The sequence below is a fragment of the Pelophylax lessonae genome (genome assembly GCF_965119305.1).
Source record: "Pelophylax lessonae genome assembly, chromosome: 6".
Taxonomy (NCBI): domain Eukaryota; kingdom Metazoa; phylum Chordata; class Amphibia; order Anura; family Ranidae; genus Pelophylax; species Pelophylax lessonae.
In genome coordinates this window covers 71,308,487-71,452,665 of record NC_138773.1, presented here as the reverse complement: position 1 = coordinate 71,452,665, position 144,179 = coordinate 71,308,487, and the positions used below count along the sequence as shown (strand labels likewise).

Sequence of the window (144,179 nt, the reverse complement as noted above, 5' to 3'; positions counted from 1 at the left end):
TATTTCCCAAAGACAACCTCTGGATATGACGCTGAGCACCTGTCAGGTTTTTATTGCTCTCTGTGCCCTCCGTTAAGGAGATCCGCCCTCTCTATTTATTCTGTTTACCACAAGAAAATTCAAAATGTTGGTTTGTCACCAGAAAAGGAATAGAGGGGAAGTCTTCCAATGGGGACACTAGTTCTGGTGACAACCACTGATTCCCTCACTTTGGAGGGATGTCCTCTTATTTTCTGTGTTGCTATAAGACAGGAAGTGAAGGGAGATCTCCCGAATGGGACACAGATGGCAAAAATAAAGCTGACTGTGGTCTTAACCAGTGGCGGCTGGTGCTCAAAATTTTTGGGGGGAGCGCAAAAAGAAAAATGTAATAGGTATTGCTTTGCGGTAAAAAAATTGCATGACTTTGAGGTCATGGTACAGGCATGGCACAGGTGATGGTATAGGCATGGCACAGGTGATGGTACAGGCATGGCACAGGTGATGGTATAGGCATGGCACAGGTGATGGTATAGGCATGGCACAGGTGATGGTATAGGCATGGCACAGGTGATGGTACAGGCATGGCACAGGTGATGGTACAGGCATGGCACAGGTGATGGTATAGGCATGGCACAGGTGATGGTATAGGCATGGCTCAGGTCGGCTTCAATCACTTGCCTGCTCTCCTCCTGGGCTGCCTGCGAGACGTCCACGGTGCTGCTCCTCTCCTCGAGTCCTCTTCTTCTGACGGCGGCGGGATTCCGGGAACCGTCCACGGCGCTGCTCGTCTCGTCCTCTTCAGTCTTCTGGTCTTCCGATCGGTCCGGGCGGCAGGAAGGAGATCGGGCGGTGACAGTGCGTGACTGACGCACGCACCGACACTGCCCCCATTGCGACGTCAGCAGGGTCAGCAATCGGATGTCCTGGATGATGATTGGTCCAGGCTGGAGACTGGACCAATCACAGCCAGGATATCACGAAAGTGGGGGTGTCCTAGCGCTATGACCTGCGCCCAGGTTACGCCCCCAGAAGGCAGCCAATCGGTGCCTCTTCTGGGTCGTAAACCCCCCCCCCCCCTATAGCCACCACATAGGCCGGCGAACGCGATTTTTTTGTAAACTTTATTGCTCTTTTTGTAATTTTTTTTTCCTTTTTTTTTTAGGGGGGGGGGGGCAGCGCCCTGGCGCCCCCTATGCACAGGCCACCACTGGTCTTAACCATACTATACTGTGTCCGAAATGAAAAAAAAAAGTTTTACTTTTCCTTCTACTTTAATCACTTTACCACCGGAGGATTTTCCTGCTAAAAGACCAGGGGGTTTTTTGCGATTTTTTACTGCGTGACTTTAACGGACAATTGCGCGGCCACGCGACGCTGTACCTAAACGAATTTCACGTCCTTTTTTTCCCACAAACAGAGCTTTCTTTTGGTGGTATTTGATCACCTGTGCGATTTTTTGATCACGCGCTATAAACAAAAAAAGAGCGTAATTTTTGCAAAAATAACAATATTTTTCACTTTTTTTATATGAAATTCCCCCCCAAAAAAATGTAAAGATCAAAATTTTTTAACATTTTCGGCCAATTTGTTTTACGCTACCTATGTTTGGTAAAAAAAAATCGCAAAAAGCGTATTTTGATTGGTTTGCGCAAATCGCGTTTACTAACAAAGGGAAAGATTTTTGTCATTTTTGGTGTTTTTTTTTTTTAACGAGTAATGGCGGCGATCTGCGATTTTTTTTGCGGTACTGCGACATTGCGGCGGACAGATCGGACCCTTGACTGACATTTTTGACACTTTTGGGGGTACCAGTGACATTACTGCAGTAATCAGTGCTATATATATGCACTGTTACTGCAAAAATGACACTGGCAGGGAAGGGGTTAACTTTATTGGACAGGGAGGGGTTAAGTGTGTCCTAGGGGCGTGCTTCTAACTGTAGTGGGACATTCCTATTGGTGTAAAAAAAAAGATCAACGGTTCTACATAGTAGAACCGTCTGATCTTCATTTCTACACAGGGAGAACTGACAGGCGGCTTGTTTACATAAGCCGCTCTGTCTTTCTCCCGCTGTACCGGCGATCGTAGTGTTATTAAAAATTACCTTTCCTATTCGTTCTGCAGTGCTGTAATTTTCTGAAAATGCAATGTACTATCAATATGGCTACCTGGAGTTGTTCTGTACACAGAATGTACTGACCACCCCCCAGAAACATCATTTTCTGCTCGTGTGATTGGCTCACCAATTTACCCTGAAGTCTGCCTTAAGATACAAGTCAGATTTGAGGCATCCCCTGGAAGAAAAATAAGATAATCCTAATAGGAAATCACATCTAGAGGGATGCAGGCCCAGCAGATTTCCCCATTAGTGCCCTGCAGCTGCACAGCTGATTGATAATTATGAAGCCACTCCCATTAGATTAATTTTCCAACAGGGGCACAAGCAAACACACAGTGATTTCAGAATAACAAAAGGTCTCTGCAACAAAGTTTGTTATAACCCTTGTAATGTACACAGATCACCCAGAGGGAAATGTTTTTTCTCTCAACAAAAGTGGAGTTACACTTTAATGGCAACCAGCTTTTCCCTACTTGGAGGACACTAACCGATCGCTAGTAGATAAACACAAACGTATTCTTCTAATGTAGTCACCACATCTAGGAAATGCTAAGCTTCAATATATTACATTTTCCTTTCTTGGGTTTCAATACATTTTAAAAGAGTTGTAAAGGCAGAAGGTTTTTTTGCATTCTCTGCATTAGGATAAAAAGCCTTCTGTGTGTAGCAGCCCCCCTAATACTTACCTGTGTCCAGCAATGACCATGAGTCCCTCAGCCATCCTGGGACTCTCCCTTCTGATTGGCTGAGATACAGCCTTGGCGCCATTGGCTTCCGCGGCAGTCATTTAAAGTCAGTGAGTCAATCAGGAGAGAGAGGGGTTGGGGCCGAATGGCAGCTCCATGTCGGAATGGATACACGGAGCTGCAGCTCAGCTCGGGTGCCCCCATAGCAAGCTGCTTGCTGTGGGGGCACTCGATAGGAGGGAGGGGCCAGGAGCACAGAAGAGGGACCTGAGAAGAGGAGGATCCGGGCTGCTCTGTGCAAAAACCAACTGTACAGAGGAGGTAAGTATAACATGTTTGTTATTTTTTTTTTAAAACAAGACTTTACAATCACTTTAATTGCTTCAGTTTACCCCCCTTCATGACCAGGTCATTTTTTTGCGATACGGCACTGCGTTAATTTAACTGACAATTGCGCGGTCATGCAACACTGTACCCAAATAAAATGTATGTCCTTTTTTTCCCACAAACAGAGCTTTCTTTTGGTGGTATTTGATCACCTCTGCGGTTTTTACTTTTTGCGCTATAAACAAAAAAAATGTAAATTTTGAAAAAAAAAACATTTTTTACTTTCTGCTATAAATAATATCCAATAAAAGAAATTTAAAACGTCACTTTTGTGGGTAAAAAATAGCAAATAAAGTAATAATAATATAGCGTATACAACGGCAACACAAGTGATAATGTAATTGAATGTTATTAAAAATGACCTTTCCTTTTCAATCCGCAGCTCTGTAGTTTTCTGTAATATGCAATATGGCTACCTGGAGGTGTTCTATACATAGAATGTATACAGAACGCCTCCCAGAAACATCATTTTCCTGCTTGTGTGATTGGCTCACTGATTTTCCCAGAAGTCTACACTAAGATATACAAGTCAGATTTTGTGCATCACCTGCAACAAAAATGTCATTTTTAGTGAGATACTCCCAATAGGAAATCACTTCTAAAGGCATGCAGGCCTTGCAATTTTCCTCATTAGAGCCCTGCAGGTGCTGCAGCTTGTTGATAATTATGAAATCACTCCCATTAGATTCACTTTCCCACATGAACACAGGCAAACACACAGGGATTTCTTCAGAATAACAAAATGTAGGAATCTGCAACAAAGTTTTTTAAAGTCCTTGTAAGAGAGGAATGTTCTTTTCTCAACAAAAGTGGAGTTACTCTTTAAATTAGAGCCAAAGGCAACACTTTAAAAGTTTTATAACCTCTGTCAGTTTATTTTTTTTGCCATCTGTCTCCCATTAGGGAGATTTCCCTTTACTGTCCTTGTCCTGCCCCGTAGCCCAAATAGGAAGTAAGAAGAAACTCCTGGTAACAACCCAAACTAGTGTCCCCATTGGAAGATTTCCACTCTATTCCTGTTCTGGTGACAACACAAAATTTGGGATTTTCATTCACTCTCAGTAATAATGAAAAACCGGACAAATAGAGAGGGCGAATCAGACACAGACAGCAATAAAAACCTGACAGGTGTTCTGATCCCTCTCCGCTCTGTCAAAAATAAATAAATAAATAAATAAAAAGTTTTGCCCTCCGGTATACTTTAAGTCAATGACTGTGTGGATAGATGGCGAGCACTCGGTGATGTGTGAAGAAGCAAGCCGGTTCTGACATTGAAGGAAATCTAAATCACGCAGTACTTCCTCTCCTACAACTGATCACATTATAGGATTTATGGCTCTATAATTGAATTGCTATAAAAAGCATTTGGGCAAATGGTGAGCTGTATACACAGCTGTGAGCGAGGGGAGCACAGGAAGCATTTGATCTCTCCGGGTGTATTTTCCTGCTTGGTTAGTATAAGCAGCATATAGTCTTCAGTGCCAACATGTATTTATCAAACAAAAACTAGAGAAGTAATCCTTGTATGTTGCCTTGGGTTACAGCACCCAGACCTACACCAAACATTGGATGCCAGAGTTTTAGAGAAAACTGTGTGCACCCTAAAAATTAGACATCATCTGCATTCAAACCTAGTTATATAAAATGGTAGTGGCTTGATATATGTATTTTTTATGGGCAGGACTTAAAAACACAACTTCGATTTTTTTTTAATCCTTATTTTAGCCACTTAACCACTTAAGCCTCGGAAGATTTTACCCCCTTCCTGACCAGGCCCTATTTTGCGATTCAGCACTGCGTGATTTTAATGGACAATTGCGCTGTCATGCGACGCTGTAACTAAACTAATTTGACGTCCTTTTTTTCCCACAAACAGAGCTTTCTTTTGGTGGTATTTGATCACCTGTGCGATTTTTTGATCATGCGCTATAAACAAAAAAAGAGCGACAATTTTGCAAAAACAACAATTTTTTTCACATTTTTTTATTTGAAATTCCCCCCAAAAAATGTAAAAATCAAAATTTTTTAATATTTTAGGCCAATTTGTTTTCTGCTACATATGTTTGGTAAAAAAAATTGCAAAAAGCGTATTTTGATTGGTTTGCGCAAAAGTTATTGCGTTTACTAACTAAGGGCTCTTTCACACGGTCCGCCTCCGTAGGCGGATCCGTGCTGCTCAGCGAGGATCGATCCGCCGATCCCCACTGAGCCGGCGGATGACAGCTCCGTCTCCGCTTGCAGTGCGGAGAGGGAGTTGTCACAGCTCCCGCTGCTCTCTATGGGGGATCGGATGAGAGCGGACCGCCTGTCCGCTCTCATCCGATCCGATCCCTGGACGGATGGAAAAATAGGGTTTCCATCCGTCCGGATTTCACGGACAGGATCGGATGCGGATGGCAGCGGGTGTCAGCGGAGGTGTCTCCGCTGACATCCGCTGCCCCATAGAGCTGCATGGAGGATCCGATCAGATCCACCTAAAAAACTGACAGGCGGATCTGATCGGACCGCACGTGTGAAAGAGCCCTAAGGGAAAGATTTTTGTCACTCATTTTTATTGTTTTTTTTTAACATGTAATGGCGATCTGCGATTTTTTTTGCAGGACTGCGACATTGCGGCGGACAGATCGGATCCTTGACTGACATTTTTGACACTTTTGGGGTTACCAGTGACATTACTACAGTAATCAGTGCTATACATATGCACTGTTACTGTAAAAATTACACTGGCAGGGAAGGGGTTAACTTTATTGGAGAAGGAGGGTTTAAGTGTGTCCCTAGGGGCGTGCTTCTAACTGTGCAGGGATGTGGTTGGTTGTGTAACAACAGAGATATACGATCCAGCATAGCAGGACCGTATGATCTCTGTTCTTACACAGGGGAGAATGACAGACGGCTTTGTTTACATTAGCCGCCTGCCTTTCTCCCTTCACAGAGGATGATAGCGAGTGACCGGCGGACATAGAGTCCGCCGGTCACACGCGCGCGGGGGGGTCCGTGAATGAGCGGGGGTGGGAGCGCGCCCACCCCCTAGAGCCTCACAGGCTAGCGACGTAGTACTACGTCGCTTTGCCTGTGAGGGGCTGACTGCTGCAGTAAATATACTGTGGGAGGTCGGCAAGTGGTTAAGGACCAGGCCTATTTCTGACACTTGTTGTTTACAAGTTAAAATCAGTATTTTTTGCTAGAAAATCACCTAGAACCCCCAAACATTATATATATTTATTTATTTTTCTTTTTAGCAAAGACTCTGAAGAATAAAATGGCAGTCATTGCAATATTTTATGTCACACGGTATTTGCACAGTGGTCTAAGAAACACAATTTTTCTTGGAAGAAATACACTTCACTGAATTAAAAAAAATAAACAGTAAAGTTAAACCCAATTTTTTTGTATATTGGGAAAGATGATGTTACGCTGAGTAAATAGATACCTTACATGTTAGGATTTAAAACTGCGCACACTCGTGGAGTGGCGACAAACTATGGTACCTGATAAAGAGTCAATTGTGTTTATAGTACAAATTATATCAAGGTACCAACATCCCAAATTGTCATCCCAAATTGTCATCAAATTTTAGGAAGGACTATCCCAAAGAAAAAGGCATACTGGGCTGAAAAGGCTAAGAGCCCCTAAAGCCAAGAAGAAGAGCAGAGACAAAGAAAGGGCCCCATAGGGCCAGAAAGCAAAAGAGGGAAAAATAGAGGAGAAAAATATAAATAAGAACAAGTACAACCACAGGGAAGAATATAAAACACAAAAAAAGAGAGAGAGGGGGGGGGACAAAACACAGAACACTCAAGGATAAGAAAAAAAAAATGGAAAAGGAAAGGGGGGGGGGGGGGGGGAGGAAAAAATGGACAAGCGGCAAGGACAGAAGAGAGGACGGAGAAACGGAGAGGAAAACAGAGAAAAAGATATGTGGAGGGCTGGAGGGATTTTGGTACCGTAATAGATTTATGTACTCAATCATGATACAGATATGTAAAAAATATCACATTTATTAATACAAATAAATAAAACCACACAATAAATCACACAAACAACATATATTGCACATAATGATGGATCATAGCAAGTAAGGTCATCCATACTGTATACATCTGGGGTGCCAACGGGCTGTATCCAGATTTCCACCCAACATGTTTCGCAGTTAGAAACCCGCTTCTTCAGGGGCACATATACTGCAACAGTATGATCCTAAATTCCCTAAGAGGGGTATAAGCATAATATCAGTACACAGACATAGTGTTTACATTAGGAGAGTATAGCATTCCCATTACACCTAGACCAACCAACACCGAAGGGTTCAGATGAAAATACAAGAGGGGCCCGGTGCCCAAGCTAAACGCCTCCCCGACGGGTGTGGAAGTAGAGAAGCAATAACTTAGAAGACATTCATATAAAAAAAAGCACTGATGGAAACAACATGTGTGTAGTAATAGAATTCTTCACCAGAATGCATAGGAAGGAAAATATAGAAAAGGGGAACACACAAAACAATACAAAAATATTTATCGGGCCTAACCCTTATACCTACCACTACAAAAAATGATCAAGTGCATACAGCTAGAACGGGGTATGTATTGCCCATGTGCTGTACACAGGGACTTGTGCATTACACTTTTGCTCTGGACCAGTATGTATAAAGATGCAAAAGCATGACAATATAAAACCATCTCATAAAGGATTGTAGCCATTTATACATAGGTCACTCTCCATGTGAAAATTCACAGCCAGATCGAAAAGGGGGATGTCACCCATTACAGGGTATAAAAGTTTCCCCAAAGTATCAATGTAATTTGGTATCACATACCGTCCTTACTTAGTATGTAGCCTTAAGCCCCGTACACACGTACCGATTGTCGGCCGTAAATATTCGGCCGATGACCGATCGGCCGATTGTAGGCTTGTTAGTATGATGCTTCCGACAGCGACTTTTCGGCCGAACAGAACCTGTCGTGCAGGCATTAAAATTTTTGTTGGTCGACACCAGAGCGGCCGATTGTTCGCCAGTCAGTACAGATTTCGGCCGACAGACAGCAGATTAGCAAGACTGGGCATGCTCAGAAAAGAAAAAAGACAAGAAAAGTTAACCATCACGACATCACTTCTGCAGTCGGCTGTTGTTGGCCGACAAAATTCGTGTGCAGTCTTTTGCAGTTTTCAACAGACACGACAGCCCTGGACAAAAGACGGCCGATCGTTTGGCCGACGATCGCTACGTGTGTACGGGGCTTAAGTGTGTAGCCTTAGTATGAAGCCTTCATGGATGTAGCCTTCATTGATAGGTTCTTATACTTGAAACCAGTGACTGGCTTTACCAATGCTTTGATGGCCAGTGGCATCTTTCATTGCTTTTGCGATATTGCGGACTTAATCCTAGTAGTAAAGTAAAAGAACCTATCCATGAAGGCTACATACTAAGGACAGTAGGACATTTGACTCCTGACACTATGTTTAGCTCAAAAGTCTGGTGAACAGCTCCCTCCAGCCCTTCACTGACTGAGGTAGCTCCTTGTAACTGCTTGTGCTGCTGCAACCCTTAACACTGCACACTTCACACTGTACACTTAACTCTTCAGGGCCCAACCTCTGGCGCCTTTTCTAACACTTCAGGGTCCTATCACTAGGCACCCCCTCTGACACTTCAGGGTCCTCTCGCAAGGCATCTCCTCTAACACTTCAGGGTCCTCTCCCTAGGCGCCCCCTCTGACACTTCAGGGTCCTCTTGCTAGGCACCCCCTCTAACACTTCAGGGTCCTCTCGCTAGGCACCCCCTCTGACACTTCAGGGTCCTCTCACTAGGCACCCCCTCTGACACTTCAGGGTCCTCTCGCTGGGCACCCCCTCTAACACTTCAGGGTCCTCTCGCTAGGCGCACCCTCTAACACTTCATGGTCCTCTCGCTAGGGTCCCCCCTCTGACACTTCAGGGTCCTCTCACTAGGCACCCCCCCCCGACACTAGCTGGCTTCTGGATCCCTGGGACCTTCACCGGCGTGGTCCATACTACACTTCTGGCAGACCCTCAGTGGCAATTCACAGTACTCACGAACTTGGCATGCTTTCCTGGAACTGAACCCCTTTATCTCCACTGGTCCTCGGCACACCGGATCCTCTCTTCAGCTCAGCTCAGCTCTCTCTCTGGACTCTCAGGCAGCCACCCGAGACACCCAATCCTTCTGACAGGAGGAGAGACAGCCGTGCCCTCCCTCCTGGGACTCAAACCTATACCCACTCCCAGAATCCTCTCCCAGAATCTGCCTTCTGGGGTAGATACAGGCCTGAATGAGCCACTGATTGGCTTTCCTCCACTTCCCAATGAGAATCCTCTCATCGAGCCAGTGGGAAGACTCCCTTCTCAGTAGCCACACGTGGGAGACATGACAACCCAGCTGAAAATCATGGCCCTGCTGTTAGGCAGCCAAGGCCCACTGTGCTTTTACCTAGCACCTACCTTGTACGGTGCTACATCAATATGAAATTGTTTGTACTTTTCTAGCCAGTAGGTGGAGCTCTAGGCTCCTGACCACATTTTTATCTATCTCGTGCTGGAAAAAGAGTGTTATTTATAGTCTTCAATAGCTAAAGCTGAAAGCAGTATAAACTCAAAACAAAACATGTATTATATTGAAGCTTACTAATTCTAATGTGATGGCTGCATTTGTTTTATTTTCTTTCTTTTATTTTCATCTGGTGATCCTGTCAGTAAGTCTGTTTTTTTGTTTGCTCTCTTCCAGATGTATCAGTTTACATAGATGAGACAAACCATTTACCACTGCGTTATATTAACCACTTGCCTTCTGTGCACTTAAACGCCCTGCCCATCCAGGCCAATTTTCAGCTTTCAGCGCTGTCACACTTTGAATGACAATTGCGCGGTCATGCTACACTGTACCCATATGAAATTTTTATCATTTTTTTCACACAAATAGAGCTTTCTTTTGGTGGTATTTAATCACCTCTGGGTTTTTTATTTTTTACAAAAAAAAAGAAAAAAGACAGAAAATTTTGGAAAAAAAATAAGTTTTTCTTATTTTCTGCGAGTAAATTTTGAAAATAAATTTTTCTCCTTCACTGATGTGCGCTGATGAGGCGGCACTGATGGGCACTAATAGGCTGCACTGATGGGCACTGATGAGGTGGCACTTATGGGCACTGATGAGGTGGCACTTATGGGCACTGATGAGGAGGTACTAATATGCCGCACTGATGAGCACTGATAGGCGGCACTGATAGGCGGCACTGATGAGCACTGATAGGCGGCACTGATGAGCACTGATAGGCGGCACTGAGAGGCGGCACTGATGAGCACTGATAGGTGGCACTGATGAGCACTGAGAGGTGGCACTGCTGGGCACTGAGAGGTGGCACTGCTGGGCACTGAGAGGTGAGACTGCTGGGCACTGAGAGGCGGCACTGAGAGGCGGCACTGACGGGCGGCACTGATGGGCACTGATAGGCGGCACTGATGGGCACTGGCGGATGGCACTGGACACTGACGGGTGGCACTGATGAGCGGCACTGATGGGCAGCACCATCAGTGCCCACACTCAGTGCCCATAGTGCTGCCAGTCAGTGCTCATCAGTGCTTAGATGAGCAGGCACTGATGGGCACTGACTAGCAGCACTATGGGCACTGATTGTGGGCATTGATGGGGGGCACTGATGGGGGGGCACTGTCTGTGTGTGTGTTTTTACCTTTAGTAATCAGGGCACTGGTGATCAGTGCCCTGATTACATTCTCCTGTGTCCCCGGCGCTGTGAGGCTCCCCCTCCTTCCTCACACTGCAGGCTCCGTGTGAGGAAGGAGCGCCGGCGATGAGAGATGATCTCATATGTTTACATATGAGATCATCGCTCATTGGACGGCCCGATCACGTGGTGAATGGCCGCTGTGATTGGCCATTCACCACGATCTGTGATCGGCCGTGTCCGAGGGACACGGCCGACACAGATTTCCCCCGCAGCGCGCTCGCGGGAGCGCGCGGGGGGCGTGTCACTGGGAGGCCGTTTAAAAACGGCCTCCTGAAAATTCGAGTCCGCGCTGCAGCCGTATATAGGCTGTAGCGCGGATGGGGGAAGGTTAATGAACAATTGCTCGGTCGTGTGACGCTGTACCCAAATAAAATTGATACCTTTTTTTTTTTTTACACAAATAGAGCTTTATTCAGGAGCGATTTTATTTTTTGCACTAAAAACAAAAAAAGCAACAATTCTAAAAAAAAAAATATATATATATATATATATATATATATATATATATTTTTTTTTTTTTTTTTTTCACTTTCTGCTATATAACATTTCCCACCCAAAAAATTAAAAATCTAATTTTTTCATCATTTTAGGCCAATATGCATTCTGCTACATATTTTTGGTAAAAAAAAATCCCAAAAAGCGTGTTCAGATTGATTTGCACAAAAGTTATTGTGTCTACAAACTAGGGGAAAGATTTATGTAATTTTTTTTTTTTTTTTACTAGTAATGGCGGCGATCTGCGACTTTTAGCAGGACTGCGACATTGCGGCGGACAGATCGGACCCCTAACTGACATTTTTGACACTTTTGGGGGGACCAGTGACATTATTACAGTAATCAGTGCTAAAAATATGCACTGTTACTGTACTAATGACACTGGCAGGGAAGGGGGTTAACCCAGGGGCGATCAAAGGGTTAAATGTGAGCCTAGGGGGTGTTTTCCAACTGTGTGGGGGATGGGCTTATTGGATCAACATGAGAAGTAATTCTTCCGGGTTCGCGGACTCTGGCTCTGTGACTGGGCGGAGCAACGATGGCATGCGCACGGAAGCCACTGATTATGGCACAGGGCTCTGAAGGAACGCACAGGTGGCCTTTCCTTTAGAACGCATGCGACAGTGATGTCACTGGCTGCAGGTAATGTAAATATCTCCTAAACGGTGCATGTTTAGGAGATATTTACACTACCTTTGGGTAAGCCTTATCATAGGCTTATCTATATGTAAAAGCAGGGCTTTCTTTTTCAATAGGTGCAGGAACCAACAACCAGCAACAATAGACCCCTCCCTCAACAGTAGATCTCTTCCGGCAACTATTGACCCCCCTAGCAATATAAGACCCACCCCCAGCAACAACAGAATCCCCCCCTGCAAAAATAGATCCCCTCCAGCTAGAAAAGATCCCCCAGCAGCCAGTAGTAATAGACTCTGCAGCATGGGCAGACTGGCAACTTTCGGCCCAGGGGGGCAAGTACAAACCAGAGACCCATGGTGCAGCGACTCTGCCCCCCTGCCACTCTCCCTCTTCCCGTGATTCCTTATGATCCCTATTGCAAGCTGAAGCTCCGCTCCAGATACTCTATACTTACCGGCTGAATCCGGGTTCCAGACCTGGCCAGCAGGGGGCGGTTGGGTTTGCTGGGACAGCTTGGTCAGGGCTTGGCGGAGGAGAAGAGTCTCCAGTGGGGCATGGAACCGGCCTCTGCTCAGACACAGTTTACACCATCCATGCTGGTGGGGGAGGGCTGCGCTCTGTCCTTGTCTTTATCCCGCACTTAGTAGGTCAGCGATGGGGACTTTTTACTTCTCTTCACCAGGGATCCTTTAGGCATGTCTGTGGCAGAAGCAGGGAAGCCTTTTTACAGGGCATCAGCGTGGCCCAGGGGGCAATTGCCCCCCTGCCCCCTGGCCCAGTCCTCCCCTGCCCTGCAGCACACTCCAGCACCCCTTGCCATTGCATACAGTCAGTGCTGGAGGTGCCGGAATTGCCTTCCCCCGCGTTACTGCTGAAAAAAAGTCCTGTGTAAAAATCATGTATGGAAGTTTACTTCCACTTTAACTGGTTAAAAAAAAAATGCATAATCTAAAGCAGGATTCTGCCATGAATTGAAAAATTTTAACTTACTGCCTTCATTTTATTCTTTTCGCCTTTCCCTTTGAATTATCTTCTGGCATTGTATCTAAAGCCTGCCAGGCAGTATAATTCACCTGTGCTATCGGCTAGAAATCGCGTAGTTCAGCTTCCTGTCTGGTAGTGCAATGGTTACTGTTTGTAATGGGACAGACTACTGCAGAAACCATAGGAATTAATCCCAAACCGGCCCCTGGGGGCCAACATTCCACATGTGCCGAGTCAGAGTGGGGACAGCTGAGGCCCAGCGTGAGACTTTAGGGCTGGAGATATAAACAGTACCATTATGACAGGATGGTTATTTATGGGTCCAATTCACTAGATGTACAGCAGAAGGAAACTGAGGGATTTCCCAAATTCTCATTCTCAGTCCACAATGGAATCCATTCCTGCACTGCACTGCATTTAGTAACTGTACCTGCTAAGCAAATCAGCCGCTATCCTAGAGGAAGTAAAGCCTGGGAAAAAAAATATTTATGGTTACGTGCAAATTAAATGCATAATGTACTAGTATGCAACGCATGCTAGCACATTATGTGACACTTACCTGCAAAGGAAGCCCGTGTCGTCCCAGTTGAAGGCCCCATCCATCTTCCTTCCGGGTCTGCAGACTCCTGCTGTGCTATTATCCGAAACCGCGTGACGTCACTCCCATGCATGCGCGCAGGAGCCGCCGGTCACGGCACAGGTGGCTGTTTCTTCAGAGCGCATGCGCTGATGACATCATGAGCTGCACACAATGTAAATATCTCCTAAATGGTGCAAGTTTAGGAGGTATTTACAGTACCTATAGGTAAGCCTTGTTATGGGCCTACCTATATGTACAAACAGTACTCGGGGGTTTACAACCTCTTTAACCACTTTAAGACCGGAAAGATTTGCCCCCTTAATGACCAGGCCCTATTTTGCGATTCAGCACTGCGTTACTTTAACGGACAATTGCACGGTCATGTGACGCTGTACCCAAACGTCCTTTTTTTTCTCACAAATAGAGCTTTCTTTTGGTGGTATTTGATCACCTGTGCGATTTTTATTTTTTGCTCTATAAACAAGAAAATTTTGAAAAAAAAACAATATTTTTCACATTCTGCTATATGACATTCTCCAAAAAAAATTTCAAAATCAAAATTTTTTAACATTTTAGGCCAATTAGTTTTTTGCTATATAATTTTTGGTAAACAAAATCGCAATAAGCGTATTTAATTGGTTTGCGCAAAAGTTATCACGTTTACTAAGTACAGGAAAGATTTATGTCATTTTTATTGTTTTTTTTTTTTTTTAACTTGTAATGGTGGTGCTCTGCAAATTTTTGGACTGCGAATGGCGGTGGGACTGCGACATTGCGGCGGACATATCGGACCCCTAACTGACATTTTTGATACTTTTGGGGGGACCAGTGACAATACTACAGTAATCAGTGCTAAAAATATGCACTGTTACTGTAATAATGACACTGGCAGGGAAGGGGTTAACACTGTTGGTGATCAAGGGGTTAAATGTATGCCTCATACTTACTGACGTGTGGGGGGGGAGGGGGTTCTGTGACAGACACAGAGATCGCAGGTTCAGGTATGCTGAATCCTGTGATCTCCTCCTGTCTGTCACTGAGAAGATCCGCCTGCTTTGTTTACATAAGCAGGCGGGTCTTCTCACCGTTTTCACGACGATCTGGGGAGGGAGACGGCAATCGCCGCCTCTCCTCCACCGGCCCGACTTCCGCTGTGTCTAAACACAGCAGGAGCGGGGCTCCGGCAGTGTTCGCGCACCGCCGGAATCACATTAACTCCAGCGACGTAGGTCTACGTCGCTGGACCCCGGAGAGCTGTACTGCCGCAGTAGGATTACTGTGAGCAGTCGGCAAGTGGTTAAAATGGTTCTTAAAGTGTTCCTAAACCCAGGAGCCTGCAGTCACTATATCTGGTCTCCCACAGTACACAGAACATGGAAATTCAATTATTTTAGTAAATATAAACTGCTAAATACCTTTTCTCATCAGCAGTATATAGCAGTGTTGTGACTTATATCAGTGTCCAGTTAAAGCTTGTAGGAGGAGTCTACAGGAGTTTGTGTGCAGCTCCCCGACCCCTTACACTTACCAATCTCGATCCAGCGCTGTGCCTGAGAGCAGCAGCTCGCTCCTCTCTCTCTCTCTTCACTGGACATGGAGGAAGCAGCAGGAGCCATTGGTTCCTGCTTTTGTCTATTACAGCCTGTGAGGAGGAAACGAGGGGTGGGACCAAATTGCTCTGTGTGTGTCTCTATGGACAGGATCGAGCCCACGCGTGTGTCCCCATAGCAAATGGCTTACTATTGGGGCACTCGGAAGGAGGGAGGAGCCAGAAGTGCCAGTGGGGGACCCGAAAAGAGGAGGATTGGGGCTGCTCTGCGCAAAACCATTGCACAGAGCAGGTAAGTATGACATGTTGGTTATTAAAAAAAAAACATTTCCTTTACAACCACTCAGAAATTATGTGGACCGCACTGTTATTTCACTATTTGGCAGCACAGTTTTTGCTATGGCATTTTAGGTAAAATTCCCCGATTTATTATAGAGAATGCTTCCCGGCTAAGCCAGGTACCAGTTCAAAGGATAGATCATTGGTAGTAAGAAGAGGCAAGTCCAATACATTTTCAAAGCTTTACTTGTACAACGTCAGGGTAGAAAACCTCTCTCCAATGATGATAGTGGTAGTCAGCACTTTCCCAGGTTGGGCAATCTATGTCCTGCTCCCAACTCCCTCCCATCTAGGGCAATAGGACCTTTCTAGGTATTCCCCAGTTGGGAAATACCAGACACTGGAACCACTGGAAAGGGCCCCTATCAAATCCCAGGAGGGCTAGCTCTAGAGCAGGGATCCTCAAACTATGGCCCTCCAGCGGTTGCGGAACTACACGTCCCATGAGGCATTGTAAAACTCTGACATTCACAGACATGACTAGGCATGATGGGAATTGTAGTTCCTGAATAACTGGAGGGCCATAGTTTGAAGAACCCTGCTCTAGAGTCTCACTCTTGTCCTCTTGACTGTTTGGACTCCTCCCACTCTCTAATGTAACTCACCATTTATCTATGGGGAAGATCCCATCCAGTGGCCAATCTAGGAATAACTCTAACACCCCCTTACACACCCACCTAGTTTTTAAAGCAGAACTACAGTTCAATAATCAGATATCAGCCAATAAAAAGATTCAAATTGATAGCCTGTTAAAAGATAAAATCAAAAGCAGCTTTACAGCAATATTAACCTTTAATCTATAGCTGTCACCCACTAGATGTTCTCAGTCTGATGGCCACCATCACTCAACCCACTTCCTCTGAGCCCAGGTTGTCATGGACCCTTGTGACTGAACAATGAAAGAAAAAGCAGCACAGCAATAAGCTGAACTCTCTGTTACTCTGCTTTCTTTCTCTAACAGCATGCTTCTTGTCAGCCAATGGATTGGTTCCTTGCGCTACTTATTCTCACATTTAAGCCCTTAAGAGGGATGCAAAAAGCTGATACCAGGTCAGATTCAGGTACTTGCACTGCTTATATTTTTAATAAAATGCATTAAATGATGTATCAATGATTACAGATCTGCATTATTCGTGTCTGGAATTCAGTTTTAAATGTATTTTCAACATTTTAATTAGCAAGTGTATAACCATGATTTCAGACTCTACAATGTGACTTACATCATAAGGCATAGAATATTCTGCTTGTGTATTTCTGTGTCTTATTAAAATCAGCCAGGGTTAGTAAGGATGAGTTTACAGGGGTGATATAAAAAACTTTGGAGGCCAAAGTATCGCCTCCTGAACACCTGCAAACTGCGACTCATCCGCGGTAAGACTAGGTTCAGATCGAAGCATTTCCTGTGTTCCACGTTTGTGCAGGCAAAACAGCCCACTCATTTAAATGGACTGCTGTACCTGCGGAAAGCACAGGACAAAGTTCCCTGCTCGTTTTCAAAACTGAAGCCACACTGAAACTGCGGGGTGCCTTTTCGTAAAGCAGTTTCATGCACACCTGAAAACCTGCTGCATTTTCAGATGCATGGGGGTTCCATTTAGAATGAATGGAACCCCCACATGTCTGCTGGGTATCTGCGGGTGCCGAGAGCGTGTGCATTTTACACAAATTAAAAGCTTATAACTGTAGCACCCTCTAGTGTGCTACTAGTGTTAGACTAGGCAAAACACAGTCTGACTCAGGCGAAATCTGAGTCATGAAACCTGGGTCAGGGTATACTGGAGTTCAGGGCCGGATGACTCATGCAGGCAGCTCTCTGGTGCCTCCCTCTGGTTCTGGAAAGTTGGAGAATGTTCTGGAAACTAGAGAGAAGAAGCTTGGAGGGTTGTTCTGCATACTCAGGGGAGTTTGGTGGATCCTCAGGTGGTGGGCCTGGCAGGGTGGTCAGGCCAGGCCTTAAGTATGGATAAGTCATGCTGGCAGGGTAGTTGGGTGGAAGATGGAGATAGAGTGCTGAGGGGACTGTCGGTGGCCCTTGAGGTGCACCCCCTAGTCGAGGGGGGTTGTCTCGGGCTGGCCTGGGAGGATTCTGACAACAAGGAGCAGTTTGAAAGGAGTCTTTCCTGAGAGGCAATGGGAGCAAGAACAGTGTCAGTACTACCCCACAGTCAGGGACCTACAGGGGGAGAGACTGTCACACATAGCAGGTCTCTCTGGAAGATAGCGGTGTGATTAAATCTTTTCCCTAACCTTGCCCTGGGAGATCTCTGGATAGTCAGTCGGGTAGATTGGTGAAAATTCAGTTGGGTAGACTGGTGAAGAAGCAGTTGGGTAGACTGGTGAAGAAGCAGCCAGGTGGGTCTGGCATTTCCTGCAGTTAATAGAGCTGGGACCATTGTCTACAACAGAGTTGAAGATACTCCAGATTGCAGCTTTGTGCTACTTTCTAAAGGGACTGAGAGTTCCTAGTCCTTAAGGGGCTGTTGCATCTTCTCACTTAGAGACTGTCAGACAGTTGGGAGTGGAATCAGAGTGCTGCAGAAAGAAGAAAAATAATCAACCCGGGTTGCACATAGGGTGGAAGTTGTCCCTGGTTTAAGTTAGGCATCCCATAATTCCTATTTCCCATCCAAGTTATTACCCTTAAAAAAACACAAAATAAAGCTCAAAGACTATTACTTGTCAATGGATGAAAATGCTACTTGCTTGGCTGTTTAGAAGTGGGTGTGACGGAAAAGTCAGGACACCGCGACTGGGTATCTCCGCCAAGAACCTGCTTCCTAAGCTCTGGAACACGGGATCCATGAATCTGGCTATAGTTACCCCAAGAACTTGACAGTACAAGTTTTCGAGTCAAACCAAAATCAAAACTGTTTATTCAAACACAAAGCACAAGGAGATAAACACTTCTGGGACAACCCCTCTCCCTTTGTCAATCCACACAAACATACACATCCCATAATAAGCTTACTCAAGGCAGACAGGAACAACAGAACAATGGGATGCAGGTATTCAACAATAACAAACCCCACCCCATTAGCAAGGGTCTGAAGCACTTTTGCAATATCCTAGCAATCTGCAATATATCTTCATATATTTCCTGAGGGACACCTTTCAGAAATATCATTGTCCCAAGTGAAAGAGGCCCTTCACTCTTTCAACACAAACCACACATATGGAACCGAGGATAACCGGGGTAACACGAGAGTCCAGTGTGGTTGTACAGCGAGTCTGATTAGTGCAGACCCGACTGGGGTTCTTGGTCACCCTGTGCCCCTAATAGACACAGGGTGACTTACACATAGGAGGAACTGGGGAAGCTGGACAAGTAGTCTCCCAACCTCCCTGAAGCAATCTGGGTTCCACAAGCTCTTCTTAGGGATATCAAGAAAATTTCCACCCATGGTGGAAATAAATAAATTATATAATCTATGGCCTGCCTAAGGTATCATGTTTCCCCTTCTGTGGGGTGTGTTTGAAGCATGCTTTGAAGATTTGTTTGCAGATTCCCATGTTGTAGTGTGGATGGCCTGCTTTGAGTTGCCTTTCTTTGAACAAAGCAGCTCCTGTTAAGATCGGTTTGCCTTTGCATTGAAATGCATACATAAGAGCAAGCTAATCTTGAATGCAAACGAAGAGTTCCCCAGCAAAGTTAATTTACATAAATACTAAGGCTGGCCATACGCTGATTGAAATTTGACCAGTTCACCAGGGCCTGGACGAATGTCGATCACATTTTGACAACACCTGCTTGACAGAAGTCGATCATTTGATCTGCAGCCACTGATCAGTGTACTCTGACAGTGGCAGATGTAGCTGTCAGAATAGAATGTTCTGGAAAGGAGGACTCTTCCATTCACCACCTTCTATTTGTGTGAATAGAAGAATCTATTGCGCGCAATTGCAACATGGTAGTGTGACAATGATAGAGATAAAAACGGGTGGTGAAGAGGCAACATATCGTCTCCTCACCTCCTGTCAAACACCACTGGAAAGCGATCCAAACATGGATCACTTTTCAGGGAAACAGCAGTCCCTGCTGCATGTGTGAACAAGCCCTTACAATTACATGTATTTATTACCTCTCAGAGATCACAGTACTCCCTCTAACAATGCCCTCATCTGTTTTTTGTGTCATCTAGGGTCACCATTTATTTTCTGAACTTTTTTTTTTTTTTTGTATAAGCACTAGTACATATCTCTTATCTACTGTATGTGTCCTTCCTTTCTCTTTTTTTATTTTAAGGTTGGGCAGGGCACTCATCCCTGTGGTTTGATGTATCTATGTTTGCTTTAAAGTCATTGTTGTAATCCCAGAATGATGTCATCACTTTGTACAGCACTACGAAAGTTTTGGCACTATAAAAATAAAAAAATACTACTTGGTGGTTAAAAGGCTGATATAAAATAGTCCCAACCTTCCTCTACAAAAATTCTATCATTATAGTAATACTTTATCTGTTTCTTTTGGTGCAAACAGTGCTTAGTGCAGTTTTATGTTTCACCTTTACATAGTTACATAGTAGTTGAGGTTGAATAAAGACAATAGTCCATCCAGTTCAACCTGTGTAGGCGCGCGTGGCCGTAATCATCTCTCATACCCCTTAATGTTCTGATCCTTGAGATGTACGTCCAAGAGTCTTTTGAAAGTAGACATACTTCCGGAAGAAACCTCCTCTTGTGGTAGAGAATTCCACACTCTTGTAGCCCTAACAGTAAAGAACCCCCTGCTTTGCCTGAGGTCAAAACGCTTCTCCTCTAATCGCATTGTATGTCCTCGAGTCCTTATGCAATCCTTGCGACTGAATAGCTTTTTTTCTATGCTGAGATCACCATTGAGGTATTTATTCTTAAAAAGCAACCAAATGGATTGCTTGGGGAGAGCAGTACAACTGCTGGTTGGCCACCAAGGGTCCCACTCCCTATTTGAGGGCTGTACAGTGGGGATCGAAAGTTTGGGGACCCCAGGTAAAAATTTGTATTAATGTGCATAAAGAAGCCAAGGAAAGATGGAAAAATCTCCAAAAGGCATCAAATTACAGATTAGACATTCTTATAATATGTCAACAAATGTTAGATTTTATTTCCATCATTGACACTTTCAAAATTACAGTAAACAAAAAAATGGCGTCTGCAAAAGTTTGGGCCCCCTTTGCAAGGCTGAGACCTGCCAGTGTCATGGATTGTTCTCAATCATCGTCTGGGAAGACCAGGTGATGTCAATCTCAAAGGTTTTAAATGCCCAGACTCATCTGACCTTGCCCCAACAATCAGCACCATGGGATCTTCTAAGCAGTTGTCTAGAAAACTGAAACTGAAAATAGTTGACGCTCACAAAGCTGGAGAAGGCTATAAGAAGATAGCAAAGCGTTTTCAGATGTCAATATCCTCTGTTCGGAATGTAATTAAGACATGGCAGTCATCAGGAACAGTGGAAGTTAAAGCAAGATCTGGAAGATCAAGAAAAATATCAGACAGAACAGCTTGCAGGATTGTGAGAAAAACAATTCAAAACCCACGTTTGACTGCACGATCCCCCCAGAAAGATCTGGCAGACACTGGAGTTGTGGTACACTATTCCACTATAAAGGGATACTTGTACAAATATGGTCTTCATGGAAGAGTCAGAAGAAAACCTCTTCTACGTCCTCACCACAAAAATCAGCGTTTGAACTTTCAAATGAACATATAGACAAGCCTGATGCATTTTGGAAACAAGTTCTGTGGACCGATGAGGTTAAAATTTAACTTTTTGGCCGAAATAAGCAAAGGTACGTTTGGAGAAGAAGGGGCACAGAATTTAATGAAAAGAACCTCTGTCCAACTGTTAAGCATGGGGGTGGATCAATCATGCTTTGGGGTTGTATTGCAGCCAGTGGCACAGGGAACATCTCACGAGTAGAAGGAAAAATGGATTCAATAAAATTTCAGCAAATTTTGGATGGTAACTTAACGCCATCTGTGAAAAAGCTAAAGTTAAAGAGGAAGTAAACCCTCCTTTGACACTTTTACCTATAGGTAAGCCTATGATAAGGCTTACCTATAGGTACTGTAAATATCTCCTAAACATGTACCGTTTAGGAGATATTTACCTTACATGCAGCCAGTGACGTCACTGGCACATGCGCTCTGAAGGAATGGCCGCTGGTGCCGTTTCTTCAGAGCCCCGTGCCGTGACTGTCGGCTCCCGCGCACGTACGCAGGAGTGACGTCACCGCGGCTCCGGCCAATCAGATGGCCGGATGCCGCGATCCCGAAAGACGGGCGACTGGACATGTCGCCCGTCATACAGGTGAGCGGGCGGCACGGCGGGGGCACGTTCTAAGATAAGTATTTCATAATGAGCTAGTGTGCGATGCATACTAGCTCATTATGTCTTTCTCTTACAGGTTGCAAAAAAAAAAGTAATATGGGTTTACAACCTCTTTAAAGAGAGGATGGCTTCTACAAATGGATAATGATCCTAAACACACCTCGAAATCCACGGGGGATTACATCAAGAGGCGTAAACTGAAGGTTTTGCCATGGCCTTCACAATCTCCTGACCACAACATAATTGAAAATCTATGGATAGACCTTAAAAGAGCAGTGCGTGACAGACAGCCCAGAAATCTCAAAGAACTGGAAGACTTTTGTAAGGAAGAATGGGCAAAGATACCTCAAACAAGAATTGAAAAACTCTTGGCTGGCTACAAAAAGCGTTTATATTCTGTGATACTTGCCAAAGGGGGCTGTAAAAGATATTAACTCTGCAGGGTGCCCAAACTTTTGCAGATGCCATTTTTTTGTTTTCTGTAAAATTGAAAGTGTAAATGATGGAAATAAAATCTAACTTTTGTTGACATATTATAAGAATGTCTAATCTGTAATTTGATGCCTTTTGGAGATTTTTCCATCATTCCTTGGCTTCTTTATGCACATTAATACAAATTTTTACCTGGGGTGCCCAAACTTTCCATCCCCACTGTACATACGAAAACGAAGACCAGCTAATATGGCTAACCAACGGTTGGGATGACTCCTTGCCTTAGACGAAGGCAACCCCCAGGTGCGCAGCCCTTCAAGGAGGATATAATCAGTGTTCTTGGGGAATGTGGTTACAGCCTAATTTACCTTTTACCGATACTTTTGTGATCAATGCCATATGTTATTTACACCATTATGCACTGGTACTTTTCTTTACTGTATTGTCCAGATTTAGTTATGTGCTGTTTACAACTTTAATAAAAATGATTGGAAAAGAAAAGGCAACCAAATGGTGGAAGATGTGCCCAAAAAGGGCAAATACAGGACAAGGAATAAAGATGGCCATACACAAGTACATTTTCTAAAGGATGTTCATAAAAATATTTGTACAAAAATGCTAATCAATACATTCGATGACATGATGAATGTCCTTTGAAAGTACTCAAAAAACCATCTGCTTTTTACAATCGATTTTGAAGTGAAGGACTTTCCTGAATGAAAACCACATTTGCTGATAGAAGTTTGAGAAAAAAAAATTCCATTCTGCTCCTTCGAATTTTCTTATCACTGCAGTCTCAAAGGGACATTGATTTGAATCCACTAACAAGTAGAAAATCAAATGAACATTCTTAAATGACATTTTTTTAAATAAAACACCTTACCATGTTCGTAGAATCAGGGCTTTGCTTCCGTGTATCAGAGCTTCCCCTTGATGACCAGTAATCACGGTTTGTCAGTAGTGCATCAACAAATACAACATAACAGTTTACTTTTTAAACAGGGACTGCAAGAAAAAAAGTCCACTTTAGAGCTCAGGTGATTCTTTATGTAGCATTGTTCCCGTAGGGCTTGCTGTGTGTTGACTTTTTAGGCCTCCCTCTGATTACCTGCAGACAGTTGCTGGGGATTTTTCACATTTCCCTCCTTACTCCCATTTGCTCGTTACTCAATAAACAGTCCATGGAACTTGGATGGGGGAATGGAAAAGTACTCCAACTGGTGGCCCTCAAAGAACAGGCCCCATGACACAGATCTGTACTCACTTTAGATCCAGTGTCTCCCTTCCAGTCAGCTCTGGGTTCAGCTTCTCCTTGACTTTAGGACCTCAGGTCAACTACCCGAGGCCATGTGGCAACTTCCACAGAGGAGGGGCAGCCGTCCCCTCCCTCTGGGACCCCGCTCTCCAGCCGAAGACCCCAAGCACATGTGCCCTTGGCATTTATACAGTCGCCCAGCATGCAGGCGAGGCACATTCCTCTGCCAATCCCCAGGGCTGTAACAATGCCTGTGCCCTCACTTGTCAGGTTTCCTCCCACTGTCCAATATGCCTGCCTAATGGACCAGTGTAAAACATTCAGACAAGCTGAGCTGTACCATGAGCAGAAAAATAGATCCTGCTCCCTGGTAGGCAGATAACACTATAATTTTACCTGGCAATCTTCCTGGGAAGCAGAAAGACCCAAAAACTATACTCTCTTCTAGCCCCTACCTAGGACGGTGCTACATTTAAATCACAGGTTCATAATTATATTTCTAAGGTATATGTATATCCATGTAAACAGCTCAGCTCTATTTTATCCCTGAAACTGTGATAGTAGTGCACACCCATCTGGTGGGACATCTGGAAAAAAAGACTTCCGAAGTTCTGCTTCCACAGTCACCTCTCCTCCCCCAGCATGTGATCGGACAATGGACGAGCAGCAGTTCATTGAGTCCATCCCTGTGCTCTACTCTGCTGTAAGAATGTTCAGGTTTAGAATGACAGCAGTGTGCAATATAATGAAATCTTGACACAGGGGGCTGCCAGTCTCTCTATCAGCCTGACTCTATTACAGAAATGTAATATAAATGCACATTACACTATACAAACACATTATTTATTTATTCTGTCTTATTATCTTATATTATCTTCATGAATATATGTGTAATATAAAAGGCAAAAATGGGACTAAAAGACTTGGCAATAGTTTATGATACACTGTACAACATGTACTTAACAAAACTAAATGTCATCTGGTTTGGGTTTATACCCACTCTGATAAATGTTTGCTACAGGGATTCCATTTTAATTCCTATAGTCCATGTTGAGTAGCATTGTAAACTACCACCAACGTGGTAACCTAGAGTTTTTGAGTTAGATGATTTTCTTTTCTCAGATCACTCCCAATTGTAGCAGTATAAAGTTCCACCTACTGGTTGTATATGAGTACATAATATTCATATTTACTAGAAAAAAATAAATTTCTTACTTGTCCATTGAGGGACACAGGACTTCAGAGGATGTCGAGTTATACTGCCACCTACAGGAGAATTGGACATTGGTAAACAAAATACCGATAGGCCATCTCAGGGTAACCTCTCCTACTCCCAGCAATGTCTAACATTTTTTTTCTAGCTACTTTTTGCTTCAATCAAGGTTCCTGTTATATTGCTGCTGAGCTGGCCTCTATATGCAGCTATCTGGATTGGCCATTCCCAAACCTGACTTGGGAGTGCTGTACCCAGAACCCGTTGAATTGGACAGGCAGGACTAGACTGGAATGTGATCTGGACACATTGCGGCACTCCAGACTTTCATGTGCTGGTGGTGAAAGCCATAGAGTGCTTTTCAGATTCACAGCCTCAGCTCTCGAATTGGTCTCTGGAGAACCACTTTGTGAGTAGCATCTGGGCTGAGCAAGGGGAGCTACCTCATTAGTAGAACCACTAAACACCTTTAAATTTCCAGCACGCTGGCAATCCAACCTTGGGGTTAACAGTGAGAGATTAGGCGCTGATGTCATCTGCTGGGTGGAATGTCACAAGAGTGATCTCTCTCCCACCGTTTAGAAGTTAAAAAGCAATTTGCCTCTGCTGCTCCTGCTTACAAGAGCCACGTGCAACTCCAGTCTGCGATCGGTTTCTAAAACTTGCCTACAGTGACTTGGTTACCTTTGGCCATCTAATTCTACACCTGCTATCCAAGCAGCTGAGTTTGTGAGTACCTGAGGTCTTGCCTCATACCCTGAGCAACGTTGCCTTCTGCCTTGATGTGAAGTATGTCTGATTCTAGATACAAGGGGTCCAGTCTTGCTGTACCAGGTGCCTCCATCTCACTATCCACTAATGATTCAAGGGCTGTCGGTAGAATACCTCCTGAGGTGAATGCCACTGACGGCCTGGAATGTGTCCTAGAATATATACCATCTTCAGAGTCTTCCTAGCTCCATGAGGTGTGACTGCCACCTCTGCCCTATTCATAAAGAATTGTGCTGCTGTTATGTAGGATTTTAAGGGCCAAATAGCACTAATGATTGTTGACTCCGACCACAGGGTCCATAAGTATGCTCCTACGTCTTCCCCTGCATAATCAATATCTGATCTTCCTGGTCTTAGCAACCACAAAGCCTCAGCCACTAAGATTCTGTCTGATGCTGAGTCTTTCCTGTTCCTGAAGGACAATCTGCAGTGTTCTACCATTACTCCAAAACAAAAAGGAGACTTTTTGGCTCTTATCGATGTGATACGCACTACTTTAAAACTTTAAGAGCAGACCGGAGCCTTTACCAGTGCTGTCCCCTTTCTGGGTTACTTTAGGGCTCTGCAGGACCTGCTGTTCTCAGTTTGCAATATGGATACAGGAAATACTCTGACAAGATGTTTGTAGCTTCTTTGTATCTATCAGCTTTCTTCCCGTTTGAGGAGGATTTTGTTAAAAAGTGAACTGCCCACTGTCCAGCAGCGTCCAGTCTTAAAAAGGCATCTGCCGTTTCACTCGAGGATATACCTGTCTTTAAGGATCCCATCAACAAGTGGGTAGAGGCCCTTTCTAGAGCTCAGTTTTCTCTAGCGGGTCCTGCTTAAAACCTGTCTTAGCTGTAAATTTGAACTGCAAAGCCAAAGCTGACTGTTTTAAGGCTTATGGAAGGGATCTGATCATTATCATGTGGTATGGAGTGTTTGAAACGAAGGCCTGGAGCTTTAAATTACAGCATTGATGAGTTATTGGAGGTCTCCTGCTCTATCTCCATATGAGACGCTTATCAGTAAACATGAGGAGGATTCTTTGGTTAAAGAGTTGGGTGGCGACCCACTGACTGTTGTCTTTCGGGGGGTGCGAGGCTCTGAGATTGCTGTACCATTATAGTAGGATCTGGGAGGTTGTCATGACTAAGATGCAGTACCCTGCCCTCCACACTCATACTCCCCTGTGGCATAACGCGGCCCTGGCAGAGTTCGAGTCCGTGCCGGACCCTGAGCTCTGGTGTAGTAAAGGGATTCACTTTCTTTCACACTTACTGCAAGGGACGACTCTGCGCACGTTCATAGACCTGAGTTCCACCAATGATCTTCCGGCCTCTATGCTCTTCCGTTACTGCCAGATCAGACATGCATTTAGAGCCCAGTTCCCAGCCCCTCTCTCTCCTCTGGAGACCCCCTCCATGATTGAATTCCTCAAGAGTACCGACCCCCAACACATGATCTCCATCCTCTATGCGGAACTTCACACTCCCTGCTCCACAGTGATTGCCTATGCTGCTAAGACCCCCTGGGAGGCAGATGTAGGTACTATAGATGACGATGAATGGGATGACGCCCTGGGGTCGTGCAAAGCTGTGTCCCCTAGACTTTCTGACAGGCTCACCCAACTGTTCATCCTACACCGAGCATATCTGACCCCTCTCGGCCTACAGAGATACCGGCCTGAGCTGTCACCCAATTGCCCAATGTGCCGGACGGCTGTGGGCACCTTTTTCCACCTCCTTTGGAGTTGTCCCCAGCTCCAGGGGTACTGGAAACAAATTGTTACATTCCTTCATGACAAAATGGGCTCCCCGGTACAGCTGGTCCCCAAACAATGCCTACTGGGTATATACCCAGATGAGGACATTGACAAAAGCCTACTTATTCTCCTGCAGACCACACTGTTTATAGCCCGGAAGTTAATTGCCCGACGGTGGATGCGTGATTCCCCATCCACATTTGGTGCATGGAAGGCTGAGATCAATAATGTCCTACCGTACCATAAACTTATGTACAAAAACAGGGGAAATCCAGCTAAATTCACCAAGATATGGGATAGGTGGGTCCAGAGTCCGGATACTGGGAGCTGAGACACCCCCTGTTAATGGTTGTGATCCCCGCAGGTGGATGTTCCTCCTTTGTATGTTATGTGCTCGTTATGCGAAATGTTATGCCCTAATGACGCGCATTGTTTTGATTGTATTTATATGCATGGTCCTAGTTGACACTTGTTGATTTTCTGTGTTCATTTCTGTAAACGATGTTCATCATCTATTTGTTTTTTTTGTTCAATAAACTCACTGGTTTGTAAAAAAAAAAAAAAGAGTTGGGTGGCAGAGCCCACATGCAAAAAGCATTAACGTTTGAGGGCTATGCCTCTTTGGGGCTGGCCTAGCAGTCCTCATCATGGATGCCACTGGTAGTAAGAATACCCATTTTCATCAGCAAAGAAGCCTAGGGCTAAGTCTGGGAAGAATCTTCCCACAATGGAAGCCAGGAAGAGTTTTTTTCATTACTCCACAGCCTCAAACTCCAGGTACACATCCAAGTCTGGCACCCAGTCCACCTTCAAATATTGGACTTTAAGTCCTCCAAACTCTCAGATACTGTATGTGTTGCTCAGTGTGGGGGGCGCACCCCATTTTCCAAAATGGAGAGTAACCTGTTAGCTTTTTGGACTCTTTTGGACTCTTTGCATTTCAAATGTTGGGGTATGGAAGGTAGTTTCCAGGGGCTACAAGTTCGATTTTTACCCCTCATCTCCCTCCCAGTTCATTACGTCCAGCCTGCCTGTTTCACCACACCGATTAGCAGATCATGTAGCCCTAGCAGGTTTTCTGGAGCAGGGCACCATTGCTCCCATTCCTTGTGGCAGAACAGATCCATGAGGTCTACTCTAGCCTTTTAACGGTTCCCGAACCAAATGGGATATTAAATCCCAAAATGTCTTTGTTTGGGCCCAAAATGTCACCATTAAATCGACAGGTCTGCCAAAGACTCCCTTCATCAGGAAGACTTTCTGGCTTTTGTTGACATCAAGAACACATGCCTGCACCTCTCCATTTTTCCAGTACATGAATGATTCCTTTGCTTTGCCATGAGCAGTTCTAGTTTGTAACCCTGCCATTTGGCCTATCTTCTGCACCCTGGTCACTCACCAAGGACTCTGAACCCTATGCTAGCATTTAGGGAATTCCTATTGTGGGATATATAGGCAACCTCCTGCTAATGGAACAGTCGACATGGGTTCTGGGCCAGATCTTGAAGAGTATGAGGTCCTGAACTTTCAGAAATCAGCTCTGGAACTAATTTGTTGCTTATAATGTGAAAAAATGTAAATTTGCACTACTCTAAATTAAATCAAAATAAATACCTATAAGGCTTTATGCACACTGGTTTATTATAAACGCTATTTCTCCTAACAGGGAAAATCAGCGTAAAAAAACTCAAAGCTGCATTTTTTCAAACCAGTTTAGGGAAGTTCAGCAGAGTTAAGCAGCATTTGGTGTTTGGAAGTTAATTTATTTCATTGGCCAGAACTGTAATTTATTCTGGCTATTTAAACAAATAAATGCTGAAGTGCTAAACACTGGTGAGGGGACACACTGGATAACTTCACTGCCATCGTGCTATTGGTGGGTGTTCAGTGCACTCATGTATCTTTAAGGAGGGGTGGGCTCCCTCCAGGCATTACTGCCCTTAACCTATCTATTATTATACAGTATATGTGCTCCAATTCAGAAAATTAGGACTGCAGTACACTGGGGTGCCATAAGGTGGCCGCTGCAGCTAACATGTGTACATCATATCATCAAAAGTATTGGGACACCTGCCTTTACCCGCACATGAATTTTAATGACATCCCATTTAAGTTCCATAAAGACATGGATGAACGAGTTTGGGGTGGAGGAATTAGAGTAGCCTGCACAGAGTCCTGGCCTCACCCCCAGAGAACATCTTTGGGATTAATTACAGCGAAGACTGTGAGTCAGGCCTTTTCTACCAACATCAGTGCCCAACCTCACAAGTGCACTTTTGGAAGAACGGTCAAACATTCCCATAGACACACTCCTAAACCTTGTGGACAGCCTTCCCAGAAGAGTTGAAGCTGGTATAGCTGCAAAGGGTGGGCCAACTCAATATTGAACCCTACGGACTAAGACTGGGATGCAATTAAAGTTTATGTGACTGTAAAGGCAGGCGTCCCAATACTTTTGACAATATAGAGTGGTGATCGAAAGTTTGGTCACCCCAGGTAAAAATTTGTATTAATGTGCATAAAGAAGGCAAGGAAAGATGGAAAAATCTCCAAAAGGCATCAAATTACAGATTAGACATTCTTATAATATGTCAACAAAAGTTAGATTTTATTTCCATCATTGACACTTTCAAAATTACAGAAAACAAAAAAACGTCGTCTGCAAAAGTTTGGGCACCCTGCAGAATTTATAGCATGCACTGCCCCCTTTGCAAGGCTGAGACCTGCCAGTGTCATGGATTGTTCTCAATCATCGTCTGGGAAGACCAGGTGATGTCAATCTCAAAGGTTTTAAATGCCCAGACTCATCTGACCTTGCCCCAACAATCAGCACCATGGGATCTTCTAAGCAGTTGTCTAGAAAACTGAAACTGAAAATAGTTGTCGAATCGCAAAATAGGTCCTTGTCATTAAGGGGAAAAAATCATCCGGTCTTAAAGTGGTTAATGGAAAAAAAACACAATACTTAACCCAATTTTTTGTACAATATAAAAGATGATGTCACGCCGAGTAAAAAGATACCAAACAGCTCACGCTTTAAAATTGTACATGCCCGCACAACGGCGACAAATGACGTAAATGTTACTATTCAGGGTTTAAAAGCCTTTACAGGTTACCACTTTAGATGTACAGAGCAAGTCTGGTGCTAGAATTACTGCCTATGATCTGACGTTCGCGGTGATACCTCACATGTGTGGGATGATCGCGGTTTGAGATGGGGGCACTTTAAATTCTTTTTATTAATTTTTTTAAATTATTCATTTATATATTTTTTTTTTATTTTTACACTGTTGCTTTAATTTCTTTTTTTGATCACTTATATTGCTGTCACAAAGAATGTAAACATTCATTGTGACAGTAATAGGCAGTGACAGGTACTCTTTATGGAGGGATCTGGGGTCTATAGGACCCCAAATTCCTCCTCTGCCCTTTTCCGGTGTACCATATCTGAGAGTGGATGAAATCACCCCAGTACAACCACTTGTAGTCAAATGACATAAAGGTATGTGATTTGGCGGCAAGTGGTTAATCTATCTATTATTATATATGTGCTCCAACTCAGGAGACTATTAAAATGATAGAGTTAGGATTGCAGTACACTGGGGGCCGCTGCAGCTTACGCATGTGTTTACAAGTACAGTATGTGCAAATGAAATCCCTTTTAATGTGAACTGTTAGACAAGGACAATTGACTGGGTTGGTCATTTTTGTTTGTTGTTTCTTGACATACATCGCCCTTCCATGTGCTCCTTGCTGCAAAGAAAATGCAAAGGTCATTTATAGGTTGTGGTGGTTGCCATTTGTTTAAACTGCTAAACACGCTTAGTCATGTTTAGGCACGTTTGGCTTTTTTTATTTCCAAAAGCTCCTCTCCTGACCGTGATTCTTCTGCTTTCAGGAGAGGAGCTTTGACTGCTCCTAAACTCTGGTAAATGCCTATAGGTATGTGTGCATGGACACATTAAGTTGAGTTCAGGGGCTTTGTAAAAAAAAAACGCTGGATGCGACTTTGAAATCATGCTACTTCACTTGTAGCCAGTGGCGGCTGGTGCTCAAAATTTTTTGGGGGGGCGCAAACAGAAAAATGTAATAGGCATTGCTTTGCGGCAAAAAACGCTGTAAAAATTGCGTGACTTTGAGGTCGAAAAAGTGTGAAAGGGGCCTTCAGTAATTAAGGTATAGTGTGCCCCCTTTCAATGCAGAGAGACCAGCGTGCCCCCTTTCAATGCACAGTGACCAGCGTGCCCCCTTTCAATGCAGTGACCAGTGTACATGCCCCCTTCAATGCAGTGACCAGCGTACATGCCCCCTTCAATGCAGTGACCAGCAATCCATTCCCCCAATGCAGAGATCAGCGTACATACCCCCAATGCAGTGACCAGCGTACATGCCCCCAATGCAGTGACCAGCGTACATGCCCCCAGTACAGTGACCAGCATACATGCCCCCAATTCAGTGACCAGCATACATGCCCCCAATGCAGTGACCAGCGTGCGTGCCCCCTTCAATGCAGTAACCATCATACATGCCCCCAATGTAGTGACCAGCATACATGCCCCCAATGTAGATACCAGCATACATGCCCCCAATGCAGTGACCAGCATACGTGCCCCCAATGTAGTGACCAGCAAACATGCCCCCAATGTAGTTAGTGACCAGCATACATGCCCCCAATGCAGTGACCAGCATACGTGCCCCCAATGCAGTGACCAGCATACGTGCCCCCAATGTAGTGACCAGCATACATGCCCCCAATGTAGTGACCAGCATACATGCCCCCAATGGTAGTGACCAGCATACATGCCCCCAATGCAGAGATCAGCGTGCGTGCCCCCAATGTAGTGACCAGCATACATGCCCCCAATGCAGAGATCAGCGTGCGTGCCCCCAATGTAGTGACCAGCATACATGTCCCCAATGCAGAGATCAGCGTGCGTGCCCCCAATGTAGTGACCAGCATACATGCCCCCAATGCAGAGATCAGCGTGCGTGCCCCCAATGTAGTGACCAGCATACATGCCCCCAATGCAGAGATCAGCGTGCGTACCCCCAATGTAGTGACCAGCATACATGCCTCCAATGCAGTGACCAGCATACGTGCCCCCAATGTAGTGACCAGCATACATGCCCCCAATGCAGTGACCAGCATACGTGCCCCCAATGTAGTGACCAGCATACATGCCCCCAATGCAGAGATCAGCGTGCTTGCCCCCAATGTAGTGACCAGCATACATGCCCCCAATGCAGAGATCAGCATGTGTGCCCCCAATGTAGTGACCAGCATACATGCCCCCAATGCAGTGACCAGCATACGTGCCCCCAATGTAGTGACCAGCATACATGCCCCCAATGCAGAGATCAGCATGCTTGCCCCCAATGTAGTGACCAGCATACATGCCCCCAATGCAGAGATCAGCATGCGTGCCCCCAATGTAGTGACCAGCATACATGCCCCCAATGTAGTGACCAGCATACATGCCCCCAATGCAGAGATCAGCGTGCGTGCCCCCAATGTAGTGACCAGCATACATGCCCCCAATGCAGAGATCAGCGTGCGTGCCCCCAATGCATTTACCAGCATACATGCCCCCAATGCAGATATCAGTGTGCGTGCCCCCTTACTTACCTGGAGCAGCAGCGGCGGCGATCGGCTTCTCCTCAGTCCCCTGAACGGCTTCTTCTCCTCAGTCCCGGCGCGTCTCCTCCAGTCCTTTCGGTCCCGCCTCCTCCTCGGCCAATGGCATGGGGTTTGCCTTGCGGCCAATCAGGAAGCGCGTATCGGACGTGCTTCCTGATTGGCCAGGAGGAGGATCGGTGTGACAATAGCGAATTTTCATTCTCTATTGTCACACAATGGATGGGCTCGGGACACACTGCTCTGCGCCCCGGGTCCACCCTTTGCATCGCCCTATTAGAGCCTCTGGCTCTAATCGGGTGATGAAAAAAAAAAAATCCCCATTGAACTCCATGCATCCGGCGCCCCTGCATGTAGATTAGGGGGCCGGATGCATTTATGGGGGGGGGGGCGCCCCTGCGCCCCTAACGAACCGGCCGCCACTGCTTGTAGCACGATTTCAAAGCTGCAGGTCAATGCGATTTCAGGTGTGACTTGCCTGACATCTGTGCGACTTCATGCAGAGATGTCTATGCAAGTCGCACCTAAAATCGAAAAAATAGTGCAGGAACCTTTTTTTTCAAATCGGCGCAGCACCACAAAGTCTGTGAGTTGTACCGTTTGGAACAGTTCCATTGCCAACAATAGGGTGCAACTTGTCATGCAATTTGGAACTGTCCATTTGCATGACGTCACACTGGTGTGAACGGGGGATACGTGCATGAGGCCTAGTAGTAAACTGAGTGCAGCTGCAACAAATACGCGTCAAAAGACACCTGAAAAAAAAAAAATATGAATAATGTGCAATCAATCTGTAGAGTGACTGTGTCAATAAAGCAATAACAATCTCTATATCACTGAAAAAGCAAGTAACCAAGTCAAAGAGAATGTTAGAAATGTGTAAATAAGATAAGATAAGAGCCCCAAGTCTCTGTGTTTGCTTGACATGCTTCATCTCTGTGCAACAAAGAAACTTTGTATATTCTTCTAAATTATCATGATTCTTCACCACAATGTGATCCAAAACTGCTATCTGTGTGACACCTTGTACAAACAGAGACATCAACAAAGCATAATGACCTCTTTATTATAGAAAGTTCTAGGGCACTTACATGTAATAATCCTCAGTTCTTATCTTGGAGATTCTTATCTTCCACTCGTAACCATGCCAAAAGAATACGACAACTCCAATGGTGTTTATTGAACATTAAAACCAAATACACTTGTATATGTGCTGCAGAACTGCACTAGTTTCAAAGCGCATACTTGCATTTTCACTACGCTGAGTAAACCAGATGATGCAATCTCAATATAGACTGGTAGAAGAGGAGTTCTGACACCTCAGTATGCTTGCTGCAGCCCTGCCTCCAGATGTACTTCATTAATATTTATTTATCAATTTATATTGACTCAATCGTTTGAAATATCTGTGTTTAGTCCTAGCTTTAGTTTACAACAGGGTTCTTCCCCAGGAGAAATCTCAGACTCTCTGCCCGCAACACAAACTACCAGCTGAAGGGCCATCTGATCCAGATTCAGTAGGGCAACCTGATGGCAGCAGCGTACATCAACCACCAGAAAGTAACCAAACGTCTCACCATAGCAAGAGAGGTAAAGCAGATCCTGTCCTGGGTAGAACTTAAAGTGGAGTTCCACCCTAAAATTTATCTTCGGTCCATCTTCTTGCTCTGGGTCACCTGAAAAACAAATGGATAATCGCATTTTTTTTTTTTACTTACCTTGTTTTAGAAGATAATATACTTACCTTACTTCCTCTTCCCCCCTCGGCGGCCACGGCGAGTCGTCACTTCCTGGCTTGCAATGATTCCTGGGAGCTGAACGTCATCGCTCCCAGGAATCAATGCGGCTTGCACCGGCCCCGCTTGTCACTTCCGGTGCAGGCGCGTCATACCTTGCTAAACAGCTTCTGGGCATGTGCAGGTATGACGCTGCAGCCCCGGAAGTGATGGCGGGGCCGGTGCAGTGCATCGTGGGACCGAAGAGGACGGAAGAGGACGCAGAAGAGGATCGTGCTGGCTTCAGCTGCCCACACCTGAGATGGCAGCGCTGGACAATACATTTTCAAGGTAAGTATTTCTTCTAAAAGGTTAGTGCAACCTGGGACAGTTCAGAGGCTAGCCATTGTGGAATGCACTAGCCCTGACTGTCCCGGGGTATTTTTATGTATTTTTTTTTTTGTTTTAGGTGGAACTCCGCTTTAATATTTGAGATTTGTCTGCTGTTTACATCCCACTCCTAGGTTTGGCAGACAGACTTCCTCAGCCAGCAGTACCTGGACCCAGTGAGTGCTTCAAACACCTAGTGGTGTTCCAGGATCAGTGTCACAGGCAGGGAATGCGGGATGTGTACCTCCTGGCCTCCAGGTTTATCAATAAACTAGACATATTTGTCTCCATAAAAATAAATAGGGTATATGGTAATCCGTTATGGGCCTCAGAGATGCCGAAGCAGATATTATATCTAGCTACACAATTGTGTATAATAACACAATTTGAAGGCTAGAGAAAAAAGCATAGAGTAACCGTTGGGTGAGTATACAGATTCGAAAAAACAAAAATTGTGGGGGTGGCCCAAAATGGAGCACTCCCACAGAAAACCAACTAAGGATACTCAAGCAAAAAATATATAGTGTAAAACTTTAACTTTAACTTTAACTTTTTACACTATATTTTTTGCTTGAGTATCCTTAGTTGGTTTTCTGTGGGAGTGCTCCATTTTGGGCCACCCCCACAATTTTTGTTTTTTCATATTTGTCTCCATGTACAGAAGTCCTCTATCAGAAGAAATAAATACTTTGATGGCTCTGTGGGATCAGTACACCCTGATCTACTTGATTCCTCCCCTGAAAATCCTCCCTTGTCTGCTTCTCAGGATCTAGGAGGACATTCTGGTGATCCTCATAGCTCCAGACTGGCCCAAGCAGATGTGGTATTCAACTTACTATGGTAGGTTCTTCCAGGTCACCTGGATCTTTGGTCGCAAGGGTGGATTTTCACTCTTGCTTCACGGCCTCTGGTTCTAATAGCAAGGTTGTACTAACGTTCTTGTTCTAGAGAACGCTGACTTTCCAATCTTTGATCAAGACTTTTGTGAAGGGTCTTTCCCATGTGGCATCCTTGTTCACTCCCTGTGAAACTGGTTCACTCTGCAAAAAAAAAAAAAAAACGACTTGTGAACCTATCAGGGATGTTCCTTTTCCAACTTGCATTTCTCATTTCCATCACTTCTGTGAGATAAGTGTCTGAGCTACAATGCGCTACAAGACCATCAGCAGGAAGCTTGATGAGATTGATTATCCGCAAATACAAACCCGATTCCAAAAAAACTGGGACACTGTACAAATTGTGAATAAAAACAGAATGCAATGATGTGGAAGTTTCAAATTTCAATATTTTATTCAGAATACAACATAGATGACATATCAAATGTTTAAACTGAGAAAATGTATAATTTTAAGAGAAAAATAAGTTGATTTTAAATTTCATGGCATCAACACATCTCAAAAAAGTTGGGACAAGGCCATGTTTACCACTGTGTGGCATTCCCTCTTCTTTTTATAACAGTCTGCAAACGTCTGGGGACTGAGGAGACAAGTTGCTCAAGTTTAGGAATAGGAATGTTGTCCCATTCTTGTCTAATACAGGCTTCTAGTTGCTCAACTGTCTTAGGTCTTCTTTATCGCATCTTCCTCTTTATGATGCGCCAAATGTTTTCTATGGGTGAAAGATCTGGACTGCAGGCTGGCCATTTAAGTACCTGGATCCTTCTTCTACGCAGCCATGATTTTGTAATTGATGCAGTATGCGGTCTGGCATTGTGATGTTGGAAAATGCAAGGTCTTCCTTCCCTGAAAGAGACGACTTCTGGATGGGAGCATATGTTGTTCTCGGATATACCTTTCAGCATTGATGGTGCCTTTCCAGATGTGTAAGCTGTCCATGCCACACACACTCATGCAACCCCATACCATCAGAGATGCAGGTTTCTGAATTGAGCGCTGATAACTTGGGTTGTCCTTGTCCTCTTTAGTCCGGATGATATGGCATCCCAGTTTTCCACAAAGAACTTCAAATTTTGATTTGTCTGACCACAGAACAGTTTTCCACTTTGCCACAGTCCATTTTAAATGAGCATTGGCCCAGAGAAAACGCCTGCGCTTCTGCATTATGCTTAGATATGGCTTCTTTTTTGGCCTATCGAGTTTTAGACGGCAACGGCGAATGGCACAGGGGATTGTGTTCACCGACAATGTTTTCTGGAAGTATTCCTGAGCCCATGTTGTGATTTCCATTACAGTAGCATTCCTGTATGTGATGCAGTGCTGTCTAAGGGCCTGAAGATCATGGGCATCCAGTATGGTTTTCCGGCCTTGACCCTTACGCACAGAGATTGTTCCAGATTCTCTGAATCTTTGGATGGTATTATGCACTGTAGATGATGATAACTCCAAACTCTTTCAAATTTTTCTCTGAGAAACTCCTTTCTGATATTGCTCCACTATTTTTCACCGCAGCATTAGGGGAATTGGTGATCCTCTGCCCATCTTGACTTCTGAGAGACACTGCCACTCTGAGAGGCTCTTTTTATATCCAATCATGTTGCCAATTGGCCTAATAGGTTGCAAATTGGTCCTCCAGCTGTTCCTTATATGTACATTTAATTTTTCCGGATTCTTATTGCTACCTATCCCAACTTTTTTGGAATGTATAGCTCTCATGAAATCCAAAATGAGCCAATATTTGGCATGACATTTCAAAATGTCTCACTTTCATCATTTAATATGTTATCTATATTATATTGTGAATAAAATATAAGATTATGAGATTTGTAAATTAGTCCATTCCTTTTTACTCACAATTTGTACAGTGTCCCAACTTTTTCAGATTTGGGTTTGTAGAAGAAACACAAAATAACCACCAACTGCCCTCGGTATGGAACTCCATGCAAGATTTCGCCTCATGGGGTAAGGGTGATCATAAGAAAAGTATGGGATCAGCCTAGAATTACACAGGTAGGAGCTTGTGAATGATCCCAAGGCAGTTGCATACACAGTCACCAAACAAACCAATGGTAACAAAATATGCCGTCATGGATTGAAATCCTGCAGCACCCGCAAGGTCCCCCTCCTTACATGTACAGGCTCATCTGAAGCTTGTCAGTGAACATCTAAATGATTAAGAGAAGAATTGGGAGAAAATGCTGTGGTCAGATGAGACCAAAATTGATCTCTATGGCATTAACTCGTCTCGCCATGTTTGGAGGAAGAAAAATGCTGACTATGATCCTAAGAACACCATCCCTACAGTCAAGCACGGAGGTAGAAGCATGCTTTGGGACTGTTTCTCTGCTAAAAGTACAGGCTGACTTTGCAGCATTGAGGAGCCAACGGACGTAACCATGTATTGTAAGATGAGAACGTTCTTCCCCCAGCCAGAACACTGAAGATGGTTCATGCATGGGTCTACCAGAATGACAATGACCCAAAACATATCGCCAAGGCAAAATAGGAATGACTCAAGAAGAAGCTCATTAAGGTCATGGAGTGGCCTAGCCAGTTTCCATACCTGATCCTATAGAACAGGGGTCCTCAAACTTTTTAAACAGGGGGCCAGTTCACGGTCCCTCAGACACTGTTGGGGGCCGTACTATAGTTTGAAAAACAATATGAACGAATTCCAATACACATATTTTATTTGTAGTGCACACAAAAACAGGAAAAACAATACAATATTTATTGTTTTATATATATATATATATATATATATATATATATATATATGACCACAGCGTGCCCCCTTTCAATGCAGAGTGACCACAGCGTGCCCCCTTTCAATGCAGAGTGACCACAGCCTGCTCCCTTTCAATGCAGAGTGACCACAGCGTGCCCCCTTTCAATTCAGTGTGACCACAGCCTGCCCCCTTTCAATGCAGAGTGACCACAGCGTGCCCCCTTTAAATGCAGAGTGACCACAGCGTGCCCCCTTTCAATGCAGAGTGACCACAGCGTGCCCCCTTTCAATGCAGAGTGACCACAGCGTGCAGTGCCCCCTTCAATGCAGAGTGATCACAGCGTGCCCCCTTTCAATGCAGAGTGACCACAGCGTGCCGTGCCCCCTTCAATGCAGAGACCAGTGCACTTACCTGCATCGGCTGCTTCTCCTCAGTCCCCCGCGTCTCCTCGAGTCCTCCCGCCTACTCCTCGGCCAATGGCATGGGTTCGCCTTTTGGCCAATCAGGAAGCAGGTCTCTGATCCGCTTCCTGATTGGTCAGGAGGAGGATCCGTGTGACAATAGCGAATTTTCATTCGCTATTGTCACACAAATAGGTGGGCTAGGGCGCAGGGTTAAAGCCGATTAGAGACTTGACGCTGATTTCTGACGCCGATTAGAGCTTGAGTGAGTGACAGGCAGTCAGCCCTATGCTGATCCCGGCCGGCGGGCCGGGTTCAGGACCCTGGCGGGCCGCATGCGGCCTGCAGGCTGTAGTTTGAGGACCCCTGCTTTAGAAGATATATTTGGAGGGAGCTGAAACTTTGAGTTGCCAAGCGACAGCCAAGAAACCTTAAGGATTTAGAGAAATTCTGTAAAGAAGAGTGGACCAAAATCCCTCCTGAGATGTGTGCAAACCTGGTAACCAACTACAAGAACAATCTGACCTCTGTGCTTGCCAAAAAAGGGTTTCTTTGGGGATCAAATACTTATTTTGCTCACTGAACTGCAACTCAATTTAAAACATTTGTATCGTGTCTTTCTGGATTTTTGGTTGATATTCTGTATCTATCATTTAAAATACACCTATGATAACAATTATAGATCCTTCATGTCTTTGTAAGTGGGCAAACTTACAAAATCTGCAGGGTATGAAATAATTATTTTCCCCACTGGATCTATGGAAGAGTGTTGTCATCCTAGGCTGTTCTCCTTATTTGGACTGCACTCACTTTCCCCTCTCCTAATCGTCATTACATGAGGGGAAAGAGTTCTGTAGTTCTCAGAAGAAAACTGGGGAGACTAATAATAATGCTTTTAATTTCAGAACCTCACAGTAATGCTCTCCACAAACATAAAGAGTAACTAAAGGCAAAACATTTAGTGGAGAGAGATTAGAACACCTGTCAGTTGTTATTACTGTGCCCCCGTTAGGGAGATTCACCCTCTCTACTTACCCATTATCATTGAAAGTGAGTGTAAAAGAAAATCCAACATTTTGTGTTGTCCCCAGAAAAGTAATAGAGGGAAAATCTTTCAATGGGGACACTAGTTTTGGTGACCTGGGGGGGGGGGCAGGAAATGAATGTAAATCTGCCCACAAAGATGGCAAAAATAAACCTTAGAGGGGTTATAACCCCCCTGCAAGTACCGGCTCGGCCCTGCTTGGCCGGTTTGGTTTTCCACTGCATGGTACTGCATGGTACGGTGTTGGAACAGTTCGGTACGGTTTGGTACGGTTTGCATTTCCACTAAAGTAAGTGGGGGGGATAACAACGATTCTCTGACCAATCAGTGGCTAGTAGTGACAAACAGTCAAGGCTGCATGCAAAGGATTGTGGGATATGGTACCGGTACGGCCCTCTTGGAACAACAACTAAGGTGGTACTGTTTATGGTACTGTTTATGGCACTTTTCCACTGCAAGTACCGGCTCGGCTCTACTCGGCCCTGCTTGGCCCGGTTTGCTTTTCCACTGCTGGTACTGCATGGTACGGTGTTGGAACGGTTCGGTACGGTATGGTATGGTTTGCTTTTCCACGAAAGTAGTACTAAAGTTAAGTGGGTGGGATAACAACGATTCTCTGACCAATCAGTGGCTAGTAGTGACTGCATGCAAAGGATTGTGAGATATGGTACCAGTATGGTACCTCTTGGAACCACAATCGAGGTGGTACTGTTTTTGAGAGCCGTACCGTTCGGTTCCATGCAGTGGAAAAGCGCCGCCGTGCCGTACCGTACCGTACCGTACCGAACCGTTCCTACACCGTACCATGCGGTACCAGCAGTGGAAAAGCACAAAAGCGAGCGGTACCGTTCGGTTCATGTAGTGGAAAAGCGCCGCTGTACCGTACCGTACTGAACCGTTCCTACACCATACCATGCGGTACCATGCAGTGGAAAAGCAATTTGTCATGTTATCAAATGTGATAATGAGAATTTCATATGAATGTTCCTAAGAACGTTTCTTCAAAAATCTATTAGTGTATGGCCAGCTTTACTCCTTGCTGATTTTGGTTGTCATCACCAGTCCCCCAAAGCTGCTCCTCCTGCTGGTCTCCAACCGGTCTTGTGACCACTAACTACTCTCACCAAAACGGTCATGCCCACCCTAAAATCAGTGCATCACCAGCGGCCACATCGTGTGGATGGGATGTGGTCACTGATAGGAGTGCCTGCCAATATTCCATTGTTGCAGAGGACAGGGTAGCTGACTGTCCCAATAGTGTGGGATGAGGGAAGCATTAGTGTATGTTGGATTATTCATTGGAAAAAACGGGGGGGACAATTAAATTTTTTTTTCTTAAAGCGGAAGTAAACCACAACTGGCAAAACAAAACAAAAAACAAACCTTGCAAAGGCAATGGCATAATGTGCTAGTATGTATATCACATGAAATACTTGCATTAGAAAAAAGCCCTCCATCGGAGCGCTGTCACCCCTGACAGGACTTCCATCTTCCCCCAGTCTTCCTTACGGGTTTGTGGGCTCCGGCTATATGAGTGGCCAGAGCCGCAATGACATCACTCACGTGCATGCATGCGAGAGCCATCGACTGCGGCATAGAGCTCTGAAGATCCGGCATACCGTGAGAGCATGTGCCGGTGACGTGAGCGGCTGCATCCATTGGGAATATCTCCTAAACACCTCCAGTTTAGGAGATATTCAATGTATCTACAGGTAAGCCTTATTATAGGCTTACTTGTAGGTACAAGTCCAAAAAAAGACTTTACTACCACTTTAATGCCTGGTCTTGTAATTTTATAGCCAACACACAGTATCAGTTAAACTCCAAGCATTCCTCATTCATCTAAACAAACATTTGTCCTTTAGCCTTATGCAGCATCTTTATTTTCCAACTAGTGTGCCATAACAAGCAATGCAATACTTTTGAAATGGGCTGTAAAATAAAAGGAGTAAGATCAAAAAGCTTTTGGCAGTCAATATATTTATTGCTACAGATCTGCACATCAGGCCTAAAAGGGGGACAGTTGGTGATGACAGAGTGACAGAGGGATTATGGTCCAGAAGAGGGATAGTCCCTCCAAGAAGGGACAGTTGAGAGCTATGTATAGGCCATAGTGCTTCTGACCTCCCCCATGTCCTTAGCAGATCCTGTGGACTGTCCAGCCAGAGTGACTTAGCACCATCCATTCTCAATGTGACTAGTGTACACTCATCAGCATTTAAAGGTAACCTATCAGAATACAAATAGGGGAGAGGTGAAGCTCATTTTTTGCCACAAGCTTCAAAGCTGTTATCCTCATTTATGCTTCATTATCTATTGTGTTCCTTACATTGAGCAAGTCATGCTGAGAGCCCAAACCTTCATACTTGTTCTGGTGCAATGACCCATAAGTACTAAAGCAAGGATGAGGATGACAGCCTGGAGTTTTCCCCTTTAAAGTGACCCTGTTCCAAAAATTAACTTATGTACCTACCTCTCCCACTGTCCATTCCACCGAACGCATCTCCACTGAGTGCCGGCTCACACTATAGCACGTGCGGCGATCGCATGTAATATCGGAGCGCACTGCTCCTTCATGACCCTTTTTTCCAGCCGCATCAGGATCGGATTGCACAGTGGTTCACACTTGTGCGATCCGATCCTGTGCGAACTGTCAGATCGCACTGCGATATGCGGTCAAACTGGGGGTGTCGTTAACATTTCATTGACACCCCCAGCATATCGCATATGGCAGTGTGAACTGCCAGATGTGCCTTTGCGATGCGGGAACAGGCTGCAAATTTGCAGCCTTCCCGCATCGCACAAGTGTGACCCTGCACTGAAGAAAAATCTTGCACCTTTTAATCCTCCTACTGACCCCAACATCACTACAGGACACAGAAGTAATTTCATGGTCACATGGAGAAACCAAGAAGCACAGCAGGGGGGGGGGGGGGGAATTGACACTCCCAGAAGTGTCAGTACAAACATAACCCAGTGATTCCTTTTAAATGGAGTAGTATTTGGAGGTTTGGTCAGTAGGAAAGGCAAGTACTTACTCTCTTTTTTACAGAGTCACTGTAACCACTTGCTGACCACCCTATAGCAGTTTTACTGCTACACGGCAGCTGCAGCACGGAGGATCATGTATATATACGCGATCTTGCACTTCCGCCTGCAGGGGGTATGTGCGCGCTGTCAGCGGGTCACTTCTGATGCGATTATACACAGCAGAAGACGATCTGCGGCTGCTGGCCACTCGATGTCCGCCAGCACCCGCCGATTGTGTGGCAGAGAATCAGAATGGAGCTTTGCCCATGTAAACAAGGCAGAGTTCTGTTCTGACTGTGTTCCTGCAAAACGTGAATTAAAATCCATCTCCTGCCCTAGTAAAAGCAGCTTACATAACACAAACACTGGCTGGGCACACATTTAACCCTTTGATCACCCTAGATGTTTAATCCCTTCCCAGCCTGTGTTATTAGTACAGTGCATATTTTTATCACTGATCACTGTATTAGTGTCACTGTCCCGCAAAGTGTCAAAAGTGTCAGTTAGTGTCTGATTGTCTACTGCTATATCACAGTCCTGCTAAAGGTCGCTGATCGCTGCCATTACTAGTATAAAAAAAGAAATAAAATAACAATTCCAGTATATATCCCATAGTTTGTAGATGCTATAACATTCGCGTAAACCAATCAATATACGCTTATTGGGATTTTTTTACCAAAAACATGTAGCAGAATACTTATTGGCCTACATTTATGAAGAAATTTTTTTTAGATATGTTTTATAGCAGAAAGTAAAAAATATAGGTTTTTTTTCAAATTGTTGGCGTTTTTTTGTTTATAGCGCCAAAAATAAAAACCGCAGTGGTGATCAAATACCACCAAAAGAAAGCTCTACTTGTGGGAAAAAATGGCACATATTTTATTTGGGTACAGCGTTGCATGACGTGCAATTGTCAGTTAAAGTAATGCAGTCCTGTATTGCAAAAAGTGGCCTGGTCATAAAGCGGGGTAAATCGTCCGTGGGCCAAGTGGTTAAAAACAAGTCAGCAATGGCGGCTCCCACATTCCTAATAAGGTTCTTTAAACTTGCTTTTGACTCCTGTTTCGCATGTCTAAACACATCTCCATTGGAACAAATAATTGTGATTTATGTAGACCACCTTTTCTTCTTCATCTCCTCTCCTCATTTCGCTATCCCTACCCTTTTAAATCTATTTTGCGAAGACTGAGACCTCTCCAACTTTAATTATAGTAAATCTGAGGCACTTAATGTTACCCTTCTGATTGACATGGTGCAAACACTTAAGGAGACATACTTTTTTCATTGGGCACACTTACATCTTAAATATTTTGGAGTTAAATTGTTAAAAAAAAGTTGACATTGACAAATGTTGCAGGTCAGAGCTGTTCCAGTTATATGCGCAAGATGATGGTTAGATATCTAGCCATGATCTGCCTGGTGTAATGCATAGAATGGCCAGGTGTATGTATAACCCCAGCACAGCCTTCTCTCAGGATAAATGATCAGAATATACTAAATGCAACCTAGTCTGTTCTGTTCCCCAAGAATAATCAGCCTGGATGGTCTATGGTAGTGATAAACATAACCCTCTTTTTCTGATCCAGCTAAAATTGGCCATATTACAATGTGCTAATAACTGTTTGTATTAAAGTGTGCCGATTGCCAAAACTTTATTTTTATTAGCCAGAGTAGGGAAAGATTAGAATTTCTTCCATGTTTTTATTGTTGTCTGTGTCCAGGCTAGATAGATTCACCCTCTCTACTTGTCCTGGTGACCACTGTCACTACAATAGAAAGTAGCAGGAAACTACATTTTAGAGTTATCAGCAGAACAAGAGGCGAGGGTAAATCTTCCAATGGGGACAACTGTTCCAGTGGCAACCTTAACCACTTTAAGACAGGAAGGATTTGCCCCCTTCCTGACCAGGTCCTATTTTGCGATTCGGCACTGCGTTACTTTAACGGACAATTGCGCGGTCTTGCGACGCTGTACCCAAATAAAATTGATGTTGCTTTTTTCCCACAAATAGAGCTTTCTTTTGGTGGTATTTGATCATCTGTGCGATTTTTTTTTGTGCTATAAACAAAAAAAGAGCGACAATTTTGATTTCACATTCTGCTATATAACATTCTCAAAAAATAAAATAAAAAATTCAAAATTTTTTAACATTTTAGGCCAATTTGTTTTCTGCTACATATTTTTGGTAAAAAAAAAAAAAATCGCAATAAGCGTATTTTTAATTGGTTTGTGCAAAAGTTATTGCGTCTACTAACTACGGGAAAAATTTATGCCATTTTACTGTTTTTTTTTTTGTAATGGCGGCAATCTGCGATTTTTTGTGGGACTGCGACATTGCAGTGGACAGATCGGACCCCTAACTGACATTTTTGACACTTTTGGGGGTACCAGTGACATTACTACAGTAATCAGTGCTAAAAATATGTTACTATAATAATGACATTGGCAGGGAAAGGGTTAACCCTCTGAGTGATCAAGGGGTTAAATGTGAGCCTAGGGGAGTGATTCTAACTGTGGGGGAGCGTGGCTTCTGAAATAACCATAGAGACATGTGATCCTATATAGAAGGATCACATGGGCTCTATGATCATTTCAGGGAGAAGAACGGTCAGCTGTGTTTACAACAGCTGACCGTTCTTCTCTCTCAACGGGGAACGATCGCGGGTGTCAGGCGGCAATCTGAGCTGCCTCACCCGTGCATCGGCTTCCCCGCTGCCGAGTGGGGGGGGAGCGAGCGGCGGCAGCGCGCGCTCGGCCCCTATCTTCTCGCGTGCGACCGATGTAGGTCTTTGGCGGTTTGCGCAGGAGAGCCACCCTGCTGCAGTAAAAAGGTGGCGGGTGGTCGGGAAGTGGTTAAAATGGAAATTCCCCTCATTTTGTTGAGATTTCCTCCTACATCCTGTTGCATTTCCCAAGCAGAAAATAAAATGAAATCTCACCAATGAAACACAAAGATCAAAAAAACAAGCTGACCTTCCCTACGTATTTCAGAACACTTCAGTGTGCTTCTGCTAAGAACTGAAGTTACGTCTCCATCAGTTAGAATAAAACTTGTCCTGTTTTATTCTCATCGGTAGCCGTGGGGAGATATCAGTGGTGGATCGGCTTTCTGGACAACAGAGTCTGTTTTTGGTGGACCCAGGGATCTGGAGGGGGGGGGGGGGGCATTTTTTCTACAGGACCAGTACTACCGGGATATGCTGGGCTGGTGACCCTAAGTTAAGATATTTAATAATGGAAATAGCAGTCTTGCTATCCAGAGTTCTTCTAGAATCGACTTCCTTTTTTTTTGCAAACATTTTATTATTTTTTTTCAAAAAATTTTCTTTACAACAACACAAATTAACAAACAAGTAAGTTAGAGATTTAAAAGGGGGAGTACAATATCTCTAAGGGTCCTTTCACACGGCCGCTCCGTGTGTCCGCAAATCATCCAATCCGTTTGTGGATGATTTGCGGACATAATGTAAGTGAATGGCACTGCGGGTGTCAGCGGAATACCATCCGCTGACATTCGATTTTCCTCCTGTCAGTTCTGTTCCGTTTTTACGAATGGAACAGAACCCCATTTTTCCTTCCGTGTAAAAAACGGAAAGGAAGGAAAATCGGATGTCAGCGGTGTCATCCGCTGACATCCGCAGTGCCATATACTTACATTATGTCCGCATATCATCCGCAAACGGATGGGATGATATGCGGGCACACGGAGCGGATGACAGAAATGTCATCCGCTCCGTGGAAAAAAAAAAAAAAAGTCCCGCAGCGGACCTTTCACACGGAGCGGCCGTGTGAAAGGAGCCTAATACAAAAAAGAGAAAAAAAATTCCTTTGGGGCTCTGGAACACAATTTGACTGAATGCGGAGAGCTGCTAAGCAACCTAATTCTGGAAGATGTGAAAAGGTGCGTCACTGTGACATATCGCCTTTAGAAATACCCACCCAGTGCCAGGACAAGGTCACCTAGAGCCCAGGGTGAACATGCCAAACTACGCCCCCCACCCGCCAAGATGCATCATGAGCATTATGTGGTGTCAGCAAAAATCCCCCCTCCCCCCCCCCAAAAAAAATTATTATCTATATGATTACCTCCTAAGCATAAATTCCCCCTAATCTCTGCTAAAATCCCCCCCCCACCACAAATGTTTGCCCTCTTCATCCCTCAAATTCCTCCAGCACAAATGCCCCCCCCCCCCCCCCAATAAAAAAAACATACCATATCACCTCTTCTAATGCAAATCCCCCTGAATCACCATTCCTAGCACCCCCCCCCCCTCAAATTTACCCATCTGGAACAGTTCTTTTCCTATGCTGCCCCCCAAATTCTTCCTCCCAATACAAATCCCCTCCCGCCTCAATCGCCTTGCGGTGCCCCCCCACCTCACATGATACCACCGTGCCCAGGGCAGCTTCCCCTCCTGCCCAACCCTTTTCCCGGCACTGCACCAACATTGCATCATGCCGTCAGTTGGGCACCTGGCATACTTTGCATAGTACACGTACTATACTACATGTACAGAAATATGTCCCTACCATTCAAGGGACACTTGATATGAATTTCCCCCCAGGCCAAAGGTTTCCAGTCCTCCTCTGGGTGGACTGATCCTTTAAGGAGTATTTATGTAACTTTATGTGTTTTTCTACAGAAATATCTGACCAAAACGCACATACTTTCTTCATTAGCAATGCAGAAAAATCTTTGCACATAGAAGTATGAATTAATTTACATTTCTTAGTGTATTATTAGTATGTTTCAGTACATTGAACATTAATGCAGGTACAGAAAATGAGGTGCCCATGTGAATGGGGCCCAATGAATCTTCTGTAGGGCCTGTCATATACGGACAGGCACCTGCTTTTCCCTCCACCTGACAAGCTCTGTATTCAGACAAGAATACATAAAAAGCCCTGTCTTTGCACGTCGGTCACAGCTGAGTTAATAATCTGGTCACTTGCCCTAAATTCCTAATAAGGGTCACAAATGGTCAGAACTGTCCAGTGTGTCAATGGCTTGTGACCACCTGTGGTTGTGCCTGCAAGTGACGTGGGCGTGTGTGTCGCTTGAGCCCCTTGCCGTCAGCTGCAGCATATATATAGAGGAGCCAACCGTCCCAAATTTCCTGGCTTGACACCATGAGAGGACCAGGGGTTTTGTTCTGCTGCCTTGCGGCTTTTCTTCTTGTGAGAGCAGGTAGGAGACTCTTGATCCTTCTGTGGCATATGCTTCATGTCTGTTTTTTGTATTGCTTTGCGACGAAAATAGGTTTACACATTGCTCTGGCTGCTGAGGAACTACAGGTCTCAGCATTCCGTTCAGCTGGCGAGACAAACCAGTACGAAAAGCCATGGGAGCTGACCGGAAGGTCACTTCCCAATCTGCTTATTATTCTAGATTAAGGCTAATGCAAGCACCATATACAGCTCTGGGAGACTTGGGAGATAAATCTAAAACTTATCAGCTAAAAAATACTTATTTCATAATTGTATCTTCATTCATTAAAGAAATCCTACAGCTGTTCCTGACCCTGAAGGAACAAAGGTACCCAGAATACAAGGGCTTGCATTTGGAACATAGAACAGGAATAATCAAACCCATGAACACTCATTTTTCTATTAAAGAATATACAGAGTATTGGCAGATATTCCTGTTATTCAAGAAAGAACAAAAGGAATCAGCCAATCATTTTTCTGCCTGTCTAGTTGACTTACTGACTGTCAGTGCTGGCCTGCTGCAATCCATGGTAATATTGTACTGTAATTGCATCAGAATGGTTTAGATTCTTTGAAATCTTTTCTTGTATACATTTCCAAACTTGGACACCACTGTCCAACATACATGACACTAATGGAAGTCATTATACAAATTTTAATTTTCAACACTTTTGCACAAGGATAAGGATTTTTTTTTTTTTTCAATGCAAAAAGATTTCAAAATTCTGGTTGCATGGCTAAAATAAAAATCCTCCTTTTTATGTCAGAGCTTTGTGAATGTAATATTTTTTTCAAAATAAGAAGGTTCTGGAGAGAGAAGCACAGATTCTACAACAGAAAAATAGCTTGGAAGCATTTCTGGAAGTGAATGAATGAAATGAAATTATTGCAATGCCATCTGGTTGATTATAAATAGTTACTTAGTTGGTAAGGTTGAATAAAGACACTAGTCCATACTGTACTGTGTTCTTGGCTGTCTTTAAATTGCAAAGGGAAGACCTAGATTTTAGAATTTAGACCCTTGTAAGTATTTGTACCTTTAAATGATCCTCAGATTTAAGGAATCAGTCCACCAAAAGTGATGTTTAACTAAAGGTGGTTCATGATAGAAGTAAAACTCTGAATTTACAGAGTACTCGTGTAGACGAGAGAGGGGAGCGCTTGGTTAAACCAATTTGGGTGGGACTTTACCGGTACCAGTCAGAAAAATAAAGGTGGTTCATGGTGAGCTGAATCAACTACTGGCTTTTTATATGTCTTGGATACTTCTACACTGAGATCTCCCTGATATAATTCCTGACTCTGAACCACATAAACTGGGGGTTTTGACCACTCAGCCATCCTGACAAGACCCAACTGGGGGTTTTGGATGTCTCCACCCACCTCTGTGTGGTCCAGCTTCTCCTATTGCATTTTTTTATAATATAAAATAAATTAAAAAACCCAACAAGGAGAATGGGAACCCATAAAAATGAACTTAGCACAGAGATCTCACCAACAGAGTTCCCAAGAGATAAAATAAATTGTCAGGTTGTGTAACTCTCCAGGATCTGTTGTACAAACTGTGAAATATCAGCATTGGGCAGACTGTTCCTTTAACATAGACGACCCTCACCATAAAAATCCTGCTCTGGGAATGTTATATATTCTTCTTATCTATTTGTTTTATCTTGGCCTTTCACATTTCAAATTTGAAGTGATGTGTTTTGAATGCAACAAATGCAAAAAAAGTCTAATATATATATATATATATATATATATATATATATATATATATATATATATATATATTGTATATGCAATGATGGCATTGAAGTTCTAATTATATCTTATCATAAGTATCATGAGTCACTTACTCAGGTATAATGTCCTTGGATATCATTTTGAACATGTTGGCATCTATGGCGTGTACAAGCTTAAAAAAAATGAAGCAATGACCGGAATTCAATGCATGTATTTCACTGAATCCTAGCGATAATGTGATCCCAGGGACTCTTCTGCTCCCAACATTATTAGGAGCTGAGCGTTGGAACGGGCTAAGGGTGTTAAATAACAGAAAGCCTTTAATGATCCAAGAGGACTGCAAGTTCCTAATTCAATATCAAAGGGGTCATTGCTCATTGCCTACTTTTGATGAGGCGATCAACATGTGACCATAGAGCGTCACCATGAAAGTTAATGACTTTACAGAAATAGCAAATTAAATGTAAAAACAACTTTAGCACTAATATACAAAGGCATTTTTGAGTTTTGTAGCATTTATTGTACCTGCTGTAGGTTCATAGCATTGACAAGTGTTTTTATAAGCTGTGTTAAAGAAGACCTCTAAGACAACAAGAACTTGGTATTCAGAAGATGGTAGTCTTGTTTCTTTGCCACTAATCTAGACTACTGCAGAGGTGAAAATATGGCACACTTCTGCCCACTATATGCCAATCTGCAGCACTGAAACTATGCGGATAGGGCAGATGTATGCCAGGACCAAACCTTGCAGTTTGAGTTCTCGGGACTGGAGGTGCGGTAAGTGTAACAACACTCACCTCTCCATTATGCATTTAGGTGAACAGTATTTTAGATGCCAATGCTGACTCTTTAAATAGTATAGGTTCTAAAATAGTCAACTGACTTCACTGCCTAGAGAGTTATTCACCTGACTAAGAATGCAACCAGTAAAGTTTCTTGTTCCGCATTCTAGTTCCCAGTCAGTTATTTAACAGGTAAGGGACCTAGAATATCTGTGACATATTTATATCTTGGCAGGGAGTAGTAACAGGGTACCCAGGGCAATTGTCATAAGGTAAGGGATATTGAGAGACAATAAGGGGGAGGGGTGAAGTGCATGGCCACAAAAGTTCATCATGATTGACTCAAAAGATACATACCAATGCAGGTGTAACATACATTCTAACTTAAATATATATAGATTCCCAACACCTGTGTGACCATAACGCACCTGTGTGACCATGGTGGGCTTCCCATGTATTCTTTAAGGGAATGTCCAGAGGGGGATGCATATTACTCTTGCAAATACAATACACTGTACCAACATTAGTTGAATGGATGGCAGCGCAAGTATAGTTATATGGCTGTAATGGTAAACATAGATTGGGCCTTTTATGAAGCAGAACATGAAATGAGAAAAAGGATGGGAGGAGGGGATGAGGAAAAGGCTTGGGGGGGGGGGGGGGTAAATAAGTTGGGTCATCCACCACCCCTTCTAGGTCTGGTGTCTTCCTCTTCGGCCACTAAGTGGCCAGTGATGACATAACTCCAGCATATTTGCGGTGCAGTTACATTGTACTGGCACCTGACTCTATTCTGAAGAAAACACTACACAAGAAAAAGATTTCACAAAGTCTCTTCTACCAAAAACTCTACCCCCTAGCAATTATTTTTTGGTTTAGTTCCACTTTAAAGTAAACTGTGGCAAATCAAAGCATTTTTCCAAATATGCTTTCATTTAATGGAACCCCTGTGCACTGTGTGAATATACTGTGGCTGCATGATGTAATGGCTGGCACAGTGATTATGTCATTCATATGTATACATAAAAAGCCTTGTCAGTATGGCTGATATGTGATGGATCTCTTTGGGAGGATGTAGGAACAGAATGTGTGATATGAGTGCAATCAGTGCTCTCTGCATGTTTATCCTTGGTGACCACAGGGATCAAAGAATGACAGCTGAAAGCTACAGAAACATGAGGTGGCCCTGGGGTGTAAAATGACAGCTGGACCTAAGAGTGTAACAGGCAGAATTCCGGGTGGAAGGGCAGTAGGACTGAAAAGGCTATTGTACTTTCTTGAACTGTACAGCTTAAAAAGTTACTAATAATTCAGTGTATGGTAAAATGCTTAGGAGTTGACCAACATCTACTGTATCTCTCAGGAACTCTGGTTGTAGACCCGTGTTGGGGTTTGTGGGGGTTCCTGTTCTTCCCGTTTGTTATCTTATCCCATGTGATATCCTATATTAAAAGGAGACACTCAGTTTGTGAGGGATACCCTACCCACAGCCTCTTACATACTAGCTAAAGTGTACCCATTCTGGCTGCGCTATATGTTATATTCCCCAAACTATCGAAATGCTGTGTTGTACTTCACATACTCCAGTTTGCCCCACTCTGCCTACTGTGTTGTACTTTACATTTTCCTGGTTGTCCCACTTTAACACTGTGTTTTACTTGACATACTTGACCCAGGCCGGTCCACTCTGTAATCTGTGTTGTACATGACATATAGAGACAGACTTATTTAGTACCCCACATGGTCTGTTACATATTTCACACCTCTCAACCTAGAGTCGGTTCACGCTGGGGCGGCACGACTCTGTACTACTTCGGGGGCGACTTGTGCATTCCCATGCACCACGACTTCGGAGCGACTTGCATGGACTTCACATAATGGAAGTCTATGCAAGTCGCTCCGAGGTCGCCCCGAAGTAGTACAGGACCCTTTTTCTAAGTCGGAGCGACTTGTGTCGCTCCTATTAGAACGGGTCCTGTAGCAGTCAATGGACCGCGAGGGAGCGCGACTTGTCAGGCTGACAAGTCGCCTGACAAGTCGCGCTAGTGTGAATCGAGTCTTATGCTATGTTGTTGTTTATTTAATTTATATTACTATCACAGTATCATTCAGGAGTACTCCACCTGGGGTATACTTACTTGGGACTGAATATTGAAAAAAGGCTAAACAGGGTTCTCTCCATTACTGAACCTGACATCACATGGAAAAAATCAACTTGATGTGTCTGATAATATGCAAGTAACATTGTCAGAACCTGGACGATTTTTATATACATTTTTATATACATTAATAAAATAAATGTTTTAAAAAAATGGTAAGCTCTTCTGTTCCTAGCTAACCTTGATTCATGTTAAACCAAGCTATTGATATCTTTTGAAGTCAAACTTTCCCTAGTGCAGTATAGAATGAATAATAGGAAGGATCTGATTAGATGCCATGGGTAGAATAAGCAGCTCTTGTTAGTTAGTCCAGCCAAAAACGATATTCAGTGTCTAGTAGATGCTGCAAAGTTATACGACCTGATGGTATCCTATATCCATCAAGGACTCTATTGGTGAGATTTCTAGCAGGGGCGTAACTACAGGGGTTGCAGGGGTTGCAATTGCAACCGGGCCCCATGGTCCAGGGGGCCCGTGCGGCTCCCCTGTACACCTGGATAGGAGGGGCAGCAGGGACAGAATGTAGAGAAATCACTGTCCTTTTTCCTCCTGTAGCTGCAGGACAAAGATGGAGGAGATTGGTTCCTTTGTATGCTGCCCCCGCCACTCCTATCCAGTTCACTTGTGTTCTGCTGTCTCTGGGCCCCTGTGTGCTCCCCTGCCCCCTACTGTGCTGCTCCCCTACTGTGCTCCCTCCCCTCTTCTGCCGGCTGCTGCAGGGGATGTGTCACAATAGAGAACCAGGAAGGGGTCAGTAAATATTTAATTTACCAGCTCCTTCCTTTTCTGAATGGACAGAGTCATAGTCAGTGACATTGTAAAAAAATAAAATAAAATGATTGAAAATATTACAATTAAAATACCAAAAAATAAAAACTACTGACACCAGTGGGTGAACATCCAGGATCGCAAAGGTCACACTTGCGACCGGGCCCTGGCATTCCACCACAGTGGGGAGGCCCCAAGATGGCAGGACTTGTGAAAGGGTCCTGCTGCAGGACCATAATGAAGGGCCACACAATGAGAGTAAAGGACCCCAGGATCAGTGGGAAGAGCCCCAGGCTTGAAGAGAAGGGCCCCGGCCAGGGGTCCGGGGGCCCTTCATGGTTTCTTGCACTGGGGCCCTGAAGGTTCTAGTCACGCCTCTGATTTCTAGCCTTTGGTTCCTAGGTACACACACCTGCTGGGGCCATTTTTAGGGATTCCCATTCTCCCTGTAATTTATTTATTTATTGTAATATAGAGAATGTAGCAAGAAAAGCCAGAACACACAAAAGTGTGCAGTAAATCAAAACCTCCTAATGGGAAAGAAAAAGAGCCAGGGATTATGGCAGGTTGAGCTTTTTGTTGAAGCATCCAATACAGGGGCTGACTCCGCCCACCAGGAACCACCTATAACCCAAATGCCACTTTTTTGGTGGAGTAACGTTTTCAAGTTGAACCACGGGGAACTGAAAAAAACACCCTTGCGGGGGATCATTTTTTTTTTTTTTTTGGAAAATCTTTGTTTCTGCCTAGGGTACCAGTAAAAAGCTCTGTTTGCTTACCTTACTCTTCACATGCTCCTCCTTCCATGCCACTGGTCCCCCAAATCCTCTTCTTTTCAGCGCTCAATGCAGTGATCACAGCTGTGATGTCATCACACACAATACAGGTCCAAAGTCCTGCATTGTAAGTGAGGATTTCGAGGGCTAGTCCACAACTTGGATCATCAGAGAAAGGAGGTGAGCCCTGACTGCAGGGGGAGCAAGGGATGTGGTAAATAAAAGTCAGTTTTCCTGGTACCCTAGGCAAAAATAAGCATTTAACCATTGCTGCATGGAGAGCTCTAAGGCAAGGGTAGTTTCTTCAGTTCCCCCGAAGTTAGGTTTTAATAAATGTGGCTACATCCAGTGGTTCAGGCTTAAGATTCAGTTTCAGCCAGGGAAAGAGAGGATTCAAATATATCTCTGTAACAGCGCCAAGAAGGGGTGAAAAGTGAAAGTAAGATAGAAGGGGAATTTGGGTGTAACAATGTCATACAATATCTGCATTATATCATTGCTTTATGAGACAACCATGTGTCTTGTCTCTCCCACAGACTAACTGTTAAATGTTTGGGAAGGCTAGAATTACAAAAATAAAGTGTTTAGTGCCTGACCGTCCCTTCTGTTATTTGGGATTCCCTAATGGTCTGCTTAAGGTTTGACAGCCCAAATCATCTACAATGACCAGAAGTCTGCCAAAAAATGCTGAGCTTTTGAAATGGAAACCATTAAGGGGGAATTTATGTGGACTGTAATATTCGGGTGTGTTCGGCCGGCGGCTCTCAGATGCTGCATGCTCATGTGTAGAGCTGACTCTGAGAAGTTAAGGAGCTTTAGTTTCGAAGAAAGTAAGTCCTACTCCTGGTTCTAAGTGGAACTGCACCTATTGCTTTAGTGAAAAAGTAGAGTCCTCTGGCTTTTTTTATATTTTATTAATAAAGGTTTTGTTATATTGTGCAAGTGTGATAGTCAGTGATGCCCCCTGTGAACCATGCAGGACAAAAACAGGTTGTGTTTATTGCCCCCATCCTCAGCGGCACCTATTTTCCTTCTTCTTGCTTCTTGACCCCCTCCATTCAGCAGGGCAAGGAAAGACAGTCCTGTGTAAACTCAAGTCCGATATCCGGTTAGAACTTACACAGGATAACTGTCTACCAGTTGGCATGTGACAGTGCTGGGCCAGGTACCAAACACCATCGCATGCTGTTCCACACTTGGGAGTACCCATTTTTTTCTATACTTCCGATTGCTGAACGGAGCAGTAGGAGAAGCCAAGTGAAGGTGAATATGTGCTTACAGATTGAATGGGTTTAAAAACGATCATATTGCTTTGCCAGAAATTGCTTAAAATCCAAGCTTCTCAAAGCTCATCTTTCTATGATTACTTTACTTGCTGTACCAGTATTCAGAACTGCGCTATACAGTTCTAAAAACCTTACAGAAAAAAATGTTCTGCTAAGTGCTGCTAAATAAAGTTTTAGGGCCCCATGAACACAGAACATCAAACGTCAAAGGATTTTACAGGTGTTTGTCTTTTTTTTCTGCCTCTAAATGAATGCCCCTCTATGTTTTCCCATATGTCTTTGCACACAAAGCCGTTTACAGGCGTTTAGTGGCAGAAAAAACATCACTTGCGTGTTCAAAAGGGGAATGTTAGGGTGGAAAAAATGCCAAATACACATAAACATGTATAAATGTGCAATAGCTCTAGATATGTTTAGGCGTGTTTGCATGGCAATACATTTCAATGGCTAGAATACATGAATATTCTATCCAATAGAATTCTTAAACTCCAAATTAGCAAGCGGGCATAGACGTGTGCAAAACACGGCTTTAGAGGCATATTTTAGGCTGCGCTTTCCTTCCCTGGAGCAAGGGGGAAAAAAAACTGTTCTGTGTGCATGAGGCCTGAAGAGTGCTGAAATACCTAAGGAATACGTTCGCCTTTAAAGAGGAAGTAAACCCTCCTCTGACACTTGTACCTATAGGTAAGCCTATAATAAGGATTACCTATAGGTACTGTAAATATCTCCAAAACATGTACCGTTTAGGAGATATTTACCTTAGATGCATCCAGTGACGTCACTGGCGCATACGCTCTGAAAGAACGGCCGCTGGTGCCGTTCCTTCAGAGCCCCGTGCCGTCACCGCGGCTCCGGCCAATCAGATGGCCGGATGCTGCGATCCCGGAAAACGGGCGACTGGACATGTCGCCCATCATACAGGTAAGCGGGCGGCACGGCGGGGGCTCGTTCCAAGGTAAGTATTTCATAATGAGCTAGTATGCGATGCATACTAGCTCATTATGTGTTTCTCTTGCAGGGTGAAAAAGGAAAAAAAAAAAAAGGGTTTACAACCTCTTTAAAAAAAAAAATAAATGCACATTTTTTTCAGGTAAAAAATATGTAATACAATATAATAATAATAATGTAATACAATTTGTTTGTTTGTTTCAGAAGCCTGAAAAGCATTGCACCAGTGATCAGCAGATCCCTGACGCCATGCAGGGCTCCTGCAGTGTGTCGGAGTAAATTGTCTGCATGTACATTTTACATGGAATACTACAATAGACTACCAGAGCGCTCAACAGCGCCGTGGTAGTTAATTGAGAACTATAAGCTGGCTTCCGCAAAGGATGTCAATACTTGTGGTTCCTTCATTCACAGAACTCTGTAAATGAATGATGCATCTGCTTGGGCAGAGCTCCGCACGGCCATGTTCTTTTCAAGAAGTGACAGCTAGTACGGGGAACATCTTTCTGTACTGTGGTCACACAGAGGCAGCAGAAAGCCGAAACATGTTCCACACTAAAAACGGGTGGAACATGTAACATGTTCCCTAAGGTAAACAATATCCTAAAGGATAACTAACCAAATACATTTATGTGTTTTGCCATTCTGAAAGCTGGACTCAAACCCATGCTGGGGTTGAGGAAATACCTTGCAACCTACAACAATTTGCCAAGAGAATTCTATGAAAAAGGCTTCCAAGTATATCAGACTTGGTGCCCAAAGACCTGGCCCATAGAATTGTCAAGTGTTGAATAACACATACCCAAGAGGCTTTTGTTGCTCCATCAGTTTGATGGGCCACTGGATACGTGGAATGGTCACTGGGGATTGCCGTGTTGGTGACTGGGAATTCTATAGTAGTTTTATATGGAGCAGACTGGTGTTGAATGGCATTCCATAGCACAGTTCTTTGTGTGATGGCCTAAAGATAGCAATAAGGAGCTGAAATAACATCTTTAGTCTTCTGAGTGTCTGTCACAGGTGTTGTCACATGTTCTAGTGTACAAAATGGCTGATGCTATAAAGAGCCAACAGCCAAAGTTATGCAACCCAGCGAGCTATGTGTAACTTTACATTCTGAGCAGTCCTAAACTGGAGCATCTGTTTATATATGCCGTGGGTCACTGTCACACTGGAAGCCCATTAAAGAAGAACTCATACCTCGTAAGGTGTCCAACAGTCTAGAGCACATGAATTTTGAGTGACCTTAGCTGCTTTGTGTACCTGATACATTATAAAAATGAATAGGCTCCCGATGTATTCTAAAACAAAGCATCATCTGCACTCTATCAAAAGTGCATTGATACAGCTGTAACTTATTTATGATTGTTTTACAGTTCTGACATCTCCAAGCCCAATAGATATTTGCAAATGTGCAAGAGGGATACCAGTGATAAGCAGCTGGATAGTGGAGATTGGAATTCTTTAAGCTGAACCCCAGCCTTACCTTCAGTCTTGCACAGTTGTACAGGCTCTTTTTCTGTTTTGTAATTGCTTACTCGGATTTCAGGGCACACTTTGAGCTACTCACAGTGTGTATTAGAAGCTGCTGCATGTCAGATAGAGCCCGCCTCATTTCCTAGCTGCAGGACATCCAGCATCATCTAGCTCTTGTCTCTCCAGATTTACTATCCCTGGCCCACTCCTTTCATTCATTGGATTTTCCTTTTTTCAATCATAGAGGGTCAACATCACATGTGGGCGTTACCTAGGGTGGCCTGCATGCAAATGTAGTCTGTCTAGGAACTCCCACTCCAGACAGACATCCACTCATAAAGACATTTTGATATTTGCATAATTCCACCCAGGAAGAGGAATGGGGTTCTGGGGGTTCTGGAGGCAGGGTACTGTGACATTTTTCAGGAAGCTATGTACAGTCCCCTCCCACCAAACATGATCTGTCTGCATTGCATAAAGAAGAACCAAGACCAATTGATGTCTAAAATAGGGTGTCATAAAAGTAGAAAGATTTTAATTAAGATTTTCATTATCGTGTTGATGAGGGGGGAAAGGAAATACCAGGAAAGGCAAAAAATAAGCAGACTAAGCTTTAGTTTAAAATCTCTCCTACATAACATTCTATTGTGATGTCCTCTGTGGTACATAATCAAATGCACCCCCTTGAGCAATTCTGAAGTGGTCGCAATATGGATATGATATTCATTCTTCCACACATTTTCCCCAAAAATTTGAATGTTTCCATTAAGCATGTAAGAAGAATGGTGCAAAGGTTGACCATACAGCTTTTAGGGCAGACAGATGTGAATGCGCATTTTTACAGCAGGGGTCTCCAAACATTCTAAACAAAGGGACAGTTTACTGTCCTTCAGACTTTGAGGGGGCCAGATTGTAGCCAGTGAGAGTAGAAAATGCTGTGACATCAATGGAAGTAAACAATGCCACATAATTGGTATCTATGGGAGGAATAGTGCCACGTCATTGGTATCTATGGGAGGAATAGTGCCCCATCATTGGTATCAATGGGAGGAATAGTGCTCCATCATTGGTATCAATTGGAGGAATAGTTCCCCATCACTGGTATCAATTGGAGGAATAGTGCCCCATCATTGGTATCTATGGGAGGAATAGTGCCCCATCATTGGTATCAGTGGGAGGAATAGTGCCCCATCATTGGTATCAATGGGAGGAATAGTGCCCCATCATTGGTATCAATGGGAGGAATAGTGCCCCATCATTGGTATCAATGGGAGGAATAGTGCTCCATCATTGGTATCAATGTAAGGAATAGTGCCCCATCACTGGTATCAATGGGAGGAATAGTGCCCCATCATTGGTATCAGTGGGAGGAAAAGTGCCACATCATTGGTATTAATGGGAGGAATAGTGCCCCATTATTGGCATCAGTAGGAGGAATAGTACCCAATAATTGGTGTCAGTGGAAGGAATAGTGCCCCTTCATTGTTGTCAGGGAAAGGAACAGTGCCCCATCATTGGTGTCAATTGGACAAATAGTGCCCCGTCATTGGTGTCAGCGGGAGAAATATTTCCTCATTATTGGTGTCAGTGGAAGCAATAGTGCCCCTTCATTGGTGTCAGGGAAAGGAACAGTGTCCCTTCATTGGTGTCAGTGGGAAAAATAGTATCCCATTGTTGCTGTCAGTGGGAGGAAATATGCCCCACTGTGAATGTCAGTGGAAGGAATAGAACCCCAATGACCGTATAAAGGCAAGCAAAGGGCCACATCCGGCCCCTGGGCCACAGTTTGCAGACCACTGGTCTACAGGCATCAGAATTGGGTAGTAGTAGGTTTGTGAACATGAACATATGGTTAAGTAGAAATGTGTCATGAAAGAGGGGAGGTAGAAGAGATAAGTGATGATGGCAGACAATAGTCTCAAGGAAGGGTTTTTAACCTGCCCAATAAACTAGTCCCCATACAGTGGCAGAGTTGGGGGTCTCCTTCAAGACTTGAGGTTCTCTCTGATGGGGATAGCTAATAGCAATAGGTGGTGTGCCTCCACTGTACTCTTCATTCAGATCCACCCAGCACAATCTCTGCCAAAAATTGCCAACAACTATCATTCCAAGCTCCATAAAGATATTCAGTAAATGTATCCCTTCTTGGGTTCCACAAGTTGTTGATGATTTCTCACAGATGGGTATGTATCTAAACAATAGCCATTTTATCGCACATATAGGCTTAATTTCCTTCTTTAGGCCCTACTTGTTTTTTTTTTTTTTTGCCAAATTATATGTCCCAAAACATAAAGCCACATTTCCATTTACAAGCTTATTATTATTGTGTGTCCTGCCACAGTTATACATTTAGCGATGGCACACAATAAAGCCAAATTAAAAAAAAAAGTACAGGCCCACGAAGAGATATCCTGAACAAAGTACAGGGGAAAGCCTTCAAGAGCCTGATGTCTTCCCTTACGAGCAGCCTGGACTGTACCCTTGCTCGCCCTTGGGTAAATTTAGGATGCCGTCCGCTCCCCCAGGCTCAGCGTTCGTAGCTGATCATTCTAGTCAGCGTGCTAAGTATGGAAACACTGCTGTAACTGTACACCGACTGGCTCAGCACTGCCAGATCCCTATTCTCTCCTTCCAGCAGCCATTCTGCTTTGCTCTGTCCCTGCATGGTCAACTGGTCCTGAACCCCCCTCCTCCTTCCTGCGCACTGTCACTTATGCAGCAGCTGCTCCCCTCTCACACAGCACAGTTGTGGATGGTGGCTGTCTCCTTTTAAGGTTATATTTCAGCCTCAGACCTCAGTCCGTCAGGCAGGAACCAGCTGTGACTTAGGCTGAAGACTCCACAACTTTCTGTGAAGCAGAAAATGCCTTTGTGCTTAAAGGGGAATTTAATTTATTTGCAATGTGCACATGTTCACTTTTACAACAGTTTGGGTTTGTAAAATATAATTCTGTCCTTTATTCTTCATAATTTTGTATTATATTTTCCGACCACTCCTCCGCTTTTAATAGTTTTATATTTTGTGGCGTACTTCTGATTTCCCCACTATTTTTTACCGGTAAAATAAACCAATACTTGGCTCATGCATTAATAAAGTAAAACTTCACTGCCACATCTATCCCCTCCTCTGCGCTGCCATCTTTATAGTTCTTGCACGTGTGCAGATGTGCTGCTGATCTCCACCAGGTCCCAACTACCTGGCAGACATTGTGCACCTTTGGGAGTTTTTTTGCACATCACCACCAGTTCTAGGATCTATTTGCCGGCAACGTTTTGTGAGCAAAAAATGACGCACATGCACTGATGTACTGTACACTGCCTCCTAGGACAGCTGTGACCTAACAATCCCAGGAAGCAAAGGAGCCCGGTATTCTGCTGAAAACTCCAATTTGCTGAATTCTCCAACGATGTTACTTCTGGTGAGTGTACACCAGGAATAATTGGAGATTTTGACCACTTGGTGTTTTTACACAACACGGGCAGCCTTTACACTCCGGTAGATGCTATAATTAGTGCAGACTAACAATCTGCACCAATTATAGCATCTACCGGAGTATAAAGACTGCCGGTGTTCTGTGAAAACACCATGTGGTCGAAATCCCCAATTATTCCTGGTGTACACTCACCGGAAGTAACGTCGTTGGAGATCTTGGCAAGTTGGAGTTTTCGACAGAACACTGGCCTAGGCTGAAAAGCAGGAAGTGCTGCCTTGCAGCACAAAAACACCCAAAAGGTACACATTTTTATCAATTTTGTTTGAATCTTTGTTAGATGGAGGATGGAAGTATCAAAAAGGAAAAATGTTGTGCTGTTGAAGTTGTTAGGGCTTAAGGCTTTTTACCCTAAAGTGATACTTAAGTCTTGTCTTTTTTTTTTAAATAACAAACATGTTATACTTACCTGCTCTGTGTGGTTGGTTTTGCACAGAGCAGCCCAGATCCTCCTGTTTTCGGGTGCCTCGCCGGTGTTCCTAGCTCCTCCCTCCTCCCTCCTGCCAAGTGCCCATCATAGAAAGCAGCTTTCTATGGGGGCACCCAAGCTGAGCCGCTGCTCTGTGTCCCTTAAGACAGAGCCGCAGCTCAGCGCCACACCCTCTCTTTCCTCATTGGATCACTGACTTTGATTGACAGCAGTGGGAGCTAATGGCGCTCTGCTGCTTTCTCAGCCAATGAGGAGGTAGAGTCCCAGACAGGCGAGACTACTGTGCAACATTGCTAGATCAAGATGGGGCTCAGGTAAGTATTAGGAGGCCAGAGGGGGTGGCTGCACACTAAAGGTTTTTTTATTTAAATGCATAGAATGCATTAATATTAAAAAAAAACCTTCTGACTTTAGAACCACTTCAATGCATTCTGTCCATTAACGTAAAAAACCTTCCATGGGCAGCTCTCCCTCAGCATCCCTCCCTAAATAGTTACCCGAGCCTGATCTCGAGCCAGTGCTGCTCTCTCTCCCATCAGTGGACATAGAAGCAGAAGCTGGAGACATTGGCTCTTGCTGCTGTCAGTCAAATCCTGTGAGGAGGGAGCGGGGGGCAGGGCCAAGCCACACTGTGTGTGTCAATAGAAGCACACAGCCTGACTCAGGATTTAGCCCCCAGGAGTGCTCCCATAGCAAAGGGCTTGCTAATGGGGCACTCAGAATGGAGACGGAGTAGGGAACACTGGCAGGGAACCCCAGAAGAGGAGGTCTAGGTCGCTTGTTACAAAACCATTACACAGACTAGGTAATTTACCATGTTTGCTATTAAAAAATAAATAAATAAATAAAATAAAGAATTTACTCTGTTAAAAAAAAGTACTAAAGCAGAGTTCCACCACTTCCGCTTTAAGGCCTCCTCCCTGGCTCTTTTGGTAAGGAGGGTGTAACGGAACTGCGACCCACACTGTACTTGTGTACTTCCGTCAATATATGGCTTCCTCCCAGTCGTGAACATAGATATCAGATTTTCCAGCCTACCCCATACAAAGCTAGCCGACAACTTAGCTTGTACAAGTTTTGGAACCTTCTTCTTTATTGAACATTCTCACACAGTTTATGTACAGAATGGACCTCTCCATCCTGATCAAATTAGGGGTTGCCTGATTACATTATCCTATACAGATGAAATTGTATACAGAAATAGAATTAACCTGAACTAATTATCTAGCCATCTGAACAGAACAATATGTGAGTTCATTAACATTTAACAATTAAACAGACAGGCTTAACAGAATACACGTCACACCTCAATACACAGACAATAGAGAGAGCCTGTCTCTGACATTGAAGTTCAATACACATTATAATAAGTGTAAACACAGAACCCATTTGAAGCAATCCAAACCATTAAGTATCTGTCTTTCACTTCCAGTGATGGTGAGTACCGTCACAGAGGGGGGGAGCAGGTACCCGATTTTGACAGGTACCAGCTCCCACTTTCGTTCCAGTTGCCTGAGGCCATAGGCAGAGCGTTGTCACCTTAGAAAAGGAAGTGTCTGAGCAAAGACCTTTATGGCAAAATTACAAGGTATTATTTTAATGAATGCTGCTGATTTAAAACTATTAGAAATTACTTTTAATATTATAATAATGTGCTAAACTTTAAATATACTTTAAATTAAGCTGCACAGTGAATAGGTTTAATTTTTGTTTGCCCACGTGACCACTGAAGCTCCCTAAAACGTAATACATATTTGCATTAAATCATAACGAATGCTTCTATGGGTCCTTTCAGGTATTTTTCTATCTGTGTGTGTGTGCTGCTGAGTAGACATGACGGGAGTAAGTGAATTGACCTCGCTTCCACTTACTACCGCTGCAATCTGACCAGGGCAGTGGGGTTATAGGAGGCCCCTATCATATGCCACCATCTTGGCAAGGCAACTAAATGAGGTTTCGTCATACTGATGACACACCGTTTTTGGATTTGGGTCCACGAGACCATTACATAATAACAAATAAGCGTGCAATTATTTTGCTGTGCTTCATTTAGTGTTGTAGATTTTTAAAAGCATAAAATGCAAGTTCATTTATTTAGAAAGACAGCTAAATTAAAAAGATGAGTGGTAATTGTAACTTTGTTATTTTTTAATATTATTATTATTGCTATGATTTACAAACCACCAACCTATAATGGAAATCAAAAATTAAAGAATACAAATTGAAATAATAAAAACATGTACAGGAACAGAGCACAGTAGAAGAAGAGGGCATGAATACGCTCGTAATGTAAGAGATGGGGAAAACTATACCATATGTAAGGGCAAGGGCAGAAGGTCAAGGGAATATTTATTGGTTGCACATAATTCACAGATTGGGATAGAGAGGACCACTAGGCATTTCCCATAAGGTTGGTTTTGAGTGTTTATTTTTAATCTTTTCCTCTTGACTTTTGGTGGCCCTTCAAAATACCATATGTGGAATGGGTGGGAATCTCTGTAGTGGTCAGTTACCAGCAGGAAAGGACTAAAAAAAAAGCCTTCTCTGCACATAATTCTCATATCTACATGTATCTAATAGAAGGGAGAAGAGAATTACAGAGGATGGCACTGTTTGATTTTGGGGAAAATTTACAATATTTGACCTTCTACTTTGCTGCAGTTAACCAAGACCTTCCCAACGTTCTATGCATCCAGTCATATTAGGCTGCATTGGGCTGAGGATGGTTGCCTGTAGTGTCCTCAACAAATATTACTAGAGGACATCAGTTCAGAAAATAGCTGATTTGAGGATTATAGTTTTATATCAGTCTACTATTATGAGTAATTTCTGGCATAAGAAAAGCTAACTCAACGTGGTGCCTTTTGTCAGTATAATATCTTTTCTGATACCATACGCCTCCGTTCACATTAGGTCGCTCCGACTTAGGGGGCGACCTGTGAAGTCGCGTGCAGCACGACTTCGGCGCGACTTGCACGGACTTCACACAATGGAAGTCAATGCAAGTCGCCTCCAGGTCGCCCAGTGGTAGTACAGGACCCTTTTTCTAAGTCGGAGCGACTTGTGTCGCTCCTATTAGAACGGCTCCTGTACTACACAATGGGAGCGTGAGGACCGCGATTTGTCAGGCTGACAAGTCGCGGTCCAAGTCATACCAGTGTGAATGCGGTCTAAGGCAGGGATTCCCAAACCACAGCCCTGCAGCTGTTGCAGAAATACACATCCCATGAGGCATTGTAAAACTCTGACATCATTCACATACTGTACATGACTAGGCATGATGGGAATTGTAGTTCCTGAACAACTGCAGGGCCGTAGTTTGGGAATCCCTGCCATAAGGTATCCTTTATTTCTTACAATAAATTTAAGGAATGTCATTGGGGAATACATACTATGGCATGCTTTCTTCTTCCCTCCTATATGTAAGCAGCCTTGTGAACAACAGTGAGATCAAAGTGGGTATAGGGAAAGAGGAATCAGATACTGTCACCACCGTCCATTGACATTGACACCTAATAGCATGGTTCAGTTGTTCAGTGAGGGTTCCCTACCTTATGAAAATTTGCTGCACAAAAATCTCCAAAAACAACTGTGGGGTAAAAAAAGGGTGACGTCACCATCCTTACAGATAGATAATTTCACAGAATTTTGGGTGATTTGCACTCCCCAGGAACTCATCAGAAGGACAGTGACATTACATGCAGCATGGAAGACAGGGGAAAGACGAAGCTAGCCATATATCTAAATATTTCTCTCATTCAAATCAAGCTGAACAAGAGAAGTCCATTCCCCCATCAATGCTAAACAGTGTGGATGGACGAATCTCCTAAAGCTAGCTATTATATTCTAACAGCTGGTACCCGTGGTTGTGAAAATACCTAAACAGTGACTTTAGTTGATTGGCTGCCGTCAGTTTTTGGATAACTTTTTTCACCCATCTCCTTCTGTTTCTTAGTCGAAGTTTGTTGGGCTAGATGGTGTTGGCAAAGCCAACCAAGTCTGAAATTTTGATTGATTCACTGGAATTGGCTAAAATTCAAGCTGTGCTAAAGCAGGTTAAAATGCTGGTCAGTGAGACGGCTGCTACCCCAGCCAGAAGGGAAACAGGTAACCAGTTTCCTGCAGTTTCTACTGAGCTCTGCCTCTCTCCCTATGCTGATAATAAAAGATGGGGGGAGCTCTGCCCAGTTGAACAGTCTGCATGGGAGAGAAGACACAGATGGGAAACAGCATGTAATCTCCAGATGCAGAGAGAGCCTCACCTGCCTTTAGGAATATTCCACGTTGGGGGATTGCTGTATATGAACTCTTGTCTGTGCAGGTACGCTGAGGCAGCCATAAGAGTTAGGGATTAGTTTAGGGACAAGACTGTGCACTTTGTTTTGGAACTTTTATTCTGGGAGTTTCCAGTAAAGCTTTTGAAACTTTATCCTTGCCTGGTCTGAAGTTACTTAAAGGGGTCCACGGTTGTAATGGCGTATGGAAGAACAGGGCCTGTAATGCACACACATGTGGGTGAAGTGGTGACATGCCATTGCTAGGGACAACAAGTACAAGAGAAGGATGATATGACATCAAGACAATGGGAGAGCGGTACCGACAGTGGTGACGGGTCTCATACAGTATCTCACAAAAGTGAGTACACCCCTCACATTTTTGTAAATATTTTATTATATCTTTTCATGTGACAACACTGAAGAAATTACACTTTGCTACAATGTAAAATAGTGAGTGTATAGCTTATATAACTATGTAAATTTGCAGTCCCCTCAAAATAACTCAGCACACAGCCATGAATGTCTAAACTGCTGGCAACAAAAGTGAGTACACCCCTAAGTGGAAATGTCCAAATTGGGCCCAAAGTGTCAATAATTTGTGTGGCCACCATTATTTTCAAGCACTGCCTTAACCCTCTTGGGCATAGAGTTCAACAGGTTGCCACTGGAGTCCTCTTCCACTCCTCCATGACGACATCATGGAGCTGGTGGATGTTAGAGACCTTGTGTTCCTCCACCTTCCGTTTGAGGATGCCCCACAGATGCTCAATAGGGTTTAGGTCTGGAGACATGCTTGGCCAGTCCGTCACCTTTACCGTCAGCTTCTTTAGCAAGGCAATGGTCGTCTTGGAGGGTCATTATCACGTTGGACTACTGCCCTGCAGCCCAGTTTTGACTGTAGGCAAGACACACTTGTCTTTGTACTCCTCCCCTGGTTGCCGCCACACACGCTTGACACCATCTGAACCAAATAAGTTTATCTTGGTCTCATCAGACCACAGGACATGGTTCCAGTAATCCATGTCCTTAGTCTGCTTGTCTTCAGCAAACTGTTTGCGGGCTTTTTTGTGCGTTATCTTTAGAAGAGGCTTCCTTCTGGGACGACAGCCATGCAGATCAATTTGATGCAGTGTGCGGCGTATGTTGTGAGCACTGACAGGCTAACCCCCCACCCCTTCAACCTCTTCAGCAATGCTGGCAGCACTCATATGTCTATTTTCCAAAGCCAACCTCTGTATTTGACGCTGAGCACGTACACTCAACCCCTTTGGTCGACCACGGCGAGGTCTGTTCTGAGTGGAACCTGTCCTGTTAAACCACTGTATAGTCTTGGTCACTGCAGCTCAGTTTCAGGGTCTTGGCAATCTTCTTATAGCCTAGGCCATCTTTATGTAGAGCAACAATTCTTTTTTTTTAGATCCTCAGAGAGTTCTTTGCCATGAGGTGCCATTTTGAAGTTCCAGTGACCAGCATGAGAGAGTGAGAGTGATAACACCAAATTTAACACACCTGCTCCCCATTCACACCTGAGGCCTTGTAACACTAACGAGTCAAATGACAGCGGGGAGGGAAAATGGCTAATTGGGCCCAATGTGGACATTTTCACTTAGGGGTGTACTCACTTTTGTTGCCAGCAGTTTAGACATTAATGGCTGTGTGTTGAGTTATTTTGAGGGGGACAGCAAATTTACACTGTTATACAAGCTGTACACTCACTACTTTACATTGTAGCAAAGTGCAATTTCTTCAGTGTTGTCACATGAAAAGATATAATAAAATATTCACAAAAATGTGAGGGGTGTACTCACTTTTGTGAGATACTGTATATAGTGAGGGGAGCGGTTCATAGCCTTCCTCCTGAGTTGTTGGTGCCCCAGCAACTGGGACTGGACCCACATGACGGAGACCCCAGGGACCTAGCCCCATGGTACAGAAGAGAAAAGAGTTAATTGTGCGTGTGCATGATGTTTGCGCTGGTGGCTGGCAGGACCACCAGCAATGGCTGAGAGTGCTCACCGGTGTAATCTGGCGGCAGGGCAGTCCCTCTGTTGGAACACAATAGCTTAGTGGGGAAGTTCGCTGTACTAACATTGGATAATTAGTACAGAGGCTCTTCCTAAACTCTTCAGTTTTTTTTCCATTCGGCCCACTGGGTTGAACGAAAAAAAAAAAAACAACAGATAGTGTGTACCAGGCTTAATAGCCAGAATCTGCCAAACTTTATGGCCTCAATAGACCTTGTACTTCTCTAATGCCTGTAGAAACATTTAGGCTCCGTTCACATGTAGGCGTTTTGGGGGCATTTTTCTGCTCTAGAATCAGCTCTCAAAACGCCCAACAAGACAAATCCTATTAATTTCAATGGCCCCTGTTCACATCTGAGCGTTTTGATGCCGTGAGCAAAATGCCCAACGCTCAAAAAAGTACATGAGCTTCTTTTTGGGCAGATTACAGGCGTTTTCCATTGGTCTCTATTCAATCTAAAAACGCCTGCACAAAAAACGCCTGTAAAAATGCCTGTAAAACACCTGCAAAAACACCTGCAAAAACGCCCATAAAAATGCCTGTAATAGCAATGCCAAGATGTGAACGTAGCCTTAGGTCATATGGAGAGGTTTGTAGGATGCCAGGAGAGGGTTTTTTTCCTCTAGAATAGTTCTATTTGAAAATAAATCTATCATTTTATTTACTTATTTATGAAATGCTCCATGTAGTCTCATGAATTGGGGTCAGTCTACCAAAACGCTGACCTAACTGTGGGCAAGAAACAGGTCCACTTTACTAGACCCAGGACTGGATTTTCCACCACTAGGTAAAGATTTTTCCAGGTCTGGATTTTTTCCAGATGGCCTGTGTCTATACATGACACAAAAGTCAGCTTTTTACTGTACAGTTATTAGCCACACAGTTTTTTCCATCACCAGTAGAAATACAGTTATCTTCTATAAGCTTATTTACACATTGTTAACATTTTCTAAGGTGGTTCTGATCAGTAAAATAAAAAACATTTCTTTGCAAAAGAGATAAACCTAGCAGAGGGTTGTTGTTTTTTTGGACTCTAAAGGCTGTGTGCCTACAGGTTCCATTGAATAAAATTTGGTCTTCAATAAAGCTAGCTAGAAGAATAGGTGGTAATGACATACGTGTCCAATTAAAAAAATATAGAACAAATATGTGATTCATCACATCCTGTACAGAATAGGAATCAATGCTTTTAACAGGTGTTAACTGACAGATGACACCATCATCCACATGTTTCAGAAACATCCAAGCATTAGGCACACCATGGTAGATCAAGGAAACATTTGACCTACAACGTGAATATAGGTCACAATCCTGTTGGCATAAACAAGTTAAATACTTCTTATATCTCCAAAAGGAACCATCACTGTGGGACTCCTCTAATCCAAGCTCAATTAGCAAGTGACACAAGGCACAGACGTACATTATTTTTTCATAGCAAGATTTTGGACCACCAACAGGTAATTTCTAAAGCATGGACAACACCAGTATTAAGAAAGAACTGACTGTTGGTCCAATAGGTCACTATGAAAATGGAGTGTAAAGCCCCGTACACACAAGTCGAAATTCGGCCCGGAAGGAATTTTCGTCCGACGACTGATTTGCCGATTTTCAGCTTGTTAGTATGATGCTTCCGACAACCGACTCCGACTTTTCGGCCAAAAAAATTCTGGTGTGCAGGCTATAAAATATTTGTCCTCCGTCAAAACACGTCCAATTTTCGTGCAGTCAGTACAGATTTCGACAGGGAAAAAAGACTGGGCATGCTCAGAGAAGAAGGAACACAAAGAAAGCAAACCAACACATGACATCACTTCTGAAGTAGAATTCTGTCGGTCGACAAAAGTCCAGTGCAGTCTAGAGCCAATAAAACACAACTCTGGACAAAAGACGGACGACCGGTCGGCGGAAATTCGTTGCGTGTGTACTAGGCTTTAGTTGCCTGTTTCTGATCTGACATATGCACAACAAAAGAGCTATTTTAATCTTGGACTGGGAGAACCCCACTATGCGGGTTAATTTGGGAGATATTTGTAATGAAATAACATGTCATTGTTTTCTACTGTCAGTTCCAATGTGTAGCTGTGTTTCGTATGCATCACGCATGCTGTAGGGTTAGCGGAATCCCCTTTCTAAATTTCAGCATCTGTTATAATAACAGTAATTATGAAACATGATCTGAGGAATATCCTCTAGAAATGACAGAGATCAGCATAGCTTGGCACATCTTGGACATGCTCAAGAAAGGGCATTTCCCTGCGGCACTTGTTCTCTCGGAGTCATACTGGGAACTGGGCCTGGGAACAATCTTCAAACATACAAAAGGGGATTATCTTGTCAATAGAACTAATGCCTCGTACACACGCAACGATTATCGGCCGACCGATCGGCCGTCTTTTGTCCAGTGTTGTTGTGTTGGTTGAAATGTGCTCTAGACTGCACACTAATTTTCTCGGCCAACAACAACCAACTTCAGAAGTGATGTCATGTGCTGGTTTACTTTCCGTGTGTTTTTTCTTCTCTGAGCATGCCCAGTCTTGCTCATCTGATTTTTGTCTGCCGAAATCTGTACTGACTGACGGAAAATCGGCCGTTCTGTTGACGGCCAACAAAAATTTTATAGCATGCACACCAGATTTTATTCGGCCGAAAAGCCGCAGTCGGTTGTCGAAAGCATCATACTAACATGTCGTACAAGGCATTAGGAATCTCCTTTGGAACCTATATGGTCCTCAAACTCTTCATCATCAGCTTTTTGGTTGTCGTTCTGTCTTTCTTCTTTGAATCTTCTTTTCTTTTAGTAGGATATGTAAACATTGTTACATCAATTACAGAAATATGTGAGTTTAGAACAGAAAATTCTGCTCAATACATTTCAAGGAGATGCATCACACACAAAAGAATAGCAATTATTATAGAATGTCAATTCAATACTTTCTTTTAAATTTTTATTTTAAAAAAAAAGTGGAAAATACTACAGAAGCTGGGACACGTAGAGTTTGATGGAAATATCCAAGGTAGACAGGAGCAGAGTCAGGAACTATGACAGGGAACTATAACACAAGTTCAGATATCTAGGGTGACAACACTCACTAAATGCGCTGTATGTGTGGAAGAGCAAAGTTGTCACCCGAGGCTGCGCTCCTGGTTTTGAACCACAAACACCTCCACCTCTCCTTATCTCCACTGCATAGGCAGGAAGTGTTCTGTAGTCCATAGAAGATAGCTTGGAAAGCTGACAACATTGTTTGAGATTTACGTTCGATGCCCAGGAAGCTGCAAAGACATTGGAACTCTAGCAAGATTAAAATTATTTTTAGTGCAGAAAATGTACTTCGCCCCCCCCCCCCCCCAAAAAAGAAAACAAATACAGCTGCCACATCTAGAGACAGGTAAGCTGCAATATATAAAAATGCTCTTCTTGGGATTAGATATACACTATATTACCAAAAATATTGGGACGCCTGCCTTTACACGCACATGAACTTTAATGGCATCCCAGTCTTAGTCTGTAGGGTTCAATGTTGAGTTGGCCCACCCAGCAATAACAGCTTCAACTCTTCTGGGAAGGCTGTCCACAAGGTTTAGGAGTGTCTATAGGGATTTTTGATCATTCTTCCAGAAGCGCATTTGTGAGGTCAGGCACTGATGTGGACGAGAAGGCCTGGCTCACAGTCTCCTCTCTAATTCATTCCAAAAGTGTTCTATCAGGTTGAGGTCAGGACTCTGTGCAGGTCAGTCAAGTTCCTCCACCCCAAACATGCTCATCCATGTGTTTATGGACCTTGCTTTACGCACTGGTCAAAATCATTTGGTGGAGAGGGAATTTTGGTGTGGAGTTGTTTTTTTAGGGGTTGGGCTTGGGCCCTTAGTTTCAGTGAAGGGAACTCTTAAGGCATCAGCATACCAAGACATTTTGACAATTTTTTTGCTAACAACTTTGTGGGAACAGTTTGGGGGTGACCCCTTTCTGTTCCCCCCATGACTGTGCACCAGTGCACAAAGCAAGGTCCATTAAGACATGGATGAGCGAGTTTGAGGAACCTAACTGGCCCGCACAAAGTCCTGACCTCAACCTGATAGAACACCTTTGGGATGAATTAGAGCAGGAGGCCTTCTCGTTCACATCAGTGGATTCCATAGACACACTCCTAAACCTTGTGGACAGCATTCCCGGTAGTGAACGAACATTGGACAGGGCGGTTCGCAAACGCGACCCGCAAACTTTCTCAAATGTTCGCAAACCGCAAGTTCGCAGCGGACCCCATTCACTTCAACGGCACGCAAACATTAAAAACCTCCAGGTCATATTTGCAGCCACAAAATACTTACTAGCTGTGACCAAATAGTCCCACAACATGGACACTGACGTACCAGAAGTATTGCTATTGGATTTTTTTTTCAGCCAAATAATTTTTTATTTTTTTTTCTAAATCAGCCAGAACTGACAGCAGCCGGTAAATACATGTCAAATACATATAGGGTCCATTCACATGTCTGTAAAATGGGTCCGCAACCGTTACACAATTTAGCAGAACGTTTACAGACCCATTGATTTTCAATGCCAGTCTGAAAAATTAGGCATTGACAGGATAAAGAAGTAAGTGTCGGCCAGTACAGGCCCCAAAAATTAGCCAACAGGCGTTCACCTGACAGCAAACAACTATGTGCCGGTTCACACTGATGCAATCACAGAGATCGCATGTAATTCCGAGCGCACTGCTCCTAAAATTACATGCGATGTCTGTGGGGTGCAGCAAATTCAGCCATACAGTTTGTATGGCTGAATTCCCACCGCAATCACAGTGAACACGCACAGAACCATTTTTTTGGCCCGCAGCAGAATCGGATCGCATGGTGGTTCACACCAGTACGATCCGATTCTGTGCGAACTGTCAGATCGCACTGCGATATGCGATCTTATCTAGGGGTGTCGTTAACTTTGAATTGACAAATCGCATATGGCAGTGTGAACTGCCTGTGCTGTGGATGCGATGCAGGAACACGCTGTATATTAGCAGTGTTCCCGCATCACATCAGTGTGAACCGGCACTGACAGTCTGTCCCTGCTCCCCACAGCAAACCTCTCCCTACACTGACAAAAGACAGAATATAGACAGTACAACTATACCAATCCTTAAAAGGACTTTTGTAGACCTAATACCGAGCGATCTGTGTCACTGACAATCTGTCCCTGCTCCTCACAGCAACCTCTCCCTACACTGACAAAAGGCAGAATGTAAAATGGCAGCCAGATCAGGTCTATTTATAAGGTAGGGGGTATGTCCATGTGCTGAAATGTCTCAATTGGCTGTCCTGCACCACCTGATGGATGTGTCATGGGTCAAAGTTCTTCACAATATAAAAGAATATGGCGGCCACGAACATCGCCATATGTTCGCATGATCGGCGGACAGCGAACCCGCAAACCGACCGCCGGGCGAACCGCAAGGCCATGTCTAATTCCCAGAAGAGATGAAGCGGTTATAGCTGCAAAGGGTGGGCCATCTCAATAATGAACCCTACGGGCTAAGACTGGGATGCTATTAAAGTTCATGTGCGTCCCAATACTGTACTTTTGGTAATAGTGTATTTTAAGGTTTTTTTTTTCAAAATAGGATGGGATTTTGTTACATGACCATGATATTGTTCTACATTAAAGTGGAAGTTAACTTCCATCACTGCTTTTTACCTATAGGTAAGTCTATAATAAGGCTTAACTATAGGTAGTGTAAATGTCTCCTAAACGTACACTGTTTAGGAGATATTTACTGTAGATGCAGCCAGTGACATCACTGGTGTATGCGCTCTGAAGGAACAGCGGCCAGTGCCGTTCTTTCAGATGCTTGTGCAGTAAAAGGCGTCTCCCAAACGCATGCGCGGGAGTGACGTCATCGTGGCTCTGGCCAGTCACAGAGCCGGAGTCTGCGAACCCAGAAGCAAGACAGGTGAAGATAGAAGCAGCCTCCAGCTCTGACATCTCGGCATGGAAGGGCTTAGTTTTAAGGTAAGTTTAACATATTGTGCTAGTATGCGATGGTACCGTTTGCTGTTTTTAAATGTGTCTTGAAGCAAGAGGCTGGGTGCCTTTAATATACAGTACATTGGAATAACACTAGAGGCTGTTTATCCTGACACCCTATTTATTGAGATCTCTAGTGACCTCAAGGGAGAAATCTATGCTAAGCAGTAGCACAAGACAGCTCTGAGATGAGCCCGCAGCACCAATGTAACCCAACCCCTCTTAAGTCTTACTATTATAGCTTTTGCTTACTAAATACCAAGTACCTAGGCTGACGCCGCGAAGAACTATTTTAAGCAGGACGACTGTACTCTGCTAGTGTGGTAGAAGACATACTTCTATTCACTGACATAGTCTGATTCCATCCCCAAGAGATAGATTAGGCAGAGGCTGTATGATGGGAGGCTCATGGCTTCTTATATGTCTTGGATTCTCCAACAGCGAGATCTCACTGGCATGATTTCCGAGTTTATCACTGTCCAACCTTGCGTGCCCCTACTCTCCCTGTTCTTCATTGTATAAAATAATTCATAAAACCATCAGGCATAGTGAGAAACCCTCAGTGATCTCACCAATTCTAAGAATTCTAAGTGATCGGAGGTAATCATCAGTTGCTGGCCTTCCTTTAGCAATAAATAGAGATTGTGGTATGGAGAATTTTGAAGAAGAGGTTCTGCAGCCACAAAGTATCTTGACAGGTAAGTATGAGACTCAGGAGGGGTGTTGCCATTGGTCAGGGTCTAATAATGATAACTATACTAAACATAAAGTTATAAGCCCTAAGTAGCAGTATGTAATAGGGATCGACCAATTATCGCCAAAGCCGCTATAAATCGAGGGCCGATATGCACTTTCTCCGATATATCGGAATTGGCCACCAAGGTGGCCGATATTACCGATATTTTGGAAAGTGCTTGTATTGGAGTGATGCCTGCAGCTAGAGGCATCACCCCGGTACCGGCGTCCATAGCTGACGGTTGGCTGTCTTATAACGACGCTGTCTTGTGTGATGTCCCCCACCCCTCCTACGGCTCACCCAAGTCTCCCATCTAACCAGGAGACCCGGGCAGCCATCCTGCACGGCCGCCGAAGAGACCCAATCAAAGCCGCATTCATGACATAATTTCCGGGTACTGGCGCCAGATTAAAAGAATTACAGCATTCAAAACAGCCAAACTTGGCGTTTTGAATGCTTTTAAGTGCAGAGGAGGGGTTTGGGGTATTTTAGACCCCCAGATCCCTCCACAAGAGTACCTGTCAAGTAAAAAAAATAATAAATATCAGCCTATATCGGCCAATACCGATACGCGATGACCAAAATATCGGTATCGGAATCGGCAATGAAAAAACGATATTGGTCGATCCCTAGTAAGTAAGGTTTAGCCCCCGTTCACATCGGTGCGACTCGTCACGTGATTTTACAAATCACATGACAAGTCACACCCTATTGTCTGCAAATGGAATTGTTCAAATCGGTGCAACGCCAACTTTGTGATGCCGCACCGATTTGGAAAAAGGTTCCTGCATTATTTTTGGTGATTTCAGGTGCGTCTTGCATAGACATCTGTGCATGAAATGGCATAGATGTCAGCCAAGTCGCACCTGAAGTTACACTGACACAGGGCTTTGAAATCGTGTGATTTTAAGTGAAGTCTCACGATTTCAAAGTTGGATTCAATGTAAATGGGGGATTAAAGCTGAAAAATACACAAATCAATGCAGTCTTGTAATCATTTTGTTAAATGCATGCAGTTCAAGTATCTGAATTTGACTTAGTATCAGCCTTTTGTGATCCTTCTATAGCAGAGCTAATATTGGAGGAGGGAGAAGCAACATAAGGAGCCAATCAGTTGTGGTACAGTGCAAGGAACAAGCTAATAGGAGGGGAGAGAAGAGTGACTAAAAGATGAGCTTGTGTGTTTGCTGGGATTCAGGCGGTGGTGGTTCTCAAAGATCTGAGGGGTCAGATGGAAAAAGTAGATTGGAGACCCATCAAAAGCTTCAAGGTATCCACCAGAAAAAGAGAGGATAGAGGTGGGAGAGCAGAAAAGATAAAAAGAAAAGAAATGACTCGCATTTGGTGAGCCTGTGGTGACCTAGACAGGTAGAACCACTCAACCTTTCGTGAATGCAGGTGGAGAAAGGGCCCTGTCTGCACGCAGGGTAAAATTGGTTACTTTCGATGCTGCAGGGGTCCCAATCCTAGATCCTTTATGGGTTCTCGGGTGGGTATTGTACTGGTAGGGTAAGAGAAGAGGGGGTTGGGGGAAACAAGTCCTGTAAGTGTTACTTAACTGACCATGTTAAAGTAACTTGTACTAAGGTCAACATGGAGACTGCCATTGCTGACCCCCTGCTGAAAATGCAAATTCCATTGCTGTTCTGCAAATCCAGTACTTCAATACATTCTTATTCCCTGACCCTAGCACTGACTTTTGTCTTTTTATACTTGCTGAACTCTTCTACTGGAATTGTATTGATGCCAGTGCCAGCCAAGCCACTAGTATTTCTAGAAGGAGTTAGCAATTGAAGTTTCCATATTTTTCACAGAAAATAATTCCTTGGAGGATTTCACTTGCTATCTTGGGTTGTTCACATAAATAAATGTATTACAACACATAAATGCGAACAAGCAGTTTTATGACTGAACTGACTTGGCCTTTGCTAAGGAGCACTAGTAGAGCGCAGTTAAACAATATTGTAATGGCTCCTTGGGGACATTTAAAGTTGATCAGCACTCTTGGCTACTACTGAGATAGTAAGCAGAAATAGCCTATATTTTAGAAGGGAAAACATATTTGATGATGACCAGGATATTTGGTGGTTCTCCTTGGGCCTTATTTATCAAAGTCTTAAAGAGTCTAATTGTCACAGTTTGTATCATAGCAACTTATCACATTCTCCTTTTCATCCTCCTATGTTACAATGAGAGAAAGAAAGGGAGAAGCTGATTGGTCTCCATATTAGATTGTCAGAGGCAAATGTTTCTTCTTGATACTGATTGATTAAGCTTATGTAACCTATTTATCCCAACATTTTATTTTGGCTAGAGCAAGGAAGGGTTAAACCTGTCAGGTTTTTTTTTTTGCCATCTTTGTCCAATTAACCTCCCTGGCGTTATGATTCTTTTGGATTTTAGGTGCTGAAAGCAGTACCATTATTTTGCATGTAATTCTTGTGAATGAGCAGCCCAAACCAACTGTATACATTTATTATATATATATATATATATATATATATATATATATATATATATATATATATATAATGTATACAGTTGGTTTGGGCTGCTCATTCACAAGAATTACGTATATATATATATATATATATATATATATATATATATATATATATATATATATATATATACACACACACACACACACACACACACATATATATATATATATATATATTTACATAAAAAGTACAGTAAAACTGCAGGAAAGGGCACTGAATGGTATCAGTGTGTTTGGTGTGTTTTTACATTTGAATTTGCCGCCGGTTCCACCCCCCTGCGAACGTCACGTCGCAGGAGACGGAAGCCGGGGCACGGAGACGATCGGGAGGAAGATCCGCCGCGAGACACCGCCGAGACACATCGCTGGATCCCGGTGACAAGGTAAGTAACCTCTCTTACAGGATCCAACGATGCTTCTGGCGGTACCCCGAGTGTGGCTCGGGGTTACCGATTTTGGCTCTGAAATTTAACCCCGAGCCACGCTCGGGAATACCGCTAAGAAGGTTAAGTAGATTTCCCTTAACTTTCAATCCTGTAGATGCAACAGGATGTGAGAAGATATCTCTTCAAAGTGGGGCAAGTTCCCCTTGGACAGTTGTCACCAGAGCAGGTTTCCCCATTGAATGTTTTCCCTTCCATCTCTGTTCTGGTGACAACTCAAAATTTTTGATTTTCCACATTTCCAGTCCCAGTGACAGTGGTCACTTGAACAATTAGAAGGCTACATAGACTACCAGAATTGTCAGATTGGACCACTTTTCTTGCATACTTTTGTTGGGACCATTTTTCTTATGGAAACAGTGGGGGGAGATTTACTAAAACTAGAGCCCAGAGAATCTGGTGCAGCTGTTCATAGTAACAAATCAGCTTCTAAATTAAGCTTGTTCAATGAAGCTTTGAAAATAACACCTAGTAGCTGATTGGTTACTATATACAACTGCACAAGATTTTCTGTGCTCCAGTTTTAGTAAATCTCCCCAAGTGTGAGAGCAACTTTAAGAAAGTCTAGTGACTTCTCTAAAGCCTCGTACACACAATCAGATTATCGAACGATCTGTCGTCCATTTTTTGTTGCATGCTGGTCTCATGTCGAAAGTGAAGAGGTTACTTTCTTACGGAAATTCCCATACGACAGAATTCATCTTCAGAAGTGATGTCATGTGTTTAATTGTTTTGTATGTGTTCTTTCATTTCTGAGCATGCCTAGTCTTGCTCTAACGATTTTTTTCGGATGAAAACTGTACTAATTAAACGAAAATCGGACGTTGTGTTGACGTACGATAAACATTTTATGGCCTGCACATCCAGTTTTTGTCATCCGAAAATTTGTAATCGGCTGTTAAAAGCACCATACTAACAATCCGAAAATTGGCAGATCGTTCTTCAGATGAAATTTTCCTTCCGATTTTCGTATCGTGTGTACGGGCCTTAAGCAACTCCAAAACACCTTCAATCCTGGGGTTTGATGCTGGACTTTCCCACAGTGCAAAGGGTTGGCCAGACTAAAAACAAAATGATGAATAAATAACGTAAAGAAAATTAGTAAACTTAGAGCTACTTTCTCTTACTCTTCTGCCCAAGACAAAAAGCACAAGATTGCCTTATTAAAAATATGTTTTTGCCTGTTTTTCAAAGATTTCGGGGAACTCACATAATACTATAGTTCCAACTCTGTCTTAAAATATATATAAACCCTAGCAACGGGCTTATCTTATTTTCCTTCTTTTGGCCTTTTATACAGTTTATAACAGCCTTTTTCAACCAGGGTACCCAGGCACTCTGGGGTGCCTTTAGGCTTCTTCAGGGGTGCCTTGGTAAAATGCCTAAAAATTGCCCAAAAACTGTATACAAGTCAGCGGGTGGATCAAGTTTGACTTTTAGTTAAACAAAGTCACAGGTTTTCATTGTGCACCATTACAACCTTTCAGCCGCTGCCACCGCTGTCTTAACCAATGATATCATTGGTTGATAAGGAGGGTATCAGGCGCCTACACAGTATAATTGTTTGCCCCTCCAGTGCCCCTGTCCGTCAGCACTGGGGTCACATTAGCTGAGTGAGGGAGAAGAGAAACAAGAAGAATAAATCACCTCTAACATTGGGGGTCCTATGTGTGTGGATGTTGCTGCATTATGTAAAACTATTAATGTATTTTTTTTACATTTAAAATGGGGTGCCTTGAGATTATGCATAATTTTATAGCGTGCCTTGACTGAAACAAGGTTGAGAAACACTAAAATATACCAGTGAAACGATTATGGTGTATCTGTTTGATAAGTGCACACAAATACCTGTTGGTCCTGCCAGAAATTCATAAAGCTCATAACTTCTCTGTATTCTGCTTCTGCTGCACTGAAATCTTAAGCGGGGTTATATGCCCCACCCAGTTCTTTTCTGTGGACTACAGGACAAAGGAGTTGAGAAGATGCTTCTCAAACAGGGGAACACAGAAAACAATACACATCAGACATGGGTTCAAAATCTTCCTTTCTCTGCAATTTTTTGCTGTGTCTCCATTACAGGGATTCCCCTAAATTCCTGTTCCAGATATTGCACAGGAAGTGAAGGGAAATCTCCTCAACAGGAAGCCAGACCAGAAAGAGGTTTTGACTTGAGATCATCCTCCATAAGGCTAGTATGTACTGTCCCTGCTCAGTGATAGTCTGTTGTTTAAAATACACTGCTCCGAAAGTTACAGTCAGCAGAATTCAGTGTAGAGTTCGTATCAAGTTCCAGACAAATATGCTATGTGAAATGTCATCTACTTGAAATAAGTCCTAAAATATAAGTTAAGCTTGTACTGTACCAGTATAAACAATGTTTGTAGTCAAGACAAAGTTAAAGGAGAACAAGATGTCACATCTTCACTCATACAATTGAATACAGTTGGTTGATGTAGAAAAGTGTACCAGGACTAAATGTCCCTAGTCTATGACAGAGTGACTATGATATCCATTAAGAACCAATGTAAGGGATATTCTTTCCACTAACCACCAATGTGAGGAGCATTCCTCCTTCTGACTACCAGCATAAGGAGGCCATTCTCCCAGTGACTACCAATGTAAGAGGGCCCTACTCCCAAAAATCATTGGTGTAGGAGGGTCCTTTTTCCAATGATCACCAATGTAAGAGGATCCTTCTCCCAATGAGCACCAATGTAAGAGGGTTCTTTTCCCAATGAGCACCAGTGTAAGAGGGTCCTTCTCCCAATGACCACTAATGTAAGAGGGTTCTTCTCCCAATGACCACTAGTATAAGAGGGTCCTTCTCCCAATGGCCACTAATGTAAGAGGGTTCTTCTCCCAATGACCACTAATGTAAGAGGGTTCTTCTCCCAATGACCACTAGTATAAGAGGGTCCTTCTCCCAATGGCCACTAATGTAAGTGGGTCCTTCTCCCAATGACCACTAATGTAAGAGGGTTCTTCTCCCAATGAGCACCAGTGTAAGAGGGTCCTTCTCCCAATGACCACTAATGTAAGAGGGTTCTTCTCCAAATGAGCACCAGTGTAAGAGGGTCCTTCTCCCAATGACCACTAATGTAAGAGGGTTCTTCTCCCAATGAGCACCAGTGTAAGAGGGTCCTTCTTCCAATGACCACTAATGTAAGACGGTCCTTCTTCCAATAACCACTTATGTAAGAGGGTTCTTCTCCCAATGAGCCCTAATGTAAGAGGGTTCTTCTCCCAATGAGCACCAATGTAAGAGGGTTCTTCTCCCAATGAGCACCAGTGTAAGACAGTCCTTCTCCCAATGACCACTTATGTAAGAGGGTTCTTCTCCCAATGACCACTAATGTAGGAGGGTTCTTCTCCCAATGAGCACCAGTGTAAGAGGTTCCTTCTCCAACTTAATTGACCAACATTTTAAGAGAGTACTACAATTTTTACTGTCTGCATTTTTTGTCTGGCCATTAATATTTTTTATTTTATTCCATTGCTTTTACTGAAAATAATTAGAACAGCACAGTGTCAAGTACGCAAAGTACGCCTCTTTCCTTATTCTTTTATTTATTTCTCATATATCAAATTATTGTTCACGCTAGTGTACGATTATTGGTAGATAAATTAAATATTACAGGGATTCCCTGAAAGTTTTTTTTTTTAACGGTTCCTCCATGTTAAAAAAGTTGGAAAAAGCGAAGCTTCAGTATAGGCTAGTGAACATACTGTATATATGTCAATTTTGACTTTTCTTGTTAGAGTTGAAATGAGTCCCCCACTACCCCTCCTCCAGAACCTCCTTATTGTTCCTTTAGTGTGATGAGGGGCTTTATTGACCAATAGGAAAACTCAAAACACAGGAGCAGGCAGGTCTAAGGTAGACTTTTACAGGTAAAGTCGAGCTTTGCATAAAACTTTGGCTGCCAGTATCTCTGGATCCACTGATCATTTTGATATTTTCATAGTTTATGATAGTTTTCACTAAACGTAACCTCTACCTGGGTATTTTTTTTTAAATGCACTCAGTTTCAACCTGCCTAGATTTGAGACAGGTTTACTTTTAGGCTTCTTTAGCTTAAAGTATACCAGTACTAAAAAAAAAAACCCCTAAAACCCACCCTCGCTTTCACAATAAATACTCTTCAGTATTCATCATCAACATTCCCCACTCTGACTTCTGCAAAAACCCTGTAGACCAGGGGGTCTTCAAACTATGGCCCTCCAGTTGTTCAGGAACTACAATTCCCATCATGCCTAGTCATTTCTGTGAATGTCAGCGGATTACAATGCCTCATGGGACCTGTAGTTCCATAACAGCTGGAGGGCCGTAGTTTGGAGATGCTTGCTTTAGAAGATTCTGCAACTTCCTGTGTTGAGGCACACCTACCTACTCTCCTGCCTTTCTACCATGCAGCTTTTGGTGCTTCAGCAGGTACTCATTAGGTCCCAGTGCCATTACATCAGGTTGGAAAGGGGAATATGCATACAGTGACAGAGTGTAACAATCAGCCTTCATGGAAAGTTGATTTTTGCACAGATTTTTGGGCAGTGATTTTTGGAGGAGCAGATGGGAACAGGGGCCGTAAGCATAGGGCCCACTGTACAATAAAGAGGTGGTTTCGCTTTAGAATGGGCCTGTTTTAAAATGTACTGTATATGCTTAGTTATGAGTAGCTTTTTGAAAAAAAAGTAACTTAAATTTTTTTACATTTATGGTTAGACTTTAGGAGGTTCAGTAGTTGTCAACAGTAACTAAATAGCTGTTCCAAATTCCCAATTCACAGGTTCCTGCACCTAGGACCCACTGTTACAGTTACAGGAGTTTTTGGAACAAGAAACACTAAATCCAAAACTTTTTTCATATAAATACTGTTTTCACCATTTTTTTTTCTTTATTAGGAACTTGCCAATTTTCAGCTTTCAGCGCTGTCACACTTTGAATGACAAGTGCGCAGTCATGCAACACTGTACCCAAGTAACATTTTTTTCACACAAATAAAGCTTTCTTTTGGTAGTATTTGATCACTACTGGGTTTTTTATTATTTGCTAAACAAACAAAAATAGATAAAAAATTAAAAAAACTTTTTTTTTCCATAGTTTACAATAAAATTTTGCAAACAGGTCATTTTTCTCCTTTACTGATGTGCGCTAATGAGGCAGCACTGATGGGCACTGATAGACGGCACTGATAGGTGGCCCTGATGGGCACTGATAGGTGGCACTGATGAGGCAGCACTGATGGGCACTGATAGACGGCACTGATAGGTGGCCCTGATGGGCACTGATAGGTGGCACTGATGAGAAGGCACTGAAGAGGCTGCACTGATGGGCACTGATGGGCTCTGATAGGCAGCACTGATAGACAGGACTGATAGGGGACACTGATGAGGAAGCACTGATGGCCACTGACTGGTAGCACAGGAGGTCACTGATTGGCAGCACTGGTGGGACTGCACTGGTGGGACTGCACTGATAATCAGGACAATGATATTCATTGGCTTGTGTTGACATCCATGATCAGCTGTCATTGAAGACAGCTGGTCACGCCGTAAAGGGCCGCTGGGATTGGCCCTTTACCCTGATCTGTGATCAATGGAGTCCTTCAGACTGGGCGATTAAAGAGCACGCCTCCCGCGTGCCGCAGGGAGAGTACGGGAAGCGAGATCACGGGAGGATGTCAATAAACGCCCTCCCGGCAAAGGAAGCCCACACTGTAGCCAACATTTGGCTATCGCATGGGCGGCAACAGGTTATTCACAGTGCTGCTGATCTCCTGCAGCCTCCTTCCATCTACCAGCACTTCAGTGTTGTCTGCACATTGTTGTTTAGCACTGGCATCCTGGTAGTGACAATGATGAACAAGGTGTGTCTGTTTCAGGGTGACATTGGAAAAGCAAAGATGGAAGACAGTTGTCACCCCATAACAGGAAATGCCTAAATAGGGAACTTAATGGCAGGATCCCTAGCTATCATTAAAATGAAAGCTGCATATTTTAAAAGATTGAAAAACAGTTAAATACACATATGAAATCTATAAAAGTGAGCTGTTAACCTGTTTAAGGATTTCCTATTGTCCCTTCAGTCCAGAGATTTACACAGCTCTGTCACACAACACAACAATCTCCAACAGGGGAAGGGACCTTTCTCTGCTGCAGTTTTGCTTTCACTTACAGGTCTCCTCCCTATCCTGTGACTGAACAGTGAAAGGAGAAGCAGCGCACTGATGAGTTTTTCTCTTTATTACTCTGCTCTCTCCTCCTTTCACCATTGAAACACCTTGCTCCTTGTGCTGCTTCTCCCAATCTGAACTCTGCAATAGATTGATACCAAGTCAAATTCAGGTACTTAAACTGCTTGAATTAAAAAAAATAAATACATTTATTGACATATCAATGATTATGGGGCTGTATTACTTCATGTCTTCTATACCTGCCTGGAGGTCAACTTCAGGCTTATAAGAAATTTCACTGGCTGTGTTTAGATGCACTTTAACCTCTTGCCGACTGAATACTGTATAATATATGGCGGCAATGCGACTCTCCTGCGCAGGCTCACATACTTAGTACGTAATCCTGCACTTTGGGTTTGGGGAGCACGCACACCGCCGGTGGCCCGCTCCCACTATGATTAGACTCAGCTATAAGTCGCTGATCTCCACCATGACTAATAAAAAAATCCCATAGTTTGTAGATGCTAAAACTTTTGCGCAAGCCAATTAATATACGCTGATTGGAATTGTAGCAGAATACATATTGGCCTAAATTAATGAGGAAATTAGATTTTTTTTTTATTTTTAAAGCGGATGTGTTTTATAGCAGCAAGTAAAAAATAAAATATATTTTTTCAAAATGGTCGGTAATTTTTTTTGATTATAGCGCAAAAAATAAAAACTGCAGAGGTGATTAAATACCACCAAACAAAGCTATATTTGTGGGGAAAAAGAACATACATTTTGTTTAGGTACAGTGTCACACAACCACGCAATTGTCAGTTGAAGTACATGTGCCGTATCGCAAACAAAAATGGCCTGGTAATGAAGGGGGGGGGTAAACCTTCTGGAGATGACATGGTTAACCATACTTAAAGTCCAACTCTGCAAGGGTTAATTTCTCATTTTGTCTAGGGGAGAGGAGATACCATTTTACTTACCTGATCCTCCTCTCCTCTGACAGATGGTGCTCCCCCGCGGTTTGGCGGTGGACTGTCCTGAGGAATCTAGTGCAGGACTATGGGCCTTGCTCTAGTCTGAATGATGTCTGGGCCTTAAGCTGGCCATACACTAGCCGAAAAATTGTTCGAACACATTTTTGAAAAACGAAAAATCAGCTGTGAGAGCAGATGATCGTGCCATCATGTAATGACCAAATTTCAAACGATAAATCGTTCAACGGGCGTTTTTCATTCAGTTTGTCACATGGGCCTAGTGCAAACAGTTCGGCCGAGAAACACATCGACCTTTCAATTTATCGATCGTTCGGCAGAATTTTCCAAACTGTTCCTTTGATTTTTAAGCTCTGAAAAGCTAAAAACGATTTTCTATTTGTGCCCATTAACTATACGAAAAATTAACCATCGGACCAAATGACAGATTTTCGAATGATTTTAGGATAGTGTTTGGCCAGCATTAAACTGGTGTAGCATGGGGGTGTAGACTTTGCAGGGACCGGTCTAGCTGCAGGGAGGAGTGGGGGATCAGGTAAGTAGGTCTCCTTCTATTTTTCCCCTGGGAATAAATGAGCAATTAACCCTTGCAGTGCGGGCACAACCCTACAGCCACAATACAAAGACCACTGAAGCAATAGTTTGCCTAAATAGATTACAGTGAGCAATCCTGCAAGCTTCAGCTAGGATTACATCCATGTGCTAAGTCACTGTAACAGCTGCTTGTACTGTACACTTGCTAATTATATAATGAGAAATGTCCTTTCAGAAATATGCTGTAATTACTTTTTTAATTGCTCCCTTATTTAAAATGTTTTGCAATTTAGTGCATCTGTTTCTCGTTACCGTTTTACTTACGCTGCATGTTCTTCTGATCTTTCTTACCTGCTTATTGCTACCAGTTTAGTTGTTTGCCTTCCTTGGTAACAGCCAATTAAAACACACAAGGTATGTGCTGGTGGCCATGGTTTAGTGAATCCTAGTAAAGCAGGGTGCTATTGACTCACTATGCCCAAATGCAGGTACAGGTCCCTTTAACTCTATTTCCCGCAACTTTCCAAGTTCCTAAACATGCCAAGGGAAAATATGTTTTTCTGCTTTCCTCCCTCAGCAGCTCAGAGAGGCCACACCTGATGAGGCAGAGGTAGCTAGACAAGTGATCTGCAGCCAGGTGAACGGCCCTCCACTGTCAGAACCATCAGGCATGCAGTCAAGCAGGAATCTAAGGGTGCATTCACACATGTGAATAGAAGTTTGGGTCCAGGGCAGATCACTCTCATATGATCACTGCATGAACGATTAGGTTGTGATTAGATGTGTGCCAACTTCCTCCCATTGCTTTCAAAAGGACTGCCTCCCATAGCTAACCCGCTGGGGTTCCCTCATCTGATTAGAATGTAGGTGCATTTGTAGGTATAAATGTAACCTTTTAGTACATAGCTTCTCCAGAAGACCTAATTCCTTTGGAGAGCCCCTTCCTGATTACTACCAAAGTACTCCAGTTCCAGTAGGGTAGCCCCTTTGTCCTTGGACCCCTCCAGCTGACCTCCTGTGTTACCAGAGCTTCACTGAGTGGGATAACGTTTATGAGGCTAATACAAATTAGCTGTTGTATGCTGCAGTGTTTTACTGACATATTGATTCTTAGCTACACTCTGTTGTTATAGAGTCTTGTAGAGACTATGCTAAGCAACCACATGTTACCCTGATTGAGCCACAGAGGCATTACCGTGAAGGGCCTATGTTTGTGCAAATTTCATAATCAGTTTTGTATCATTTTGCATAGTCTTCGCCATCCTGACCCTGATTTGCATGATTGCTTATAACTTTGCTCCTGTTTAGTAAACTGCAAGTTACAGTTAGGCCCTATTTACACTAGCGCTTGGGGGGACAGTAAAACCACTTGGTTGAGAGACAGTTTTACCGCATCCAACCGCACTCCTTTATGCTGCAAAGGGAGCAGTCGGGGATGTACAAATGCAAAAAGTTGTCCCCATTGTCTTGTTCAGCAGACAGTACTCCCTGCTGAGCCTAACCCATTCTACTGAATGGGGGCACCCCATATATGCCCCACAATGCACGCAGTTGGGGCGAGTTAAGGCCCGTACAAACGGAAAGAAAAAAATTAAGTAAAATTTGAAGTAAAATTTGATCCGATGAAAGATCTGCTGATTTTGGGATCGTTAGTATAGTGCTTTCGTCAGCGAATTTTCGTACGACAAAAGATGAAGGTACAGGCTATAACATTTTTATCATAATAAAATAAATACTCACGCTATAGTGAATTTAAAGTGAAATTATTAGCAGTAGCTGTGCACCAAGTGTTAATCACTTGTAAACATGAAAAAATATAAAAAGAGCGCTAGCATTAAATAGACATATAAAATATAAAAAAAAAAAGTCCAAATAAATGGATGTAATCAATATAAAGTGCTCTTGTGCTTCAATCTTCTTAAAGTGCTGAAGTACTCCACATAAATTAATTCCTGTGATGTTACACAACCCCCCCTTTTGTCTCCCTCCTTACCAGAATCAATGGACCCCCAGCTTTTCAGTCTGGGAGTCAGACAGGCTTGGTTAAAAATAAGACTGATGGGTCACAAGGAACGGGTCAAGGACTCCTCAGTAGCCTCTTAGATGTTCCAAATAATCCTCAAGTGCAGATCAAAGAATAGGAGCCAATAGTGAAGTACCGTAGGGTTGCAGTTTAATTGCACAATAAAAAATACTTACAAGACAGTAGTAATAAAACAGCATGTGAATAACAAAATGTTTCTGCGAACGGCGTAACCACCATGCGTTCCACGGCAACCTGAATTGACATTGTTACAACTCGATACCGGAAATTACATCAACGCGTTTCCCACTCCCACAGGGCGTCATCAAGGACCTCTTTTTAGGTCGGTTTAGTGTTGAGGCTATGATTGTCAAATATGGGAAAACTATCAACTACTATTATAAAAGGTCCACCTTTCTTGTCAACTTCATCTACTTCGCAGTTAAATTTTGCACTTTACAGTACATAGTAATAATAGTAGCTTATTTGCAAAGTACCCTGCATGAGGCCACATGACACAGCCCAGGAAGACCAAAGTATTTAAATGTACATGACCTCTCGTCATTTTTAGGCCTGTCTTGGAAGAGGCAGAGCAGCTACTGAATATAATTGTCCAAGCTGCGAAGGATATTAGTTGGATGTGCAACGTCCCCCCTGTCATTCTCAGCCAGGAAGTTAACCTGACAAGGGCAATGTGTTGAGAAGGCCTGGGACAATTATAACCAGCCGCCTGTGCCCTTTCCCTCCTAATGGCTGAGTATGTAAGCTATGTAACTTACGCTGCGTCAGCTTTGACCTCAGAGGCATAGTTTTCCCATAATCCTTCTGTGCCGGGAGACTTGAGTATCAATGACACAAAAGTGATAGTGCCGGTGGAGGGATGGCTTTGGTGACCCTATCATGTGGATAAGCTTACTGTACAAGGCCGGGCCCTATTTCCCTTATCAGCAGTATAGCAGAAACCCTATGCAGATATAGACAAGGACATTGAAAAATATATTTTGTGGTACAATTCTGTTTTAAAGCAACGTTTGACTCTCAAAGTGTGTGTAAACCACAACAATGCACTTCTCTCATTTTCTACCTTTGGTTCTGTTAAATATTTAAGTGAGAGTGTCAAAATTAATATTTGATAAGTGCTAAAAAAATGTCTGTTTGATCATGTCAAAAATTTAGAGCTGTCCTGTGTCTCATGCACACTTCCTGCGATATCTCAAGGAGGGTAATAAGCCCTCCTAGTTGTTATTTAGAATTACAGAATGGTTAATTTCTATGTTGTAGAGCAGTGGTCTCCAAACTGTGGCCCGGGGGCCAGATGCAGCCCTCTGCTTGCCTTTATCTGGCCCTTGGGACACTTTTTCTCCATTTGACACCAATGATGGGGCAACATCCCTCCCAATGATACTGTTGATGGGGCATTATTCCTCCATCTCATACCAACAATGAGCCACTATTCCTCCCACTAAAAAGCAATGATGGGGCACCATTCTTCCCAATGATACCATTGATGGGGCATTATTCCTCCCTTTCATACCAACAATGAGCCACTATTCTCCCACTAAAACCAATGATGGGGCACCATTCTTCCCAATGATACCATTGATGGGGCATTATTCCTCCCTCTCATACCAACAATGAGCCACTATTCCTCCCACTAAAACCAATGAGGGGGCACCATTCCTCCCAATTAAACGATTGATGGGGCATTATTCCTCCCACTAAAAGCAATGATGGGGCATGGTTGACTCCCACTGACACTAGAGCATTTTCTATTCCTACTGGCCACATTCTCGCCCTCCTAAAGCCTGAAGAACAGTAAACTGGCCATATGTTTGGAAAGTTTAGAGACCCCCATGGTTGAGAATGGATTAGAGGGTGGGTTTGAGAAAACTGGATAGGGCGGATACCATTCACTCCACAAAAATGTTGTGTGTTATCAGCCCACAATAGGACTCTGGCAGATCATAAGGTATTTTCTGAATTTGCAGAGTCTTTAGGGTAACTCCTTTTTCATGGGGAGAAAAAATATCAAATAAAAAAATAATATTATAGCGTATACAAGTCATATTGTATTTGGATGATAATAAAAATTACCTTTCCTTTTCAATCTGCAGCTCTGCAATTGCTGTAAAATGCAATGCGGCTACCTGGAGGTGTTCTGTATACAGAATGTATACAGAACGCCCCCCCCCCCCCAGAAACATTATTTCCTGCTTGTGTGACTGGCTCACTGATTTTCTCAGAAGTCTGCACTAAGATACAAGTCAGATATCAGGCATCCCCTGCAACAAAATATGTCCCAATAGGAAATCATGTCTAAATGGATGCAGACCCTGCAGCTTTCCTCATTAGAACCCTGCAGGTGTAGCAGCTGATTAATAATTATAAAACCACTCCCATTAAATTCACTTTCCATATGGACACAGAAAAACACACAGGAGTTTCTTCAGAATACAAAAGGTAGGAATCTGCAACAAAGTTTGTTAAAATCTTTGTAACGTACAGATATCATCCAGAGGGGAATGTTTTTTTGTTTTTTTTTCTCATAAAAAGTAGAGTTATTTTGTAAATGGATAAAAAATGGGGAATGTGCAAATATTGCAGGAATGTACTGCATATGTTTTTGTTTTAAATTGTGCCCTTATAGGCAGGACCTCGAACATGGAACCACATATATACAGGGTCCTTAGCACCATAGTAGTTTTTAGTAATTGTTCAGAGTTACAGTGATCACAATGGAAGCACATTATGGCACACTGGTGAGTAACACAGTTTCAATACAGCTCACTGTAGTGTAATTCACAGTAATGTTAGCAGAGGATGGCCTCTGCTGGAGGGGTGGTGGTACCATGTATAGCCCTACTGTACTGGCTCACTAGAAGGAATGTTTGGAGGGTTCTTCTGGCACTAGACTCTTACTCTGTCCCTACTCACCAGGAATATTTCCCTGCACTAAACTCTGTCCCTAATCAACGGGTTCCTTACCCTAACCTGCCACTCACTCAAAGCAAACCCAAATGATGTGGGGTCCCCTATTTAAAGGCTTCCTCATTAAGAAGGCTGCCTGAACTCCTACAGTAATTTGGCATCAAATCAAATAACTACCTTCCCAGAGAGGACTGAAAGAGTCAATAAGGGGGCTATTTCCCTTTCCCGGTAGCATCAGCACAGTGCCACCGATAGGTGGGAAGAATGCCTGCACCTTGACATACACTTTAAACTTCTCTATTTGTTCACACATTTTATTTAGTCTGTTTAAATATTTTAAATTGTCATGGTATAGTTACAGACCCAGTGGCTGCAAACAAAGAATTCTGTGCTTCTACCCATACAACATAATAGAGCTCACCGATGCTTGATCCACCGTCGTTTAGCTGAGAAGATAATCCAGAAAGTGATCTGCACAACCAGTTATTGCTCTTAAAAAGTCTTCATATTTAATTAGAAACCACAGTGTACAAACGCAGATTAGATCAGTTGACGCTTTTCAGCCTACAAGGCCTTAGTTATAAATGGACCCAGTGGCTGTGGTGCAAATTTTGGACCTAAATCCTAAATGGACACTGAGGTAAGGGCTGTGTAGGATATATAGAAAGCTTTTTCTTTTCTGCAAAAGAAGAACATTAGTGCTATATTGGTACGTAAGGGAGATGGAATTTAGAAAAAAAAAAAAGGTGAACCTATCCTCAGCTTCAGCTTTGGAAGATTTACCCCCACGCTTCCTGACCAGGCCATTTTTTGTGATACGGCACTGTTATTTTAACTGCCAATTGTGCGGTCATGCAACACTGTACCAAAGTAAGCTGTATGTCCTTTATTCCCCACAAATAGAGTGTCAGGGCTTACCTTGTTGGAGTCTGTAACGCAGAGATGTACGCTCACCCTGGCAGATATCCACAGTCCAAGGTGACCAGGTAAGAAAGCCACCTAGGCTGTGAATCTGTGCACGGGGGCTTGGCAGGAAAGGTGCTCCAATAAGCAGGACCGGCAGGAATACAATGGGAAGGGAAGTCCAGGAATAACTGTAGTCACTGGATGACACGAGTCCGGATAAGGATCAGGAGATGGGAGGAAGATAAGGTCGCAGGAACAACATAGAGCGAAGGTAAGGATGGAAGCCGGAGTCAGTCTGGAACACACGCTTAGGAAATAGGAACACAGGAACAATCTGGAACAAGGATTAATGAACTGACACTGCTCTAAGTGAGAGGCAGTGTTTAATAGCTTGCTTAATTGAGCAATTAGCTTTAGGTGGACAATGAGAGAAAGGAGCATATTCAGGTGAAGTCCAGCCCCCGAGTGCTGCAGGCAATACCAGATTAACAGGACTGGGTCCATATGAGCTGAAGTGTGGCTCAGAGGCAGGATAACAGGACAGAATGTCAAAGTACACAGGTTCAAATCCCATGTCAGGTACTTAATGGCAGCCACGCCTGGCCATCTTTAATACACGGCGAGAACCATGACATAGAGGTTTGGTGGTATTTGATTACCTCTGCATTTTTATTTTTTGCACTATAAACAATAAAAGATAAAACATATCCAATAAAAAAATGTAAAAAATCGAATTTCTTTATCAATTTAGGCAAATATGTATTCTGCTACATATTATTGGTACAAAAAATCCCAATAGGTGTATATTGATTGGGTTGCACAAAAGTTATAGCGTCTATAATCTATGGGATATATTTATGGAATTTGTATGTATTTATTTATTTATTTTACTAATGGCAGCGATCAGCGAATACTATATTGTGGTGGACAATCGGTCACTAACTGACACTTTCTTGGGGACCAGTGAAACTAATACAGGGATCAGTGCTTACATTATGCACTGTCACTGTACTTATGACACTGACTGGGAGTGAGTTAACATCAGGGGCAAACAAAGGGTTAACTGTGTGCCTAGCCAGTGCTTATTACAGTGTGGGAGGGGCTTTTACTTGGTGAAGACATGGATCGAGGTTTCTGCTTTGCAGAGACACAGGATCCATGCCTTTCTTCCTGCTTTGTTTACATAAACTGCCATTCTGCCTCTTAATCAAACAATCGGCAGGTGCCGGCGGACATCGAGTCCGCGGTACCAGCTAATCGGCCACCAGCAACGCACATTTGCGCCCCATCCCCGGAAGTGCGCTGCTCTCAGCAGCCGCCCTGTAGCAGTAAAACTGCTATTGGGCAGTCGGCAAGTGGTTAACGTAGACCAGGATGTGGCTTGCTTGTATCTTAGGCTACATTCACATCTTGGCGTTGCTATTTACAGGCGTTTTTTAGGCGTTTTTCAGGCATTTTTTCAGGTGTTTTTAGGTTGACAAGTGACCAATGGAAAAAAATAAAAATGCCTGTAATCTGCCCAAAAAGAAGCTCATGTACTTTTTTGAGCGTTGGGCGTTTCACTTAAAACGTCAAAATGCTCAGATGTGAACAGGGGCCATGGGCCATGCTTGTTGGGCGTTTTTTGAGCTGATCCTAGAGCAGAAAAACGCCCCAAAATGCCTACATGTGAACTTAGCCTTATTGTTAACCATAAGACAGTGTCTATGTATCTATGTATTGTTACCTGCCCAGCAGTTGAATGTGGGAACCAAAAATTGGATCCTGGGCTGGGGACCCTTCTTGAATTTGTCCCCAATTTTGTGCAGCATTCAGCAAAGTGCTTTTTTTCTCCCCTCTGTGTACCAGCTCTTACTTGTAATATGGAGCTAGAAAGCAATTGCTGTTCTGCAAAAAGCTCACACCTGTTAAAGAATGTCTTCCCCTGCTGGATCAGATTTGCGATTTATGGTGAGTGTTCGTTTAAGTGACATTTTTCTTCAGGGGCCAACAGCAACATTGTGACATCAGATGGTTAGAGACAATAATGAAAGGTCAGGATCCCATCTGAAATAGCTGCACAGATTAATCCCCCTGCTGTCCCCACGGAAATTCCTGGCACCCCACACATTGCGCACGGGGCACACTCTCGACAACTTAGCAGATTTCAGATGTATTTTTACCACGGTAAAGGGCAAGGCACCTTCACACTGGATGTTTCCCCCAGGAAGGGCGACTGGGGCTTTTTCACACCAATGTACTTTACAGTGTTTTTATTAGACAGCAAAGCCCGGGGAAAATACAGGGATAACAGAGGGTGGTTTGGTAATTTTGTTTTCTATTAAAGCGGTTGTATACTCAGGAAACCTGCAGGAGAAAGGCATAATGAGCTAGTTTGCATCGCATACTAGCTCATTATGAAATACCTTAAAACGAAGCCCCGACACAGTCGCCAAGACACCGCTGAGGGAGCCGTCATGTTCCCTCGACGTCTCTTCTGGGTTCGGCGGCTCCGGCGCTGCCCGGGGCAGGCGGTTCTGATTGCCGCCTGACACCGTCGATCGCTCCCCACTGAGAGAGAAGAACGGTCAGCTATTGTAAACACAGCCGACTGTCCTTCACCCTGGAATGATCATAGAGCCCCTGTGATCCTTCTATGTAGGATCACAGGTCTCTATGGTCATTCCACAAGCCATGCCCCCCCCCCACAGTCAGAAACATGCCCCTAGGTACACATTTAACCCCTTAATCACCCTCACTGTTAACCCCTTCCCTGCCAGAGTCATTATTACAGTAACAGTGCATATTTTTAGCACTGATTACTGTAGTAATGTCACTGGTCCCCCCAAAAGTGTCAAAAATGTCACTTAGGGGTCCGATCTTTACGCCACAATGTTGCAGTCCTTCAAAAAATCGCAGATCGCCGCCATTACTAGTAAAAGATAAAAACAATAAAAATGACAAATCTTTCCCGTAGTTAACTTTTGCGCTTATTGCGATTTTTGTTACCAAAAATATGTAGCAGAAAACAAATCAGCCTAAGATGTTAAAAAATTTAGATTTTGACATTTTTTTTTTTTTGGAAATGTTATATAGCATAATGTTAAAAATATTGTTTGTTTGTTTTTTTTCAGAATTGTCACTCTTTTTTTGTTTATAGCGCAAAAAATAAAAATCGTACAGGTGATCAAATACCACCAAAAGAAAGCTCAATTTATGGGAAAAAAAGGACATCAATTTTATTTAGGTACAGTGTCGAACGACCGCGCAATTGTCCATTAAATTAACGCAGTGCGGAATCGCAAAATATGGCCTGATCATTAAGGGGGCAAATCCTTCCAGTCCAGAAATGGTTAAACAAAAAAAAGTGACAATTCTGAAAAAAAAAAACATTTTTTTTTACTTGCTGCTATAAAACATTCCTAATAAAAAAAAAATAAAAAATAAAATTTTTTAATCATTTTAGGCTGATTTGTATTTGTATTCTGCTACATATTTTTGGTAAAAAAAAAATCCCAATAGGTGTATATTGATTGGTTTGCGCAAAAGTTATCGCGTCTACAATCTAGGGGAAAGATTTATTTCATTTTTATTTATTTTTTACTAGTAATGGTGGCGATCAGTGATTTTTAGCGGGACTGCGACATTGTGGCGGACAGATCGTACCCCTAACTGAAACTTTTTTAGGGGACCAGTGACATTACTACAGTAATCAGTGCTAAAAATATGCACTGTTACTGTATTGACACTGGCAGGGAAAGGGTTAACACCAGGAGCGCTCAAAGGGTTAAATATGTGCCTATGGGATGCTTTCTAACTGTGTGGGGGATGGGCTCAGAGTCCTGTGTTCCTAAATAGGAGGAACATAGGATCCCTGTGTTCGCCACTGACAGAACAGCGGTCTGACTTGTTTATGTTGGCAGACCGCCGTTCTGTCTCCATGGGGAGCGATCGTGGGTGCCCGGGGGCACGTGCACGCCTCCACTATATTCTACACTAAGTAACGTACAGGTTCATTTCGTGTAACAGAGCCGACCTGCCGCAGTAAAACTACAGTGGCTGGTTGGCAAGTGGTTAAAGAGACACAGTGCCCATTCAACATATGACCTACTTGGCATGACAGTGCTTGAGCCTACAGCAAGGGGTGGGTCATGAGCCAAGGCCACCTGTATAATCACAGATTGAATATACAGGGTGGCATTCGTCAGTACAGAATCACCAGGAAGAACTTTGTGGTAAAACACAAGCATGGGAAAAATATTATTATGATGAGGAAATATTACACAGCTATTCTTGTTTTGGGTTGACAAACACTTTATAGTGGAAGCATAGCCAGAATTTTTTTATGCTTTGGATAGAGCAGAGAATATTTGGAACCCCTGGCTGTTTTTTATTGCTGTCTTTGTCCTTGCTTGGGAGATACACGCTACATGGTGACCATTGTTATGTGACAGCTGTTTCAGAGACAACTGTCTAATGCTGGCCATACGTGGTGCGATAAAACTGAACAATCATTCGACAATTTGACAAAAAATGAAAAAATCAGACATCGATCAAGTGAGAAAAAATGTAATAGTTGATCAGTTGTGTTAAAAAGAAAAATTCCAACGTAGAGGGCCAATCAATGGCGTTTTTCACACTCATACATAAAACTAGATCATAAGCGATTCACAAGGGCGCAAATCGGCCCTGTGTGATCTTTTTTATTTAACCACAACCTTGGGTTGATTAAAACCATCACTATCTGTTGCTCATTGCTCGGTTATGCTCACTCAGTTGATGTCTGATTCAATCATTTTGTCATGTATGACCACCATTAGAGGAGAATTGCCCGTACCGTTTTCCTCTAACTTAGGGCTGATTTAGACTTGGGGTTGGGGGTGTTAAAAACTCTTGGTTGAGCCGCAAATTTTAGCATCCCCAACCACCCACCTTAAGCTGTAATGGCAGCGGATGAGAATGTTCACAGTTGTAATGCTTCACAAATATTATCCAACATGTGCTTGGCTGGTATGCAATGTGCATGGTAGTAGTGCATTTGTGCGCCAACTAGAGTTGTATAAAGTACTCGAAACCCATACTTGAGTAAAAGTACAAGTGCTCCATCAAAAAGTGACTTGAGTAGAAGTGGAAGTGCTTGATCAAAAAGTGACTTGAGTAGAAGTACTAAAGTATTCAACATTTTTTGTACTGAAGTATTGCAAGTAGTTTTTTTAAAAATGTTGCTACTCAAGTACTGAAAGTAAAAGTACAAGTACTGTGTTATGTAGTTATTAAAGAAAGAAGTCAAAAGTTTGAACATCATATTGTTTTTTATTATTTCAAATGCAGCTTTTATTTATACATACAGTAGCATTTATTTTCGTATGCGCTGATAATACACATGTTTTGAGCTTCATGAAACCTGCCATCTACTGTTCTGGCAGTGGTAATTTTTATAATTGTAACGAGTAACTATGCAGCACAAAAAAAAAAATAATGGAGTAGAAGTATTGAAATCATTGAAAAAATGTAGTGAAGTAAAAGTGGAAGTAGGAGAAAAAAATTCTACTCTAGGAAAGTACAGATACCGCCTTTCGGTACTTAAGTACAGTAGTGAAGTAGTTCTAATTAGTTACTATACATCTCTGGCGCCAACAAAATAATAGGACATTGCGGTCGCTCCCCTGACCTGACTTGTGTAGAAAGAGATATTGGGTGGCCTCAGCCAGTGCTACTCCACAAACCACATCCCTGGCACGTTTCGCCCATCCACTGGGGCTTAGTCATAGAGGTGGGAGACAAAAGCAAAGTGGAGATTCTTATACATCATTAGCCACTGACAGAACATAATGAAAACAAATTCATGTGAAGTATGTTAGGCCTAGTTCACACTGGCGTTGAAAGCAGGCGTTTGAGGGAGGTTTTTACCGCCCCTCAAACACCTATGCAAATGAAACTTTTGACAGCACACAGTGCTGTTCACATTATGAAAACATAAAGCGTTAGGATTGATCCGCTTCAAATCTGAAGGCTCATGTTGAGTTTGAAAAGAGTTGAAGCACTTCAGCTCCTTCCCTTCAAGTCTATGGAACCTCGCCACAACTGCGCCGGCACGCAGTCGCAGTACATTAGTACATTACAGTTAATAACAGGCGTTTGTGGTGCGGTTTTAATGCGTCAAAAACGCATGTCAACCGCTCCGCAAATGCGCATAGGGCATTTTGGGGAGTATTTTTAAAGCTCATTAAATGCTTATCAAATACACCTATTACAACGCATTAATGCTACAGGCGCGTTTTTTTTTTTTTTTTTTAATATTTATTTATTTATTTTCATTCTTTTCCTACATAAAAACAGATAACACAGGTTACAAAAAAGACAAAACATAGAACTCTATTAATACAACCAAATAAACCGGGGCGTGGAGGGCAAACACAAAAAGGTCCCTACCAACAAGGCACCTAAGACACTAACCAATTTAATCACATTAGGGAAACGGTGCATAGGATAGCTATTAAATATAAGCCCAAGTACTAAACATATAAAGAAAAAATACAATGGCCATCCTAAGGTGACATCCATCTTAATATAGCTCGGTTCATCTGAGTTAGACAAACCATTCAGATAAAAAAGTACTACTTGAGAACACACATAGAAAAATAAATAAATAAATAAAACAGCAACAACCCCAAAAATAAATCGAATAATAAAACATCATAGAACGTCACCAGCGGGGAATGGCAGAGTATTCCAAAAACATTTTTTTTTTTCCTCTCTCTTCCTCCCTTCTTTTTTTTTTTTTTTCCCCTATAGGTCTACTATACACCAAGATACTAAGATAGCAATATGGGATGTAAGCCCCGGGTCACACTTGTGCGATGCGGGAAGGCTGCGAATTCGCAGCCTGTTCCCGCATCGCAAACGCACCACTGGCAGTTCACACTGCCATATGCGATACGCTGGGGGTGTCAATGTAATCTTAACGACACCCCCAGTTTGATCGCATATCGCAGTGCGATCTTGCAGTTCGCACAGGATCGGATCGCACAAGTGTGAACCGCTGTGCGATCCGATCCTGATGCGGCTGCAAAAAAGGGTCCTGTGCGTGTTTGCTGTGGGTGCGGTGCGAATTTAGCCATACAAAGTGTATGGCTAAACTCGCACCGCACAGCCGATCACATGTAATGAAGGAGCAGTGCGCTCCGACATTACATGCGATCGCCGCAGCCACATCAGTGTGAACCGGCACTAATTATCTTCAATTTTGCTTAGGCTATGAGGATTCGTCCAGTGTAGATCTAGGGTCCGCTAGTTGGAAGTAAATGGCATTTTGGAAGCGCATCTACACGTCTGTTCGGGAACCTTAGCTGAGGTGTAGTGAATCCAGGTGTTCCAGATACTGTGAAATTGCTCATAGCGGTCCCTGCATTTCGCAACCCATTCTTCCGCTGCCATAATGCTATTGACCAGGCGAATCCACTAAGAACGTACCGGGACCCGAGCTACAGGCGTGTTTGATAAGTGTCAGTACTTTGAGCGAGTGTGAACAAGCACTTTTTGTAATTAATTCAATGAAATGTGAAATAAAAAAAAATGTGGGTGAGATGAAGTAAAAAGAATATAAAAAAAGAAAATGAAAAAGATAATAAAGTAAAAATAAAATGTAAGGTGAAAAACAAAAAAAAGAAAAAAGAAATAAATATAATAAAATATATAATGTGGATAAAGAATTCATAAAATAAGAAGTGGAAATAGGAAAAAAATGAATGAAATAATAAACAATAAAGAAATACTGTAATGGAAATAATATTAAAAAAAAAAATGAAATAATAAACAATAAAGAAACATGTTTCACTGTAATGGAAATAATATAAAAAAAAATAAATGTAAAAAAAAAAAAAAGGGAAAAATGTGAATGTGAAAAAGGTAGTCTGGTAGTTACGGGGTAAAACATGACAGCGATGTACAAATATGGTACTGGTGACCTTAGCATGCCATAGGGGAAAAGCTTTTCAGTGAAAGAGTTTAAAAAGACACGTGGTCATTCACTAAAATTGGTAGAGAAGTTAACCCTTAAACCGCGTAGAGGGTTCTTAACCGGTTGCCGACCGCCGCACGACTATATACTGCGGCGGTCAGCCCCGGCCAGGCAGAGTGACGTATCCATACGTCACTCGCCTGTCACTGACTTGCGAGCCTATTGCGGGCGGGCGCGCACCCGCCGAGGCGCGCGCCCGCCGCGGCTCGTTCACAGACAAGTCAGTGCGTGTGACCGGTGGACTCGATGTCCGCCAGTCACACTACGATCGCTGCTGTGAAGGGAGAAAGACAGAGCGGCTTGTGTAAACAAGCTGCCTGTCAGTTCTCCCTGTGTAAAAGTGAAGATCTGACCGTTCTACTATGTAGAACTGTTGATCTTTGCTTTTACACCAATAGCAATGTCCCTGCACAGTTAGAATCACGCCCCTAGGACACACTTAACCCCTCCCTGTCCAATAAAGTTAACCCCTTCCCTGCCAGTGTCATTTTTGCAGTAACAGTGCATATGTATAGCACTGATTACTGCAGTAATGTCACTGGTACCCCCAAAAGTGTCAAAAATGTCAGTCAAGGGTCCGATCTGTCCGCCGCAATGTCGCAGTTTCCCGAAAAAAAATCGCAGATCGCCGCCATTACGCGTTAAAAAAAAAAACACCAAAAATTACAAAAATCTTTCCCTTTGTTAGTAAACGCGATAACTTTTGCGCAAACCAATCAAAATACGCTTTTTGCGATTTTTTTTACCAAACATAGGTAGCATAAAACAAATTGGCCGAAAAATGTTAAAAAATTTTGATTTTTACATTTTTTTTTGGGGAATTTCATATAAAAAAATGTGAAAAATATTGTTATTTTTGCAAAATTTACGCTCTTTTTTTGTTTATAGCGCGTGATCAAAAAATCGCACAGGTGATCAAATACCACCAAAAGAAAGCTCTGTTTGTGGGAAAAAAAGGACGTCAAATTCGTTTAGGTACAGCGTCGCACGATCGCGCAATTGTCCGTTAAAGTCACGCAGTAAAAAAAATCGCAAAAAAACCCCTGGTCCTTTAGCAGCCAAATCCTCCGGGGCTTAAAGAGGTTGTAAACTCGTTTGAGTTATTTTTTTTTTTTTTACACCCTGCAAAAGAAAGACATAATGAGCTAGTATGCATCGCATATTAGCTCATTATGCAATACTTACCTCAGAACGAGCCCCCGCCGTGCCGCTCACTCACCTCTATGACGGGCGACATGTCTAGTCGCCCGTCTTCCGGGATTGCGGCATCCGGCCATCTGATTGGCCGGAGCCGCGGTGACGTCACTCCCGCGCACGCGCGCTAGAGCCGACAGTCACGGCACGGGGCTCTGAAGGAACGGCACGATCGGCCGTTCCTTCAGAGCGCATGCGCCAGTGACGTCACTGGCGACATGTAAGGTAAATATCTCCTAAACGGTACATGTTTAGGAGATATTTACAGTACCTATAGGTAAGCCTTATCATAGGCTTACCTATAGGTACAAGTTGTAGAGGAGGGTTTACTTCCTCTTTAAGTGGTTAACTCTCAGAGCACGAAGGATGTGGAATTCTCTTCCACAAGCAGTGGTATCAGCAGGCAGCGTGGATAGTTTACAAAACTTTTAGATGGGCACCCTAATGATCACAACATACAGGGATATAGGAGTTACTATTGACATAAACACAAGCACACTCACAGGCTGAACTGGATGGACTGGTGTCTCTTTTCAGCCTTACCAAGCATGTAACTATGTAACAGGAAGTGAGGAGGTGTCACATCGCCTCCTCATCACCTGTCAAATGACTCTAAAAAGGGATCTGAATGCAGATCGCTTTTCAAAACAGTAGAGGTTTAGACGTAAACAGCAAAACAATAAAATGAAGGGGTTAATACATCCCCTTATTCTATCTAAGGCTTTATGTATACTACAGCTCCTAAACTTGAGTTTAGGAGGTTTTGGTGTTTTTTTTTTGCTAAAGCTCCTAAACCCAACTCCATACAATCATGTGTCCATGTACACATAGGCTTTTACCAGAGTTTAGGAGCTGCTGGGGTTAGGAAAGCTTCAACCTGCCTCTTCTGAATGTGGAAGAATCCTGCTCAGGATAGGAATCTTTTGACCGCAGGAAAATGTAAACCAACAGCAAAATTGTGGCACGATTTTTCATTTTCCTGCGGCCGGCGGTCAAAGCAGGCTGTGTGTACATGAAGCCCAATAAAGGAAATAACATTTTGGCTATGCATACAGTTCCAAAGGCCAAACTATCCCTAGAATATGTATGTTTGTCCTAGAGATGGTCATAGGGGTCAGGGTCGGTGCAAGGATTTTTTCTGCCCTAGGCAAAATAAAAATTGCCGCCCCCATATGCTCTCCCACCCCTCTTCCCAAGTTGCTGAAGGGGTTAAAACCAGTGGCGGCTGGTGTTTCATTGGTTGGGGAGAGTCATTCCAGAGTCCAGTCTACACCATATCCCCCCCCCACTTACCTTATTTCTCCAGACGGCTTCCCCCTCAGTCTCCTCCATGTCCCCTCTCGGCAGTGGTCTCCTCCCTCCTCCTCCGCCAAAAGGATGCCTTCTCCTTTGGCCAATTGGGAAACAGGTCTAAGGACCCGCTTCCTGATTGGCCGGGAGGAGAATCAGTGTGGCAATAGCAAATATTCATTTGCTATTGTCACACAACTGGGTGGGCTTAGGGCGCAGTGCTCTGTGCCCCAAGTTCCACCCTTTTTTGAAGCCTATTAGAGCCTCTGGCTCTAATCACGCGCTTCAAAAAAAAACCCTCATTGGAATTCATGCATCCGGCGCCCTGCATGTAGATTAGGGGGCCAGGCGCATGGATAGGGGGGGCGGTGCCCCTGCACCCAATAGACGGCCCAGCCGCCACTGGTTAAAACCCCTTCAGTGACTTATGGTAAGTCACTTACCTTGGGTCAGGCTCCGCCGGCGCCCCCTGCTAAGTTGCGCCTTAGGCGGCTGCCTAGGTGGCCTTACTGGTAGCGCCAGCCCTGATAGTGGTGTTTATGCAGCTTTGGGGCAGAGACTAATATGAATGATTTGATATATTCTGTGCATTTTTTCTTTTGTATAATTTTTGGAAATAACTTAAATGTAATATTATCATTTAAATATAAATTAAATATTTTGGGTAAATGGATGCATTTATTTTCACACACTTTTCTCCCGAAAGTTGTATGTATTTTGAGTATACTGAGAATGCTTCTCATTTAGAATTGTGTTGGCCATCAAAGGGATATACTTTGCTTTGAACTGAGAAGCTATTTCTGCCAGGCACCATTTTTCACCAGTCAGTGTTTTATGACACGGCACAACTGGCTCTGGAAAAGGAAGCTACTGAGAGAGGAGTTGGCTGGGGACAAAATGTGGTTTGCAAGTAAACATCTGAAGAATGCTTGTTGCCTTAGAAAATGGCGGCTGTCATGCTGTGTGCGCTCTATTTGGACTTTTCTTTTTATTGTTTCCTTTCACATCCATCTGATTGGTTCTGTATGGTGGTCTCAATTTAAAAACCGGAGCAGTAATAGAATATTTAACCACTTCTGGACCGGAAGGTTTTTCCCCCTTAACCACTTGCCTACAGTGCACTTTCACCCCCTTCCTGCCCAGACCGATTTTCAGCTTTCAGCGCTCTCGCACTTTGACTGAGAATTACTCAGTCATGCAACACTGTACCCATACAAAAATTGTGTCCTTTTTTTCACACAAATAGAGCTTTCTTTTGATGGTATTTGATCAATACTGGGTTTTTTATTTTTTGTGCTATAAATAAAAAAAGACTGAAAATATTGTGAAAAAACGCATTTTTCTTTGTTTCTGTCATAAAATTTTGCAAATTAGTAATTTTTCTTCACAAATTTTGGCCAAAATTTATACTGCTACTTATCTTTGGTAAAAATAACCCAAGTAAGTGTATATTATTTGGTCTTTGTGAAAGTTATAGAGTCCACAAGCTATGGTGCGAATCATTGAAAATTGATCACACTTGATCACACCTGATGTACTGAAGGCCTATCTCATTTCTTGAGACACTAAAAAGTCAGGAAAGTACAAATACCCCCCAAATGACCCCTTTTTGGAAAGTAGACATTCCAAGGTATTTAATAAGGGGCATGGTGAGTTTTTTGAAGTTGTAATTTTTTCCCACAATGCTTTGCAAAATGAAGATTTTGTTTTTTGTTTTTTTTTTTTTTTACAAATTGCCGTATTAACAGGTTATTTCTCTCACACAGCACATGTATACTTGCAACTACACCCCAAAACACATTCTACTACTCCTCCTGAGTATGGAGATACCACATGTGTGAGACTTTTTCACAGCCTGGCCACATACAGAGGCCTAACATCCAAGTAGCCCCGTCCGGCATTCTAGGAGCACAAATTACACATATAATTTCCTGACAACCTATCGCACTTTTGAAGGCCCTGGAGCACCAGGACAATGGAAACCCCCATAAAATTACCCCATTTTGGAAAGCAAACAGCCCAACGTATAATTTTTGAGGCATAATGAGTCTTTTGAATATGTCATTTTTTTCCACAAGTTTTTGGAAAATGTGGAAAGAAAATGAAAACACTTTTTTTTTACACAAAGCTGTCCATTTATGCAATATTTCTAACACATAGCATGTACATAGCAAAAATTGCACCCCAAAATACATTCTGCTATTCCTCCTGAGTATGGCGATACCACATGTGTAACACTTTTTCACAGCCTGGCCACATACATAGGCCTAACATCCAAGTAGCGCTTTACACAAAGTTGTCCATTTATCCACTTTAAGACTGGGCCTATTTTTGACACTTGGTGTTTACAAACTAAAATCATTTTTTTTTGCTAGAAAACTACTTAGAACCCCCAAACATTATATATTTATTTTTAGCAGAGACCCTAGAGAATAAAATGGAGATCGTTGCAATATTTTTTATCACACCATATTTGCGCAGCAGTCTTCCAAATGCGATTTTTTTGAAAAAAAATTCACTTTTTTGAACTAAAACATAAGAAAACAGTAAATTTAGCACAATTTTTTTCCATAATATGAAAGATAATGTTACGCCGAGTAATTAGATACCCAACATGTCATGCTTCAAAATTGTGCATGCTCACAGAATGGCGCCAAACATTGGTACTTAAAAATCCCCATAGGCAACATTTAAAAAATTTCTGCAGGTTACTAGCTTAGAGTTACAGAGGAGGTCTATGGCTCAAATTATTGCTCTCGCTCTAACGATCGCGGCGATACCTCACATGTATGGTTTGAACACCGTTTACATATGTGGGCGGGACTTGCGTATGCGTTTGCTTCTGCGCGCGAGCTAACGGAGGCAGGGCGCTTTAATTTTTTTTTTTTCCTATTTATTTTATTTATTATTTTTTTATTTTTACACAGTTTAAAAAAAAAAAATGTTTTGATCATTTTTATTCCTATTACAAGGAATGTAAACATCCCTTGTAATAGAAATAGGCATGACAGGTCCTCTTTATTGTGAGATCTGGGGTCAAAAAGACCTCACACCTCACAACTACACTAAAAAAGAAAAAAAAAAAAATAATTGTTGAAAGAGGAAAAAAAAAAAAAAGCAAAAAAAAAAGCGGCCCTTTAAACCGGTTGCTAGGCAACGTCTTTTGACGTAGCTCCGGTCCTCCAAGACCATAGAGTTGAGTGAGGGCCATCTTGCCCTCACTCGACTTCCTGTCTCTGAGGATCCGGGACCGGATATTTTTCCCCGCTGCCGGCGGGTCCGGTAAGCTGGGAAAACGTCTGGGACGCGGCAGGAGGGGGGGGGGCACCTCTTTCCCTGCACCGTAAGGGTAATTCCGCGGCGAATCCGCCACTGGGACCACCCTTATCTGAAAGCCGACCGCCCGCCGTTTCAAAAAATACCGGGGTTATGGGGGCTATCTGCTGCCATAACTCCAGTATTTAGCTTTTAATGGCCGACGCATATAGTCGTTAGGCGGTCAGTAAGTGATTGCATGTATATGACAAACAGGTGACGATGACTGATGGGGTGACAGGTGACGATGACTGATGGGGTGACAGGTGACAATGACTGATGGGGTGACAGGTGACGATGACTGATGGGGTGACAGGTGACGATGACTGATGGGGTGACAGGTGATGATGATTGATGAGGTGACAGGCGACGATGATTGATGAGGTGACAAGTGACGATGATTGATGGGGTGACAGATGACAATCACTGACGGGGTGACATGTGACGATGATTGATGGGGTGACAAGTGACGATCACTGATGGGGTGTCAAGTGACGATGATTGATAGGGTGACAGATGACGGTGACTGATGGGGTGACAGGTGACGATGTTTGATGGGGTGACAGGTGACGGGCGATGGTCACTGATGGGTGACAGGTGACGGGCGATGGTGCACGGCGGTACTGCTGGCAGTCTCTGGTGACCGGTGAACTTTAGGCTATGTTCACATGTGAGCGTAGCGATCACGGGCAGAATCACCGTGATTCTGCCCGTGATCCAGAAATCATTGCAAATGGCGGGACGCCTGTGCGTTGCCCGTGATTTGCAATAGCACCCCAAATGCTGTGCGATGTTGCTGCGATTTCCGCCTGCTGAATCGAGGTAACATCACGCAAACAACACATGACGCCCCAAAGAAACTCTTGTACCTTTTTTGGGCATCATGCGATGTTTGCGCGATGTTACCGCGATTCGGCAGGCGGAAATGGCGGCAACATCGCACAGCGTTTGGGGTGCTATTGCAAATCATGGGCAACGCACAGGCGTCCCGCGATTTGCAATGATTTCCGGATCGCGGGCAGAATCGCGGTTATTCTGCCTGCGATCGCTACTCTCACATGTGAACGTAGCCTTATGGGTGTCAATTTCTGGGCACTGATGAGGTGACTGTTGGGTGACAGGTGACATTGGGGGGGGCTGAGGACTGTGTGTGGGGGACCTTTATTTGTGTGCTTTTTACTTTTTACAGGGGTACAGAGCAGTAACTCACTGTTTCTAGCTCTTCTCCCCTCACACTGGAAGCTGTATGAGGGGAGAAGAGCTAGTAACACTGAGTTACTGCTCTTTGTTTACATTTTCTGATCGGCTGTGAATGGATTCACAGCCGATCACATAGTAAACAGTCACTGTCAGTGACTGTTTACTACCGCCGGTGACAGCTGTGTTCCTACGGAACACAGTGCCACCGACATGACCGCGCTGCGCGCTCCCGATCGCGCATGCGCGGTCATCTCCCGGGCGCCTCCATTGTGATCGGCTGTGTCATTGGAACACAGCCGATCACGTGGGAAACAGCCATGCCTATTGGCTGTTTCCCCCCTGCCGGTGACCGGCTGTGTCCCGGGGACACGCCGACACCGGCAGTGCACGGCGGCGCGCCCGCGATCGCGCGCCTGCCGTGCATTTACTGGGTCACGTCATATGACGTCCGCCCAGGATAATAGCCGCACCGTCCCGCCGTCATATGACGGCGGGCGGGCGGTAAGTGGTTAATGACCAGGCCATTTTTTGCCATTCGACACTGCGTTACTTTAAGTGACAATTGCGCGGTATTGTGGCGCTGTACCCAAATAAAATTGATGTCCTTTTTTTCCCATAAATAGAGCTTTTTTTGGTAGTATTTGATCACCACTGCGTTTTTTTGTTTTGTTTTTTTTTTTTTTGCACTATAAACAAAAAAAGCGACAATTGTGAAATTATTATTATTTTTTTTTTTACTTTCTGCTATATAACATTCCCAATAACAAAAGGTGAACGTATTCTTTAACCACTTCAGCTCCGGAATATTTATCCCCACCCTCCCTTCCTGACCAGGCCATTTCTTGTGATACGGCAATGCGTTATTTTAACTGACAATTGTGCGGTCATGCAACACTGTACCAAAATAAACTGTATGTCTTCCCCCCCCCCACAATTAGAGCTTTCTTTTGGTGGTATTTGATCACCTGTGCGATTTTTTTTTTTTTTTTAACTATAAAAAAATAGCGACAATTTTGGAAAAAATTTAATTTTTTTTACTTTCTGCTATATAAAGTCCCCAATAAAAAAAAAGAATTAAAAATCAGATTTTTTCATCATTTTAGGCAAATTTGTATTCTGCTACAAAAAATCACAATAAGCATATATTGATTGGTTTGCGCAAAAGTTATCGCGTCTACAAACTAGGGAAAAGATTTATGTCTTTTTTTTTTTTTTATACTAGTAATGGTGGCGATCAGCAACTTTTAACGGGACTGCAACATTGTGGCGGACAGATCGTACACCTAACTGACATTTTTGACACTTTTGGGGGGGACCAGTGACATTACTACAGTAATTGGTGCTAAGAATATGCACTGTTACTGTAATAATGACACTGGCAGGGTAGGGGTTAACACCAGGGGCGATCAAAGGGCTAAATGTGTCCCTAGGGGTTGCTTTCTAACTGTGGGGGGGGTGGGCTTGCTGGATGAACACAGAGACCTGTGATTCTAAATAGGAGGAGCACAGGTTCACTGTGTTCATTGCAGACAGAACAGCAGTCTGCCGTGTTTACAAAAGCAGATCGCCAATCTGTCTCCACCGGGAGCAATTGCGGGAGCCCGGAGGCAATCACGGCCGCCGGCCCCGCAGATCAGCTTTCCCTGTGGCAAATGGGTGCGTGCACCACCACACGCGGTTCCGCGAAGCAACGTACAGTTACGTTGTTTCGTGGGACAGAGCTGACCTGCCACAGTATATGTAATGCTGGTGGTTGGCAAGTGGTTAAAGTGGTATTAAACCCAAAACCGAAATAACAATCATTACACATGGTGGCTGCATCAGTTTTTAGGCATTTTTCCCTCTGTTTTCACTTGGTGATCCGGCCAGTAACACACTTCCTGTATTAGAGTGTCTCCACTCTGATAGCACAGGGGGCAACTTTGAACAGCACCATTGTCAATCTGGGGGGAGGGAAATGTTACTAGCAGATTTAGCTACACTAACAAGTTGATGCTGAACTCCAGTTATGACTTTATGAGCCGTGACTGCCGGTTCACACTGTTCCGACTTGTCAGGCGACTTGGTCGCCTGACAAGTAGCGGTCCATGCTGTGCAATGTTTCCCGTTCTAATAGGAGCGACTCAAGTCGCTCTGACTTAGAAAAAGGTTCCTGCACCTTTTTTTTGCAAAGTCGGATTATGTGAAGTTGTTGCAAGCCGCGCCAAAGTCGCGGTGCACAGGCGACGGCGTTAGTCGCCCGAAGTCGGGTCGGATCAGTGTGAACCGACACTTACAGCAACTTTTTTTTCCTTTTGGGGTAAGTTTTCCATAAATAAATAAAAGCTGATCATTGTAAGCACCCCTGTGAGTAGGAAATGGTTTGTATCAGCCCTGTAACTGCAAGAGAGCTTGTTCGTTTGAAAAACAGACCTACTGGCAAGATCACCAGATGAAACTAGATGAAAGAAAACCTCGAAACAAAACAAATGCAGCCATCACATCTAAGAATTGGTAAGCTGCAAAATATATGTATATGTATATATTGTATATATATATATATATATATATATATATATATATATATATATACAGTATCTCACAAAAAAGTGAGTACACCCCTCACATGTTTGTAAATATTTTATTATATCTTTTCCTGTGACAACACTGAAGAAATGACACTTTGCTACAATGTAAAGTAGTGAGTGTACAGCTTGTATAACAGTGTAAATTTGCTGTCCCCTCAAAATAACTCAACACACAGCCATTAATGTCTAAACCACTGGCAGCAAAAGTGAGTACACCCCTAAGTTTAAGTGTCCAAATTGGGCCCAAAGTGTCAATATTTTGTGTGGTCACCATTATTTTGCAGCACTGCCTTAACCCTCTTGGGCATGGAGTTCACCAGAGCTTCACAGGTTGCCACTGGAGTCCTCTTCCACTCCTCCATGATGACATCACAGAGCTGCTGGATTTTAGAGACCCTGCACTCCTCCACCTTCCGTTTGAGGATGCCCCACAGATGCTCAATAGGGTTTAGGTCCGAAGACATTCTTGGGCAGTCCATCACCTTTACCCTCAGCTTCTTAAGCAAGGCAGTGGTCGTCTTGAAGGTGTGTTTGGGGTTGTTATCATGTTGGAATACTGCCCTGCGGCCCAGTCTCCGATGCAAGGGGGATCATGTTTGCTTTAATATGTCACAGTACACGTTGGCATTCATGGTTCCCTCAATGAACTGTAGCTCCCCAGTGCCGGCAGCACTCATGCAGCCCCAGACCATGACACTCCTACTACCATGCTTGACTGTAGGCAAGACACACTTGTCTTTGTACTTCTCACCTGGTTGCTGTCACACACGCTTGAAACCTTCTGAACCAAATAAGTTTATCTTGGTCTCATCAGACCACAGGACATGGTTCCTGTAATCCATGTCCTTAGTCTGCTTGTCTTCAGCAAACTGTTTGCAGGATTTCTTATGCATCATCTTTAGAAGAGGCTTCCTTCTGGGAAGACAGCCATGTAGACCGATTTGATGCAGTGTGCGTACTGACACGCTGACCCCCCACCCCTTCCAATCTCTGCAGCAATGCTGGCAGCACTTATACGTCTATTTCCCAAAGACAACCTCTGCATATGACGCTGAGCGCGTGCACTCAATTTCTTTGGTCGACCATGGATTGGCCTGTTCTGAGTGGAACCTGTCCTGTTAAACCGCTGTATGGTCTCAGCCACCATGCTGCAGCTCAGTTTCAGGGTCTTGCCAATCTTCTTATAGCCTAGGCCATCTTTATGTAGAGCAAGAATTATTTTTTTCAGATCCTCAGAGAGTTCTTTGCCATAAGGTGTCATGTTGAATTTCCAGTGACCAATATGATAAAGCAAGAGCGATAGCATCAAATTTAACACACCTTTTCCCCATTCACACCTGGGACCTTGTAACACTAAAGAGTCACATGACACCGGGGAGGGAAAATGGCCAATTGGGCCCAATTTGGACATTTTTACTTACGGATGTACTCACTTTTGTTGCCAGCGGTTTAGACATTAATGGCTGGGTGTTGAGTTATTTTGATTGGACAGCAAATTTACACTGTTATACAAGCTGTACACTCACTACTTTACATTGTAGCAAAGTGACATTTCTTCAGTGTTGTCATATGAAAAGATATAATACAATATTTACAAAAATGTGAGGGGTGTACTCACTTTTGTGAGATACTTTGTGTGTGTGTATATATACATATATGTATAGATATATATATATACACATGGAAGCAACCATATTTGTTCATTATATACTCTGCTTCTTGCTTTTTACAGAATGCTTAAAGGCTGTGCTTTGCTACTTATTTCTCACATCACAACAAACTCATTAAAAACAATGCACTCCCCATGTTGCTGATACACAATATTGTCAAAAGTATTGGGACACTTGCCTTTACATGCACATGAACTTTAATGGCATCCCAGTCTTAGTCTGTAGGGTTCAATATTGAGTTGGTCCATCCTTTGCAGCTGTAACAGCTTCAACTCCTCTGGGAAGGCTGTCCACAAGGTTTAAGAGTGTGTCTATTGGATAGTTGAAGCTGTTATAGCCCCACTGGCTAATGGGGGCACGAGTGTGCCTCCGGCAGTGCGCCTGCGCCCCCAGGAGCTTTCCGCGAACCGCCGTACAGGTACGATAGTTCGCACAGCCGAGCCAGCCTGCCGCAGTATATCTGCAGCGGGCGGTCGGCAAGTAGTAAAGTGGTTCTAAAGGCAGAAGGTTTTTTTACTTTAATGCAATCTATGTATTAAGATAAAAAAATCTTCTGGGTGCAGCTTCCCCCTTAACCACTTAAGCCCCGGAGGATTTGGCTGCTAAACGACCAGGGGGTATTTTGCGATTCGGCACTGCGTGACTTTAACGGACAATTGCGCGGTCGTGCGACGCTGTACCTAAACGAATTTGACGTCCTTTTTTTCCCACAAACAGAGCTTTCTTTTGGTGGTATTTGATCACCTGTGCGATTTTTTTGATCACACGCTATAAACAAAAAAACAGCGTCAATTTTGCAAAAATAACAATATTTTTCACATTTTTTTATATGAAATTCCCCCCCAAAAAAAAGTAAAAATCAAAATTTTTTAACATTTTCGGCCAATTTGTTTTATGCTACATATGTTTGGTAAAAAAAAAATCGCAAAAAGCGTATTTTGATTGGTTTGCGCAAAAGTTATCGCGTTTACTAACAAAGGGAAAGATTTTTGTTGTTTTTTTTAACGCGTGATGGTGGCGATCTGCATTTTTTTTGCGGTACTGCGACATTGCGGCGGACAGATCGGACCCTTGACTGACATTTTTGACACTTTTGGGGTTACCAGTGACATTTCTACAGTAATCAGTGCTATATATATGCACTGTTACTGTAAAATTACACTGGCAGTGAAGGGGTTAACTTTATTTCAGAGGGAGGGGCTGTGTATGTCCCTAGGGGCGTGATTCTAACTGTGATTGGCTGTGGCTTGAGCTGTAGGAACACTGATCAACGGTCCTACATAGTAGAACCGTATGATCGGTGTTTCTACACAGGGGAGAATGACAGGCAGCTTATTTACACAAGCTGCCTGCCTTTCTCCCTCTCCCCCGACGATCGCAGAGTGGCCGGCGGACATCGGGTCCGCCGGTCACACGCGCGGGGGGGTCCGTGACCACGCGGGAGCGCGCCTCCGGCGGCGCGCGCTCGCTCCCTAGACCCTCACAAGCTAGTGACGTTTATTTACGTCACTTTGCCTGTGAGGGGCTGACCGCCGCAGTATATCTACTTGCGGCGGTCGGCAAGCGGTTAAACTTACCTGAGCCCCATCCCAATCCAGCGATGTGCATGAGAGCAGTGGCTCTTCCATGTCTCTCTCTCCTCATTGGCTCACACAGCAGTGGGAGTCATTGGCACCTGCTTCTGTCAATCACAGCCAATGAAGAAAGAGCAGGGTGTGGGGCAGAGCGTGTGTGAATGCACAATGTCCATTTACAGGAGCAAGGCTGCTCGATTGCACCATAGCAAGAGGTTTGTTATTGGGGACATCAGGCAGGGGGAGCAAGGAGCCAAAAAGAACAGGATCAGGTTTGCTCTGTGCAAAACCACAGAGCAGGTAAGTATAACATGCTTTTTTTTTTTTTTTTTTGTTAATCTGCAACCTTTGGAATCACTTTAAATACTTGTTTTCACCCTTTGTTCATCCTTTGTTGCATCTCAGTGCTGCTGGTTTCAGGCAGCCTGTTTGTAACAACTTCATATCACCATGCACTCTAGCGATGGCTGCAGGGTATTTCCCAGGGAAGGTTTCCTGATGGTGACAACAGTGAACCATGCCTGCATAATAGGTGTTGAAATGGCCACTTGTAGTCGCCAAAAGAACCCCATGTGACAGGTTGAAAATGCAGGAGCACAATTGATAGGCAGAGATAGAGCGTTGTCACCCTATAACAGGAAGTCACTGAACAAGGAACTTCATGACACAATCACCAGATACTATGAAAAATGACTTTAGAGAAAACATTTACAAGGTAATGCCTATATTTTTGGTGAGTGGGTTTACATACATTTAAAGCAAATATTTTGTATGTCTTGTCAAACCTCGTACAGTTAAAGCAAAGCGAAATTGGGTCATGAGATAAACAGTCATTACCTGAGTATGCTTTATTCGAATGTAATTAAATTATGCCTCCAGCAGTTGATTAACATAAAAATTGCACACCTTGAAGCCACGCATGAGTTACTGTAAATTTTAAAATCTTGATCTTTAAGGCTTATTTAATGAAAATATTTTATTGCTGAAGTGACACAAAAATAACTTATAAAAAGCAGCAAGAGGGGTTCTACTCACTGCAATATAAGTTATTTTAATTCCTGTTTGTCAGGAAGAGTTGAACATTTGAAGGCTTGGGGTGTTTAAGGAATGCATAAATAAAGATATACTTACATGAGGTTGGACATGGCATGGACTGATTTACATAGAGAAAACACTTGCCGCCAATACTGCACTTTGCAGCAGCTGAGCAGAAATGTTTGCTGTGCTTCTCCTGAACCCAGAGCTCCAATGACACTGACTGATGGTCTTCTAACTGTTTAGAACTTCAAGTCTCCTCTCCCGATGCCTCTGATGATGCTGGAAACCTTGCTGATGGCCTTCCAGGTTCTGTGGACCCCACTTGGGATGACAACTCACTTAATGCTGAACAAATCCTTATAGAGAAGAGTCGGGATTACGGAAACGTGGCTACAGAAGACAGGCAAGAGAAACAAAATGTTACTCCTGGTGCATCCCTTTCTGAGACTGTTAATATTACACTAGAAGAAGATGACGCAAATGTGGGGACTGATGTTGCAGAAGGCCAAGACAAGGACAGAGAAGAAGTAATTGGTGATGCAACCAGTAAAATTGAAGAAGAGGAGAGCACACAGGACCCTGAGACAGAGGTGGGAGAGGAAAATAATTTAAAAGAACAGGCTGCAACGTTGCCTACTTTTGAGGAAAGTTCTGAAACTGAGGATGAAGAACCTATCCCTGACATTACTGAAAATGAGCAAGTCCTAGCTGTTCCTCAAGACGAATCAGAGTCAGATTTTGAAGAGTCTGACTATGTGCCAGAGGAAAATCTAGAATCAACAGAGGAAGAAGATGAACATTCTGAAACAGAGTTGGACTCAACATCGGAAGAGGAGGAGGAGGAGGAAGAACCAGGATTGAATATCAATGATGATGTACCTGGAGACAAGTCATCAGAAGAGGCAGATGAAGAAAATGGTGAAAATGGAGACCAATCATCAGATGAAATAGTAATAGAAGAAGAAGAAGCTGAGTTAGAAACTAAAGGGAGATCATCCGAACAAGAAACTGAAGAGCGTGGACCAGACTTTGACGGAGATGAAAAAGATGAACCTGAGACAGGGGCTGAACATGACATAACTGGAGATGCGTCTTCAGAAGCAAGTGAAGATGAAGAAGATAAACCAGATGTACCTTCTCAGGATTATATAGCAGAAGAGGAGATTTCAGAACGAGAGAAAGAAGCAGAACAAGAATTGGATGATAAGGATTATATAGATGAAGAAGAATCTCCAGAAGAGCTAGCATCAGATGCTAAAGAAGGTATTCATGAAACAAAACTTTCTGAAGAAGAAGATGAAGAAGCACAAGTTGTAAATGCTAATGAGAACATTAACATTTTAACAGAAGTTAAAGAAGAAGAGACAGAAGTTGATGAAGACAGCCACACAGAAGATGGTAATATAGAGAATGTGTCAGCAGAAGACCCTAAACGAGAGGAACTTGTTCTATCAGATGCAGCTGATAGCACAGAACAGAGTATAGAATCAACACTCACAGCATTGGAGGACACTGATGAAAACAACATCCATACAGAAGACAGCAATAAAGAGAATGTGTCAGCAGAAGACTCTAAACCAGAGGAACATGTTCTATCAGATGCAGCTGATAGCACAGAACAGAGTATAGAATCAACACTCACAGCAGAGGAGGACACCGATGAAAACAACATCCATACAGAAGACAGCAATAAAGAGAATGTGTCAGAAGAAGACCCTAAACCAGAGGAACTTGTTCTATCAGATGCAGCTGATAGCACAGAACAGAGTATAGAATCAACACTCACAGCAGAGGAGGACACTGATGAAAACAACATCCATACAGAAGACAGCAATAAAGAGAATGTGTCAGCAGAAGACCCTAAACCAGAGGAACATGTTCTATCAGATGCAGCTGATAGTACAGAGCAGAGTATAGAATCAACACTCACAGCAGAGGAAGCCACAGGTCAGGAGGACACTGATGAAAACAACATCCATACAGAAAACAGCAATGTAGAGAATGTGTCAGCAGAAGACCCTAAACCAGAGGAACTTGTTCTATCAGATGCAGCTGATAGCACAGAGCAGAGTATAGGAACCACACTCACAACAGAGGAAGCCACTGGTCAGGAGAACACTGATGAAAATAACAACCCTATTGTTGAACCAACATCACATTCACCTGCTAAACCATCTAAAAAACAAGCTGTCAGGACAAAGTCAAGAAGACGAAAAGGTAGACATTCCAGATATCTAAACGGCTAATAAAGTAACTATGATTTGCAATACCCTTTTATATGGTAGGGAAAAAAACCTTAATAGTTTATCAATATTATCACTTTCTTTTAGCATAAGGTATATGGTTAAGTGACAGATTTAAATCTGTAAACAGACTCATAATGATGTTATGTGGCACAGGAAATGGAAAAATGTACACAGCAAAACATAAATATATTTTTTATGGTTGTTAATCTGTGTTATAAATACTTAATCTGGAAACCTGCACTGTAATGAATGTGGGTTGTCTATCCAAATATCTTGTATAGTTAATTAGACTATATTGGTGTATCTACAGTTTTTTATACAGGTATATCTATAGCCACCAATATATATATATATATATATATATATATATATATATATATATATATATATATATATATGCAAACTCTTAAACTCTGTGTATATATATTACATAGAGTAGGAAAAGATCCTGTGTCCCAATGAGGAGATGTTTCCTGCCCAAGAGACACAACAGGAAGTTAGAGAAAGTCTCTCTAAACTGGGAGGAAATCTCCTTTTAGCAAGTGGTCACTACGACAGGTGTGCCCATTGGAAGATTTTCATTCACAATTTTGGATTTTCCATTACTTTTTTCCCAGTGACAGTGGTCACCAGGGCAAACAGGGAGGGTGAATCTTCCCAACAGGGACACAGATAGCAATAAGAACCTGCCAACTATTCTATCTCTCTCACTCCGCTACACAAAAAAAAAAAAAAAAAAATATGTTTTGGCTCAGGGTATGCTTTAAATGCAAAAAGTAAAAAACACAGCATATAATTAAAATAAATGAAAAAATAATGTGGAGGACACATTTACACAACTTTAATTACAACGTAGGTGGTTATAAAACAAAATGAGAGACAAAGCAAACAGAATGTGAAATAATCTATGATAAGTGTGAATTGATCAGTAAATTGTAATTTTCAGTATTACATTTTGAATGGTCACTGAAGGACCAGAAGGTGATGGTGGAGTAAAATGACAAAAATATATAAAGCTTCGGATTATGAAGTATTTTATTTCAGGTTTTGACCGTAGAGCTTATTTTCTCTGAAAAAGCTAACTATAATGGCTTTAAAGGTACGCTCCAGGCAAGGAATGAAAAACACATTTAAAGCACATATATGACTTGTTTTACCAAGTGACTTATAGAGCTATGTGTATGTGTTGTCATCCGTCCTCCCCTGCTGTTCTATAGTTTATAGCTATAAAGAGGGGGGCATAATTTCTCAGAGCATACAGACTATGTACTGTCTTACCCCCTAGAAACTTATTGAGATACCTAACCAAACTGCCCACCTAATATCTCCCAATCCCCCGGTAAGGTTACAAATGAGGCATCCCCATTGACCTGAATTTACTACATGATAATGCAATATTACAGCTGAACTCCAAGCAAATAACTAAATACACAGATGGCATACATATGTGAGAGCTTTTTACAATTATTATCTGTATTTTTGTCTATTCTGTCCAGCACAGCCAGTCAGGAGACTTGATTTTTCCTCTGCTGCAGTTAGGTATTATACACAGGACTTTTCCCCGCCCCCAGCCTGTGATTGGGGGGTAAAGGAGAAGGAGCAGACTGATAAGCTCATCACTCTGCTCTCCCCCTTTATACATGCTCCTCTTTAGCACATTAATTCTACAGCACAATTGAGCAGCTTCTCCCTTTACTGGTCTATGCCCTGATGTAGAGGTGATTGCAGGAGGTTGGTGCCAGCTCCAATTCAGGTGCTTACATTAGCTGCTTTGAAAAATACATTTAATGCACATGTACCCCCAGGAATTATTTTTTTCTCTCTCTGCCTGAAATGTGGCTTTGTTGAGCAAAAACATAGGGGTTTATTTACTAAAGGCAAATAGACTGTGCACTTTGCAAGAGTAGCTTAGTAAATAAGCAGAAGCCTTGCTGACTTCCATCATCCAATCATGTACAGTACAAGAAAAAATGTTGTTTTTTCCTTGTGTATAATTGGGTGGTGTTGGCAAAGTGAAGCTTTACCAAATTTACTAAGCTCTGGAACAGCTGCAGTTGCAGAGTGCAATTGCACTCTGCAAAGTGCACAGTCTATTGGCCTTTAGTAAATCACCTCCATAGTATTTATTAGAAATATATTCACCTAGAGCAGCCCTTTTCAACCAGCAAGCAGAGGCACCCTGTGATGCCTTCTGGGTTCTTCAGGGGTGCCCTGGCACAATGCCCATAACTTGTCAATAAGCCAATGGGTGGATCAACCCTGCCTTTAGGTTTTTATTGTGCAACATTACAACCTTGAGTACTCTGCGGGCCAGCCTCTGCCATACTAACAGCCAATGATGTCATTGGCAGCTAAGGAGGATGTTGGGGGCTATGCCCCTTTCTGTCAGCACTGGGGTCACATTAGTTGAGTGAGGGAGAAGAGATATGCTGGAATACTAGTCGGTACCAGTGTGCAAAGGTGCGTTTGCCTTGTAAGAATAATTAACCTCTAATGTTGGGTGTCCTAGGTGTGTGATACTCTTACGATACGTAACACTATAAGTTTTATTCTTTCAATTTTAGAATGGGTGCCTCGGGAGTGTGTAGAATTTAATAGGGTGCTTTATCACTGATCACTCAGGGGGCACTGATCTAGAGGAGGACAGTCATTTGTCAGATGCAACATTTTGTCATTCATGATTTGATTGGCTAATATTTTCCTTCCTTCTTGTAATTTTTTACAGATGACTTGGAAGAAGCAGAAGAGTTCACAAGAAGGGACAGAAGCCACATAGACAATACCTTGAAACTTGCTGACGAAAAACCAGCAGAGGACTACTCAGGTAATGTGTCAAATAAAAAGTCAAAAGGCAATAGAATAGGTGTCATCACAAGAGCCTTTGCCCAATGGGTGAATACATTCTTGCTATATAAAGGAGGCCCCCGTCTTGCTGGAGATACAGGTTGGGAAAGTACAGGGATTTTAAGGTGCCAAGCAATAAATGTACTATGTATAATCAAATATATATATATATATGGAATAGTCAAAATATAAAACTTTAATAATTTATTAATACATAAGATGTTAAAAACATACTACACATGATCAGTACAATATCGTGATCAGTTATACATCTAATTAGCCCGATATTGACAGGATCCAAAAGATAAGTGCACATGGATCAATGCATTTCGCCCTATTCAGGGGCTTCTTCAGGATCCACGTATACAGATTTACATACATCTTCAAAAAAGAGGGGAAAAGGAAAAAGAAAAAAACAAACACAAGTTTCTTTCTTTCACCTCCCCTATTGCCAAAAGAATACTCTGCATATCTCCACCAAATATATATAGGTTTGATTATACATAGTACATTTATTGCTTGGCATTTGGCACCTTAAAATCCCCGCACTTTCTTAACCTGTATCTCCAGCAGGAGAACAGGTGGGGGCCGCCTTTGTTCAGTTTATCAGAAGATAGTGCCTTGGTTTTTTCTATTGTACAGCACCCCCTCCCCCTTATACTATACATTCTTACAATATGTTTATAGTAAACCTGTCAAAAATAAAAATCCGCACTGGTGTCTATTTTTTGGGGAGAAATCCCAGCAGTAGGGCGACAGTGCTAAGTTCCGGCACCAAAAATCTTTTCTTTTTATAACAAAATAGGCAGTTGCACTGACAGCAGTGTATTTTTAGTACTTTTTGCACCTTCACTCTTTTTCATGAAGGACACAGCCCTGCCCACATTGTTTGGCAAGATGGCCACAATGTTATATTTTTTATGTTAGCGTATTCTTCAAAAGAATTATTGTAGTAGTTCTTAGGGTAACAGAAGACATAATAGCAAAAATATGTAGGCTTATGGGTCACAAAGCGCATGTGAGTGGATTTGCTGATATATGAAGACACGCAACCTAGCTGAACCCTTAAAGTTCATCCTTGCTTTTATTTTATTTAATAAACCATCCCAGTTCAAACATGATTTTTTTTCTGAATCTTATTGAATTAATTTCATTGCTTCTCTACAGCGGTCCTACAGAGGCTAAAGAAAATATACCATTCTGCTATAAAACCTTTGGAACTGTCCTACAAATACAATGAACTGAGACAGTATGAGATTACAGGTAAGCATATACTGTACATTGAATGGGGCTTACAAAAATAACCTTGTATATTTGATGCAGTCTCCAACCAAACAATAATTAGAAGTGTGCTATCCTTGTGCTAGGTAGGTATAAGATAAAAAAAAACTCATAAGAGACACAATAAAAGTGCATTAAACATATATTAACGTATCCTAAATTGACATATATGTGCAAATAAAGTCCATATAACTTGTGCAAGCATTGTGCAAATTTTTTTTACAAGTAAATATATATATATATATATATATATAATATAATATATATAGGGTCGCTGTTAGAAATCACGGGGCCCCTTACAGCCTACCTGGCAGGCCCCCTCCCCCCAAAGGGCCGACACCCCCCACCCCCTTGCAAAAACGTCAAAATAATATTTTCACAAAAATGACATGAAAATCATTAATAGTGGACAGAAACATTCCATCATACATAAAAAAACATAAATTCCATCTTCAAGCCAAAATTCTCCCCAAACAATAATGCACATATTCCACCAACTCCCAGTTCCAATCCCCCCTCCCAGCACAAATCTTTGCCCCCACCCCCCAATCCCACCCCCAGCTCAAATCCAACCTTAATCCCCCCTCCTAGCACACATCCCCTTTCTTCTCAAACTTTCTATCCTAGCACAAATCCTCTCCCCCAAATCCCCCCAATCGCTCCTATTAGCCCAAATTCCCCCACCCCCTCCTGGCACAAAATTCCCCCCCATCTCCCCTCCAAGCAAAAATCTTCTTTCTTCAATCCCCCTCCTAGGACAAATTCCCACAAATCCCTCCTCCATCCCCTCTAAATTACCTTTCCCAGCACAAATTCTTCCTCCCTAACGAAATCCCCCCCAGAACTAATCCCCCACCCCCTCCTAGTTCAAACATCACCTCTCCTGGTTTAACCCCCCCCCCTCCCCCATTCTTCCTTCTACTACATATCCCCCCCCCATCCCTCCTTCTAGCACATATTCCCCCTCCCCAAATCCCCATTACATTTCCTAACACAGATAGCCCCCCCACCCTAAACCTACAGGGGGAAGCCACTAGAAGCCAGGAGGAGGTGTGCTGTGTTATGCTCTCCCTATTGTCAGAAGAGCGTTCATCTATACAACATATGAGACAGGATCGCTGTTACTGTAGATTGTATTGCACTGCACAAACACACTGCCCCCTATCTCCTCCAAGGGCTGCTCACCTCCTGGCAGCAATCAAACTGTGTGTGTATGCAGTGCAATGCGATCTACAGTAAGAGCGATCCAGTCTCATGTGTTGTATAGATGAGCGCTCTTCTGACAGGAGGGAGAGCACAACACAGCGCACCTCCTTCTGGCTCTTTCCTCTATGCTCCAGCCTCCCGTCTGCTTGTCCCGGCTGTGAGTGCGGGTGGGAGCAGGCGCGGGAGAAGGAGCTCAGCGGTGGCCAGTCAGGTGGAACTGAAATCTGAGTGGGTATAACCCACCCCAGTACCAACTAAATCTGGCCCGCTGTGTCTCTCACCCAGCAACTGAAAGCCGGGGGGGGGTTGTCAAAACAGGCTTTCAGTTGCTGGGTGAGTGACACAGAGGGCATTGTTCCTTTTTTGCTCCACCGATCCTCCTGCTGTCCGGGCCCCTTGTGTGCCTGGGCCCTCTACAGGAGGATCGATGGTCCCCCATACAAGCAGCCCTATATATATGTATATTGCATAAAAAGGTGCTCAGATTTTCTAAGCATCAATAGTTCCTCTTTCTTTGCCGTGAAGGAATGATGATAACGTGCACCACCAAAGAAAAAGTGCTCCCAAAAGGAATCACCACAAGCGATTAAATGAGCTTCTTATCAGCTGCTCTGATCCCAAAAGGATATCATTATACACATGCTGCATAGCAGCCATATATACCACGATCTTGCATGCAAAGGTTCCACGATCTCTTAAGCCAAGATAGTCTCCATAGAAGAAGTTAAAGTACAAAGGAAATTCCACATACCGTATATGCCAGCGTATAAGACGACACCCTAATTTTCCAGTTAAAACATAGGTTTTGGGCTATACTCGCCGTATAAGACTACACCCCTTCTGAGGAAACACCATTTAAAAACATCAGATTTGTTTTAAATAATTTTAATGAAAATGGTTATGACTTACCGGTACTTAAAATACTTCAAAATGCTTCATATTTACTTTTTCTTGCTGGTGGAACCATAATGGGGTCTTGTCTAGCAGCCATTTTATTTACACCCACTAACCTGTCAGCCCGCTGGATGTGCAGTAATACCATAGCTTAGGCTACATACAGTATACCGCGCTGAGCCAATCATGGCGAGCGATGTATTCAATAAATAAATACAAAGCCAGCTTGGATTGGCCGAGTCCGAGGTTGTAACATCATCAGCCCACCTCTCTGACTAAGCCAATCCGAGCAGGCTTTATATTCATTTATAGAATACACTGCTCGCCGTGATTGGCTCAGTGCGGTATACTTCATGTAGCCGAAGCTACAGTACATACAGTATTACTGCACATCCAGCGGGCTGACAGATTAGGGATGTTCCTTTTGGGCCAGCTTGGCCCAAACGAACTATGTAAAGTAGTCCTAAACCTGGAGTTCTCTTAAGATTCACATTTTATACTCGACCCCCATATAAAACGACCCCCCGATTTTTGGAGGATGCTTTTAAGGTTAAAAAGTCCTCTTATACACTGGCATATACGGTAGTGTAGTATTTTACCAAGATTTTAATAAAATGATAAAATCATACAGTACTTACATTTTTTTTTACATTTTCAGAAAATTACAGCAGCTGCAGATTGAAAGGGAAAGGTCATTTTTAATAACATTCAATTACAATATGATTTGTGTCGCAATTATATACGCTATATTGTTTTTTCTTTATTTGCTGATTTTTTTTCCCCACGAAAGTGGAGTTACCTTTTAACTTCTTCCATGGAGTCTATCTTGGCATAGGAGATTGTGGAACCTTTGCATTCAAGATCATGGTGTATATGGCTGCTATGCAGCAAGGTGTCTAATGATCTCCTCCTGGGATCACAGCAGCTGGTAATGATCTCATTTAATCGCTTGTGGTGATGCCTTTTGGGAGCACGTTATCATCATTCCTTCACGGGAAAGAAAAAGGAACTATTGATTTTTAGAGAATCTAAATGCCTTTTTTGGATTTTATATATATATTTTCTATAACATTTTTTGCACAGTGTTTGCACATTTTATATGGACTTTATTGGCACAGATATGTCAATTTAGGATAAGTTCATCATATGTTTAATGAACTTTTATTGTGTCTCTTATGTGATTTATTAACTTATACCTAGCACAAGGATAGCACACTTTTAATTATTGTTTGGTTGGAGCTTGTTACACATCCTACTCAGATTGGTGATTTAGATACTGCTGTCCGTTTGATTTAATTGAGTTTTTCTTGCATTTGTTTTATTCCGTTTTTTGTCACTAAGGGTCCCTTCACACGGAGCGGACCATTTTTTGATCCGCTCCAGCACTTATTTATTTATTTTTTTTACGGACATGGATGACACTTGTGTCATCCGGTCCGTATGTCCGTTTATCATTCCATCCGTTTGCGGATGATAAACGGAGATAATGTATGTCAATGGGATTGCGGATGTCAGCAGATGACACCGCTGACATCCGTTTTTGCGTCCGTTCCGTTTTTTTAAACGGAAGAAAGATAGGGTTCTCTTCCGTTCCAAAAAACGTAACTGATAGGAAAGGACGCAAGTCGGATGTGAGCGGATGGTCACCGCTGACATCCGCAATCCAATTGACATGCATTATGTCCGTTTTTCATCCGCAAAAAAATGGGATGAAAAACTGACATACGGACCGCCCGTGTGAAAGGACCCTAAGGTTTATAGTTTTTTTTGCAAACGCACAAATATTATCTTGGGTTTAGTTATATTTGATGCAGTGCCGAAGGTTATGTATAGAAAGTCCTAAATATAGAAAAAAGGAAGATTTATTTAAAAGTCATGAAAGTAAAGCTAAGTACATATGGGGGAATCCACCTGTTGCCATGCATAGTCATCCAAACCATGCCACATTATGTCATCATGAATTATGCCTAAATAATATGGCATTCTGGCCTTGGACTGTACTAACCATTATACTTAGCATGACAACAACAGAATGTTAGTCAATTAGCAATAACTAAACTTAAACATACAATGATATATATGCATGCTGACCCTATGCTCCTAGCATCTAGAAAGTTTGAATACAGTTTGCATGACTAGAGGTCTGGCTGAAAAGTGTCATTGTGGTGTATATATAATCACATACTGTATCAGATGGTACTCTAGAAAAAAGTGAGACTGTAAAGTCACATTTTATTCATTGTATTTGACATGCAGATTTGCAGATACTCCATATATTATCTCTCTGTGTATCAAGGAGTGTGGAAAGGGTTATCTTAAAGCATATCTTAACTCAAAAACAAAACATTTATTACAGGTACTTGTATAGCGCCATCAATTTATGCAGCGCTTTGCACATATATTGTACATTCACATCAGTCCCTGCCCTCAAGGGTCTTACAAACTAAGGTCCCTAGCCCACATTCATAAATACAAATACTAGGGCCAATTTAGACAGGAGCCAATCTAGCATGTCTTTGGCGTGTGGGAGGAAATCAGAGTCCCCAGAGGAAAGCCATGCCGACACATAGAGAAAATGCAAACTCCAGGCAAGTAGTGCCATGGCTGGGAATCAAACCAACAACCCTAGTGCTGCTAGGCAGAAGTGCTGACCACTTAGCCACAGTGCTGCCTGCTAATATATTGCAGCTCACCAGTCCTTAAAAGTGGTGCCTTTTTCGCTTGTTTCAGACTTTTTCACTATATTTTCATCTGTTAATTCTAAGAAGTACAAGTTTCCTATCCCTTTGTGATTACATTAATTTCTCCATTGTATCTATGGAAACAGCCATAGTTGTCATTCAGGCTGTCCTTCAAAAAAGTTTCACATAAAGTAAGAAGGAATGACCGCACTTCCGATAAAGTTTCAAAAATGGAGTGCATTTATTCCACATCAAACGAATGGCAAAATAAAACGTACACACTGTGAGTGCAGGACAAAACGGTGAAACGCGTCTACCGTTTTGTCCTGCACTCACAGTGTGTACGTTTTATTTTGCCATTCGTTTGATGTGGAATAAATACACTCCATTTTTGAACTTTATCGGAAGTGCGGTCATTCCTTCTTACTTTATGTGATTCTGGATTACGGATCCGACCGGCACCTGATTCCCACCTTGCCTGGAGCGGTCTCCCCAGCTTGGACTCTGCTTCAAAAAAGTTTACCCTTCTTCATTCCTGGTATATGGTGGAAAAATGGGACTAGTGGTTTGTTTGCACCAGAAAGAAAATGTTCTTTGTGCTTTCCTTTAGAGTCAAAAAGTCACAAAACAGACCAAAAGACACAAAAACGAATTTAGCCATCACATCTAACGGCTGATTAACTGCAATATATTACATTTTTGTTTTCCGGTTTAGATACGCTTTAACAAATATACCAGGTAGAGTTTAGCATACCAGCAACCATGCAAATAAGGGTGATTGTTCTCCTGACCTTCTGTATTTACCATACATTCTAGCTTGTATCTTACAAAATAAACGTAATTAAAAAATAAAGTGGGATAATTAAGATTTACTTTGAAATTCCCAAACTAGAAACCACTTCTGGATTTATTTGGTCAAATTCATACCCATTTTGCTAAGTCAAACCTGTTTGGGGTCTGAAAAATGGAACAGTGCCATAAAATATGGAGGGTTGGAAGGTATGATTTACCCCTATTTTCTTTGTCCGCATTATGATATTTTAAAGCTGGCTGTATCCCTGGCTTCACTTCAGTGTCTTTTGTCAAAGTTTTCATGTACCCTGCAGTGGTGGATTTTCTCAAATCAGCCTGCTTTAGACCCAGACTTCCTCCATACTCAGGGGTAAATTATGAGCTTCTGCAGATGAATACTGTCTGACAAGCAAGAATTGATACGGGGGCGTGATGTAAATGTATAATGACCATAAGCATTTTTTGACATATTAGGGAACACTTAAAACCCCTGTCAGGATTTTAGTGCTGTTCACTTTGGGTAGATTCATCTTCTCAATTGGTGACCATTATCCCTGGAACAGAATATGATGGGAAATCAAAAATGTTATAATTGTCGCCGGAACAGGAATACCGCAAAAATACCCCCAAACCCATAGGGACACCTATTCTAGCGACAGCTATCTAAAAGGGGATTTACCTTAAAATTTGAATGTAATCTCACTTCCTGGGGTGGAAAAAAATTGTTTCGATTCTATTTTAGGCACATATACTGGTAAGTGCAATAAAAGATCCAGGAAACAGCAGGGTATGGTATTTCATGTATACCATGGTGTATGTTAGACAGAGTAGTCTAATGGCACTTTTCCACTGCAAGTACCGGCTCGGCTCTACTCGGCCCTGCTTGGCCCGGTTTGCTTTTCCACTGCTGGTACCGCATGGTACGGTGTTGGAACGGTTCGGTACGGTACGGTATGGTTTGCTTTTCCACTAAAGTAGTACTAAAGTTAAGTGGGTGGGATGACAACGGGGTGGGTGGGATTCTCTGACCAATCAGTGGCTAGTAGTGACTGCATGCAAAGGATTGTGGGATATGGTACCGGGTATGATACCTGTTGGAACCACAATCGAGTAGGTACTGTTTTTGGGAGGCGTACCGTTCGGTTCCATGCAGTAGAAAAGCGCCGCCGTACCGTACCGAACCGTTCCTACACTATACCATGCGGTACCAGCAGTGGAAAAGCACAAAAGCGTGCAGAACCGTTCGGTTCCATGCAGTGGAAAAGCGCCATAAAGGTTTTGGATGTTAAAGTCTGCTGTTCCACCAAACACTGTCTGTTAACATTCCATACCTAGACAAGCCATGCCTTTTTACTGAGCCTTACTGCATCCAGGTGTTGGTGTCCGATAAAAAGTGGAATCGTTGGATTTACCACACAGCATATTGGTCTGTCTGATGCAATGGGCCAGGAAGGTCCAATGGACACCAGTCTATGCAGCAACAGCAAAAAAAAAAAAAAAAAAAAGCTTTCTCCAATAGCTGTTTTAAGCAAACTTAAACCCTAAAGTGAACCTCCGAAAGGGTTGACTGTAACAGTTACCTCACCATCTGCTTATATTTATCTTCTTATCATTTTGATGGTTCAATTTGAATCCAAGAGTGATAGTCCTGTGTAAGCTCTAAATTGCAGCTTCCAGCCCTTTTCCTGCCCCTTGTGAGAGCGCTGGGTGCCTGAGTGGCCAATCACTAGGAACCAGTGCTGTCACATGGGAGTGATTCTCCCCCAGCAATATTGGGTGATTCTCTTGTTGGCTTCACAGAGAAGCATAGCACAAAGAAAAGATAAATATAAGCAACTGGTAGGTTGTATTTGAGGGGAAGCTGTTGCTTTGTCCTGCATGAGCAAAGCACAAGTTCAATTTTGGTCAGATAGATAGAAGTTCAGGATTTAAGTAGTTAGTGCCTTATGAAATTGGCCATTTTGGGCAGTTTTTAGGTCTTAAATTCCACAGGATATATCAGAGTTTCACTCCTTGGGAGACAATTTATGGAGGACATACAGTATTTCATTTTGCATGTGAGTGGTTACTGTACCACACCATCGTTTTTTTAATTTTGAAGTGACTTGCTAGGGAGCATAGACTTCCCTTGTCTTGTGATTTGATGTTGACATGTCATTTGCCTCCCCTCTGCTAACAGCTTATCATGGACGTACCCTTGCTGACTCGGCCACAGGTGGGTAGAACTGCCTGAGGTACTTGAATCCTGCCTGGCCTACTCAGCTTGTGAGTCTGCTAATCCAGGCCTCAATGCAGCCTTGCATGACATGGCTAACCTGCCTTTGCTTACTCATCCATTAGCATCAGCTCCCTAGCTTCGGCTTTACAGCTAGCCTTTTTAGGAGTTGGCAATGCAGAGGGTTTGGCATATTAATAATAAAAACCGGCTTATTACGGAATTGTGAAAATTGAATTCAACATAGTTCTGGTATATCAGTTTGCAGGTTTAAACAAAGCAAGCCATGGCATTGATCATTACAGAATGATGAGCATGTAAACCTCTATAAACAGGCCATACATGACAATTTCACTTGACCTGATGTCCGATTGAGGGCCCTGTGTTGGCTGCTAATGGTGGTTATTCATTGTTTCCACTGCTAGGCAGATTTTCATGTCCCTTAAGCATGTCAACCTCAATGTCCAATTATAGGAGAAGAATAGATAAAGCTATTCTGGCTATACTTCTCCTGGGCATCAAAAGAGTGCTGTTCATGCTGCACTCCTGTGACCCTTTGTCAGCCATCAGTGGGCAAAAGCCCACTGTTGGCTGGCGTCACTGGGCCAGTCCAGGCTCAGCCTCTCAATGAGCCTCTCAGTGAAGACTGAGAGTGAAGACTCAGTGGAGACTGAAAACTGAGCGATCTGTGGTTTTTGATTGCTCAGTTCTCAGTCTTAGAAGAGGCGGGGGACAGGTGCAGCATCCACCTAGGTGAGTATCAAAGTTTTTTTTTTTTTGTAAAACCCCACTCCTCTTTTAAGGCTGAACTCCGGGCAAAAAGCTAAGCACTAATATGAAATACATATACGGGAACTGTTTTACTTACCAAATTATTTGTATTCCTGTTCAACCAGTTCAGAGATTTACACAGCCCTGGCACACAGCAAAGCCCTGTCGTCTGAAAGAATAGGAAGCCTGCAATTGAAGCGGTATTAAACCCAAAAGCAAACATTTATTATGTTGCAGCTTATTAATTCTTAGATGTGATGGCTGTATTCGTTTTCTTTTTCAGACTCTTTTTCCCTGGTCTAGACCTAAACAGTTATTGCCAAATCTAACCAATGCAGATATTCTGTACGGACCTCAAATTTTCAAGAGTTTTTAGTCCTAATGAGTGCCACATGCATATGCTGATATGGTCTTTGTGCAATTGCTTTCAGCATCTTGCAGTGTTATCGAATTCTGGACACTCCATATAGAGCTATGTAAAATTGCATCATACTTGGAAACCAGCTGCAATGTCATGGTTGTCTCTGATTGACATGGTCTAGAAAAATAAGGTCATGATCCTGTTTTGTATCGTAGGAGATTTAGCAGGACCATTACCTACCACAGGAAAGAGCAACTGTGTGGATAATTATATACGTACAGTGATTTTGCTTATATACTTTTGATTTAAGCTTTATCATTAAATCATAAATGTAAGGTACATGGTGTATTAATTGTTCATTCTATATATTTTTTCTAATAGTCCATGACCCATAAAAAAATTATTGTTGTGTCATATTTGCTCTGTTCTTCCAGATGGAGAGATCACTTCTAAACCAATGGTTTTATTTTTGGGACCGTGGAGTGTTGGAAAATCCACAATGATCAACTACCTCTTGGGGTTGGAAGAAACACCCCATCAACTGTACACAGGTAACATTCATGGTATTTTTACTGTTATCAAGAAGTTTCTGTAGACATCAAACCAATAAATCCATATTGTTAATTTTTGGCAGGTGCTGAGCCCACAACTTCCGAATTCACTGTCCTTATGCATGGGCCAAAGCTGAAGACCATTGAAGGCATTGTGATGGCTGCCGACAGCAGTCGTTCCTTCTCTCCATTGGAAAAATTTGGGCAAAATTTTCTGGAGAAGCTAATAGGCATTGAAATTCCTCACAAACTTCTTGAGAGGGTCACATTGGTGGATACCCCTGGAATCATTGAGAATCGCAAACAGCAAGAGAGAGGTTAGGAGTTTTTTTTTTTAAAGTGCCAACACCAGCTGTTAATATTTGTTTGTAATTTTTTTTTTGTTGGCTTTTTATAGTTATAGTTTAAAGTAACACTACAATATTTTGAGTTTGTAGTGTTTTTTTTATTCATTTAGCTCAATTCAAGCTCAGAGGTCTCACACTTGTTTGTCAAAACACTCTATGAAATTCAATAAGTTACTATACTTTACCATTTTATGATCAAGACTTTCTTTTGCAGGTTATCCATTTAATGATGTCTGCCAGTGGTTTATTGATAGAGCTGACCTCATCTTTGTGGTATTTGACCCAACCAAACTGGATGTAGGTCTCGAGTTGGAGATGCTCTTCAAACAGTTGAAAGGACGTGAGTCTCAGATCCGTATTATCCTGAACAAAGCTGATAGTCTGGCAACACAAGAGCTCATGAGGGTATATGGAGCTCTCTTCTGGAGCTTGGCTCCTCTGATCAATGTGACTGAGCCACCAAGAGTCTATGTCAGTTCTTTCTGGCCACAAGATTACCAAGCTGAAACACACAGAGAACTGTTTCTTAAGGAAGAGATCTCTCTTCTAGAAGATCTCACCCAAGTCATTGAAAACAGACTTGAAAACAAGATTGCCTTCATCCGTCAGCATGCTATCAGAGTCCGAATTCATGCTTTGTTGGTTGACCGCTACCTTCAGACCTACAAGGACAAGATGACCTTCTTCAGTGATGGTGAATTGGTCTTTAAAGACATTGTTGAGGACCCTGATAAGTTCTTCATTTTTAAGTCTATCTTGGCCAAAACAAATGTCAGCAAGTTTGATCTTCCAAACCGAGAGGCTTACAAGGACTTCTTCGGAGTAAACCCAATTACTGGCTTCAAGCTTCTATCCAACCAGTGCTCATATATTGGCGGCTGTCTGATGGAGAAGGTTGAGAGGGCCATTACACGTGAACTGCCAGACCTGCTTAGCAGCGTCAGCAAAAAGCCTCAAAGCCTTAACTGCGATGTGACCGGATGTGGGGAAGCCCCAAAGAACCGTTACAAAAAACCTTAACTTCTCTCCATCCTATGCCTTCTCATATTTAAAACCGAAAAATAAAAAAACACAGCATTTCAACAAAATATGAAGGTCCTGAGATCTTTTAGTGATGGCATTAATTATCATGCACTTGACCTGTCAAGGAATAAAGCAGAAATGATAAAAAAATATTCTTCTTGTCATAGAAGAATGAATTCACTACTAGTCACTCTGGTGCTGAAGTAAGATATAAGTAAGAAAACTAAAGGAGCCAATACCACTGGCATTGTTTTAGCAGTGCAGACAACTGTTATTCCAATCTTACCATGTTGGGTGGACCTTTGCCTTCCAATCACAACACCATACCGATTATGAATGTACAAGGTTTACGAGGAATTCCAGTTACCTGCAAAACTCTGTTTAACACCCTGTATCATAACTATTCTGCCACATTTACTAGTAGCCTTATCTTTAAACTGGAACTTTATTTTGTAACCTGCATCCAATCAATCCCTGGGGATGTATGGTAAATAATCCAGATGGTGACAGGCATTCTTGTTCCACAATTTAAGGCTTCCTTAAACCCAAACCTTCAATTTTACTCTTTCCAGCACCACAGTGAAGTACAAAAAATGTCAGCAGAAAAAGATAGTGGGATGTTAGCAACATGGCTGCCATGTGCTGTCTCGGAATTCACATTACATTGATCATACCTACAATGGTGGCAAAATAGTTTAATTTGATTGGATGAGTTGATGTTTTAATAGTAAACAATCATACAACTATAACTATGACAACACTGCCAAGTGTTGTTCATATAAAAAAGAATTGGTGCCAAAACAAAGACCATTGCTAAGAATGCCCAGGCCTCAACTTTTTATAACAGTTTGATTACAGCTTTACCTCATCCCACTTTATTGATATACTTTCAAATCCATCCTTGTCCTGGGCTACAGAATGAGCAGGGTTTATCAAGAGTAGGCTTGGTTTTTCCAAATATGTGAAGATTGGCGAAGGCCAAAAATATCTAAAAAATATCATAGATATAGTTACAAACCAATAGATAGTAAAATAAAATGTTGTTTTATTTATTAGCTTGAGTTTGGTATTGTACAAGTGACCAGTCTTGTCCCAGTGTCTGATTTTGTACTTTTGTCCAATAAATTTAATATGCTTGGCTAACATCTGACAGAATAAAAACCTGATAAAGGGGCACCACCTGGGATATGTACACTTTTGACCTGAATTTTAAAAAAAGCACATGGGCCTATTTAGATAATAGTTAAATATCAAAACAAATTCCAGTAATGTTGACTTAAAGGAAATCGGTGAGTTTCCTGTCTGTCACTGTGTACTTCCTGTTGTGTTAAATGCAGCTAACAGTTATAGGTATTAGGTTAGTTAGACTCTGTATTTCAGGATAACATAAAAACATAGCCATACAGAAATCTAGCGTGAAAGAAAGGAAGTTAGAAAGCCAGATGGCTGACAAGGGTAATGGAAATGTGTTGTCAATAACAAAAAGTGCAAACTTCCTGTTAGCTGTGCATGGTTGAGGAAGCCATTTTGTTGAATACTGACGTTCGGTTCTTTCAAAAGTTTAAGAGGAGCCATTTAAGTCATTAATACTACACTGATCCTGACTCAATGAAAAGGATAAGTGTTTGCCCAGCTCACACAAAGGCTGCCATCTTTAACCATAACTGACAGGTGTTCTTAGAAAAGGTAACAAATGACTAGTGAATTGTGTATCAGAGCAGAAATATAGTTAAAGGAGGCTGTTGATGTATGAAAACCCTTCTTTACTGGAACAAATCTGACTTTGAAACTCTTGAAGGATAGGGCTTATGGTTTTGCCTACATGTGGATGGACATGGGCATGGTGTGGATGTTCTGAACATATCTTAAACCTGTTTTGAATTTAGTTTTTAAAGTATTTATAGGTATAATGTGTTTGATAACCTTGAGTAACACTATAGGGGCGTACTTCCAACAATGTCTTTAAACCCCGCAAAGGTACTCCTTCCTCCATAAGCATTTTATGGCCCATCCATAAAATGAAGGCTATGGTATGGAGCCTGCCTTGAGTCACTCTATTACAGTAAATTCTGTGACCGCATGCGAGGCCGGCTACATGACTGACAGATCACAGGACTAGGCTTTCCTACAAGCTTCCTTTTTTAAACTGCATTAGAAATAATATCACCCTGCTAGCTTTAATGTCTTTAAGTCAGCAGAGTGCTAAGCCCATGTATAAAGCATTCTACAGCTTGTTTTTTTTTTATTATTATTTAAAGCCCCTGATAAAGCGATAATGATGTTTTATAAATGGACCCCATATTTTTATAATACCCTGCCCATGTAGGTCTTAATGCTATACATAAGAAATGGGGATGGCCCTGTGACTGAAAAACTGTAGACATCAACCATTCAGAAGCTCCCTTTTTGGTGTCCAGTAATGATTACACATAATAGCCTAAAACAGGTGATCAGGGATGAGTGCATTGATTTTTGGGGAAATTAGATTTACTGCAAAATTATCAATTGTGCTACTGAAAAAATGAAACCCAAGCAGGAACTCATTAAGCTGCTTCGGTGAAAGAAATATGTATTTTCTTTTGCAGAGGGTGTGATTTTTAAGGGGATGTATTTTGAATAGTTTATTTCATTTAGTGTTCTTTCCCCTTTTTGTGTATTTTGTGTACTTTTGTTTAATTTTTTTACATTAATTTTCTTGCTGTCTCTTTTTCCCTTCTGTAAAAAAAAGTAACATAATGAGGCTATTAAGAAGCTGCATTTTTGGCACAAGAGCAGATAGAGGATAGGTGTAAACCCTCAGCAGCTATTTATGTTTCATTGCCCCCTATAAAACCACCATTTTTATCTTCCCTGTTGATTTCAATACAATTTGCCAAAATGGCAAAATTGTGCCAATATTTCCCAATTTTTGAGGAAGCGTTTGGGAAAATGAAAGCTTCCAGTTTCACTCATCCCCGCAGGTAACAGAAATAATTTCTACGATATTCTTCCAGTTACAAGGTCCGTTCCCTTGCTAACCTGCCCAATAAATAATAAAGACAAATCCCTAGCAAAACTCCTATTGCCTGTGTAAGCTGTGGTTTCTTGATGTCTTTGTCTTCCACAAGATGGCTGCCTCTACTGTGTATATAAATGATGGATTCAGAAATTAGATTTGCAGTTGGTGGATACAGCAGGTGCAATTTCAACGGTCCAATAAATATAGCTGTCTTTTTTATTCTATCATTACACTTCTTTGCTCTATTATTAAAGTCCTCTCAGTGATCACTTCCTCTTAACGTACAATAAAAATGTTTGTGCTTGTTAACAAGAGTCTCTCTGTGATCTATTTTCCTTATCAGACAATGCGGGGTTTGTGTGGCTGCAAAGTATACCGCGGGCGCTTCTTGTTTCAAGGGAAACTATCGATCAAACTGAAGTTGAGTTTACATGAAAGAGCACGTTGTACAACTGGACCATCCATATGGGAAAAGCTTCATGCTTTGAAAACACTTTAGATAGCATCGCTGGCATGTGGATTTTCCTGTTTATGTTAGAGGGGGCATGTTCATTTGTAAGCCCTGTCAGTTGAGTGACCACCGTTGTTACATTTGATAGCTCAGATTTTGTTTTATATAATCAACAATAACAAGAAAGCCAAGACTTTAACACTGCAAAGAAAATGCAGCAATGGATCTGGGGTTAGCTGGTTTTGTTAATGAGTAACAATATTTAAAAAAAAAAAAACATAAAAAAAAAAAGCAAAGTGCGGTAAGCCACAATAACCAATTAGTATTCATTTTTCACTTTTTTGCTTTCCATCAATTAAGATCTGATAGGTTGTTATGGGTTACTGCAGTTTGTAGTTCCCCCACACTGCTCTAATAATACTGAATCTCATACTAATAGCTAAATACACAGTTGAAATACACCTATATTACCAAAAATATTGGGATGCCTGCCTTTACATTACATTTATTGGAGCTCTTTTGCCTTCCAAAGGATTTTTATTTCTGTCCTTATAGTTCTGAGAGTTACACAACTCTGCCACACAGCACACCCACGTCTTGCAGAAGAGAAAGCCTGATTTATCTCTGTTGCAGTTAAGTGACATTTAAAGTAGAAGTAGATAAAAAGAAAGGAGCGCCCAGTGTCCAGAGAAATGTGACTTCTAAAATATGGTTCATGGAACTTTAAAAAAAATTAGCAACATGCACATCAAGCCAACGCATTTCGGGGGAAATAGACTTCTCCTTCTTCAGGGCTAGCAACAAATTAAAAGATGGATAAAGGATGCAAATAGAAATATATAATAAAAGAATAAATAAATAAATAAAGTAGAATTTTAGCCATAACCTAACTAGCTCAAAACCTACTTGCAGCCACATTCTGAAACTAATCTGTCTAGCCCTGTAAAGAGGAAATCACTGTACTTAACTGTTCTGCAGCCGTTCCGATCCGGGTCCACGCTGATCTGTCAGCGGTGGCTTCACTGTGTGGAAGTATGTAGGAGAGGTAGTCGACAACAGAAGCCCCATAGTAAGGTCTTTGGGTGACGTCACTTCCTATTCATTTCCCAGCTGTTATTGGCTCTCTCCTGCACACAGCATCCCCTGGAGACTGGATCAGCTTCAAAAAAGGTATGTATAATAATTTATTTTACAGGGTTAGATAGATTATTTTTAGAATGTAAATACTCACAAACCAGGCGCTGCTGGGGCGCCTGTAGGGTGGAGGGATAGCAGTAAGCCTGTGAGGCTCCTCCCCAGCGGTTGTTCTGCTGCTAGCCAATGAGCATAGCATGGGTGCTGATACGGACAAAAGTCCTCATGTACTTTTGTCCATATTAGTTTTAGAATGTAAAAGCAATACTCACAAACCAGGCGCTGCTGGGGCGCCTGTAGGGTGGAGGGATAGCAGTAAGCCTGTGAGGCTCCTCCCCAGCGGTTGTTCTGCTGCTAGCCAATGAGCATAGCATGGGTGCTGATACGGGCAAAAGTCCTCATGTACTTTTGTCCATATTAGTTTTAGAATGTAAAAGCAATACTCACAAACCAGGCGCTGCTGGGGCGCCTGTAGGGTGGAGGGATAGCAGTAAGCCTGTGAGGCTCCTCCCCAGCGGTTGTTCTGCTGCTAGCCAATGAGCATAGCATGGGTGCTGGTACGGACAAAAGTCCTCATGTACTTTTGTCCATATTAGTTTTAGAATGTGACTGTGAGTAGATTTAGAGTTACTTCCACTTTAAGCCGGGTACACACTAGAAGTTTTTTTTGTTCAACCCAGCCGGACGAATGCAAAAAAATTGAGAGATCGTCGTACTAACACTGGCAATGTTAGTGTGCAGATCTCCCCTGCTGTACCTTTCTGTTCTGACAGCAGGATTTCCCACAACAGACTGCCAGAACACACTGATCAGCACTTGCAGTCATTGGGTACCAGTTCTGATTGAATGATGGCTGGATGCTATTTTTCCAGCATGCCCATTCGACAGAAGCCGGCCAATAAACCTGCTTCTGTAGAACAGACAGCTGTACATATGGACATTCCTGCCGAACTGAACGATTTATGGCCTGTGTGTACAAGGCATTATCCTCCCTCGGCCTGTGACTGGACAGTGAAAAGAGAAGCATCGTACTGATTAACGTCATTTCTTTGTTATTCTCCTATCAGCATGTTCTTTGTTACCTCATGAACACTGCACCATAAGTGATTTTCTGCTTGTGCTGCGACTCCCTCTCTCAGTCTGAGTTCTGCTTCACAGGGACCATAAAAGACAGATACCAAGCCAAATTCAGCCGGTACTTATATTGCTTGCATTCAAAAATGATACAATAATTTGTGTCTGGTAGTTCTGCTTGGATGTTCAGCTTTAAAAAAAAGATTGAAATATCTCCTTGTCCAGTGGCAGACAGTTTTCAAACATAAGATGTATTAGAAATGGCATGGGAGTGCTATCCTAGTTTATGAGAGAATAAAATGGCTTCTTACACATTCCACAGATCAGACATAGGAAATCTATATTTGGAGCCAGATCTTAATATATAAGGTTTTGTGGATCTTTACCAAAACGTGTCCAAATGAATACTGTATCTACAGTACTGGTTGCACAAGGAATTCAAAACGCTTATGGTTTAATTTAATAGGGTACTGATCCCAAACAAGGTTTAGCATTTACAATGCCTTCATCAGGATATCAAATCAGGAGCAGTTTTGTGTGGATCCTACACAACTGAATTTAACCTACTAATCCATGGTCCATATTTGAAGCACCTAATACTTCTACTCTACCCTAATACCTGCAATATGGCATGGAATAAATGAGTATGCTCTAGCAATCCACGCCTTTGGGAAATTTTGGGCCACTTGAAAATGACAATAAAAGGTCACAAAGGCATACCAAGACTGGCAGTAAAGCAATGAGACCAAACCTTACCAAATTCTATTAAAAACCATGGTCATTAATGTGGATTTGCCTGCCCCAATATTAACATCGTACCCTCTCCCTGGAAAACTTTCCACAAGATTTTTAGTGTCTGTGGGAATTTGTGCACATTCAGTCAAGCATGTGTGAGTTCGGGTAATGATATTGGATGAGAAGACCTGGCTCTCAAGGTGAGCGTTCTCGTTCATCCCACAAGTGTTTAGTAGGGTTGAAGTCAACAATTCTCCACACCAAACTCATCAGATAATGTCTTTATGAAGCTGGCTTTGTACTTAGGGGCACAGTCATGCTGGAACAGAAAAGGGCCTCCCCCAAACTACTGCTAGAAGACTAGCAGCATACAATTTTCTAAATTGTCCTTGTATGCTGTAGCATTACCAGCACCATTCATTGGAAGCAACTGAACTTATTAATTTGAAACGGAAATCAAATTCTTTTGGCCATATAAGTTCATACATGTACAGTAACGGTCAAGTGTCACCAGACCTTTGGCTTTATAGCCAAATAGGGTACATAAGTAAAATGGATATGCTTTCCTATTTACTAATGCTAGCAGCATAAGGAGTGAAATTCCACTTTAATGCCTAAGGACAGGCACCGTTCTTGGAAAAACTTACTTTTAAAACACCGTCCTTAGTCTGAAAGTATGTTCTGTGGACAGCCATAAGAAAGGCAGAAGTCTTTCCATTTGAGAGGTGATATTGACAGTGTGATCATGGGTTGGTACTGTCACTGCAAACTACTGGTAAAGTAGTTCACCACAATTGGAATGGAATTGTATTCTTTTTCTAATATATTGACTATAAGAAAGTCAATTGTCAGTACTTCAAGTAAGACAGAAGTGTGGTCAGAGGTGGAATTCTTAGAACCCTTGACACTGTAAAGACCACATAGTGTTGGCAGACTTGTTCAATAACTGGAAAAGACCCACACACATGGCCTGTCTCTTGAACCTGGTGAACGTGTTGTGGACACCACAATATCACGCAGATTCTTTTTGTCACAGCACAGAGAGGGCCCAGGCCCTTGAAAGTACATCCTGCCAGATCAACTAGTCACAGAGATACATTATTTTGCGGTACAGTATACCATCACTCAGGACATTTGTTGACATTCCTCAGTGTAGTATGGTAAGCAACAGTTTCTTAGTTTCTGGTAGTGGTTTAAATCTTTATCTTGGGGATTAGGCCATTGCCAGAATTGTATTATTTCTGTAAGCGTGGCAACCACTGGATCCTTTCTCTGTGTCTCTGCCTAGTTATACTCTTCCAGTACATGATTGAGGTTCACCTGACACCCACTCAAGTCCAGGATTTACATCTCTTCAGCTTTTTCATCCATATCTCATTGAGACCTGGCTACTGGGTACCGTGAGGTGTTTAGCATCTAAGTTTACAATATTGTGAAAGACAATTAAAACTGGATTTTTGACTTACCGTAAAATCCTTTTCTCTAAAGTTAATTGACGGACCCAGTTCTCTCTGATTCATATCAGTAGGGTAATACTGCCCCCTACAGGAGTAGGACACTAGGCAGAAAAATGTTCTGGGTACATCTATGGGCAGTCCCGGAGGGTACACCCTCTCTCTTCCTGCATAGGATGCTAGTTTTGTATCAAAGCAGTGTCAGAAAAATAACACCAACCCGACTCAAAATAGAGGATTTTACGGTAAGTCGAAAATCCAGTTTTCTCTATCGTTCATTGATGGACGGAGTTCTCTCTGATTCATATCAGTAGGGACATCCCAAAGCAGTGCCATTAAATGAGGGGTGGGAACAGCAGAAAAGAACAAGTCCCCAAGGCCAAACACAGCCGACCAGGCAACATAGGACTCATCAGCACAAAAGATGAGGCCCACCTGAAAACAAACAGTAAACACCCTCAAGGAAGACCAAAAGCCCTCCAAATAGCAGCCAGCAAAAAACCTTGCAGCCGAAAAGAGGCATCTGCAGATGCCCGCACATCTTCCTTATAAAACGTGATAAAGGTGTGAACAGACTACAAGGTAGCTGACTTGCAACCTGGAGCACAGGTGCTTACAAGGCTAAAAGCCTAGGAGTAGAACGCACCGAAACAGAGAAAGGTAGGACCTGACCCTTAACTGAATAAACCTGCACCACCGTCTGTCCGATCCATCCTGGAATAGATGCAGCAGACGCAGGCAGTCCTGTTCATGGGCCAAGTACAGAGAGCGAGCCTGACTCAGGAAAAGACTCAGTAGTCGCCAAGTACACCTGGAGTTCCCGCACTCTAAACAGAGTAAGCAATGCACATTCCTTAGGATGTGAGGGCTCAGGACACAAGATGGTGGTCCCTGTGCAAGTGAACACCAGAAACCACCTTTGGAGGGAAGGACGGATCCGGACGAAGTACCACTTGGCCCCATGATCAACATATAGGGAGAACGACAGGACAATGTCGCCAGTGCCGACACCTGCACGCAGAGTGACAGCAACCAAGAAGGCCACCTTCTGTAATTAGGTAGGCAGGGGATACCCTCGAATACTTGCAAACAGAGGGTCTATAAGAACTGACTGCACCAAATCAAGGTCTCCAGTGGGTGATGGAGGTTGCACCGGAAGCATTAAGTGTCGCACCCCCTGGAAGAAGTCACACATCGGGGCAAAGACGGCCAACAGCCTTGGGAAGAAATTTGCCAAAACCGAAACCCGACCCTTGACAGTACTCAAGGCCAACTTGTGATCAACTCCCCATTGAAGGAAGCCTAGATTCGGGCCACCGAGGAAAGAGCGAGGGGGAGCCCATGCAATGTACGACTGTCTCGTATGATGAACACAAATGACCCTAGAAGTCGCTTCCCACGCTTCAAGCTGTAGCAGCAAAACCCCCTGTCCTTCAGCACCTGGCATACAACAGCCAAGTCGGCAAAGTTAGCGATCACAAAGTCGGATGGGAGATGGGCCCTAAGGACAATAACTCCCTGAGAGAAATTCTCCAAGGAGCGTCTACGGCCAGCCTGACCAAGCCTGCTTACCAAGCTCGGCGAGGCCCATCCGGAGCCACGAGAAAGACCGGAATCCCTTCCGCCTCGATCCTGCGAAAAATTCTTGCCAGCAACTTGGGAGGAGGAAAGGCAGACTGCAGCTGAGGCTGACCTTGGCCCATCCGTGAGCATGCACACACGACCATGCCAGCGGCAGCCGTGCGCAGGTGAACAAGCTAAACTCCACGGCATTGTTTAAGTTGAACCTAGCGAATGTTCTTGCCCTGACCAAGCCTGCTTACCAAGCTCGGCGAGGCCCATCCGGAGCCACGAGAAAGACCGGAATCCCTTCCGCCTCGATCCTGCGAAAAATTCTTGCCAGCAACTTGGGAGGAGGAAAGGCAGACTGCAGCTGAGGCTGACCTTGGCCCATCCGTGAGCATGCACACACGACCATGCCAGCGGCAGCCGTGCGCAGGTGAACAAGCTAAACTCCACGGCATTGTTTAAGTTGAACCTAGCGAATGTTCTTGCCCATGACAGAACCCATGGTAACACCATTGCACCCACCAGAGGGTCCCAGGAGCGGGCCATAAACCGCAGCACTATCCTGTAGCTGCGACGCCAACAGGTCCATGCCCCTAAAGGCTCAACTGCAGAAACACCTCTGGATGTAGGGACCATTCCCCTGCATCCAAGGCCTGCCGACTGAGGCAATCCGCCCGCCAAGGTTTCCACGCCTGAAAAGGGAACAGCGGAAGAGCTGGAACAAGGCGCACTGCCCAACGAAGAATTGACACATCCAAGGCCGCAAGGACACCCTTGGTGCCCCCTTGGTGAATGACATAAGCCATGGTCGTGGCATAGTCGATTGAACGTGCACCAGGCAGCTGCAGGTGCCCGATCCAGTGAACCAGGCAAAGCCGGATCGCTCTCAGCCCCAGGACATTGATTGGTAACCTGGATCCGCCAGGGACCATACTCCCGAAGCAGAGAACCTACCGAGGACTCCTTCCCACCCAGATAGACTTGCATCCGCGGTGATAAGTGTTCAGGAAAAAGCGGAGGAAGGATTTAAGCTCAAGACTCCCTGGTCAGCCAGCCCAGCCGGATCCGAAAGTCCAGAGAGTTTGGATTCTAGTCCCATTCGTCCCCGCCTTCTGGGGGGATCCACGAGAGGGATTGAGCGAAAGGGATCGTCTCGAAAGACGGCACCATCAGTCCCAGAACTCGCATACAGGTCCGAAGGGACGACCTTGTGCAGGACATGAACTGCAGTCTGAAGTTCCAAGAGTTTTTTCCCCGGAGGGAGAAAACACCCTGACTGAGGGCAAGTCCAAAGTCAGGCCCAGATAGTCCAGTCTCATGGAAGGGACCATGGATGACTTCTGAAGGTTCAGAACCTACCTGAACTCCTCCAGAGTTCTCGTGGTGACTTCCAAATTTGTTCGTCAGCACTGTAGGAGACTCCACACGGAGAAGCAGATCAGCCAGGAACCTTGGACCGATACGCCCTGCTGCCGCAACAGCACCAGGATGGGAGCCACACCTTGGTGAAGACCCTAGTAGCATAAGCGAGACCCAAGGGCAACGCCACAAACCGATAGAGATCCTTCCCCATGGCAAAAAACATAGAACCCGTAGGTGTCCCGAACATAACAGGAATCCCCCTGATGAAGGGAAGCCACCAGCGTGCGAACTGATACCAACTTGAATTTTTGATTTGCACGGAACCATCAAAGGACCAGTTGGTCCAGCTTGTTGAACCAGAGCCTGAACTGCCCCACTGAGTGCCAGTAAGCGATCCGGGGACAGCCGTACATTGGAAGGGAAAAAACCTTACCAGAAATAAACAGATCGGGATTCGATCTTGCAACTGGACCGCATGACCTCCTGAACCCAGCAGCCTGGGATCCAGGCCAGCTGCAGGTCCTTGACTGGCAAGGACCTCCCCTCACCCCCTAGATGGGTGAGGAAGCACCTTCAGGCCGAGTAGGCCTAGTCCGCAGGTCTGGAAAAAAAAGATCTCATGATCTCCAGACCAGGGTCATTTGGAACCACACCCGGAAGTCTGGAAGGACTTTGCGAGCCGAAAGGTTAGAACCCCCGACTGCGACGAAGGCCCTTACCCTTGTTAGCCTGTGAAAGAAAACACTCTTTCCCCCGTGAGACCCTTATACGTATAATGTCATCCAGGGCAGCGCCAAACAGGCAATCCCCCTTAATAGGGAGATCCATTAAGACCGTCGTAGAAGTTTGATCCGCAGACCAACACTATGGTCAAGTAGATGCTGGACAACCACCGCCAAAAACGAGAATGTGACCCATATAAGGGAGCCTTGACCTGCGCGGCATCGCAAACAATTTGCAGCCCCTGCGCTAACTGGTCCAACAGCTCCCCCAGGGCAAGAGGGACATGCCCCACACCAAGTCACGGCGGTGGAACTCCGCCCATCAGGCAGAGTCTGCGTGGCAAGGGAAAACATAAACACTGTTCCCAGTACAGACTACGCCAGGGAGTACAGATCGCAGGCCACAGCCCGCGCCATCCTATCCCCCAAGTCCTTAAAGTACGGGGATTCCTCCACTGGAACAACGGTAGTCCCATTCAGCTAGAGACCATACATCCACCAAAGGCGGAACAATCCTCTGTACCAGAGACTCCCCAAAAGGGCAACGTCTAACGGCCGCTTAGACACCCCAGGGGAACGTCTCAGGATGTGTCAGAAAACTTCTTTGTTGGAGGCCGAAATGCTGAGAGGGCTTCCCTTGCAGCTCGGTGCGAATCACCCCTGGAAGTGGGACAGGAGGTGACGCGTCCCAAGGAGCATTGGATGCTTTGTGGAGTGTAGGTGAATGGTTCTGAAGGGTATCCGGAACAACTTTCAGGAACTCCAGGGGAATCAAGCAGTGCACAAGTGAAGGCCAGGCCGAGGGTCATACATGGGTATCAGTCCAAGGGGGGGCAGGTAGTAGCAAGCCAGGGAGCCAAGGCAGGAGGGTTTAGCAGAAACAAGTCCGTTTAAACAAGCCGAGGTCGGTACACTGGTAGTCAGGCAGAAGGCACAAGAGCAAGGATGGTCAAGCAAGCAGAAGGTCAAACACTGGAGCGGGATCAGAAGGATCAGAAGGCAAGCCGGGTCAAAACGAGGAAGCAGAACAGGTTCACAGGTCACAGGTACAAGGAGCTGAAAATAATCCAGCGCTGGATAGGACCGAGAGCGATCCTTATATAGGGGCTGGGCTGGCGTGCTGTGTGTCATGATGCCGGCACACCGCGCCGGCACGCCTGCGTGCCCGCGCAGACGCGATCCCGCGCATGCGCAGCCGTTTGTTATGCTCACTAGCTGCAGAGCGGCGATTACGTCCCTGACAGTGCCCCCCCCCCAAGGGGCAGCCTCCGGATGCCACATCTGGCTTTTTTTTCCGGGAACCTGTCATGAAACTGTTGGATGAGCCTAGAGGCGTGAATATTGCCCACTGGTTCCCATGAATTGTCTTCAGGGGGGTACCCCTTCCATTTAATCAGGTATTGTGTGAGCTTACCCCTTTTTCGACAGTTCAAAATTGTTTCAACCTCCACCGAAATTGGAGGTGGAGGCAACTCTTCTCTCCCCAGAAAGGGGCTAGGCATTGCTGGTTTGAGCAGGGAAACATGAAATACAGGATGGATTTTGTATGAATCAGGCAAGACCTGCTCAAAAGCTACAGGGTTTATTATCCTCTTGATCTTGAAAGGACCGAGAAATCTTGGTCCCAGTTTTTTAGAAGGGCAAGATAGTCGCAGGTTGATTGAGGAGAGCCACACTTTATCTCTGACTTTATACACAGGGTTTTCCTTTTTCTTGAAATCATAAAATTTCTTGTAATCCTGCTGGGCTTTGAATAGAGAGTCCTGTAACAACTGGTAATTAGTCTTGATAGCCGTTATCCGATCCTGTACTGCAGGAACCGACGTTTCCGAGAAGACTTTGGGCAAGAAAGAAGGGTGGAATCCGTAATTTGCCCAAAACGGGGTCTGATTGGTTGCAGAGTGCAAAGAGTTA

At 43.2% G+C, this 144,179-nt stretch overlaps 1 protein-coding gene across 2 annotated transcripts; it reads left to right on the top strand.

The window, feature by feature from the left end:
* Positions 1 to 48,168: 48,168 nt before the first annotated feature.
* SRL (sarcalumenin) lies at positions 48,169 to 130,916 on the top strand. Of its 2 annotated transcripts, XM_082262308.1 has the most exons (8): positions 48,169 to 48,272; positions 113,798 to 115,771; positions 118,526 to 118,624; positions 119,812 to 119,907; positions 127,678 to 127,713; positions 129,280 to 129,396; positions 129,480 to 129,713; positions 129,958 to 130,916. In XM_082262308.1, the coding sequence occupies exons 1-8, from the start codon at positions 48,215 to 48,217 to the stop codon at positions 130,761 to 130,763; spliced, it is 3,420 nt and encodes a 1,139-aa protein (XP_082118434.1). In that variant the 5' UTR covers positions 48,169 to 48,214; the 3' UTR covers positions 130,764 to 130,916. The 2 variants fall into 2 exon arrangements, with proteins under 2 accessions (XP_082118434.1, XP_082118435.1); XM_082262309.1 differs by lacking the exon at positions 127,678 to 127,713.
* Positions 130,917 to 144,179: the final 13,263 nt, after the last annotated feature.

What these genes read in the sequence shown, in the direction of transcription:
- SRL (XM_082262308.1), top strand. Translation starts at nt 48,215, where the DNA reads ATGAGAGGACCAGGGGTTTTGTTCTGCTGCCTTGCGGCTTTTCTTCTT. An exon ending in TTTTCTTCTTGTGAGAGCAG is followed by an intron (nt 48,273 to 113,797) that starts GTAGGAGACTCT and finishes CTAACTGTTTAG; the next exon opens with AACTTCAAGTCTCCTCTCCC. An exon ending in ACCCCATCAACTGTACACAG is followed by an intron (nt 129,397 to 129,479) that starts GTAACATTCATG and finishes AATTTTTGGCAG; the next exon opens with GTGCTGAGCCCACAACTTCC.